The sequence below is a fragment of the Aquila chrysaetos genome, chromosome 15 (assembly GCF_900496995.4).
Source record: "Aquila chrysaetos chrysaetos chromosome 15, bAquChr1.4, whole genome shotgun sequence".
NCBI lineage: Eukaryota > Metazoa > Chordata > Aves > Accipitriformes > Accipitridae > Aquila > Aquila chrysaetos.
This window is the reverse complement of record NC_044018.1, coordinates 1,300,900-1,420,811: the sequence shown is the minus strand read 5'-3', so window position 1 is coordinate 1,420,811 and position 119,912 is coordinate 1,300,900. Positions and strand designations below refer to the sequence as shown.

The following is a 119,912-nucleotide window of genomic DNA, read 5'->3' as shown; positions in this document are numbered from 1 at the left end:
GCCCTTCACATAGGAAGCGAGTGCAAGATTTTATGGGAGAGGAGAGTGACATTTATCCCCAAAACACATGAAGCCGGTTGGTTTGACCCTCTCCCACTCACTCCTGCCATGCTTTCCCCATGTGTCCCCTCCCTGCAGCTTCACAAGCACCATGGCATGGGTGTCTGTTGGCATGGCCAGGGTTGCTGGTGTGCAAGACACGAGGATGAGGGGCACCAGCAACGATGTCCCTGGGGTCTCCCTTGCCGGGCAATGACAACCCATTCATGGGCAGATGTGCTTTGACTTTTAGAGCCATCACCTGGCACTGGGGTGGGCATGCCGCAGCTCATCCATCTTACTGAGCTCAGGTCACTCAAGGCAAGATGCTGGAGTCAGCTAGCAAACCTGGTGTCCCAGCCACGTCCGAGCAAACAGGTTGAGGAACGCAGGAGGAAGGTTTCAGCGAACACCCGGGTGTCACTGCTGGTCCCCGGGAGCATCAGGGATGAGACAACAGGGAGATGCTGGAAGAAGTGCATCATCTTGGGGAAAAATATAGGCATGGTGGCTCTTCCATGGTGGTTTCTCCTAGAAGCTCCCTGTTCACTGAGGTTTTACCTGGTCTCCAGCCCTTGGAACCAGGTGGGGTGTAAGCACTGAATTTTTTGTTTCTAGCTCTCAAACTTATGCAAGATCTTGAAAACACAACCTGAAGGCAACCTACAGAGGAAGGTTGGTTGTTTTTTTTGAAAAGATAGTTTAAAAGTGTGAAGAGGAAGCGGGTGAGGATTCAAATGAGTGAGCTGGCCACCTTCCCGGGAGGACGGTTTTATATGGCCTCAGATTTTGCAGCAGTTTCATTTCTGCTTTGCAAGAGGAGTTTCTGACAACTCTACAAATCTGAAGCTAAGAGGCTGTATAAACTCACATAAATTTCAACTCCTTTGTAATGGGCTTCTTTTGTGGTAATGCTTCTTCTTCCTGTGCAGCTGATATTTGAATGAGTGTAGTTTGTCTTAAATAACAGGCTCTCTGATTTTAGCCTGATTAATTAATTAACACTGCATTTATTGACAGTAACTTTGGGGAAGATTTCTTTCTGAGGAAAAAGCTTAAGTCTCTCAGCACCTCTGTTGCAAATTGTAGGACTTGGTTTTCTTAGAGAAGCTTTAGTCTGAATAAATCCAAGAATCTCTGAACTCTTGGAAAATTAAACTAACATTGATGTCTCAAAACTCATGCTTTCAACCAACAGTGTGCTGCATTGAGTGTCTAGTTTGGTGGTGTAAAAGGTGGGTGCTTTTTTACAGTTTCTCTGCAAATTCTTTCATGATCTTCTCTGCATAATCATTTTGCTGGAGTATCTGCAGGTTCTACATGAAGCATTTTAGATGAAAAAAAGCCAGTCAAAAATCACCAAAAAAAAAAAGATGCATGGTATAAAAGAGCAAATATAATCCTAATCCCAATTACATTTGCTTTTTTATACTTTTTTTTAATAGTCAAGGTTTAAAGTGATAATTATCTGTTATTTCTAGGACTACTGTGATTAGCAACACACATAAGCGTAGCAGCATTTAGGTTGGAAAAGACCTTTAAAATCATCAAGTCCAACTGTTCACCTAACACTGCCGTCCACCACTAAACCATGTCCCTGAGCACCACATCTACACGTCTTTTAAATAGCCCCAGGGCTGGTGACTCCACCACTTCCCTGGGCAGCCTGTTCCAGTGCTTGACAACCCTTTCAGTGAAGACATTTTTCCTAATATCCAATCTAAACCTCCCCTGGCGCAACTTGAGGCTGTTTCTTCTCATCCTATTGCTTGTTACTTGGGAAAAGACACCAACACCCACCACTGTCTTGCCTTATCTAGTTGCAAGGAAGTATCTGTTTAAAACTAAATTTTACATCTGCTGTTGAGTCGGTCTTGTCAGTCTCCGTGTCTCTAGCAAGTCTCTGTCTTCTCCCACTCTCGTGCATGAAATCATGCACCCACTGGTGGAGCTAACCCTATTCCTAAGGACACTTTAAGGTTAAGCCATGGTGTCCTGCAAAGAAGCCAGAAACATAAAACTTCACAGAAGTCCTGCTGTGACCCTAGCGGCAGTAGCGGTGATGTCCTTAAATCAAGGCAGTGAAGAACGTGACTATGCTATTCTCTCCCTTTCAGAAGGATCTTGCAATACTTTTTTTTCCTGGAGCCACTACCTTCTGATCTGCATACAGCCCAGTTTCCAGTAAACGATAACACCCCACCACCCACTTAGGGTCACCCCCAGTTTGGTGTTAGTCTATTAGGATGGTGGGATGAAGACTCAGAACACGAGATGAGTTCAAGGGGATCCCGCACCACGTCCTCTGTCACTATGAACATCGCTGGGAAAGGAATCCTGTAATCCTGCACCCTTCAAGGTACACCTGATGGAGGGGAGAGAGATAGTCACTTTTAGCATCTCCTCCCTGTCCAGGGATGCTGGGAGCACAGCCGCCTCCTCCAGCAGCCCCAGCCCCAGGACCTCCTGCCTGGCCACGGGAGCCCAGCCCAGTGCCCAGGGACTCAGTGTCTCTGTCCCAGCTGAAGGATGCTTCTGCAGCTGCTTTCCCGTTTGCGGAGTCAACTAGCAGGAACGCTCAGCCCGTGTCCCAGACACGCACACGCACAGGACACACTCTGTGTTCACAGGCACACGTGTATTTGTGGGTCCCTCAAGCGGTGGCATGGCCCCTCTGTCCCCCAGGCTATAAAAAGCTCAAGATACCTGGAGCTCAGCTTGCCTGGGCTTGTTGTGTAGCGCAGATCGTGGCCAGGTGTCAGTCCTGCCCGTGCCTTACTCCTCTGTGTTTCCCATCCCGCAGCAAAAGCACGGACACCAGGGTTATCACAGGATGCTGAAAGCCGTGTGCCTGAACAAGGGGGTGTACACGTCCTGGACCTTCTGCCGGCTAGACGTCAAGAACTCCCTGGCTCAGCCCAACTATGGAAAAATTGACATGAGTTTTGGAAACATATTCAGGTGAGAGACTCCCTTCCCTGCATGAAATCAAAGGGTGCAGAAAGGGACCTCGAGGTGCCTTGGCTCATCCCCTGCCCTACAGCAAGATGGTGGGTCCAGCCCATTTCTGATGGGTTTTTGTCCAAGCCCCGGTACTGAGGACCTCGCACCCTCCCTAGGCAACCTACTGCATCACTCCATGAACCCTTGTACTAGAAAATATCTCCTAACATCCAACCTGAATGACCCAGCTCTTTTATTCCTTGGGGTTATGGAAACAGGCTGTTGCTTTCTGCCTCCCAGTGTCCTCTTCTGCATTGGAAGACTCCTGTGTTTCCCCTCAGCATTCTCCTGTTGAACAAATCCCAGTTTTCAGTCCTTCCTTTCAGGACTTGACTTTTCATTGCCCATCTCCAGTCTGTCTCCAAGTTGTGTTTCCCTCAAGCACGGTGCAAAACCTGACGTTGCTGCTCCCAGGAGAGAGGCTTGCACAGTGGGATGCCCTCCTCCAGGGTATTTTCTCACTTCGTAGACACCCTGGGGCTGTCACCTATTTTTAGATCCATGCAATATCACTGACTTGCTGCCCTTTAAAGCCTGCTGCCGCTGGCCAGTTCTTCCCCAGGCAGCATTCGCACCTCTGGTGCATGGCTCTGCATGTACCTGCCCAGCCGGAGAGTGCCCAGTGCTGTTTGCTTTCCCACCACCTTATAGAAAATTGCATTTTCTTGTAGCCAAAGCCAAAGTGGTTGGTGTGAGTAGCCCAATCCAGCCAGTCCAGCTGGGTGTTTGCTCATGAATTACCCATATTTACATGAGTACGCACAGAGAGGATGAAGTCGCACAGAGAGCAGTTAGGAGGAGGATTTAATGAGAAGGTGGGACAGACTGTGATGCTCATGTGCAGGGCCTGGCCAGGCAAGTGTGTTGAGCAGCACCTTGCACTTGATCAGTCCCTTTTCTTCCCCTTTCTCCCCATTTTCTCTTGCTTGTTCTTCTCCATGCAACTCGATCCCTCCCAGGCCCCTCCCAAATAAATTACTTGCCCCAATTACATTTTCCCTAATGGTCCCAGTTTTGCTACATGCGTACCCAAAATTGGTATTTCTGATATCTTTACCTACAATTTCTTGGCCTTGTATGGCGATGCTGGTGTGGGTACCTGGTCACTGCTGCCTTGCAAGACTCTGCTCCACCAGTGGTCCCCCAGACTCCCTTGGGGTTCCTGGTGAAGTTTGACCATCCCCCTCCACCACACACAAAATTTTAGGGTGCTCTCTAACTTTGGCCAGCTTCTCACCATCTTAGGTGCCCATGTTTAGCAGTTTCTCCTGCCATGCCCAGCAGCTTCTCATGGTCTGTTCAGGCAGCAGAACCTCAGACCGTAGCTGTCTGCCCACACACCTTCACACCCTTAGCACCAAGCAGTCAGTCAACAATGATATAAAACCAGAGATAGTTCATGCTTCAGACAGCTTAAGATTTGCATAGCAGATGGGAAATGGAAAGATGGGGACAGAAAAGAAAGACTAGAAGAAGGTGAATCACCAGTGAACAGAGCTAAAATGAAGACAAGCTTTCATCTGGTCGCCTGCTTAAACTGAAGAGCATTGTGCCTCCTGTGGCTACTGACTGCCCAGTGCCCAGCAGACTTGGGGAGCGGGGAAATGCCACAGCACCCCAAAACCTGGACCCACTGCATGTTGTGAGTGACTTCAGGTACCATCAAGTGGGATGTGAACATCATCCCAACCACTGTGTCCTGGAGGAGACCTGCTCAGGTCATTGCTGCAGGACCAGGAGAGCTTCCTCCGGCCAAGGTGGACCAAGGTAGCATTTGTATCTTCAGGCTTTAGAAAGGGACAACTCATTGTGTCCAGCATTTGCTCGTTTTCAAAGAAAAGTGATAACTAAGGCCACATCTTCAGTCTGGACTATCTAAAGGAAGTTTCCTCTTTCTGGGACCGTGGAAACCGTGCTGCTCTGCTTGCTTTGTTCCACCCTGCATTCCTGTGGCTTCCCCTTGGCTTCCTTCTCCATCAGGGTGGGGAGAGGGTGGATGATACAATGCCTTTTTCTCTGTCCTCGATGAATTTATTACCCCAACAGCAGCCAGATGGGCACCTGCTCCACTCCGAGAGCCTGCCTTGACACGTTCAAAGATGTCATGCGGCAGAAACTGCAGAAAGCCGTGGTGAAGTACCTGGTGGCTGACATAAAATACAAGCTCAGGTTCCTTCGGCAGGAGGTGTGCCTGCCTTGCGAGAGGAGAGGGAGGACGGCGGTGAGGGGCTGTGCAAGCAAGAATGAGCATTAGAAGAGGGGCAGGGGGAAAGCACAGTCTTTGTAGGCCCTGTTGAGGTGATTAGCTCTGTTTCAAGGCCCTGTAAAGGTGACAAAAGGAGATGTGAGATGTTCCACCCAGTCTTTAGCAAGAACAATATTGAGGGGGGGTGTGGAGTCCCTGCACTTGTTCTTGTATCCAGACATAAAACTTCCTAGTTGGGCATTAGAGTAGACTAGACTAGAGTATTTTCAGCTGGAAGGGACATCTTCCATGTTAAGTCAGAGCACAATGGAGAGGTGATGCCCACCAGCGCCAACTGTTGCAGTCATCTGTTGAATGCCACACTTTAATTTAGATCGTCTTTATGAGATTATTATTATCAGGTTGTTAGCATAGATCATTTTTTATGACCAAAGCGATGGTGGCAAGCATTTGAAGTTATTCTTGCACACAGACTTCATCATCAGGGAGACTGAAAAAGTCATCCTCCAGAAGAAGGCAGAAATCTACCACTCCCTTACCATATCCATTGAAAAGGACCTGCTGCCATGCTATGAAGGTATGACCATTCACCTCATCTTTTCTTCATTTTATACTGACTGTTCTTTTGATTTTTACAGAATAACCCCAATATGGCCTCAGAAGAAGAGTCCAGGCTTACAATATGGCTGTTGAAAGGCAAGGAAGAAATCCACAGAGCAAAAGAATTACTTGGTCATCAACTCAGAGGGAGTTCTGAAGTCCAAAGTAGATCATGCTCAAATACAGAAAATTAGCTGCCTGTTTAATCTAATTCGCTAATTCTTGTAAACTACAGATTTTTTTCCAGTATTAATACCTTGTTATTTGTCTATCTTTGAAGTACATCCTTCATGTCTCCTTTAGCATCCTAAAGTCATAAGCTCACGAATTCATTACTGCCTTCCTTTCCCATCAGTAGGTGGCATACTCAGAAAACGAAAAACTTAAGAGACCCAGAATCCAGAAGTCACCCGTGTTTGCTTTAGGAAGACACCTTCATTACTTGATTAGTTAATTCTGAAAATGGACTGCTGGGCCAGTTAGCCAAGTCTAAGCAGTAAAGTGTCCTGGAGATGGGTCACCTCCAACACAGCAGTGTAAAGCACAGCATTTTCCTTTCCCAAACCACACCACTGGCCCTCCTCCCCATGGGCGTCTTGGGTCTGGATCTCAGTGTGACAGTCACCACTTTACCAACAGATGCTGGCAGGCAAAGTGGAGTACAAGCCTACAAAAGGATGCAAACCATCCTTAGCAAGGGATAAAGAGAGAGTTGGAAAGGGGAATGTCTGAAGAAGTGCAGGCAAGCATGAGAAGGCACTTCCAGGACTTGAAGGTAAGTTGTGCACCTTCTTATTCCGTGGGGACCTCTCTACAGCCATCGGCAATGTTTGGGGTTAGAGGACAACATCCCAAAAAAGGATCTGGTGAACACGTGTGCGGTAACATGAAGGCATCTCCTTGTGAGAAGTTGGCATCAGGAGGCTCTCATGTACATTGGGAGGCCACTGCTGGCATTGCTTTTGCGGCCAGAGTTACCTCCAGTGGTGCCCAGAAGTGCTGTTAATGCCATTAATCCATTACGGCTGCTCACCAGTGTTGATCCAACTTGGCTCAAAGCACTGATGTGGGTCTGAGCCCTGTACTCAAGGGTCTGCCCACAAACATCTAACTTGACTAGCAGCTGTCATCCCTAATTGGCAACTACATCACTCCTATCCTCAAATTAGTAATCATTTGGGCTTTAGAGTAGCTCAAAGCTGCCGCCTCTGCATCTGAGAGCTCCTCAGCCCCAGCAGGCAGCAACAGGGGGGTCTGGGGGGCCGGTGGGGTGAGGGGCTCCAAGCCCTGACCCCTGCTCATGTGCTTGGCCATGTGATGGCTGCAGGTGGAGATCATCAAGATAATGGAGAAGGACTTCTCTGACATGCTCAGCCTCGCCTTTTGCCCATGGGACCAACACGACAGCAAGCTGCCAGGTATGGTTCTGGTGCACCGGCTTGAGGGGGATGTTTTGTGCAGTGCACGCAGCCCCAGGTCCTGCAACCCCGTTTTGGAGGTATGGCAGGGAAGGACAACAGGACTTCCCAGCTGTGGAATTGCCCAAAAGCTGCCCACTGTCATGCAAGTCGCCTTTCTCTTGCTGCGCTCCAATTCCCAAACCTTAAACACCAAATAATCAAACCCCATAGGAGAAATGAACTCAGTGGGTATGGTGGATCATTTCAGGAGCAAGGAAAGGTGACAGATTTACCACGAGCCAGCTGTCTTTAATGGATTCCTCTTTTTTTTTTGCAGACTTGCAGAATGAGTTCTTCTTCATCCACACCACTCACGAGAACCTGCATTCAGCCAGAGATGCTTAGAGTGCTGCTGGGATCGTCTCAAATGATTCGGTTTTATTATTCACGTTGGTGGCTTGCTCTCTTTACTCTGTGGGTTCATAAGCAATCACCTCAGGTGCATTCCACCCCCCCCACCCCCAAAAGCATTTCTGAGGTATTTTGTATGCATTTTATGATACTGCATAGGTAAGAGTCCTGTGCAATCCCCAAGCACCCCTCCCGTACATGCCATGATGAGTCCCACACCCTTCAGCAGTGACCCTCCATCCCAAGGTTACTCTGCCCTTGACTCCTCGTGATGGGTGTCACCCTGGACCGTGGGGTTGATGCTCTCCCAGGAGGAGCGGGAGCAGGGTGTCTGTGTCTCTGACCAGGTTATTGGGGTGCCTCCAACCATCATACCTCTGTGCTCCTTCATGCTTGTGGACATGAGCCTTTCACCCTATAACCCACCATGCTTACATGCTGAACGTATCCCAGTTTTACCTGCCACGCTTATGTCTCTGTTGATACTTTGGATTTTGCTAGTAAAATAAAAACATTCAGAACAAGCCTACTTATACTTAGTGTGCTCCTGTGAAAGACACGCTTGGATAAAACCAGCCCCAAAGAGCTGCTTGGGAAGTGCTTCCCTCTGCAAAATGAGCAGATGAAATGGGTTTAACATTGCCAGAGGAAAGCAAGGCAGAACCTCTGCGGTGTTCAAAGGAGAAATGGCACCAGCAGACAACCAGCCTTGCAGCAGGGATTTAACAGCAAGGGCAACACTTTTTTGGTGAAGGAAAACCTCACAGGAGATGGAGAAATATCTGGAGGGAGCACTGAGAAAAAGCTAAGTAGGGAGGACAGGAGTGCAAAAGCAAACATGGGAAAAAGCTGTGCAATACCCTTGTGGGAAGTCCCTCACAGAAGGGAAGCCAAGGGGGCTTTTTCCACCCATTTTTAAGTTCTGGAGGGCAGCAGGTGAAGAACACGGGCACCACCCTGGGAGCTACTACTGCCTCGTGGAGCTGCAAAACTTGTTCAGGTGCAAAGGTGTTTCTGCTGCTGCGCTGGGGATGGTCTTTGCAGTGTCAGGGGGCACCAAGGAAGAGGGACAAGAAGAAGCTGGTCCAGGTGGGGAACCAGCCTGCCCTGGCTTTCTGCTCACTGAAAGCAGCTCCCAGGGCTGACCCTGCCTTTGCACCTCGGCGGAAAGCCAAGCAGCCAAATTGCTGGTGGGGAGGGGGGGTCCAAGCTTGAAGCATCCCGGGGGTGGGCTTGGAGGCAGTGGGGATGTTTGGCCATGGGTCTTCTGGACCCCAGCCGAGCACACTCATCTCCTGGCTGGTTCACATCTAGAAGCAAGCCTTCTCCTGGCTTTTCATCCCCAAATCTTGCATATGTTTACTGTCCCCTAGACTTCCATAGGGTATAAATCATGTCCCCTGCCCTGCTGCTGATCCAGCACCCCAGGACATCTGCGCTGGAGGCTTCCTCGGCTAACGAAGCTGTCCCATGCCATCAAAGGGGTGAGTGGTGAGCATCGGTCATGTTCCAGTGGTTGATCGATGACACAAGTGACATCAACTGGAAAATGTCTTACTTATCTTCTTTTTCTCCCTCAAGCAGTTCTTGAAATGTAGATGTCTTTGAGGTCTTATCACCGCTCCTCTGAGCACAGCCTGATCATGGAAAACCAGGGACAACCCGGGGATGATGAGGACTTTGGGACAGGTCAACTGAAATGGCAGAGGCTCAAGGTGAGAGGGCAACCTGTGCCATCATCTTCTCTGTTTCTGCAAGCACAGGAGAGAACTTTCCCCAGGCTTCTGCTGCCCTCCACCCTTCACACTAGCTCATGCCAAATTATTCTGCTTTCACTCACTTGCACATTTCTGGAGGATAGAGCTTTCCAATTTTAGCTAGATGCCAGGACCTGTGAAGTCACAGCATCTTTTAAACTGCATTTCCTAATAGAGGAGTCGGCTTTTTAGAGTTTCTCCGCTTTGCTTGGGGTCAAAGCATGTGATGACTGCAGGGGGAGTGGGGATGGGATGCCTGCGCAAAGGTTTCTTCACCCAAATATACCATTCATTTAAGGGAGCTACCCTTGTGGTAGCCTGTCCATCATGCTGACCCTGCTCTGCTCTTTCTGCTCTTTCATTAAATGTGCAACAAAAACCGCAGCCAGGAGCAATTTACCTGGGGCTGGTCCAAGGTTTGCTATAGTCTCCCCACTCAGGCAAAGGCTGTCCTCAGGGATTTTGGAGACCTCAATTCAGGTCTGTGTCAGGGGTGATTAGAGAAAGCTGGCTAGGAAAAGACTTTCAAAGTGGAGGGATTTCAACACCCATGCATTTTGGGTGTGGAGAGCTATGCTGGCCATCCCCAGCTCCTGGGATGCCCCTTGCAGCTCCAGTGAGAATGGACAGCAGAGTTTAGGCAGCTGCCTGCCCTGAAGTAGACATCTACCCCAGGTCAGGTAGGCCACCACCTAGATCTTACCCGCAGGGATTACGAGGGTAATGAGCTCAGACATCCAAACCCCGGTGATTTGATGTTCATTCCTATGCACCTTTAATTCAGGCTTTGGAGACTGATTTCTCCCAACATCGGTGATAAGAGAGTTTAGATTATTTACTGTGAGGCTTTGTAACTCTATTCACACCTGGTGAAGCTGTGATAATGAGGATGTCCTTTCAACATGAAAAGGTGCAGAAGGTGAAAATGCAGCTGAAATAGCCCGAAAGCGACCGAGAATGCTGCAAGAGGAACAAGAGGCTCTTAAAAACTGTGAGTATGAGAAGCCATGAGTGCATGTCAGCACTGGGGCAGGCCAGGGACATGCCTAAAACATGGCAAGTTTTGGAGAGGGATCATAGCCCTGCCAATAGCAGAGGGAAGAAAGGCAAAAAGGCTGCAGCAGTGCGCAGCCTTGGCCATTTCTATGGAGAATCCGGTCCTCAGATCCTGATGGAGCGATCTCAGTGATGTCGGAGGAGCCAGAGCATCCCATACTGGTCCCCCATGCCTGCAGCAACTCATTCTGATTGCTCCCTGAGAAAAGAGCCCCTTGGCCCTGGGTATCTTCCCCACCAAACTGCATGGAGTAGAAATAATGGGAACTTCGCAAATAATACAAATCTAGCTCCAAGGCTCAGCTGTGCTCAGAGGGTTTGGCGAAGGCTTGTTTCTAGAGAGAAAAATAAAACCAGGAATTGCCTACTTGGATTGCTCCAGAGGGGTGCATAAAGCAGATTTGGCGCTCTGACAGCTTCCTGCCGTAAGGAAAATTAGCTGTCCTTCTTGGCATCCCATGGAAATATCAGAGGAGGGGTTATAGCTTGCAGCAAAGTAGAGGGAAGTCCAGCAGGGTCTGCTGGGACAGAGGCCAGTAGTGAGTGGAGAGCTGTGTGCCATCTCCTGCAGAGCTTCTGGGGAGCTTCTCCCACTTTGGAATGGGCTAGCCGGGGGTTTGGAGCAGGGAAACGAAGGAAGGATACGGATGTTAGAGAGCAGAGGCCACGCTGCAGAAATAGCTCCTTTGGGAGGTGTTCGTTGATGGAATTACTGTATCTAGGAAGGAGAAAACTCTCCTAATATTTGCATGTGCTACAGTGGTCTGCATTCAGACTAGATGGAAGGAAGAAACTGTTTACGCTGAGGGTGGTGAGACACTGGTCCAGGTCGCCCAGAGAGGTGGTCGATGCCCCAGCCCTGGAACCATTCAAGGTCAGGTTGGACGGGGCTCATCCCTTGTTTTTATTGTCATCTTTCTGACCCACACAAACCATCCACCTCCCTTCACCATTCGTGCTAACAACGTCCCTCTGTCCAGACAGCTTGGGGGAATTGCCCTTTTCTTGTGCCTGTGATGGGCTGTCGGGGAACCCACCACAGAAACCATCCTTAATTCAAAGGTGTTTGAAAGGACTGTCTTGTTCTGTAACAGCCAAAATGAAAGGATTTAAGCACCTGGGTCTGAACTGAGCCAGTAAACCCCATGATGTTTTTACGGGTTGGGCTGGCCACGTTGTCAACTTTCTGCAAACTGCACCGCTGCTCTCGCTAAAGGGCACGATAAAAGGTTTAGCTTTGCCATATTTGCTAAAAGAGTCTATTTTCTTCTTCTTTTTTTTTTTTTTTTTCATTCCCCCAGGAACACTGGAAGGACAGAGATGAGGTTTTTTTGCCTTCTTTGTGTGGTCAAAATCCTTATTCCTTTTCTACCAGAGTATTTCCCAAGAGCAGAAATGAGAAGAGCCCCATTTCTCTTTTGAGGATGATCGATGTCTCCCATGGTTTATACAAAGGAGTAGCTGAGGGCCCTTGTTCATCATGGGCAGAGATGGAGGGGATGCTTCAGCATCGCCACGTACATGGCTTCTGGACCAGAAGCCCACGAGCCCTGCCTCGGTCCTGCCTGGTGCCGATCCGGCAGTGCTGGGGTAGCCAGCCTGGGTGCTCTGCTGGCTTCCAGCTGACTTGCTGGCAGCTTTGCCTTGGGTCAGGGGAGGTTTGGTAGTGTTGGGAATTTTCTCCTCCTAACATTCACTGTCTTTTGTAATCTAGAAAGTTCTGAGCATTTACAATGCCATTTTGGAGAGAAACCAAGTCTTGAAAACTAAAAACAGCAGAGCAATAATGGAAAAGATGCAGGTAGAGTTATTTATAGAGTTTGCTGGCTGGGAAGGTTTATTCATTTTTTTATTTCGGTAACAAGTGCATCAGTTACAGTGCTAACGTTTACACACATGTCTTTTCCCATTAAATATGCTAGGCTCTTTCTTCTTTCCATTTGCCATGAAAACAGAAATAGCAACATCTGAACTTCCAACCCAGTTAATATTTTGTGGCCAGTTTTACCAAACTATTTGGGTACTGGAGGTGTTAGTGCTATCCTGTGGGCGTCACATGGGTTATCATAGAATCATAGCCTCATTTAGGTCAGAAAAGACCCTTAAGGTCATCGAGTCCTACTGTTATCCCCTTCTGTGCCATTATGAACCCTTTCAGTCACTGATTTGCACCTGAATACCTTTAATTAAACACAGAGGTGATCTGCTCTGTCTCTTCCTTTCCTGCATGGTCTGCAGGACCACACAGCAGCACCCTCATTCGTGGTTGTACCGGTATAAATACACACAGATCTGAGGCAAATAGATGGGCACCTACAAAGGTTTCTCTGCATGAGAAAGCTGGACCATGACAGCAGAAATGGCCTTTGAAACATTACATACCCCGATAAAAAAGGGCTGTTGGACCGTGTGCCTTTTATAGGTTGGGAGATGTTTGCTTGGAATTTGTTAAGTGCTTCTCAGCTGCTTTACCTTGAGTGCCACAAACTATTCTCATTATAAAAGCATAATGACTTCATGTCTCGCAGAAGCTAAACAACATTGCTCTAAATGTATATAGCTCCACACACATATGATATAGGTATATACTAAAGATTAAGCTCTGGGATTATAGAGTCCAAATGATAAGCAAGGAATGAGAAAAAAACAACATATGGAGATACTTTTGTAAGCTCTTTGCATGTGTGTGTGGGGGAGCTATTTAGTTTATGCACTTACAGATCATCCTGGTTTGTTTTCCATAAACTTACACTGCTGCTTTTTGTTGCTCTGAGCGGCTCCCACAGCAGCAACTCCTGGTAGCTGTTTCCTAGCAGATTCTGCCTTAAAAATGGCATTTTTCATCTCCAGCTGCCTGCTGGTGACCTCCTGTTGCCCCCAAACACTTGCTGTGCTTTGGTCCATGTCCCAACTTGGTGGTGGAGCTCACAGCCTCATGCATCCAGGCCATGCATGGAGCAGAAGCTGGAGCAGATATCACTGCAACCTGCTTGTCTCAGAGTTTGTCTACAGTGTAAATATTCACATAGACTTCCCATCGCCGAACAAACAAACAAAAAGGCAAACAGGTGCCTAGAACAAAGCCGATGGCAGAGGCACAAAGGATGAGAACTGGAAACGTTGAAGGAGGTTTGAAGCAGAGCAGGTCCATAGTGAAGCCCAGCAAGGTCCCTGGCAGGAGCGTGGTGGGCTGGAGGTGCACAGCCCATAGCATCCATGCCCTCCGGTACCCGAGCTGTGATGTGCAGTGGCATGAGCATCCTTGCACTGCTTTAGGGACTGCTCCGTAAGTACTGCACGCTCGTGTGCTTTAGAAGAGACTGCCTGGCAGCTCAGAGGTGCTGCAGAAATAAGACCTGGTTTTCACCATCAGTGCCCAAGAGTACTGGGACTCTGTGGTCCTCACGGAATAAGAGACAGGTACCGTGGGGGCTGTGCGTGCCCCACAGCTCGGCTTCCCTGCTGTCGGTGCCCTCTCTGCTCTGGGCTTGCCTTTGCTTTCCATTAGTGGTGGGAAAGTAATAAAAGTGTGGGAATTTGTTCCAAACCAGCGTGCTGTTATAAGGATCATAGAATCACGGAATGGTTTGGGTGGGAAGGGACCTTAAAGGTCATCTAGTCCAACGCCCCGGCGATGGGCAGGGACATCTTCAACCAGATCAGGTTGCTCAGAGCCCTGTCCAACCTGACCTTGGATGGTTCCAGGGATGGGGCATCGACCACCTCTCTGGGCAACCTGGACCAGTGTCTCACCACCCTCAGCATAAACAATTTCTTCCTTATATCTAGTCTGAGTCTGCCCTCTTTTAGTTTAAAATCATTACCCCTTGTCCTATCACTACAGGCCCTACTAAAAAGTCTGTCGCCACTATCCTGCAGAGATCTTTATTTTATGCTCACACAGGCTGCTAGTAGCTGAAGGAGGCTGCAGGGAGGACGAAGCAGAGGCAGAGGGTTTCTAGCTGTCCTTCCCATATGTTGAGACAAGCAGGAATGACCTGGGTATCCAGGAACAAAAAGGTCATGATGGGATGTATAAAAGAGCAGAAGATGGGTTTTTTTGTTTTGTTTTTCTGGGCAGTTACATAAAAATTGCCACCAGGAATTTTGAAATTTTCTAAGCCATCACTCATTTTTTAGTAGAAGCAAAGCAACAAATGAGCTAATTCGCCTGCTAAAGCCAAATAAACACAAAGAAAAATCTCGTAAGCCATGCTTTTGGCTTGGCAGGACAAGATGACCCTACTCTCATCCTTGATAAAACAACTCTAAAGAACTTTTTGTATCCTGGTACATCTTGTCCGCATTCCCTTAGTGATACACACGTCTGGTGAAATGTTTACTGTCATCTAACCTTGCCTGGTCTCTTCTCAAATACCCTCACAAAACTAATCTTGGAAACTCAGCTGCAGGCAACCTGGTCTGGGAAGCACGCAGGTCTTTCTTCTTCCCCAAGAAACCTAAGACAGCATGACTTTGTCCAGTCACTGAGCAAACTAAAAATATCTCACCATTATACATTTACTTAGGCAAAGCTTCTAATTGACTTATGAGTCTCAGCAACTTTCTCATCTCTCCCCTAATTGCTTCTAATCTTCCTAGAGCCAACAGCCCTCAGCCTTTCTTTACCTGGAAAACCAGGACTGAGGTACTGCATTAGCAGTGCAATATATAAATTACAGTGGTGTTTGCAGCTCCACCCTTTTCTGCTCTGTGTTTTACATGGCTTCATACAGAATAAGAAAGAAAATTACTATCTTCCTATTTCCCGTTCCCCAAAGAAAAGAAGAAAGTGAATTCATCTTGTGTATTCTAATAAAATAAACTTGCCTTGATTGACAGAGAATAAACCAGCAACAATCAAATCGTCAGCCTGGGCTGGCCTGGGAATAGGATCCTAACATGGACCTAGAGGCAAGGTCAGCAGCATCCCCCATCCACACCGCTCCCTCACGTTGGAGCTCCCCTACCCTTGCTGTCCCCTCAAACCTCCTGTGCCTGGGAAAGCAGTGACCCCAGGAGAGATGGAGAGCAGGGGAAGCCCATTGTCTATCTCATTGTCATTTAGGAAGGACCTTTAATAACCAGTAGTTATTATTCAGCATTGGGTGCAGCAGAACTGTGTTTAATGCTGAGCCACAGTCAGCTCCTGCTTCATCCTTGGGGCAACACTAGGTGGTTTGTGAGATGCCCTGCTAGAAGGTAGTGGAAAGTAAATGGGAACCCCAGGTGACCAGAGCATGATGGATTTGGTCCTAAGCTTGAGAGCTAATAATAATACCCTGCGCTGCAAGGAATTCCTGGCAGTGTGGCAGGCTATGTCCAGCCCAGGATACAAACTCACTCTTAAAAGTCTGTGCAATACATGCCTTTGAGGCCATGCTATTAAAACACCAGTCAAGTCAGCTTGAAGACAGGTTCGTTGTTATTATGGGCACTTGGAACCGGAAAAATTACACAAGTCCACACAAATTTCTGCCCACTGGCCATGGGGACATCACCAGTGTGCCTCGACAGGGTGGAGAGGGAGCATCCTGAATCCCTGTGCACCATTTGGCCCGTTGGCCAGAGACCACTGCTCTAGTGAATATCTTTAGTGGTATAGATTCAACCCAATATCCCTCAATTTTACCATCTCAGTTCTGCGTTACCATCTGGTATGCTCCACCTGGTCCTGGGCTTGGAAATGTTTGTTTGGATTCTGCTGGCAAATGAGGCTTTCGAGAGATGCTAGTAAACACTTGACATCAATTCCTGCAGACAAACATCATCACGAAAACCCTTGAAAGAGAAATTCTTTTGAAAGAGCATCTATGAGTCCCTCCTGTTGTCCATCCAAAGCACCTTATCGCTGTGTTACGAACGTAGGACTGGTTCCCCATCTAATTCTGCGTCTGCCACTATGAGTTCACTGTCTGGCCCTGGGACATGTTTTCCCAGCTCTTGCGTGGAGTCCAGGTCCAGAAGCCTTTAGTTTTGCTGGCTGAAGGAGGACGTGTGAATTTGTGCCTTTGGGTGATGCGTTCAATGGGTCACAATCTTATTTCCAGAGAAAATGTCTGAGTTCCAAAACCAACTGCATAAATCCCTTGTCTTTTTGATACTGTTGTCCCATCCCTTGATCGTCAAACAACATAAACCCATCATGCTTCTCTTGTGGGTCAACTGGAGGCTTTTCATCCTAGGGATGGAGAGAGCAGCATGTGGGGCTGGGGAGCAGAGACCTTGTCAAAGGTTACTGGGGAAAGCTGGAGGAAAACTGGAAGGAGGTAACTTGAAGGTTTTGCTGCTGAATAAAGGAATTTTTTAGGTTGGTAAAAGTAGGTTGGGAAGAGGAGGACTGGGAGGTAGAAATCTGCCACTGGCTGGTTCCCGGGCAGCACGGCTTTAGCATCAACAACAGCACGTTGATGTTTCCCATGGTTGCAAGAGGGGCTGCTCAGATAAGCAGGAAGGAGACATGCGAGCAGATAAATACCCATCCAGTACATGACATTGAGGTGGAGGTAGGGAGGGAGATGTTTGAAAAAGCAAAGGAGAAGATGAAGAGCCAGTTCCAGGATCTAATGGTGGATGACGCTTCAGAACCTACTGTTGTCAATCCAGAAAGTGTGATAGGCAAATTGATGGCTGGACTGGTGGTCACTGCAGAGTGCTTTTAACGCTCGGTTAAATTGTATGGACTGTGTGGGACATAGCTACTAAGATGACAGAGTGATTGTGCAAGATGCAGGTTGTTCTGCAATGTTATAAATGTGATGGTCTTTGGAAATTTCAATGACAAAATGAGCTCTTGATCAGCTTCAGCTGATTTTTGTTTGGATTCAATTCACTGGTTGTCCCCCAAACCAGCTTTGCCGTCTTCTTACTTAGCAAGAAAAATTATAGATTTTTAGGTAGCAATTTCCTAGCTTGGCCCCTTCCTTTCCTAATATCTGACCTCATACGAGCTCTTCTACCTCATCTCTGGCCATTCACATCATTCTTGTGTGTTGAAACCTGATGGATTCAGGCTCTGATCACACACGCTGAGACTCATGACAGTTATTTGAGTGAAGCTCCTTTACGCAGGCCAAAGATCTGGCATGCTGGCTTCTTGACCGGAGATGATGGACACTGAGGTGGGATGTAGACTCACCTAAGGAACTCCTCATCTGCTTTGGGTATGGAAGATCAGTTTTGATGCTTCCCCAGCAGATTTTTTTGGGTATGCCCAGGTCAAAGCTGCCATCACTAGCGTTACAAACTTGGCAGTCCCAGCAGGTAATAGTGCAAACTGGGAGTTCCTGGAGCTTAATGGCTCTGTCACCTGACGTCTGACGCTGTTGCTCTCTGCGATAGCAGGACCATGTCACCAAGATGCTGGAAAAGGACTTTTCCAACATGCTCAGCCTCACCTTTCGTCCGTGGGACCAACTGGTTGGGGTGCTGCCAGGTATGGTCCAACTTCTCCTCTCTGGGATCAATGAGGTGGGTGGGAGAGGGCTTGGGGACAGACTTGGGGTGCTGTATGTCTTTTCCCACCTATTCCTAAACAAACAGCTGGGCTCCATGACTGCTGAGGATACTTGCATGTTCCCATCCATTTCTACTGAATACATTATCATTTTCTTTCCCTTCTACAGAAGAAGATGCCAATAACTAAGTCTGTTTCATTTTGCTCTTCTCCTTGCAGTTTTCCAGAAGGAATGCCAAGAAATCCAGGTTTTGCCAAAATCCCTGTGACAGCTGGACTGACCAAAAAGACCTGCAACAAGTCTTTGCTTTTTTTTTCATCAAATTTTTTTTTTTTTGGCTTTTATGCTTAATTGCTTTTAACCGATCAGTTCATGGCCTTTCTGTGTTGACCATCATGTAATGGGAATTTTAGAGATGTTATGGGTTAGATTCTGTAGCTTAAATGCAGGCTTCTAAGGATCCAAGAGGGTGTGGATCTCTTGCAGGTTCTGTGTCACATCTGCCAGCTCTTCGTGAAGGGGCTTTTCCCCATGCTGGCCTTATTTGGTGAGCACTGGAGGTGCCTCAGCTGCTTTGTTGAATGTCTTTTAGGAAATAGGACGATAGATGATGTGTATGAGTTTAATTGCATTTATACTAAAAGTTAGTTGTAGCTTGTGCATAGTTTTTATACACTTTTTGTAAAGGTAAATCCCTTTTTAGCTCATGTATTTCAGTTTTTCAGTAGAAGCCAGCAGAGCGAGACTCAATCTACGCCTGAATCAAACCCAGGACCGTCCAATGGCAAATTTATTGTGTGGCATATAAACAGAGAACGCTGTCAAGATGCAAAAGTGCAGCTCTGCTGGAAATTACCTGAAATCTAATAAAATATTAACCTTTTTGGATTACACATGACTGTTTGGGTTTGTTTTTTTTTTTTTGATGCAAAAGAAGTAACCAGACTGGTCGGTTGGGTGTTTTGTATTAAGAGGAAACCTTGGGAATACTCTACAATAATTGCCTTTATTTACTGCAGTTTCGGTTTCACCGGGGCAACGTTTGCAGATGTTTGGCCAGGTCTGAGCGGAGCACGCTTCGATGATGCTTTTGGCCTTTCTGAGAAGAAAGGCAGCTCTGCGGTCAGAGCCCTACCCCAAGCTGTTCGGACCTGGAGTGCGTTGTCTTTCCTTGTCCCAGATTTTCAGGGTGTCCTTGGTCGGTGTCCCAAGGAGAAGCCTTGGTGGCCGCTGCCATGGACTCGCATTGCACCGTGGTGGGAGGAGACCCGCAGCCCTGTGGTTGCACCCCTGGAGGTCTTTCCTCCAGATGGAAGAGGCAATGGGTGTCTCGGGATGGTACCACGGCTGGAGAAGCCCCTGGGCAAGGGGGTCTTGCCCTTCTCCCCCCCGGGGTCTTGGCATCCTCGTCCCAGGTCTAGGTCTCAGTCCCAGCCTGTTTACGGCTTCCAAAAAGGTGTGTTGTCACGTCCCGTCTGATGGCACCTGGGGGGCCGAGTGGCTCATCGCGTGACGCAGTGTGCTCAGCTCTCCTGGCCCCCCTCATCCCTACGGGTGGGGAACCAGACACGAGCCAGCAGTGACCCCACCGTCCCAGTCTGCCCCAGTCTGCCCAGTGCTCGCTCCGCCAGAAACGGAGCAGCGCACCCACGCGCACCCACACGGAGGGGACAGCAGTCACCCTCCTGATCACGCCACAGGGCCAAGCCAGTCCCCCCCCACCCCGTAAAGGTGTCGGAGGGTGCTTTGCTCAGCTCCAGGACCAGGGATGGATGGGGTAGGGACGCAGGGTCCCGGGGTCCGGGCTACGAGCCCAGGTGGCCTGCGTTAGCTGCAGGCTGCGGTGGGGAGCGGGCAGCACCCCAAAGGCACCGAGGGACATGCAGCAGCATCTTAAAGCCCCCTCCCCACCTTGTGTGCCCCCCCCCCCCCAGAGACTGACCACAGTGGGTGCCCCCCATGCACGGCCCACGCCGCGGCCGGGAGCAGCGGCGGTTTGGGGGTCAGCTCAGCTTAGTTCCCCCCGGTCCTCCGCGCCTCAGTTTCCCCGTTGGGTGCAGCGCGGGGGGGGACAAGCACCTTTCCCCTTCTCCGTGCGCTGCGATCGCTCCTGCCGGCCACGGGCTGAACTGGTCGGGAATCGGGCAGCGAAGGGAGGGCGGGGGGCGGCCCCGGAGGGTGGTGGGGGGAGCGTGGGGAGCCCGGCCCCCCTCCCGTTCCCCGCCTACAAAAAAAAACCCCCTCCCGGCCGAGCGGTCCTCGCTCACAGCCTCCCGGCTCCGCAGCCGTCCCCCCCCCGGCTCCGCGCATCACCCCCCCCCCACCCATGGGAGGCTGGCGGGGAGCGGCGGTCCCTGCGAGCCCGTGGGGAGCTGGCGGTGAGGTCGGGGGGTCCCCTTGCTGTCCTCACCCCCCTGGTCCGGCCACCATGGCGCAGCCCGGGGACTGAGCGAGCAGGCGGGGGCGGGGGGGGGGAAGGAAGGAGCCACGGCAAACTCGCTCACGCGTGGGTCCGCCCGGCAGGTCAGTGGCGTCGCGGCGGGGAGCGGGGACAAAGGGGACGTCGGGGGGGGGGGGGAGCGGGATGGGGTGCGGGGATGGACACCCCCCCCCACCCCATCTCCCCCCCTTCCACCCGCGTGGGGTGGGCGCGGAGGGGCTGCATGTGGGGGGCGAGGTCTGATTCCACGGTGCTGCGAGACACCCCCCCCCCCCCCCCCCGGGTTACACGGGTGATGTTTTCCCCGTGGGAGTGGGACCAGGGGCTGGGGATGCTGCTGCCGGCCAGGGAGGTCCCTGCCCAGCCTGCTCCCAGCGGGGCTGGTTTTAGCTGGGGGGGGGGGGGGGCAGGAGCTGGGGGTCCCCACGGAGCGGAGCACCCGTGTGCTGACAGCAAGGGGTGGCTGGAGCTGGGGGAGTAGCAGGGGTGCAGGGGATGAGTTTGGGAGTGCTCAGCAGGTCCCACTTAGGGGGTGATTTTAACTCCTTCCACGCCTGAGCCCTGCTGGGGGCTTCGGGCTGATTCCCGCCCCCCCCCCCCCCCCCCCAGCCGGGTGCTGCGATGAAATGTCGATGGCAGAGGGGACGCAACCTCCCCAGGGCCGACAGTATTCACTGTGGGCATGGACCTGTCCCTAGGACCAGCCCAAAAAAAACCCCCTGACCAGAGAGGCAGTGACAGCAGGATCAGGCCCGTGGGGGGGGCAGGCTTGGCTCACGGTGCTGGGGTACCTAGAGGTGGTGTGGGTGCAGGTTTACCCCAAACCCTAGGGGTGAAACAGGTCCTGGGGGGCTTGTATGCATACGCTGAGCCCCCATCTCCCCAGCCCTGGGGAGGGACAGACATCCAGCACATGCCCGGAGCGGACACCAAGGCTGGACATCCGCAGGGCACGTGGTCAAGCAGAGGTGGGCGGTAGGAACCCCTCCTTGGCCAACGAGCCAGGGGTCCTGTGTCGGTGGTGAGCATTTCACTGAGCTGCAAGGGCGCAGGCAGGACTAGCCGGTGGTGGGGCCGTGGTCCCGCTGAACTTGCCCACCAGCTTCTCCCCGCATTCGCTGAGACGGTCTGGCTCTCGTTGGGGGCACTGCCAAGCCCAGCCTGGGCCATGGGCAAGTCAAGAATCCCCATGCTGAGATGCGGTGGTCAGCTTTGGCAAGCGAGAGCAGAGGGCTCCCTTGGCAGCAGGTCTGTGTCCCCAGCACCAGCCCATACCATATTGCACTGGACCATGGTGCCCGAGCCGTGCAGGGTACAGGATTAGCCAGGATTGGGCCCCCGCCACATCAGGATATACCGTAGCCACCAAGCACCGTCCCATGTGCCTGTTCTGCTCCACCAGCAGCAGGATGGAGAACAAGGCCATGTACCTTCACACCTTCAATGAGAGGGAGAACGGCTCCATCTTCGAGGAGCCCTTCGAGGGAAGGAACCTCTCCAAACTGAACCTCTGCGAGGACGGTGAGTATGGGCTCCGCGTGCGGCTCGGTCTGGGGGGGGGGCTTTGAACCTGGTAGCAGAAACCTGGAGAGCTTCTGGGGGAGGGACATGGGAGCTTGGATTGCTCAGGAAGAAGCTCAGCAATTCGGCCCCACGCAGGCAAAGGTGTCTGACCCGAGTTAGGTGCTCAGCTCCAGTCGCGGGTCCCAGGGGACCAGAGCAGAGGAGCAATCCCTGCCCCGGGAAGGGAGGGTGCCCAGGGTGAGGGTGCCTCGGTGGAAGTAGCACCATGATGAATGTGTGTGTCCCAAACAGAGCAGGAAAATTCTTCTCTCCTGCTGGCACAGCCTCACTGGGAGAAACGCTTGCAGAATCCCATTGCAAGGGGGTTTCTGTGCCTCCTCTCCTGTCCCCCCCTTTCTGGTCTGACGGGGGATGACAGACCCAGGGCACCGTGAGCCTCTTGAGGTGTGCAGGATCTCATTCAGTTCTGCCGCTGACCAGGGTCGTGCTCCAAGGAAAGTCACTTTGCTTCCTAAAGGTTGGTTTTGGGGTTTTTTTGGTTTTTTGGGTTTTTTTTTTTTCTCCTCCAAGCCTCTGGCTTTCTTGCATGTAGTCTTGTCCAGAAATGCCCTGCAGCGGGACTGGTAGCACCAGGGCTGTGCAGCAGAACACAGCGGGACCTGCTTGTATCTCCTGCACATCTTAGCTGGCCTCTGTCTGCACTGTGGACTTGCTGAGCTCTTTTCCTTCACTCTTGCTGCATGAAATACTGTCCATGTTTCACCAGATCCAGGCTTGGTCCCCAAGCAAACAGCCCTGATGAATTTTTCCCAAGGCCTTTGCAGGCAGAGTTGGGTGCTCAAGCAGAGATGTGAGGTCCCCTTTGCTGACAGCTTTGCTTGGAGACCTGCGGGGCTGCTGGGGAAACTGGTCTTGTTCTGAGCAGGCTTCCCAGCACTGCTGTCCCCCACCGCAGGCATGGGATCGGGGTGAGGGGAGACTCGCTTTCCTGGTTTTAGGCACGTGGGACATCCCCAGGATGTGATGGAGAGCCCGGGGTGCTTCCAGAGCGCAGCCCGTGTGCGAGGCTGGGCTGCATCCCCGCACCGAGTGAGCGGGGAACACCCAGCTCTGGACAAAATTGCTTCTGGATGCTTGCAAGGTGCAAGTGGCTCCTGATGGTTACTGCAAGAGGAGATGTGGCATTGCTGTGTGGGTGTCTTCTCCTGCCCTCGGGATAGGGACAGCTTTGAATCCAGAGGGTGGATTTCCCATTCGGGTGAAGCCTGAGCCTTGATGCCATTCCCCAAACTCGGCGTCACCCTGCGAGGGTGCCCCTGCTCTCAGCGGCGTGGCTGCTCCTGCCTCTGCCCTCCTTCCTGCTGTTGGCTTGTAAAGTCTAACGCCCGCGGCACCTTCCTGCAGCAGAGAGAGGGGCAGATCCTGCCCAGGGGCTGTCCACATGCTCTGCCACTCTGCCGACACGGTCAGAGAGGGTGTTGGAGCCTGGAGGGAGCGATGCTGGAAGAGATGGGAGGGAGGAGTTGGTGTCCTCCACGGCTGAGGCCACCATTCCCAGCAGAGACCTTGCCCCGGTGTGCGGCAACGGCAGGGAGGGTTCAAGGTATCTCCCTGGCTTTGGTGTTTTTGGGGCAGGTTGCCCCGGATCTCTCAGGGCAAATCTGCTCATCCACAACTCACCCCGATGCAGAGCTGGCCCTCCAAGGAAGCCCGTTCCCGCGGGAGAGGTTGCTGGAGCGACGCTTGTGGGGCTGCGTCTGGTCTGCAGCTGCACGGGGCAGGGTCAAGGACAACCCTGAGAGCTTCATCATGAGGATGGGACCGCTTGAGTGGGCTCCTGGGCTCACGGAAAATGCTCAGCGTGGGGCTGAGGACCGGTGCGGCAGCCTTGCTGCTTGCCACGACCCCCAGGACAGCAGCCACAGACCCCCCCAGGGCTTGGGGGATGACAAGTCCTGGCTGCTTTCAGCCTCCCACCTTCTGCTCCCCCACTGACCGGGCGGGCCACAGCTCCAGCTCCCCGGGGCATGGGCAGGGGGAAGAAATATTTGCTTTTCCCCTTGGTTACTGGCCGGAGCCCGCCCGTGGGCTCCTCGGAGCGGGCTGTTGTGAAAACGCTGCTTACGCAGCTGCGGTCCCTCCTGCTCTTCCGAGAGCAGCAAAGAGGAGTGGGTGGTTCGGGGCCCGGGGCCAGCTCCTCCCGGAGTCTCCCAGGACCTGATATAAGTGTTAATGTCAGAAAAATATTGCAGCTTTCCTCATTCTGAAGCCCTCGGCTCCATCTGTTTGGCCTGTGACAGCAAATGGGAACCGCGTGCGGGTAATGAATTGCAGATGGAGGGGTCCCGCAGGAGAGGCACCGCCTTTCGCACCTGAGCTGGGGGGCCTCGAGCACCCCACGTCCCCGCGGGATCCCCTCTGGGTGTCAGTGAGCCTGACCTCAGCGCTTTATCATTTTGGAGCCCCAAAATGGGGCCGAGTTAAGCGAAACACCCAGTGTAACCCTTTGCTGGCTGGAGGCTTTTGCAAACCTCCCCGTCCTCCAGCAGGACGGACGCATGGACCGTCGGCTGGGCAAGGGCAAGGGTGCAGTGGGGAAGGGTCCCTGCCAGGCTAGGGACACCCCCAACCCCTCGTACCTCCTCTCCATCTCTGGCATCCCAAGGGCCAGCTTGGTCCCACAGGGAGCCGAGGGGTGGGATGGGATGAGGTCCCGAAGCCCAGCAGGGATGGTCCCGGCTGGAGGTGGGCATTGCTCATGGCCATGGATGAGGGTGGTCTCCTCCCCAGGAGGTTTGGCTTTGGGTCTGTGGTGCTTCACCCTTTCTGCTGGGTTGATGCAGGCTCTGGATCGGTGCTACGCTGTGCCTCAGGGCTTAGAGGGCAGAAAGCAATGGGGTGCAGCCACCCAAAAGTCAAGGGGGTGGGAGTTTGGGACTCTTCCTCCACCTTCTGGTGGTGCCTTCTTGGAGACATCTCAGATCTGGCAAGGGGCAAAACCAGGCAGCGCTTGTTGACCTGGCATGAAGTTGCTGGTTCTCAGCTGCTCTCAGAAACCTTGTGTTTCTACAGGGGTCCGACACAAAAATGCCGGCACCCAATGCCCTGCACCCCATCCCAGCAGCACGGGGTCACCCAGAGAGCCAAGGCGTCAGGCTGAAGCATCACTGCAGCCTTGGGGCTGGGGCAGAGGGGTGCGGGGTCTGTATCCAGGTCAGGCTCCGGCTCCCACCTAAGACCACAACCTGGCCCAGATTTCAACATGAGCTCAAGCTTTGAACATGTGCAAAGCCCAAAACCAGATGACTTTTCCCTGCCGCTGGGTTCATGGCACGGGAGCCTTTCCTCATCTTTCCTTGCATTTTCCTCCTGGCTATTTGATTCATAAAACCCCACTTTCTTCGCACACAGCTCTTGCCGCTCAGGGCTTGTGGCAGCGTCGAAGAGGAGCTGGATCGCAGCTAGTGCAGGGCTGGGCAAGCAGAGACTGGCAGGGATGTCAGGATCCAGGCATCTTAGAATCTGAGAATGGTTTGGTTGGAAGGGACCTCTAAAGATCATCTGGTTCCAACCCCCCAGCCATGGGCAGGGACATGCAATCTTTAGATTAGATATAAGGAAGAAGCTCTTCACTGTGAGGGTGGTGAGGCACTGGCACAGGTTGCCCAGCGAGGCGGTGGTTGCCCCATCCCTGGCAGTGTCCAAGGCCAGGTTGGATGGGACTTTGAGCAACCTGATCTAGTGGAAGGTGTCCCTGCCCATGGCAGGGCAGTTGGAACTAGATGATCTTTAAGGTCCCTTCCAACCCAAACCATTCTGTGATTCTGTCATCTTCAACCAGATCAGGTTGCTCAGAGCCCCGTCCAACCTGACCTTGGATGTTTCCAGGGATGGGGCATCGACCACCTCTCTGGGCAACCTGGGCCAGTGTCTCACCACCCTCAGTGTAAAAAAAATCTCTTCCTTATATCTAGTCTGAATCTCCCCTCTTTTAGTTTAAAACCGTTACCCCTTGTCCTACCTTCCTCCAGCCCCTTATTGTTGCCTGCCTCCTGCCTGGCAGGGAGAGTCCCAGGGCTGCAGGCAGGGCAGGCAGGGGATGGGGACGGCGGGTGGGAGCTGGAGGGGTGACGGCTCAGCAACGGTGGGTGATGCTGATGTTTTCCTAGCTGGGATCCCCACCAGGCCCTTTGCACCCCAGCTCTGCCCGTGCAGGAGGGGAGAAGTGTGCATGTGCTGAAACTGGGCTGCCTGCCTCCAACCCAGACCCATAGCACCAGCATGGGCAGGATCAGGCCTTGCCAATGGTGTCCCGGCTGCATGTGAGCCTTTACCTGGGAGCATGGGCTTGTGCCAGCGTCGATGGTCCTGACTCAGGGGAAGCCATGCGGATCAACAGTGGGGCATGCAGAGCTGTGCCTGCACCTGCAAGGCATTGCCAAAATTATATTTGCAATATTTTCTCCCGGTGGGAGATGGAGCCCAGACAGGCTGGGTGCATGATGCTCTCCCTGACACCCTGCCCTGTCCCCCAGGTCCCAGGCGGAGGATGAAGGCAGCAGGACGCTGCAGCCGGCTGGGCTCCTTGGCAGCACTGAAGTACGCCGTGGTGGGGACTCTACCTCCTCGTCTTCCTCATCCTCGTCGGAGTATTCATCCTCGCAGGTAAGGGCTGAGCCTGGGTCCTCCCTGTGGGGTGCAGCGGTACCCCAGGGTGACGCTCACCTGCGCAGAAGCTCGGTGCAATGTGAACTGGGTCTGGCCATGAGCATGGGACCACGATTCTGCTCCCTCTGAGGTGGCATTCAGGAGGGTTTCCTTGCCATTCAGGGGAGGAAAATACGGGATCCAGCAGAAGTGGGGCGAGGAGGCGATGCCTGCCTGAAAGCGATGGCTGCAAACCAAGGCAGGCATCGCCTCCGCGCTGCACTTTCAGCTCCTTGGGGACAATGACATGAGCCCATGCCGCTCCACACTGCACATCTGGAGCGGTTTTGATTTAAGCTTTGAGGCTGGAGTTGCTGCAGGGTCCAAACATCACGTGCTGGGGATGGTGAGGCTCCGGAGGTGCTCAGGAACCCCGTGTTCAGGGCTGGAATTGTTCCCATCACTAGGTCACGGCTGCTGCGTTTGCACCAATCCCCCCCATTTTGCTTGGGGTAAGAATAAGCCCTGGCTCCATCAGCGATGGAGATGCAGGCAGCTCACAGGCAGGGCGTTATTCTTGCACAGCACGTGCCGGCAAGGCTCCTGCCTCCCCTCTCCAGCTTTTTGGTGAGCGCAGGGATGGGAAAGCTGCTCACAGATGCCTGTAATTGCTCCCAGCCTCAGCTCATCCCTGCGTACACATCCCATGTGGTCCACGTCGCCGCCGGCTTGTTTTCCCCCTCGCCGTGCTGGAAGCAGTTTGGGAAGATGCCTGCTTTAACCCATGGTCCCAGTACCATCCCCCTTGCACCCGTACCACCCCCGTGTGGGGCTCTGCTGGGTGGGGGGGCTTGGATGGGTGCCGCAGCGGGCGTGGGTGGGAAATGCCACCACCAAGGACCGGTTCCTTGCTTCCCACCCACCTCCTTCCCAGCTTTAACCCCAGCATCCATGGGCGGGAGGGGGGGGGGATATGGCCCCCCCCCCCCCCTCCTTCCCAGCCCCAAATCTCCACTAGCTGCTGAGCAGGGCTGAGCACTGCCCCCGCACCATCCCTTCGGGATGATTTTCTGTGCCTTGCCTGTGCGTTGCCTGCTGCAGGCAGCTGGGGGGGTGACGGATTTCAAGTTTAACTCCAGCTGTGGTAATGCCAGCACCGTGAAGGCAGCCTGTGTCTTTTGCAAAGGGTGGATTTAGTTTTTTTTTTTTTTCCTGGGCTAGGGAAGGGACAGAGAAGGTTTCGCTGGAATTTTGAAGCCTCTCCCACTTATTTCTTGCATTACATTGTTTTAATGTTGTTTTTGGCCTGCGAAACCCTGAGCGAGGGATGCCATGAATTGTGCAAAAAGCTCAGGACAGGCGCTCTTGTCCTGGGCTGAGCTACAGCTGCTCACCCAAAAGCAGCTCCAGCAATAACAATAACATTATGGGATCGGCTGACGGCAGGGAGAGCTGGAGGCTCACGGTCACGGGCATCTTCAAAGCCCCATCTCCTGGAGTCCCGTGACTGGCAGGATTTCAGCTTTCAGTAAGACCCCAGTAAAACCACCTTACCCCCCGGGTTGTGGACCGCAATCTTGGAGAAGAAAAGCAAAATGAAGAGAAAAATCATCTCTTTCATTATTGCTTTCTGCATGTCTGGAACTTTAAGCCAAGCCTCTGGCTTTGGATGTAGCTGACTCACAAGGTCTGGAGCTGGCTGTGCCGACCGTGGGTGCCCGGAACGGTCTTATCACATCAAGGAAAACCACAGGCACAGGGTGGTCTTGCAACAGGGCGAGGAGACCACATCCAGCTGGGAGCCACGTGTAGCCCAGGGAGACAACCCTGACGGTCCTCAGCTTCAGGTGTCTGTGGCTGAAACCTCGACGTTGGAGCTGATGGTCCTTGGAGGACCAGGACTGGATATTCATGGGCACCCTTAACGGTGGAGGGCTTGGTTTTCCCATGGAAAATCCCACTTTGTGCTACTGGAGACTAGACACCAGCTTGCCAGAGCTGAGACCTTCTGCCCAGCACCCCTTGTCTCCCATCAGAGGGGAAGGTGCACAGAAAGATACAGCGTTTAGAGAAGTAGAGTTGCTCTCATCTGCTCCTTGAGCTGGGAAGAGCTGGCCACGATGCTGTAAGAGGAACATCACCATTTGATGTTCCATCCTGTCCATCCCTGTCCTCCCACAGCCGTGGTGAGGACCCTGCTCAGAGCAGGTCCCACCTGAAGCAGAAACCATCCCACCCAGGGCAAATGAGCATGGGGTGCCCAGCTCATCTCCAGACTGTTATAAATTGCATCAATCAATCATAATTAGTCAATTGGAGTTTTATTAATTATAGTAAGCAGGATATGAGCAAATACAGCGCTGGGCGACAGGGGAGTCTCTGCTCCGCCAACTGCCGCGCTTTACATTTGAAACACCCTCCTTTGATCAGTCCTTTCAGTTCCGTATTCGTGTCTTCAGTGGAGTACTCTGCGCATGTCCCAGTTGTTGTTAGGGGGTCTTTTTCTGCCTCCTGGTGGTCGTTGAGGCTGAAGGCTGAAGTCTTCCTCAGTTACCTGTAGATAACCTTTTCCATATATGGCCTTCAACTTGCTGTATGGCGGTTCTTAGAACTGTTTTGCAACAGTTTTTAGCAAGCAGTCTTTGCGGTTTGTCGCTTACCTCGGGGCATATCTATACATTTTGTTAAGCAAAGCAAGTTTTCGGGTGACAACTTATGCGAGCGCAATTTTGCAAGCACATTCTTGTGGTTTACATTGTTTCATTAAGCAACGCCTACCGTTTGATAAACAATTATAACTTTTAACAATCCCCCCTTCTCTTATTTATCATTTGTTTATCAAACAGTATTTTCATGCTCTGTATAGCTCTCGCTTTCTTCATCATAAGTAGTTACAACCGGAATATAGTTAGCATTTAATAATAGAAGCTTTGCTGTATCAAAACGGTCCTTAATTACTTTCAGCAGATATCTAATGGTACATGGTCCAAAGGTTAATCCTAATATTAACATTATTATAGGGCCTGCTAGGGTAGAAAGTAGGGTGGTTAACCAAGGGGAAACATTGAACCAATTTTCGTACCAGGACCTGTTGGCTTCCCTTTCCTTTTTTCCTTTGCTCTAGTCTATTTTTCAATTCCAGCATTGAATCTCTTACGATTCCTGTACGGTCTACATATGAACAGCACTCTTCTTTGAGGGCTATGCATAGCCCACCGTCTTTTAGAAACAATAAGTCCAGACCCCTGCGAGTTTGTAACACCACTTCGGATGGTGAATGAACGGATTCTGCTAGATCATCAATGCCTTTTTGTATTCTTTCTAGGTCTTTCATCAACTGCCATTTGTAAGTTTTGTATTTCTTTTCCTTTGACTAGAGAGGCTACTCCTGTCCCTACTCCACTTATGGCAAGGATAGTGGCAATAGTGATGGCAGTTATGGGTTGTCTCTTTTGTCTATTTCTGTCCCTCTCAAAATATTGTATTATTTCTTCAGAGGCATGGTACATAATTCTAGGTATAATTAATACCTGAATACAAAATGTTTTCTCATAGTCAAATAAAATTAAAGATAAACAAGGTGTAATTCCAATATCTGAGCAGACCCATTTTGCTCTTCCAGAAGGTATTGTCCCATTTTGACCCCTGGATCTTATGTTGTGAAACCGAATAATTGCTAATTGTTTGATTACATAAGAGTTGGTAGTTTATGGGTACTCTACCTATACATCGGCCTTGTCCAGTTACCATTTGTAAAGTTATACCCCGAGTGCGATTCTTTTCTCCCCAATCACATTCTTGGGGGTTTGTTCCATTTGACCACCGAATTTTATTTGTTTTTCCTACTGCTTCAAAGTAAGGTGGCCTTACGTTATAACACAACCAGCAGTCTTCAGTCAAATCTGGTCTAGTCGAGTTCAGTGCTAGATATGAAGTTTGCATCATACCCCACAAGGGGTCTTGGAGTTCAGATTCGTGCACCATGACTGCTATAGGTAAAGTTTGATTTACCTCTTGAGTATAATCGTGATTTCTGTTGGACAAAGTTGGTAGAACCGGATTTAAGACTGGATTAGGTCCAATGGGATGAGGATCATGTGGCAATGGTCTTTTGGATATTACAAAAATTCCTCCCCTATCAGGGCCGGGTTCCCAGTATCTAATTCCCCAGTATTTCCCTGCTAACCACTGGTCGTTTTCTGGATCTTTAATTACTATGCTAATGTTTTTGCAATATCCTTCACCGTTGCAATGTCCATATATATGTCCATCGTGTCCTATAGTAGGTCTCTTACACCCTTAACCTTCCCTGGAGTAGTGATTACCTGGACTGGTTCTTCTGTTTGTAGATTAGATATTGTCCATTTCATGGGCTCATGGGGATTTCCATTTACTGATAAAGGTGTTATTAATATCGTAAGTATGCCAAAACAAAGGGTATTTATTTTAAATTTTAACACCCCATTACCAGCCTTGGGACAGTTCATCCATCGTTGCTTGTGCATCCCATGATTTGGGCTTTTCTCTCCACTGTCTGTTTCTCCTCTGCCTCGCTCGTCGACTCGGTTGCCTCGAGCCACGAGGTGCTCCATCTTCTCGGCAGCAAGAGTATTCTTCAGGAGAGTATTTATTTCGCCCTGCGTGTTTGTTCACATAGGCGCTCCACTTTTTAGCTTTTACTAATGGGGCACAGCACGGTACTGTTTGAATTCCCCGTCGGCACTGGACAGCCACAATTTCAGTCACAAAGGGGACTGGTTCATTTGAGTGATAACAATAATATTGGGGGTGTATTCCTTTAGTAAAGATGTCCCACCATTGAGGGGATCCTTTTATAATTTCTTGTTTTAGTTCTAATTGTTTTAATTTCCAATCGGTTAACAGCCTTTCAAATTTGTAACACTGTTCACAGACACCGTTAGGAGGATATCCGTCATGACAGTGTGTCCACCATTTATCTCGGCATACTTTACACTTGAAACATACAAATGGGTAACAATTACACTGTTGGTCGTTACACCTTAGTCGTATATTATGTATATATGTATTACCTATTTCTGCATATTTTCTATATTCTATGTTGGGTTGTATGGATGTTCAACAAATTCCGCGAGCACACTTGGTACACTTCCACAAATAATATACTAGCAACGATATTCCTATTGCGAACAAAAAGAATATTATACACTTTATGCCAAAAGGTAATATTGAGATAGGTTCTGTCAGAGTCTTTATCATCACTTATCTTCGTAGAGTCAGCTTCGTATCACCCGGTGTGCTAACTATTTTCCAATTCGGTGGAGTTACTGGTCCCTTAATTCGACTGGCATGTGTCCACCCACGTTCAGCAGTTTGGACAGCTGTTTCTGTGGTAAGCAGAACAAGGTAAGGTCCCTCCCATTTAGGCTTCAAATTTTCTTCTCTCCAAGTTTTTACCATCACCCACTCTCCTGGCTCAATATTGTGTATTTTCAGATCTAATGGCGGTTGTTGGACCAAAAGACCCTTTTTCCATAACATATTTCTATGTTTGGACAATTGGGATATATATTCGTTTATTATACTGTCTCGAATTAACACATGATCCTGTGGTCCTTCTATTCTATAAGGCATTCCATACATCATTTCAAAAGCTGAGATCCCCAGGTCTGCTCTAGGTCTTGTTCGTAGTATTAATAAAGCCATGGGTAAACACTTTACCCATGATAGTTTAGTTTCAATAATTAATTTTGTTAATGTATTTTTCAATTCTCCATTCATTTGTTCTACTCTTCCTGAACTCTGGGGATGCCATGGAGTGTGATGCTCCCACTTGATCCCCAGGACACTTGTTAAATCTTGTACAATTTTTGACACAAAATGCGGTCCTCTGTCTGAATCTATTACTTCGATATTCCCATATTGGGGTATAATGTGTTCCAATAACGTTTTTGTGACCTGATTAGCAGTTGCTCTTGAGGTAGGGAATGCCTCTACATATTGTGTTAAATGATCTACCATTACCAACAAATATTTATAACGTCCAACCTTGGGTAATTCCGTGAAATCAATTTGAACTCTGGTAAATGGTTTATATGTGGGTGACCGTCCCCCCAGAGATTTTCCTTTTATTCGTGTTCTATTCACCCTCTGACAGGTTTTGCAAGTGGCTGTTATGGTTTTAGCAATATTATATGCTCCTATACATGAATACAATTGTTCAAAATAATCTACTAGCGTTTGTGTTCCCCAATGTGTTTTCATATGAACTTTTAATAGAATTGAATTCGCCACTGCCTTAGGTAAAACTTCTCTACCATCAGGTAAAATCCATTTATCATTTATCTCTCGTACTTTCATTTCTTTCAATTTTTCTGTTTCATATCGTGAAAAGCTATATAGTTTTACACTATTAATTTTGTTATCCAGAGTAATTGTTTTATTTCCTGCCACCCTTTTAGCTTCTTGATCTGCAATATTATTCCCTCTAATTTGATAAGATAGTCCTTTTTGGTGTCCCTTAACATGGACTATGGCAATTTGTTCTAGTTCTCTTAAGGCAGTTAAAACTTGTTTAATAAGTTCAGGGTGTATTAGGTCTTTTCCTTGTGAATTTACAAAACCCCTTTCTTCCCATATTTTTCCAAACGTATGCACTACTCCGTAGGCATATCGTGAATTGGTATAGATGGTGCCTATTTTCTGTGATAAGTATAGTAACGCTTTCCAAAGAGCATACAATTCACATGCCTGGGCTGACCAATTAGCACTTAAAGGTCCCGATTCTATTATCTTAAAAGTCTCATTTTCCATTTTTATTACCGCATATCCAGAAATCCTTTTTCCTTCTACTATTCTCAAAGAACCGCCGACAAACAGTTTTTCTCCCTGTTCTAATCCTTCCTCTTCCAAGTCTGGGCGTATTTTTGTTTGTTGTTCTATCGCTTGAAAGCAATCATGAACCAGTAATGAATTTTCCCCAGGGTATAAAAATTCCGCAGGGTTTACTGCTCCTGTAGATTTTATGGTCAGTTTGGGTGACTCTATAAGTATCCCTTCATATTTTAAGAGTCTACTATCTGTTAGCCACTTTTCAGCTTTCTGTTGTAGTATCCTTCGTATATTATGAGGTGCGTATAAGATGATTTCCCCGTTAAAAGTTATCCGATTTGTCTCTTCTAGTAATAAAGCAGCAGCAACGATGATTTGTAAGCATGTTGGCCAGCCTCTACTGACCGGGTCTAATATTTTTGAAAGATACCCTACGGGTTTCTTCTGACCGGCCCATTCTTGAGTTAATACTCCAAAGGCAGTTCCTTCATGTACATTCACAAACAAATGAAAGGGCCGTTTCAAATCTGGTAGACTTAGTACCGGGGCTTGGCTCAATTCAAGTTTCAATTTCTCAAATTGTTGTTCTTCTCTTGGTGTCCACTTAGGGACTTTATCTTGAACTAACTGGTTATATAAAAATTTGACTTTATAACTATAATTTTCTATCCACTGTCTACAATACCCAAATAGGCCTAATACCTGTCTAATTTGTCTTTTGGTCCTGGGCATATTTAACTCCAGGATTCCTTTAATTCGTTCTGGGTCTAATATCTTTTTTCCTTTGAACAAATAATGTCCTAGGTATTTGACCTTTTCCTCCACAAACTGCAGTTTGTCCTTAGAAACCTTTAGGCCCTTTTCTGCCAAAAAATTTAGCAATCTCACACTGTCTTCCGATACTTTGTCTCTAGATTCTCCAGCTATTAATAAATCATCAACATATTGAAGCAAAATATTCTCGGGTTGTACATAAAAGTCTTCTAATAATTTTTCTAAAGCTTGTCCAAATAAATTGGGGGATTCTGTAACCCCCTGAGGTAATACAGTCCACCTTAATTGCTGTTTTCTATTTGTATCAGGATCTTCCCACTCAAATGCAAAATAATCCCTACTCTGCTCTGCTAAGGGACAAGCCCAAAAGGCGTCCCTTAAGTCAATAACACTATACCATGATTTATGTGGTCCTAATCTATTGAGTAGGGTATATGGATTAGCTACTACTGGAAAACGCGTAATTGCTCTTTTATTGATTTCTCTCAAATCATGTATTAACCGGTATTTTCCATTGGGTTTCTTCACCGGTAAAATAGGAGTGTTAAAAGGGGACATGCAGGGTTCTAATATTCCTTGTGCTAGTAATCTGTTGATCTCTGGTTTTAATCCCCTTCTTCCTTCGAGTGATAGAGGATACTGTTTGATTCTGACTGGTACATTCGGGTTCTTAATTTGTATCTCAAAAGGAGTCATATCAAGTTTACTAATGGTGTTTGGTGAATACCATACACCAGGATTTATCATTTCTTCATCTTTAACAGTTAAAGGGTATACTGATACTTTTAGTTTTTCATCCTCTACCTTAATTTCCAATTTTAATTCTATAATTAAATCTCGTCCTAGTAAATTATATTCTGCTTCAGGGACGAGAAGGAGTTCACCTATTCCATATGTATTCTCTGTTTCAAATAATACGTTTTTGATTTTGTTTACCTCGAATGGCTCTCCCTTTGCTCCGATAACTTGGACCTTTTCAGGAGACAATTTACAACCCATAGATAGTTGTCTAATTGTTGATTTTTCAGCCCCAGTGTCTATTAAAAAGGTGAACTCCTGTTTTTGGGAACCTATTTTTAATTTTATCAAGGGCTCTGGATGACTCCGGTCCCCTAAAAGATAGAGCCCCTGACTATCCTATTCTGATTTTACAATTTCCTCATCTCTGATCCTTTGCCTGCAATTCTTCTTCATATGTCCTTTCTTTCCACAATAAAAGCAACATCCTTGTTCCTTTCTTACGGTTATCTCAGCGTCTCTTCCCTTTGACTTATAGGCTCGGGACGCCATCTTTTGTCCTTCTCTCACTGCTGCAACCATCATTTTTACCTGTCTTCTATGGCTTTCTTCCTCACGTCTCACATATACTTTCTGAGCTTCTCGCAATAGTTCATCTAATCCCCTGTCCTGCCAATTTTCCAGTTTTTCAATCTTCTTTCTTATATCTTCCCAGGATTTTGCCACAAACTGAGTTTTCAGAAGGGCTTGTCCTAAAGGTGTGTCAGGATCTAGTCCTGAGTATAATTGGAGTGCTTTTCTTAATCGTTCCAGCCACTCAGTTGGACTCTCATCCTTCTTCTGTCTCTCATTAAAGGCCTTATTGATGTTCTGGCCGCGAGGGACAGCTTCCCGGATACCTTGTATCACTATTGTTCTTAGGTCTTGCATATGGACTCTATGATTCGGATCTTGATTACTCCAATTAGGTCTCTGAAGTGGCCATTTAGTATCAGCTTGAGATCCTTGGGCATGTTGTGCATCCCACAGCTTCATTCCTGCACGCCTAATCATATCTCGTTCTTCAGTTGTAAATAGGCGGTTAAGTATTGACTGCATCTCGTCCCAGGTATAGATATTAGGACCTAGGAACTGGTCCAATCGTTCGGCCACTCCTATGGGGTCTTCTATCAGATTCCCCATCTCCTCTTTTTTAAAATCTGTAAGGTCAGCTGAATTTAAGGGAACCGATATAAACCCTATTTCAGGTTGGGCTCCCCCCATAGGCATTTCCCTTAAGGGGTATATTTGAGTAGTCCCTCTCTGACTACGAGTTCTGGGTCTCGAAGGGGGTGAATCAAAGTCTGATTCTGGTGAAAGAGAAGGTGCCTGGGGTATTGCTGGAACCGGCATGGGTGGTGGAGCGTATGGAGGTGGGACTAAGAGACTTTCTTCTAATTCCTCTTTTCTTTTCTCGCGTTTTTCCTTTGTCTCGTTAACTGGGTAGAGAGACGTTATGCCTTGGGAACGTTGTATCCATATTTTTGCATAGTCACTCTCTTCTGGGTTGAATGGTATTTTACTATTAACTCAGAGATTCAATTGTTGTCTGACCCAATCTTCCTCTGACCCATATACCGGCCAATATACGTTTTTAGAGATCTGCTTTCCTCCCCAGACTTTTGTACAATAATTAATCATTTTATGTTTCTCCTTTCCTGCCGTTCCGGGAAAGTATTTCCAATTACTTAGAATATAACCTAAGGGCGTATCCTTAGGTACCTTGGGTAATCCACCCATGGGAATCGAAGGCTTACTATTCTTCGAACCCATCTTCTGGAAGACCTTCTACCACACACACACTCGTTCCCCTTGTTCCTGGCCCAGTCCCTCACGGGAGTTGGGAAAACGCAGTACTTAAGGGTCCACACTCGCTTGATTCAGTATATCGAACCTCTCAATCAGCGTATTCCAGGAAAACCCGACCCCGACCGAACGGTATACCACGTTATACTCACGCGTCCTGCGTCTTTATCCGGACTTTTGTGCACAAAATTTGTGGGATCTTACCGGTTCCTTTTGCTCAATATCCTTTAATTTAGGTTCGTCGGAAAGGAGTTCAGTGAGGAAAAGCAGTCTCCTCCAGAGCCGCAGAAATCCCGCGGGGCGCCCCCCTGAAGGACTGTATCCCCACTCTTCCTTATCCGAGTCACAGCACCATAATTGTTATAAATTGCATCAATCAATCATAATTGTCAATTGGAGTTTTATTAATTATAGTAAGCAGGATATGAGCAAATACAGCGCTGGGCGACAGGGGAGTGAGTCCCTGCTCCGCCAACTGCCGCACTTTACATTTGAAACACCCTCTTTTGATCAGTCTTTCAGTTCCGTATTCGTGTCTTCAGTGGAGTACTCTGCGCATGTCCCAGTTGTTGTTAGGGGGTCTTTTTCTGCCTCCTGGTGGTCGTTGAGGCTGAAGGCTGAAGTCTTCCTCAGTTACCTGTAGATAACCTTTTCCATATATGGCCTTCAACTTGCTGTATGGCGGTTCTTAGAACTGTTTTGCAACAGTTTTTAGCAAGCAGTTTTGCGGTTTGTCGCTTACCTCGGGGCATATCTATACATTTTGTTAAGCAAAGCAAGTTTTCGGGTGACAACTTATGCGAGCGCAATTTTGCAAGCACATTCTTGTGGTTTACATTGTTTCATTAAGCAACGCCTACCGTTTGATAAACAATTATAACTTTTAACAAGACCTTATGCTTTTTGGAGAGGGATGGGCTGTGATACCCCGGCTGCTCCCCAAAAAGCAACTCTCACCATGCTGTCTTGGGGAAGGGTGACGGGGGAACTGTGCCCCTGGTCCATGCCCTTCACTGCCAGCATCCCTTCACCCCAGGGCCAGCAGCACAGAGCAGGGATGTTCCACCTGCCTTGCTCCGCTGCTTCCCATCCTGCCCACGGGAAAGGAGGGAAATTCCCAAAAGCCTCCTTGGAAAGCATGTATGTGTGCAAACACGCACAGAAACATGCATGTGTGTGCAAATACACACTTGCACACCCCACGGTGTTTCCCAGCAGGGCTGGGGCATTGCACGGGAAACCACCCCCTGGAGATAAGTCCCCGAATCCATGCTGGTGTTCCCAAGAGGTGAACCTGGTCGTTTTGGCAAGGCAGCTCCCCCAGGCATCATTTTGAAGCCGGCTTGGGCACGTGTCCTGTGACTCGCAAGACACGCCGTGAAAAGGGATCGAAAATGAGTAAACTGCCAAAAATACCCTGAACCACCTCGGAGCTGCGGAAACAGGATGTTTTCAGCAACAGAGCCGGGGTGGTTTCAACGCAGCCTGCTTTTAATATCCTCTTTTGCAAGCCTGGCAGCAGTTTTCTGGCTCCTGGGGATGCACACTCCCTTTCTCCCTGTCCCTGACCTCTCCTCATCCACTAAAAAGGCACCTAGCCCAAGGTTAGAACTCCAGTCTTGGCTTTTTTGCAAGGTCTGCGTTAAATCCCAGCCGCCTGCATGCACAGACCTGCACTTTGGTGTTTGAACCCAAATCGCCACCTGGCCCCATGCCCAGGCACCCCAGGCACCCAGCCCTGAGCTGCTCCAGCAGCAGCGGGAGGTCAGGCAGGGCTCGTTAGGACACGGCTAATGAGCCAAGCGATTTCATGTGAACCGTGCATACAGATGGGCATCTGACTTGCACCCCAACTCCGTGCTCATATTGAGAGTGGCCACATTTCCATGCTTGGCACCCCTGGATGCCTGGCAGAAGCATCCAAGGAAATAAGCACCCTCCGTTTCAAGAGCTGTAGCCCCAAAACTCATGCTCCGAGGATGCCAGCGGAGATGAGAGCAACAGCCCCAGCCCCATGGTGTGAGCACTCCCCGGTCAGCTCCAGCACAAACTCCTCCTGCTCCCCATGAGCTGGCTCCAAAGCGGGTCTGTGCCTGCAGCCGGCATCTCCCTGGGGACACGAAGCAAACCTGAGCCACCAAAAAGCTGCTGGCAGCAGGGCCCTGTGGCCCTCTGCCTGGGCTAATAAGCCCTGAAACTCATGCTGGAGCTGAGTGCTGGCTGCTGCCCACCGTCCCCCTCTCCCCATCCTTCTCCAAATCCTTCTCCTGCAGCTGTTTTCCCAGCCCAGGGCTTGGTTTCCACCCTTTCCGAAACGCTGGAGGAGATGCTCTCGTGCAGGGCTGAGGCCGTAGGATGTTGGGCTCATATTTGGGCTGGAGGTTTGGGATGCCCAGACTCGCTGCCGTTGTGCATCCAGTTGCGTGTTGAACCTCGTGCTCAGCATCTGGCTGACTGCCCCATAGAAATAAAACCCAGGGGAGCCAGTGGCAATGCCCCGGGGCTCACAGCTGGGTCCAAATCGTCAGCAGCGCTTCCAGCTTGGAGACCAAACTGAGGTGTCCTGCAAGACTTTGCGTGCAGCCTCTTGGTTTTCGGCAGCCGGGTAACGCTGCAAAACTTGGATTGCCAAGGATGGTGAAAACATCTGTATTCAACGTGCATGCTTCTGCTTTGCAGCATCACCTTGGCTATACGTGAGCCTAAAAGCGGGAAGACGGATTTTGGGTGCGTGCAAGGGTGCAGGTGTCTGTACGTGCTCGTGGTGCACGGGTGCACCCGGGAGCGGGTCCGGGCGGCAGTGAGGGTGTGCAGTGCAGCGGCGTGCATGCACGGCTGTGCGTGTGCGTGCTTGTCCCCTCTGCAAGGCTCCTCCGGGACGAGTCACATGAAAATTATTAGCAGGAGCGTGAGGGCACAGGTCACATTCTTCATTAGCCCCAGTGAAGCGGTGGTTTCCGTCGAGGCCGGATTACCTCTGGCAGAGCCGATGGCGTGCAGGCACGAAACGCTCCCCTGGAGCAAGCTGGTCCCCGTCGTGCAAAAATGTGTGTGAGCGTGACTGTGTGTGTGTGTGCACGCACGCAGCTCAGGGTGCATCTGCACGGGCTGCAATGCAGGTGTGCAGAGAGGGCAGGTGCGTGCATGCACATTTGCATTGTGCTGTGTGCATATAGGTATGCATTTATATAAATATATGTATATTTAGTAACCTCAAGGCATTTCTCGCCTTGTACTTTTCCAGCCTTCCTGCAGCAAGCTGTTCCATGGCTTACCCACATGAAACCGCCTCCTTCTGTCTCTCTAGGGCTCTACTGTGCCACCTTCGTTCGATGCCCGTTAGCTTTTTAGCGCTTTTCACGCCCACGTGCATGCCCGCGAGCACATGTGCAAGCCATGACCTTGCACAGGGCTGGTGCTGCTCGGTTCAGCAGCGGCAGAAGGACCTGGAAAGGATTTTGGGGTAGGACCGTGGAATTCTTGCAGGATTTTTCTCCTTGAAACCCCAGTGGAGACAGCAGCCGGGACGACAGCATGTCCCCAGAGCACAAGAGCAGGAGGGAGAAGCTGCTCGTGGAGCCTTTTGAGGACCGTTAGCTCACCCCCAGTGCTGCCAGGCGGTATTTTGGGGCTCCATGGCAGGGAACATGTCAGTGCTGGGTGCATGTGTGCGTACGTGTGTGTGTGTTTCTGTGCGCTGTGTGCATGCATGCATGCGTGCGTGCTGCATGCATTTCTGTGCACTCTGTGTGCGTGCGTGTGTGTGTGCATTCGTGTGTGTATACATGCATGTGCATTTGCATGTCTGACTGGGTGCATTCATGGGTGTGCGCACTGGGTGCATGCTTGTATGTGTGCACGTGTGTGCCGTGTGCCTGCACATGTGCTGTGTGCATGCGTGTTTGTGCGCGCTGTGCGCATGCGTGTGTGTGTGTACATGTCTGTGCTGTGCACAGGCACGCATGTACTCGTGTGCTTAAGTATCTGTGCTGTGCCCATGCCTGCACGCGTGTGTGAGCATGTGTGTGCGCACATGAGCTGTGTGCATGCCTCTGTGTGTGCGCTCCAGGCTCCTAGCAGCCCTAACACTCCCGAGCACTCGATTTCATGCAAAGAACAGAAACCGAGGAGGGTGTTACGGGCCCACAACGCCCACGTTCTGCTCCTCTGGCTCAGCCCTGCGCCTGCAGCCCTGGCCCACAGCTTCGCCTGCTGAGCAGTGCGATGTCTGTGCCTCTGCCTTGTGGCAGGATTAGTCCATCCTACCAACCCGGCAAGTGGAAAGTGGGAGGCAGAAGATTTGGGAGGCAGGAGAGCCACTGGCACGCATGCACGTGCATGCACGGAGCAGCCCAAGGCTGGAGGTGTTGCTGCTTGGAAGCTTCCCGGTGTGGTTTTGGCTGCGGGATGCTCTGGAGCAGCCTCAGTTGCTGCTCTCGGGTTGGCGGCTGCGGTGCCAGGGCTGGGCAGAGGAGAGCCGCGGGGATCCCAGATGGTTATTGGAAGTGATTTATGGGAATTTGGAGAATTCCGTGGGCTTTGCAGCTAACCGCAGGTGCAAAGGAGAGGAGCCTGCCCATGCTTCCCAGCCCTCGGCCACCGCAGGACCTGGGATTTGGGTTATTTCTCCTTGTGCTGGCTACACAGGGTTGCTTTCCCCCTTGGTTTCATTGCAAGGAAGCCGTGGGTTGTCTCTGCACCCATCATGGGCACCCTGAGTCGAGAAAAACTTGACGCAACAGCTTTGGTCACCCACGCAGAAGGCAGCGGCACCCACCCATTTACCAGCCCCGTGGCGATTTTTCCCAAGGTCTTTCCTTGCCAGTTGTCCCCTCTCGGGGTGGCTTTGGGGATGTCGCTTGGTTGCCTTCCCCGTTGTGAACCCCCACGGGCAAAGACGGTGCCCACTGGGCGCCTGGCACAGCAGGGACGGGCGATAACCGGTGACATTGAGACGTCCCCCCTGCAGTGATGTGGGTGACAAGCAGGGATGCGCAGAGGGGACCAAAAAGCGTCCCCATGCCCCAGGAGGAGAATGCCGAGATGGCACGCTGCAGGCTGGGGAACTGGGACAGTCCAGCAGCGGGATTAGTTAGCGGGGGCTAATTAATGGAGGAAAGATGCCTTCAGTGTCTGGAAGATGCTCAGCTCCTCCGTTATGGCACCCACCAGCCCGTGGCAGAGCTGGGGGGCGGCTGCTCGCCCCACGGTGCTCCCACAGCCCCTCTCTGGGCACGGCGGGTCCCCCCGGTCCCCACGCCGGGCACCCAGTGCCACCGCTGCGGGTGGCCCCAAACCTGGGGTGGGGGGGGCTGGAGCTCTTCGCGTATGCACGTCTGCTTTCACCCTCTCCTTATTCCTGCGATTTTAATTCAAACCAAATGGCTTCCCTCCGTTTCTCCTCCATGGAAATGAGGGGGTGAGCTGCCAGGCCGGTCCTGCGCCAGCCCGCGGCGTCACGCCAGCCGAAGCCCCACCACAGCTTAAAGAACAATGGGGATTATTTATTTAAAAAAAAAAAAAAATCTCATTATTTGTGTGGATTTGGCTTTGAGTCCCCCACCCCGGGCTGCATTGGAGACCCAGCATCAACACAAGGCAGAGGGAGAAGATTATATTCCCCTGCCTGGATCAGCGTTTTTGGGGGGCACCAAGGTGTGCGGCGGGGTGATAGGGTCCAGAATCGGGCTTTACTGGATGCTACTGGGCTTGTTGGGCAGGGGGTTGTTGGAGTGGTGCTAGGAGCTGCTGAGAGCAAGAGGTTCCCCCCAAATTTCCAGGTTCCCTTTCCGAACCCCGTCTCGGTGCTCTGGGAGCTGGTACGAGGCCAGGAGGAGTTTGGGGTGGGTGCCTGGGTGGCCAGGAGCTCTCTGCCACCGGGGTTGCAGAGGCAGGGGGTGAAGGATGCTCCTGAGCCGGGGTGGGTGAGGAAACCCAGGGAGGAACCTTGGGAAGAGCTGTGGCAGCCCGGGGATGCGGGATGTGGTGCTTGGAGGCTGACAGCAAACCGCACCCAGCGCCGTGGAGACCTGCCGAGCCAGCCTTGTGGTCTTCATTATAGAGCAAGGGGCTGAGCTGAGGTCCAAGATCAGCGGCCAGAAGGGAAACCTGATTGTTAAAATTAAAATTAAAACCTCAGCGGGGGAAGAAGCAGGTTTTAAGGTCTGTTTTTAGGAGAGGGAAGCGGATGCTGTTAGCAGTCAGTCCTCTGACCAAAGGCAAACGCAAGCCGGGTGAAGCCACGAGGCAGAGCTTTGTAGCATCGTGACCCATCTGGCAAAGCCCAGAGCCACCCTGAAGCCCAGAGCTGCTGGGAGCCTTTGCTGTCCCTCCCGAGCGAGGTGCCTCCTTCTCCAGTCCTTCAGCAACCAACCTCCTTCTCCAACCATGGAGAAAACCATGAGGCCAAAGAGGGGCTGGTGAGATGAACCTTTTGGGGCTATGAGGTTGGGCTTCTACCTCCAAGCACCAAGGAACAGGGGGATGTCCAAGCACTCCTTGGGAGGAGACGGGGTTGCACCTCTCAGGAGGGTCCCCACCTCCATGGGGTGGTTTCTGATGTCCCACTCGTCTCCATCCCTTGCAGTCTCCAGACCGCAGACATCCCCCGAGGACCTGAAGGTGCTGATGGGGAATGTCAACCGCCTCAACGAGAGCTTTCGGGACATGCAGCTGAAGCTGCTGCACCTACCCATGAAGGGGGATGTGCTGGATCACATCTGGAGGCTCCAGGACCTCCTGCAGAACCACTCAGACTCCTTGTTCCTCATGACGGGGTCACTGCAGAAGCTGGAAGGGCTTCTCTGGAGCCTGCAGACCCAGGCCAGCCAAACCGACAAAGCAGTGTCCAACCTCTGGGACAGCTTGACCCAGCAGAGCGACGCAGCTCAGCAGGAGATGTACAAGCTCTCCGTGGAAGGCAACAGCAGCCGGCTGCTGCTGCAGCACCATGACCATCTCCTGAGCCACCTGGGCAGCAGGGTGGAGAGCCTGAGTGACCAGGTGACGACCGTGAGCGGGGCCGTGGACACCATGAACAGGACCTTCTCCTACGACGTCAACATCCACCATACCCGCATCCAGGACCTGCAGGTGCTGATCAGCAACGCCACCGAAGATGCCCGGCAGATGCGTCTCATCCATATAGCCATGGAGGAGCAGCTGAAGCACGAGCTGGCCATCCTCAACAACGTGACGGAGGACCTGCGGCTGAAGGACTGGGAGCACTCCGTCGCACTGAAGAACATCTCCGTCATACGGGGTAAGCAGAGCATCTCTTGTAAGCAGCTCCCTCGTCGGTGCATGAAGCTGTCGTGAGGATGGGGGGGTATTCTCGGTGCTTTGGGTGGTGCTGTGGCATGGGAATGTCCTGTGGGGATGTCTCAGGTACTCCTTGGTGTATCAAATCCACCAGGCACCACTGTTTAGGTGTCTGTGGTGTTCAGGTGTCTCCATTACCTTGGACTCTCGGACTCTCCAAATGCTCCTCCATCCATGTTAGGGAGAAAGCTCCCAAGGTTCCCTCAGAGATGCCAGGAAAAAACTGCCAGGTCCCTCCTGATCATGAAAGTGAACCAGATGGAGCGCAGCAGAGATGGGGGGTTTCTTGCCCTGCTTCGTACTGCAGCGATCAAACAGAAGGCTGACCACCAGTACCCTCAGTCATCATCAATCACATAATTCACTTCACCGTACATCCCCTTTACTCTGTTTTCCCCCTCCCATCTTCTCCTCCTTTACCACCCTCAGCCCCTCCCAAATCATAGAATTATTGAATCACAGAACGGTTAGGGTGGGAAGGGACCTTTCAAGGTCATCTAGTCCAACCCCCCCTGCAATAAGCAGGGACATCTTCAACCAGATCAGGTTGCTCAGAGCCCCGTCCAACCTGACCTTGAATGGTTCCAGGGATGGGGCATCGACCACCTCTCTGGGCAACCTGGGCTAGTGTCTCACCACCCTCAGCGTGGTGAAATAAACAACCCATCCCTGCTAACTCTTGACCATTGACCCTAGTTTTCCTAATACCCTTTTTTTTTTTTAGTTATATGGTTACCTTGGTAATCCTCCCCTCAGTCTGTTAAGCATCTACTCCCTTTGTCTTAATTATCTCCAAGATCCAGCCATTTGTCACACCATTATCTCATGAGCGCAGGAGCTGGACAAATTCATGCAGGACACATCCATGGCTGTTAAATGCCATGACCTGATCACAGTCCAGGGAATGAACTGGCCATGGGAGGCGGGGGAAAACCATGAAGAAACACAGAAGAGCCCAATGCAAGCTCCTGGGGGCAGAGCAAAAGGTTGAGGGGCAGTTGCTGTCTCACTTCTAGGCTGTTGATTTGCACTTGCGGAGATGCAACAGGCTGTTGCTCATTTCTGGTGCTTCCAGCTGAAATACCAGATGGGGAAGGAAGGGGCTGACGCCAAGGCACTTGCTCCCTCTGGCCGTCTGCTGAGCCAAGAGGGGACAGATGTGGTTTGAACCGCAGCAGCTACATCTCCCCATCCAGGCCAACCATCACCCGTGGGTACCAGCAACTCACTGGGGTAATTTCCCTGGTCCCTGGGGGACGTTGGCTCCCAACGCCTGGTTCGGGGCTGCTGGGACCACGTCGCAGCCATTGCTGCGAAACTTTGAGGTTTTCCTAGGTGCCTACCCACCCCTGGTGCCCTCTCTTCCCCACACTGCTGTGGGGAGGATGTCACCCTCTCTTGGATGAAGCCACCGAGGAAGGGGGCCATCACGGAGCCCGATACCCATGCGCCATGTTAATCCAATTAACATAAGCAGAAAGCAAAACAAATCCCCTCCCAACAGGCCAGCACCTGATTTATCAGCCGCTGCCCTGACACATTCCTGGCAGCCCCGACTTCCCTCTCTCCCCATCCCTCCTCCTTCCCTGCTTTCTGTCGGCAGCGATGGGTCGTGGATAATTTTAGGAGCCTTGTGCCCAGCTAGCTTTACCCCGGCTCCAGATGTCCTTGGATGAATCCACCGTGCTCCCAGCTGGATTTGCACCAGCAGAGCCAGTCCTGGGTGATGCAGGGCTGCCTGCTTGGGGGTGCATTTTCCTTCCCCCAAGACCTTAGCTACCCTGGGCTCTGGATTTTGAGGCTGTTTGCTGGCGATGGCAGCTTCGGGAGGTCCCCAGGCTCGTCTCCAGCAGCCGACCATGCCAAGCAGCTCACGTGCCTCGGAGAGGGCTTGGCCTTGCAGCACAGAGGGGCTCTGGGTCTTAAATAACGGTGTCACCAGGAGGGAGGATGCCTGAGATCCACCGCCCGCCTGGATCCACTCGCACAACTCACTGGGTGGGATGTGCTGGCTCGCAGCAGGTCTGGCGGGATGATTGCAACGGTCCCATCTGGCCGTCAGATCTGTGCACGTCATGAAAGTCCTCATCCCGATGGTTTTGGAAGGTTTTTCTCCTCTGCTGATGCAGCGAGCAGCCCAGCCCTGTGCAGGCAGGCGGGTGAAGCAGGGGTGCATCTGGGCTGGGGTTTTCTTTCCCAAGTGTAAACCCCAAACACTCTGGGGTGGGGACCAGCTTGGCACGGTATCTGCAGTGCTGCTCAGCCTCTCCCAACTGTCCCTCCCAGTGCTCCTCCGTCCTCCACCCCAGCTGCTCCCTGTGTCCCATCCCACCAGCTGTCCCTGGGGATGGGACCATCTCTGCTCACGGAGCTGCCTGGATGTAGCCAAGAGGCGATGTTCTGGTGGCTGATGGACCACAGGGCTCACTTCTGTGGGAATAGCTCTGAGGGATGAATGCCAAAACCTAGGAGCCAGCAAACAGGATCAACCCGACGATCTGCCCATCTCCAAGCCCTGTTTCTAAGCCCAGGCATTAGAGAAAGGGAGTAAGGGACAACATGTCTCTTCCCTGGCTGTGTTCTCCCAGTCTCCAGCTCTTACAGGGCATGTCTGTTGCCCATGGCCATCCTCCAAAAAACTTAGTTCCCTTCTTAGCCTGTCCATGCCCTTGACCTCACTGATGTCCCATGGGATGGTCTTCTGAGATGGTAGAAGAGAAGAGAAGAGAAGAGAAGAGAAGAGGAGAGGAGATGAGATGAGATGAGATGAGATGAGATGAGATGAGATGAGATGAGATGAGATGAGATGAGATGAGATGGTGGCAGAGGACTAGGCGGCTGCACTGTAGCAGCTGATTTTAAGGAGGAAGGGCAGCTCCAACCCAAATCCCACTGAGAGGTGCCCTGAGCGGGCAGCTCCCATGTCCCTTCCAGGGTTAACAGAACTGAGGTGGGGCCCTAGTATGGATTATTTCCCAGTATGCCCATAAAACCAGAGCAGATGGAAGTTGTCGGAGCTGCCCCCGCACAAGGGACCTCAGCCGAGCTGTGCCGGAGCCAGCGTGGGAGAAGCAAGAGATTTCATGTCAGCAGTAGTTTTGCTCTGGTGCCATTGGTGTGGGACCCCTTCCCTTCGGAGACGATGCCTGGGTCAAAGTCAGGGTGACGAAATGGGAGACCTTGCCTCGGTGGCTCCCACTGCAAATGTGTCCAGGGTTGCTTTTAGTTTTGCTCGCGGTGGGAAAGCATCTGTTTTGTTTAAGCAAGTGGTTTTCAGCAGCCCAACCTTTGCTATGCTGGGGTGCAGCAGAGAAGGGAAGAACTTGACCTGAACCCAGGAGCATGGCTGGGTCATACAGAGTTTTCGCTGCTGCTCGTCCTGGGACACCTGGGACCTTCGGGCAGGAGATATGCTGGTAGAAAAACCTCTTTGCCTTGACACTCCCACTGCTACCCATCAAACTCACCATCACCTCTATAAAACCATGGATCTCTGGCAAGCTCTGCTTTCTGTAACACCTTGTAGGCTGAAATTAATGGTATTGACTTATTTTAATACATTCTCCATTAGTTCTCTGTTTCAGAAGAGTTTGGGTGATATGGGGCAGCCTAAACATACACACATTATTGCACTTTAACAAACTGGCATGACTTGACCTCCCCCTTGCTCTTTTGGGGCACTGAAAATCAATGGCTGTACTTAATACCGTCCATTTATGCAATCAGGTGCTTCCTATTGCTTATTTATTTGCCCATCTATTCATTTTTTCAAACTCCAGCAGGCAAGAAAGCAGATTTAAGAATATGTAGTTTTACACTGAGGGTGGTGAGACACTGGCCCAGGTTGCCCAGAGAGGTGGTCGCTGCCCCAGCCCTGGAACCATTCAAGGCCAGGTTGGACGGGGCTCTGAGCAACCTGATCTGGTTGAAGATGTCCCTGCCCATTGCAGGGGCGTTGGACTAGATGTGCCTTCTAACCCAAACCATTCTGTGATTCAATGATTTAATGGCTGATGTGTAACGCCCTTCTTTAATGCTATGGGAATGAAAACTATTTCACCAGCTGTCCCAGCACCTTCACTCAGTGCACACCTCACCTGGCTCCTGCCCCGTGTTCGCCCGTGGAGCAGCTCTTGAATGTTGCTGGACCTTCTCCATCATGGACAATCCTGCCTCTCCCCGGGCAGACAGCATCCCTGCTGCTCATGGTTCCTCTTGTTCCCACCCAAAGATGCCTCCTCATTGTACTCAGCTCTCCTGTGTGTCCATTGTTCTTTGCATCCTTTTGTTTTGCCAACTGAGGACAGGGTCTAGGGTCCATCCCCATGTCCTCTTAGTGCCCGGAGATGTGCATCACCTAGGGAAGAGGAAACCCAGGGCAAGCTAATGCAATATTTCCCTGTAGTCCTCTCCCAGCACCTGACCATCTCCAGCTTGGGATGTTTCCTGAGCTTGCTGCAGTTCATCTGCTCAGGAACCCCCTAATTTCTGCATAACATTTGCAGATCCTAATTACTTATTCATTAGGACGGCTAAACATCCCCCCTCTTCCCCTCCTGATCCTTTTGCATTACCACGTTGCCTGTAGCCCTGGCTGGTTGTTTGCTTTCTGCACAACTGTGAGATTATGACTTTTGGGGTTTCTAGGAAAACAGTGTTTAACAGTTTCCAATTATCGCCCTGGCTTGGTAGGACAAAGACCAAATGACCCCTCCAGGCCTCTCTCTGCCCTATTTTCTATCATCCCATGAGTCTTTTTTTTTTTTCTGTTCAAATTCTTTCTTCCAATTGATTTAGCTCATAATTGTTTTCAGCTTTGCAGACTTGGCCCTTTGCAGGCTGAGGAATATAACTCTATTACTGGGTTGGACTTTCTGCTCGCTCACAAGAGTTTACACTGCAAAGCAATTACCAATGGCTAGTTCCTGATGAGATCAGTGATGCAAATCCCCTCCTAAAGCTTCATCTCAGTATTTCCAAAATGCATTTTTTTTTGTTTGTTTTTTTTCCCCCTAATGTTATTTTATTGGAGATGTCACAACTTTTGGTCAAAAGGAAATTCCAGGAGACTGGAATTTCCCATAGAGTCACGCTCAAGGTGGAACCGCTGGAGCAGCAAGGTGAAGTTTTCTGGCACGTGAGACAAGTCAATGTAGTCGTGTTTGGCCTTTAAAATCCATAGATCATGGAGGAAGGCTGCTGGCAAGCTCCCTCGCTGTCACTTTGCTCCTGTCTGCAGGGGTCTGTGTTTGTTAGAGGTCCCTGGACACCTGGTAAATGCTAACGGCTGGTGAAGGGTGGGTGGGTGGGTGTGTGCACACATGCATCTGCTGCACGGCTGCAAAGCTGGGGCACGATGACTGCACTCCAATACCTTTGTGTGTTTCAGGGCCACCAGGACCCAAAGGAGACCAAGGCAATGAAGGGATGGAGGGTGAACCTGGTCTTCCTGGCCTGCCTGGGCTGCGAGGTAAGGAACAACACCTCCGGGGTGCCCATAACCCTGCAAGCCTTCACCCAAAGTCCATACAGTCAACGGGACACCTCCTGGTGACTTCCCAACCTGTCCCTTGGGACCTCGCTGGCTATGCACAAGCCTTGAGGAACAACAGGATTAACCTGCTGCCCCATCTCCAGACAGCCAGCCTTTAGGGGCAAAAAGTCTGTCTCATCTCCCAGCTGGCCCCAGGACAGCGAGAGCCGCAAGGGTCCATCACCTGCAGGTTGATGCCCCCAGGCTCCTTCAACACAGCCACCCAGCCCAGGTGTGTTGCAGGGGCTGGCCATCACCCCGTGCTCACTAAAACCAAGCCCTTACAAGGTACGCTCACTAAACCCAAGCCCTTAGACGGTACGAGGGCTGGCCCCGCTGCCTGCACCCCCCTGGCAGCACACAGGGACCTGGCGTGGGGTCCCTCCAGCCTGGCAGGGGGGACTCAGCCACCAGCTGCAGCTCTGAGGCTTTTCATGGGATGCTTTTTTTTCAATGTGAAGAATGCCAATATTTTTTCCCCCTTCTTAATTCCAACCATTGGTTTTGAGAGAAATTCAATTAAAAAAACAACAGAAGACACCCCCCACCCTGAGGAACAGGACTCAGCTTGAGCCTGTTTCTAATTTTAAGCCAAACCTAGAAATACTGGCTTTGCATCCGAGAGCCAGGGATGGCACAGAGGTGATGGAGGATCCCCTTTGGTAAGGATTTTCTGTCCCCAAGAGCCTCTTTCCTATTGAGGCAACAGGACCCGTCCTGCCAGGGGCATGGACCTCCTTCTCCATCCCAGAGGATGTCCAGCCCTGGCTTCACCTTGACTGCTGAAGACATGACCCACGTAGGACTATCGGTGTCAGAGTCAGGTTCAGCGCCCCGGCCCCGTGCATCTGAGCTGCTGGTATTAGGCTGGGCTTAAAACCTCATATTTTGGTACCCCATTTCCCCCCTGCTCCCCGGCGGGCGGCAGGACCAGCCAAATTAGGCAGAGCCAGCCTGGAAACCCGATCGCTCTCTGAAAGCCCTTCTCAGCGCTGGCTGCCCATGCTCCTTTCACCGACGGCTATATTTTTTTGCGTTGACAGATTCATGGCTGTTTTTCTTGGGTGTAACAAGCATCAGAAATATATCGTCTGGCTGCTTTCCTCTTCTCTTTCTTTTTTTTTTTTTTGTTTAAACAGAAAAACAAAACAATCTCTGGAGGGTTCACCTTCAGGAAGAGTTGCTGAAAGGGCCACTATTTTTGGGTCTTCCTCTGTCTCGCTTTCTCTGGTGCTTTTCCAGATGCGGTCACAGCACCAGCCCTTTGGATATGGGAAGCTCAGGTTCAGGTGCAGCCAGGCATTGTAAAGCATCCCTGGTAAATCCCCTTTTGCACAGCAGATCTACCATCCTGCCTCTGCCCCAGCTCTTCTACCCAAATACGAAACCACGTTGTGACATGCTGCAGCATCCCCCCGGGAGGGAGGCGAGGTGTTGGCCAGATGCGGCAGGGAAAGAGTTAAGCCCCAGACCATGTCCAATGGAGCTGGTGCCCAAATTCCTCCTGGCACCTTTTTTTCCTCTTAAACCAGAGGAAACTACTGACTAAATTTGGAAGAGCCCAGCCCAGGAGGGGCAGAAGGCGCAGCGCCCAGGGAATCTGGGGGTCCCTCTACACGGGCAGGGGAGACCAGCAGCATCGTGCCAGGCAGGGGGCTGAGCTCGGGTGCTGGAGGATTTTCATCCCCAAGGAGCTTTGGATCTAACCCAAACTCAGGCTCGGGCTGAGTCCCTGCTGGGTGGATTTGGTGGGACCAACGCCAGGTCCCACCAGAGCCCATCACCAGCACAGGGGTCCCTCCCTCCACCTCCCCTTGCTGGCCCACGGGGATGGAGGTCACCTCCAGGGCTTGGCTGTGTCCCCTACAAAAGGAGCCCGACTAAAGCCCCCACTTCCCACCTCCTGGAGCTCAGGGGTGCTCAGGTAAGGGTTTTTAATCCAAACCCTTCTCCAATAAATAGCAAACCCACCTGGTCAGCGTGCATGGATGCGAGGGACCTGCAGCTCAGACTGGGCACATCATGACTCCTTGGGGTCTCTGCTCCACCCTGGCTCCTCACTCTTCCTCCTTGGTCACCAGCTTTGGAGCCCAGTTACCTTCATCTGAGCCTGAAGATGCTCAGAGCTGCATTAGCACCAGCCTGTCTCTGGGTTAAATCCATCCCGTATCCAGGGGCAGGTGCAGAAAGAGAGGATGGGCTGGACTCTCAGGTGTCTCCTGATGGTCCCCGACTCCTGGCAAAGAACCAGAGACCGACTGGCACGTCTGCTGGCAAGCAGGACACGTGTGTGTGTGTGTGTGTGTGTGTGTACATCTGGTTTGTGTAGGTCTCTGTGGCAACAGGGTCATTTTGCATCTTTGTCCTCGCTGCAGGGCTACCTGGGGAGAGAGGACCACCAGGACCACGTGGCTTGAAAGGGGACCAAGGAGACCTTGGCCCTCCAGGTCCAGTGGGGATGCGGGGGTTCAAAGGTAAGGACCAGCCTCTGTACATGCTCCCAGCTGGGTCGTGGGGTCTGGCTGGGCTTTTTGGGCAGCAAACTGGCCCTGGAGACCATTGGGATGAGGGGCAGAGTCATGGGTGTGAGAGTGGTGGGTCCTCTGTCTTGGGACCCTCCTGGAGCTCCTTGGGGGAGAGGAAATCTTGCTGAGCTGGGAGCGTGCACATGAAAAACATCTGCACTGAGACCTTTCCACCAAGGCACAGCGGTGGAGAGAGTTGGGCTTGGAGGGAGAGGAGCAAAACGGTTGGGTTTGTGATGCTCCTGCCACGCAGTGGGGCTCGGCGCAGGCAGGCAGGCAGGCAGGCAGCGCTGCCTGCACCGAGCCCTCACCAGAGCCCCGTGAGGACCTGCTGGGCTGCCCTCCCACGCTTGGCTCTGGCAGGGTTTTAGGAATAGCCTTGTGTTTGTTTTCTGGTGACCTTTTCTGGCTCGCTGTGGTTTTGCAGCACCTCACCACACCCCGGCTAAGAGCAGGGAGAAGCTGTGGGTGTAGGAAGTGGCCACGCACCTATTTAGCAGGACAGATCTGTCCCAGGAGACCTTTTAAAAGAAGTTCTGTGCTGCAACCTAAAACAGGATGGATAATCTCAAACCATGATCTTTGCTGCCTCAGAATTCCTTGTGGGCAGGGGGAGGCAGGAGGAGCGCAGCCCAAGGAAGAGACATAACCCAGGGCAGAGCTGCCCTGGTCGCCGGTGGCCAAAGTGGTGTATTCCCCTCATCTCATGTTTGTGGGTGATGTTGACCTGTGACATGGCCACACTGGCCACCAGTACCTGGGGCCATGGCCACAGACCAACGTCCAGGTCTGGAAAATGCCCGGAACCTCCAGGCTGCGGGTGTTGCTGTCATTTCTTCCAGAGGTCCCATGCATTATCTGTCTTGCAAGCTCTTGCTTTCATGCAACAAGCTCCTTGGGTTAATTGCACGTGTGAAAGCTGAAGGAACATGGTTTAGTGGGCATGGTTGGTGGTTGGACTCGATGATCGTGAAGGTCTTTTCCAACCTAAATGATTCTATGATTCTATGAAAACGTCCTCTTTAAGTGTCCTCTCTGCTCTATCTGCAAAGTTGGCATCGAGCTGGCGAGCTGGCCAGAGTTCGCGTCCAATTTTCCTGTATGTCCTCCAAAGTGCTGGTCATTGCTAGGGGCAGGGGTTGGGGTGAGAACCCCACATTGTGTCTGGTGACCCATCCTTCACATGCGGTAGCCACAGCGGTGGACATCTCCTTTATCTTGCATGCCACCAGAAAGCTCCTTGTAGTCTAGGGGCAGGAGCACATCTGCCATCCCTTCTCCTCTTTGTGGTGTCTTTAGGAGAAGGACTTTTCCTAGGGACACGCCATCTGCCTCCCAGTGCCAGTGCCTCCTGGTGCAGCCCCAGGGAGCTTTAGATCCAGGTAGAAAGGAGATGCGGGAGATGAGATGCTGCCAGTGGCCTCCTGTAGCAAGGGAGCAGCATGAAGCTCCCAGAGCTCCAGCCCAAGGCGAGAAGGTTTCCTGCAGGATTAGCACCTGTCTGGTCCTCTTTCCCTCGAGCCCTTGCTGCTGTGATCACCTGCCCTACCGACACGATGGCTCTGTTCATCCCACCGCTTTCCCAGTCACCCCAGTTCGGGCACAAGCTGACCTCCTGAGGACCGTTAGCTGCTGGAGATGGCTCTCCAAGCCACGTGGCTGGTTAGACAATATTTATGCAGTGCTGTGTAGTCTCGAAGAGCACTGCTGGGTGTTATTTCCATCACCCCATCCCATCTAACTGGACGCCCAGGGTTTCTGGTATGATGTGGCTGGGACAAGTCTCCATCCTCCCACCAAGGCAGAGGCTGCCAGTGGGGCACAGAGCCCTACGTGGTGCAAGAATAAAGAAATCAGCATTTCATGCTTGTTTTCCAGTGCTCTCTCTTGGGTTTTTTGGAGGTAACTCTGGCCTGCAGGATTGCAATAACCTGTTGTGGGGGTGCAGGACTTCATCTGAGCTGCGGGGTGAAAACGCCTGGTCTGATGCTGCAGAGGGTCAGACGAATCCCTGGATATGTCCCTGGCACAAGCCTTGCAAAGGCGTGAGCGCTGCAGGGACGGGTGCTAACGCAAGGGAGACATCGGCGCCGAGATGTTCCTGGCAGCACATCAAACGCCGAGGTCCGCCAACCAAAACCACAACGCGCTTCGGGACCGCCGTTTCCTTTCCTTCCCCGGAGCAGAGGAAAGTGGGCTTTTCTCACTGGCCGGTGCCAAGCACTCATTAGACAAGCAAATTATCCCGAGGAGCCTGGGCCAGTTGAATTGGGCTTCAGCAGAGGACCAAGCCCTGATGCCAGATTTGTTCTGCAAAGCTCATCCCCGGGGGACGGGTCCCTTCTGGAGGAAGGAGGTTGATGGGCTCCTGCAACACATTTCCACCCTGCTGTGCTGGGTCAGTGCTGAGATGTGTTAACAGACCCCGTGGTGGGCACCACAGCTGCAGCAAGGAGCTCTCTGGAGACACAACACAGAGGATGAAGCCTTTCTCCAGTGCCTACCAGCCCAGGAGGTGGTGAAGACCACCCCCAGCACAGCCCCTGCCTTCAGGGGAGAGCCGTGGCCACGCCACAGTAGTAGAGCATCAACCCCCACAAGCTTGGTGACCCTTCCCCAAAGCCAGTCTGCGTCTCAAGCCCCCTTGCCTTGGGAGATGAAGCACTTCTGCTCTTGGTTTTGGGAGGCGATGGGTCAGACGGCATGCCAAAGGGTCGGCGGATCTTTGCCATGCGGTACATTGCTTCTGGCTATCATCCTTTCACTGGCGTAGAGTAATCCCTGTATCTGAGGAGACCTCTTGGCTTGAAGAAGGTTAAGCTGTCTCCAAGGCTCCACCAGCTGTGTCCTTGATGCACCCCCTTCATTGTGCATTTCTTGGAGGCGTCCTTGGTTTGGGGTGAGGATGACTCCACGGCAGCAAAGCCATCAGGTGTTCCCCCCAGGGGCATGAACCACCCCCAGGTCCCACCAGAGCCCATCACCAGCACAGGGGTCCCTGCCTCCACCTCCCCTTGCTGGCCCATGTGGATGGAGGTCACCTCCAGGGCTTGGCTGTGTCCCCTACGAAGGGAGCCCCAAACTACAGCCCCTGTTTCCCACCTCCCAGAGGTCAGGGGTGCTCAGATAAGGGGGTTCCATCCAACCCCTTCTCCAATAAATAACAAACCACGCTGGCAGCAAGCACTGAATTTCTACAGTTTATAGGATTCTCTGAAATTTATAGGAAACAGACACCGAGCCAGGCAATGGTCCAAGCCCAAGCTTTAAGTAAAGGCCTGTTTTCCTGCAGCACTAGTCTTACACATCTATAATGACTTTCTTCTGAGCACAGGAGAGCTATCAGTTCCCTGGGAAATGCAGCCTGTCGTGGGGCGGGGGGCATCTGGGGTGGGTGAGCCTCCTCACAAAAATCCTGAGTCAAACCGTCTCGCAGAGATGGTCTGACCTGGTCAAGGGCTGGTTTCTCCTCTCCACAGCAGAGTCACGAGTATTTTCCCTTGTTGGTATTTTCCTATCCTTGATGCATTTTCCCTCAAAATTACCCCAGTGGAGTATTATTTTCCTCAGTTCCAAATGGGGAAAATTATTCTGGAAAGTCAGTGTACATCAGTCTTCTTCACTCTTCCGTGGAGAACATCGTGCAGGGAACACGTTCAGGAGGAAACAGCAGTAACTGAGCCAAGGTAGGGATCGCTAATTTATAGATAAATTTGGGGCAATAAGAGAAGACCCCTTCCTAAACACCACGTGCAGGCAAGGAGGAGGTTTTTGGCATGCTGCTGAAGGCAGAACATGTTTCTGCCTGTGAAGATGGGGCTTTGGCAGCTTCTCCCGGGGCTTGCTCTGAGACTGTGGTGGTCCACCTCACCCTGCAGACCCAGGAGCTCTGTCCACCCTCCTCCAGTGATGTCCTCTCCCATGAGCTTTGCAGGTTTTGTGCCCTGCCTCTCTCAGCAGCGCTGATTTTTGGAGCAGAGGTGATGCCCAGGAGCAGGATGTCGGTGGGGACTGAGCTCCTGCCATGGGAAGAGCTGGGGGTCACTCATCGTGGCGCCTGTGCCAAAATTGTGTGCACAGTCCAGAAAAGAACACTGAGCTGCACTGATTCACCCACAGCGGGAAACGGCCGAGCGAGACCTTGGCGCTTGTTGGGTGAAGGCACTGGGCAGGACCTCCTGGGAGGACCAGCAGTGATGCCAGCAAGGGGGTCTCCTGGACTCGTGGGCTCTGCCCCAGCCCCGAGGCTGTCTCCTTTCCAGCTCACAAGGGCTTTGTCCCCAGCTAGGGATACTCTCCAGCCCTGACACCTCGGGGAGCTGGGCTTCACCCCAGGGTGAAGTCAGCAAGCTGTGCCACTGAAGGGGCTGTCCTCTCTGCTCACCAGAGAGCTTCTGTGGAGAAAAGAGAGGTGGGAAGAAGGGAAAAAGAGAAAAGAAGGAGAAAAGCCTTCCAGGAGAGCAAGGAAATGAAGGGGCTTGGAGGACTGCACAGGAAAAGCCAAGGTGGATGGGGAAGGATAAGCAGAGGGGATGGGATGTGTTTTAAAGCACCCGTGCAAGCCTGTTGACATCATCTGTAAAGCGCTTCTTTCTTTTAAAGGGCCTTTCCTCTGCCAGGTGTATATGAAGCTAAAAAAAAACCCAACAAAAAACCAACCCAGTTTCAGCCTAATGCAGTAGCACAGGTCAGGGTTGGGGAGGAGAAGCACACCTAGAATGGCGTGCTTTTGGTCAGACCCACTAACCCATCCCAAAGCAGCATTGACTTCGATGATGGGCTTTTCCCCAGCTGCGTTTGGGACGGGTCCAGCCACAGAGCCCATTGCACCAGTTCCTCCTGCCCCATCTGTAACCTGTTCTCGCTCCTCAAGAGCCCCCAGACCCATTGTTAACAGCTCAGCATCTTTAAGCTGAACCCATCTGCTGCTTTTTTGGAGACCCGGGTGCACTGTGCTGGCTAATGACACCCGCATTGGGGCTTCCAGGCGAGCAGCATCTGGCCCTGAAGATGTGCTGCTGGGCATCTCGCTCTGCCTGTGCCAGGAGACCCTGGTCTCCCCTGTGGCATTCCCAGCTGCTGGAGAGGTCTCACCACCGGCTCCACTGCTTTCTGCCAGCCATGCCTCTTCATAGAATCACAGACACAGAATGGTTTGGGTGGGAAGGGACCTTTAAAAGCCATCCAGTCCAACCCCCCTGCCATGAGCAGGGACATCTTCAACCAGATCAGGTTGCTCAGAGCCTTGTCCAACCTGACCTTGGATGGTTCCAGGGATGGGGCAGCGACCACCTCTCTGGGCAACCTGTTCCTCTTGCAGCAGTGCAGTACAGTTTCAATTTGTGCTGAATTTTTTTGCCTTGTTTTTTTCCTTAAGGGTTTCTAACCATTTCTGGTGGTTGAGGTCTCCCGCCATCAGAGTATTTCCTTACCCTGCAGCATCTCTGAAGTCCCCGACTTGTCCCAGTTGCTGTCGCCTCCCTGAGAGCAGCAACGATACAGCAGTTATTTAGTCTAGGAGTTTCAGCTCACAGTGTTTCTGCCCAGCACGGCTGACATATTCCTGTCCCTCAAGCTCCACCTTTCCACCTTCACCTCTCTCCATCATCCCTATAGGATGCCCTATACGATGCAGCCCAGACCCTGCAGGGAAAGCACTTCTGCTCTGGAAGAGCCGGATTTTTGGGGACAAACACATAAGAACCATAACTGTTGCTTTCCAGCCCCCTTTTCTCGGGGCTGGGGAAGGATGGTGGTGGAGAGCACGGGCCACTCCAGCGTCCCAGTACTATCACGTGCTGGCAAGCAGCATCTCTGGCCTCTCTCCTGCTGCTCGGGGGGCTGTTGTCATCTGGTTCCCATCAGCGGGGCAGGCTGCAGGCAGCTTTCCTCCATCTGACACAGCTGCGGCTGCCCAGGGGAGCAATCTCGCCTTCCCAGAGCCTCCAAGTTAAAGGGCAAGAATTTCCTGCACGCGGGTTTTTTTTTTTTTTATTATTATTTTATTTTATAAGAAATTTCTGAGTGTGTGTGTCTGTGTTGTTTGTTGTTCTTACACGGAGACAAAAGAGGAGGATATGTCGAAGCAAGGCCGTGCCGCAGGGCTGGGGCTCACCCGGAGCATTGCTGGCCGGAGCAGCCTGGAGCCTTCTCCAGCCCCTTCCCTCTGCAGCCTTGGGTCAAAGCCAGGACCAGCAAAGCCAAGCCCACGGTCCCACTCAGGACAGTGTTTTCTGTGGTGCACACCAAGGGAAAACACGGCTGCTGCCTGCCAGGAGCAAAGCCGGAGTTTGGGCAGGGGTTAAGGGAGGTGGTGGGATGCAGGCAGAGGCAGCCCATGCCCGCCAGCTGCGGAGAAAGCCAAGCCATGACACAGATAATTATTCAGCCCATTATTTTTATATGGAAATAGGCGTGGTTTTGAAGGCAGCCTGTTTACCCAGCTGGTCTGAACCCTCCAGCATCGTTGCTTCTCAATGGATATGGGGTTTGGGTTCAGCAAATCTGCTCTTGAGGAGGTACCAGCTGGGTGCAGGAAGCGTCGATGCTCCGTCGAGGCTGTGGGAAACCACGTCCCTGTCCCTGACCCCGGCAAAATGCAGCATTTTGAGTCCCAAATAGGGGTTTTCAGACCCAAATTCAGGGTTTGCTTTCCTTTATTCCTGCTCTACTACTGCCCTGCAGGAAGGGCTTGGCTGTTCGGGGTGGGGGGGGTAGCAGAGGGGGTGGGATGGTTGGAGGGACCACCAACCCTCCGTCCTCCATCTGCTACAGGACATGCACCCCAGGAGGATTTTTGGGGGGTTCCCCATGCTCCCATCCTTACCCTGCACCCAGATTGGGGGGGTATTGCACAGCTCCAACCCCACCACCGAGGGGAGACCCAGGGCTGGGCCCCCCCCCCAGATGCAGAGGGAAAGAGCCACTTTGGGCATGAAATACAAACACACATAGCCCGGGGAGCGGCTGGCCCCACGTGGGATAAATCCTGCACGAAGCTGTGTTTTCCCAGGGCCAGGTTGGTTTTGCCTTTAAAAAGGAGGATCCCGGGAGAAGGTGGTGGAGTGAGAAAGTGGGTCCCATTGCCTTTCAGCACATCTGCGGGGTCAGGAGAGGGGCCAACAAATCATTTGCTGCTTCGTGCCTCAGTTTCCCCAAACTGATAAAGCCCTCCAAGAGCTACAGACACACAGCATTACCTAAGAGCAGGATATCCAGTAAAAATCTGATTTTAGCTAGATTTATGCCCCGTGCTTTTTCTTTTCCCAGGTGACCGAGGCCCGAAGGGAGAGAAGGGGGACCGAGGCGGCAGCACAGGTAAGCGCTCGCTCGCAGTTGTCTCCCCGGTGCTCCGGGCATGGTTTTGGTGGTGTTTGGAGGGGGTAGGAGCCTATGGGGGAAATAAATGCCTGCTGCAAAGTGGGCATGAAAGCAGTGGTCACTGCTGCGATGAGGCTGCTAAGCCCCGTGCTTGGGTTTCCCTGCCTGGGCAAGGAGGAGCCGGCAGGGATGTGGGAGAGATGTCAGCAGTGTGCAAGGACCGAGGATGTTCGAGGAAAGTGGTCGTGATGTTAAGGCAGAGCCAAGCAGGGGAAGCATCTTGCTCTGCAGCCCCAGGAACCCTTGGCATGCCAAGACCCCGGCCAGGCTCTTGGGGTTGGACTAAGGATGCCCGAAGCTGGCTGGGAGTTTTTGCTCCCCACTTTTTCCCAGGGAACAAACAGGATCAAGCTCAGGGCTGAGCTCGCCCACCCCTGCCGGCGTTTTGCTGGCAAACAGCATCATCACCAACCTGGGGCCAGCCCGGAGCTGGCAGTGAGAGGAATGAGGGGCTGGAAGGATACATCTCTTCCACCCATCGCCCCATGGCAGGAGTGGCCCAAGGAAGCATTTTTCCAGGGCTTAAAGATGGAAATGCCCATTTGGATGGAGGCACCTGGGCTACACTGTGCTGCTGACCACGGCCGTGCCCAGCTTTAGGGTTTCCTCTGGGGCCAAGACTAACACGTGCCCACCGATCCCCAGCATTGGCCTCCTGGGCTGGCAAGCCAAGAAATGCCAGGGAATGAGCCTGGGGCTGGATCCTGCCCACCCTCTGCTGCGCTATGGCTATGCCATGCAAGGAGCTTGTCCCTGAGATCCCTGGAGATGCCGATGGTTTCCTCCAAGCTTTGGATATCCCTCCTGCCTGCCCAGGGACATTCCTCCTTGGGGACATCCCTCCTGCCTCAGGTGCCCATGGAGGGGCTCCAGGTCCCTGCCACCAGCCACCACGACACCCCAACGGTGCCAAGCAAGAGCAGGGACGTGGCAGGGTTAGATGGGGAGCAGCAGCAGAGGCAGCTGGGGAGGAGGGGGCACCACGGTGGGATGTACCAGCACCCCAGCAAGGACCGAGGACCCCAGCCCCCTCCAGCCACTGCTTGGTGGGCAAGCACAGCTGGTTCCCATCCGCAAAGTACAAATGATGGGGTATATCACTATTTAATTTCCCGGGATAGACGTAACCCACATCTGCCCCCTGGAAACTTGACGTTTGCATCCATGTTCCCAAACCAAAGGGACCGGAGCGGAGCAGGGGCAGCGGGAGAGGGTGGTGGGGAGCCCAGGGAACTAGGGGCAGATGGTCTCTATTACGAAGGGGGAGATGATATCTCAGCCCATCTGCAAAGAATCAGGCCCTTGTTTTCTCGGCCACCAGGAGTTATTTCCCCTCTTCAGCTTTTCCTTTCTTGTTTTGCTGTTTTTGGGGGATGGGCGGCGGGGAGGTCGAGGGGTTTGGAAGTAATTGCTGCAGCAAAACAAATGCACACGCACAGGATGATGCTTTCAGGGTTTATTGGAAAGGGAAGGGGCCAGGGAGCTGCTCCGAGACCGACAGGGCTGGGCCGCTTTGCAGGCATAGGGTTGCTGCAGGCAGAGAGCACGGCTGGGATGCTCCTCTGGAGCTGCAGACCAGGAGGGCCCGTTCCTGGACAATTTTCTGGAGCACAACCCGCTTCGGTCCCGGTGCATCTCCCCACGGCTCCGCCAGCTCGCCGGGGCCAGGACCCGAGCACAGCCCCGACTCCAGCTGCAGCTTTTGCAGAGTCCCCAGGGCTCGTGGGCACGGAAACAGCCCCGGGCTGGGCTGGGCTGTGGGGCCGTTATGGGCAGCTGGCACTGGTTTGGGAGGAGACTTCTGGGTTTTATTATCTTTTATTAGCCCTCTAAGCAATGCTTGTTAGAGGCTAAGTGGAAGGGTTGTGGCCAGGACTCATGTGGCTGAGCTCTGTGGCTTTATTAGCAGCCCTCACCCTGCTGATTAATGGGAACGTCCTGGTCGTGCCTGGATCTGTGCCCTGATTGCACATCTCTTCCCCTCCTCGGGGAAGCAGTCTTCGTCTTCCAGCACTCACAGGCTCTGATGAGCATCCAGCGAAGGGCTGGGGTGAGGACAGACTCATAGGAGGGAGGAATGAGGACTTTGGGATGAGCAACTGGTTTGGGTTGGAGCTATGGAGCTGGTCCTGGACAGGATGAGCAATGAGCTGATGTTGGATATAGGGAGCTGGTCCTGGATCGTCAGTCACCTGCCTGTTCTCCAGGCACCAGGGAACGTGGGCAGCTTTGGAGGCAGAGCTGGATGGTTTCACGGAGGGGATTATGCCTGGTGGGGGCCTCCATGCCCCATTTAGCTGTTGCTTTCCCGTAGCCATCCCAGCCCTGAGGTGGCAGCACCCAGGGAAGGATCCCCGGCCTCAGGATGCTCCAGGGTGCAAAAGGGACAATGGTCCCAAGGCCACGGTGTTCCCTGGTGCTGGGAGAGCAAGCAGGCAAGGGGACACCCCGGGTGCCGCGGTGCCGGTGGTTGGGGTCACCAAATATGTGGAGCCGGGAAGGTGACACTGCGTGGCTCGCCACCTCAACCTGAGTGGAGGAGGAGAAGTGCTGGACCCTGGGTTTCCCTGGCCACATCCCACCCTCCGCTTGCTCGCCTGGAGCGGGGAGGCTGGGCTGGCTCCCTAGCAGAGGACACCAGTGCTGGACCCGGCACAAGCTTGGCTTGGTAGGAACAGCTCTCCGGGCAGCGTCCGCAGCTCCAGCGCACGTGTTCGACTCGGAAGAGTCGCTTCATCCAGCCCTCAGATGACACCATCCCTGGGGTGAGCCAAGGCAGCTGCCGCAGCGAAGATGCTCAATGGCTGGGAGGAGACATCCCACCCCAGAGGGCAGGGACTGGTCGAAGATGACGGCCGGCAGCATCCCAAACGAGCCCCTCTGCTGAGATGGGATGCCACCCCTCCGGGTCCACGGCAGGGCTGTGAATAAATCAGTGGGATGGTTCGGGGACAGCAGGAGACGTTTCCTGGCTCCTCGGTGAACCTGATGCTCTGCCCAGATCCAGGAAAACATGCTCGGGGTTTCCAGACCCCTTCTTGAGCCTGACCCTGTGCGGGTCCTGGAAGTGGGATATCGGCTGGTGCCGAGGCCAAGCAAAGACTGTGCTTTCTGGAGGTCACTGGAAGAGGTGGCCCTGTTCCCACTGGGAGCGAGCCAGGGAAAACCCAGAGCCTGAAACACGAAAAAAACAAACTTTTGTGCAGGTCCCGGCCAGCCAGCAGTGCCAAAACCCGTTGCATCTCTGTGCAGCAGGTCCCAAATGCTGCTCTGGTCTCTAAACGTCCCATTAACCCTTCACCTCCCAGCCCCAAGAGCTTGGGTCAGGTTGGGACACTGCTTCGCCAACCTTGTGGTCACCAGCTTGGTTAGCCAAGGTGCCTGAAGATACCTCAGCCAAGCACGGCTGCCCATGACATCCCACCACCGCGGAGTTAAAGCAGATGTTCGACCAATGTCAGATTTTACCCAGCGCTCGGCAGCTCCCTCTGCACCAGTCACCTCTTCGTGAGGTGGAGACCTTTTGGGTTCATCGCTTGAGAAGCTGCCGTGGTCCACGTACCGGCAAAAATCACAGAAAAGAAGTTTTTGTTCCCTTTTACATTGCTGGGACTTTGGTGGCGGCTGTGGTTCTGGTGGTTTTGGTGGCATGGAAGCGGGGTTCAGCCCCCCAACCTCCTCTCCACCAGGGACCAGCATGGGATGTAGAGGATGAGCTGGATGGAGTGTTGATGGTCATCCAGGAGATCTTGGTCTGCCTCGAAATGCTTCACACAGCAATCCAAAGCCCATTTATCTTCGCATTTGAGAAGTAATATCCTTAAACATTTCTAATGGGAACGTGTGTTTTGATAGGGAAAAAAACCCCAAACCCAAATGCTGGCTTTGAGAAAAATGTCTTTAAATAAAAATCTCCGAGCAGCTGCAATACAACCTTGTTTGGGGGAGCCCAGCTCCACCCTCGGCTGCCGTCCCAGCCCGCGGTGAGTCACGGAGCGAGCCCAGCTGCCTGACAGCGATTTTCTCCGTTTGACCCCTTTCTCATCCCAAATAACGGGATCTGTGGCATGTTCCTTTTTCTGGGTTTCCTTGGCTGGGGGTGGAGGGAGAACCGTTGTGGTTTGGTTTTGGTACTGAGCTCCTTGGTCATTCCCCTGTCAGATAAACCGCCAGCAGGGCTTGCTTCTCCCTGGCTGAAGGATGAAGGGCAACCATGCTTGTCTCCCCTAGCAGGAGGGTGGTGATGGAGGGAGGAAGGTTGAGCAGCCGCAGAAAGGCAACTGGGAGCAGAGGGAGCAATGCCACAGTGGGGAAGAGGACAAGCCATGTCCCCCCACCCCAGTTTGGCATTTCGGACCGGCGTGAGCCTCCCCTCACTGTCCCCTCAAGCATGAAGTCTGGGTCCACCTGGGCAGCCTAGACTTGGTCCAGGCTCCTGTCTTGAGGCTGGAAGAGCCTCCCAATCACCTGAGATTCCCTTTCTAGTCCCTTTTGGAAACTATTTGTGCCCCGGTTTTGCTGGCATCTTCCTTCTCCCGCGTGGTTGTTCAGATCTCTCTTCTCATTGCAAGCCTGAGCCGTCTCCATTTGGTCTCACCTTGATGGCTTCAGGACCGATCCTTGCTCAGTGCCTGCCCTCTGTGCACCACTTTCAGTCTGCAAACAGGTTTCCCATCTTGGCATGGCCATTGCAAGGCTCAGCCTCCTCCAACAAAACCCTGGGTCTGATGGGACCCCTCCAGCACCATACCCAACGCTGGTGGGATCTCTCCAGGTCTCCTGGAGGTGCATCACCCAGTGCTTTCTGCAGCCACAGGCACCCCGGGGAGGGCGCAGGAGATGGTCCAAGGCAGGCAAGGGGCAGCACTTGGAGGTGCCACCACGTCCCCTCTGACCTCCCTCTCTCTTCCCGGCAGCAGCCGCCGAGGAGGGGATGATTCGGCTGGTGAATGGCTCCGGTTCCCACGAGGGACGGGTGGAGGTCTTCTACGACCGGCGCTGGGGCACGGTGTGCGACGACGGCTGGGACAAGAAGGATGGAGACGTGGTGTGCCGGATGCTGGGCTTCCGAGGCGCCGAGGAGGTGTACCGCATGGCCCGGTTCGGCCAAGGTAAGATCCCTCCACCTCTACCCCCACCTCGCCCAGCATCCATATCTAAGGCTAGCCCATAAATAAACCAGAGACCCCCCAGAAATGAGCCTGGAGGCATCCAGCATGTCCCCCACGAGCAAGACATGGGCTGTGATGGCCCGAGAAGCTTCGGTCTGGCCCAACACCAGTTTATTTAGCACAGCCAGCCCCGGGTGTCTGCAAATATTTTGGCGTTGGCTTGCAGGACCGCGTGCAAGCACATCACTGGCGCCGGCCCAGGCGGTTCCTTCCTCTGCTCCGGCTCCCTCGGCGCGCACGCCCTGCCGCACGCTGACTCAGCACCAGAGAACCATCCCCAGGCTTGTTGTTTTTGAACGAACGCTTTGGGTTTTTCAGCCGGACGTGACTTTTGAGATCTATTTTCTCTTTAGAATAACAAAAGGGAAAAAAAAAAAAAGAAAAGCTTTTAAAAACATAGGGGAAATGTCAGGAACACTTTGGCGGGTGGAGGGGTGGCCTTTGGCCCCAAACCTTTGGGTTGGGGTGTTTCTGCCCAGGCCAGCTCCCCTTCCACGTAGGCTTTTTAACTCCTTGAGTTGCCTTCTCTCCAACTGCTCGGGGCTGCCAAGGAGACGATGGATCCCACAGGCAGGTAGCCACCATGGCCATCATCTAGCCGTGACCATGCCAGTTGACCACACCTGCTCTGTGAGTGCAGCTGGACCCCTCCAAGGTTTGGTGTCCTTCACACCAGCCTTGGGAGACCTCAGAGCTTGTTTCACCACCACTGCCCTGGCTACCCACACCCAGGTTTCTTCCCCCTGTCTCCCACCCTCGCCTCCCACCACCCGCCTAAGCTGCTACTTGGGATTCTGGCACGTGCATCATCCAGAGCCTGTGTTGGGGCATGGGCTTGACTTGAGCTGTCCCAACTGGGAAGAGCTGCTGCTCCTCCTCCTGTGGCCCCCTCGGCACGGCAATGAAAGCACCCAAATCCCCCCAGCCAGCAACTTGTGGATGCTCAGCAGATGCAGAGGTGCAGCCCTAAGGGTCCTGCCATACCATGGTGCCACCTCCGGACATCCTCGATGGGGCAGGAGGACCCCATCCATTCCCCATGGAGTGTGGTACAGCCAGTGCCTTGCCACGGCCATGACCCGCTGCGTGCTGGTGGCTGGTGTCTCTCCTGGGGGTGTTTCCTCCAGGACAGGGATTGTGCATCTCCAGGAGCTGACCCAGGTGAGAGGCTGGGATGCAAAGTGTAAAATTACAGGAGTCAGTATTTGTTCTTGCACGTGAGGTGTCCCAGCCAAATTGGGGCACCCAAATGTGGTTTTAAATGGGGTTCTTCTCCCCTTCAAGCATTCAGGTACAACCCAATTGGACTAATCCCTAACATCCATATTACTAATTACTAATCATAGGAAAACTTTGGAAAGCAACTCTATTTTTGCAGCATTTTTGCTGCTTGTCTATTGATCCAGACATCCCTAGAGCCAGTCTTGCTCGAGTTCCTGATCTATGATGCCAGATGATGCTGGGAGGGTCTCAAAGCCGTATCAGGGGGGCTATCAGATGCTGCCGTTATCTTGGTTGTCCAGGGGCATCCTTCATCTCTGTGGACGGCTTGAAGCTTCCAAGAAGCAAAATCCTTACTTCTAGCACTTTGTTTTACTTAAGCATGAAAAATGCAAAAATCTCCAGTAAAACTCCACTACCTCTTTACATTACAGTGTATAATGTGAATTAATATATAATTTAACCAAATTAATACACGTTACTATAAAGAAGGATCGATATAATAGTTCGGGGAGGGAATTTTCATAACGGATGAAGCCTTTTGCTCAAGAATGGCTTGAATTCTGCATTATCCTGGTGATGCAGCGATGCACCTGCCCTTGGTCGGAAGGGATCCACCGAGGTGCCGATGCCGGTGCCGGTGCCGGTGCCGGTGCCGGTGCCGGTGCCCACGCCGATGCCGGTGCCCACCGATGCCGCTCACCGGGTCCCTGTTTTTGCAGGCACGGGGAGGATCTGGATGGACGACGTCTCCTGCAAGGGGACAGAGGAGAGCCTTCTGCGCTGCAGCTTCTCCAGCTGGGGCAAGACCAACTGCGGCCACGCCGAGGACGCCGGCGTCAAGTGCCTGACGCCGTGATGGGGGGGATGACACCCCCGGTCTGGCTGGGGGGGTCCCGGGGGGCTCGGCCCGCCCTGCGAATCTCACTTGTGCTTCCCAAAATGGTTTTATTATTAGAGAAATAAATGCCTTTTTATTATTCTCTACTGTGGTGGCACAGCCATGCTTGGAAGGGGGGGGGACTGTTCAAAGAGGGGTGGGGATTCGTGGCGGTCCGGGGGGATGCATGGGGGGGTTGTAAATACAGAGCCTGGGTCTGGCTCAGCCCTGGTTCAAGAAGCCCCTGAGTGCTGGGTGGGGGTACAGAGCACCCTGGGGTGCCTGAGCATCCCCCCCCCAGCCCACCCACAGAGTCACCCCCCCCCAAGGGCTTGGGACCCCCCCGAAACATCCCTTCAAGGGCTTGGGGACCCCACAGAGACCCCCCAAGGGCTTGGGGACCCCATGGAGACCCGCCAAGGGCTGAACCCCAGGGTCACACCCCCCCCCCCCCATGGCCTGGGGGGCCAACAGAGACTCCCCCCCCCCCCAAAAGGGGTTGGCAATGCCATGGAGACCCCACCAAGGGCCTGGGGACCCCACAGAGACCCTCCCCCACGGGTTGAGGACCCCACAGAGACCCCCTCAAGGGCTCGGGGACCCCCAACAGCCCCCCCCCAAAGCACTCGGGACACCTTTGTGGCCTCCCCCCCCCCCCGCCCCGGCTTGGGAGACCCACCCCAAGCCCCTCCCAGCCCCCCGCAGGCCCCGCCCCCGCCGAGATTTGACCCCGCCCACCCACCCCTCCGCGTTCCGCCGTGCTTTGTCCGCTCGCGGCCGCCGTACCGGGGAGGGGGGAGGAAGGGGCGGGGTTCCCGCGCGAAGGATTCAAACGGCGGCGGCAGGTAACGGACCGGCCCCCCCCCGACCCCTGAGGAGGGACCCAGGAGGCCTCTGCACCCCCCCTCACCCCCGGAGATGGGACCCCAGCAGTCCCCTTCTGTCTCCCCCCAACCTGGGACACCTCCCCCCTTCACCCCCAGCAGTCCTCTCCTGTCTCCCCCCAACTTGGGACCCCCCCCTTCACCCCCAGCAGTCCTCTCCTGTCTCCCCCCCAACCTGGGACACCCCCTCACCCCCAGCAGTCCTCTCCTGTCTTCCCCCAACCTGGGACACCCCCCCCTTCACCCCCAGCAGTCCCCTCCTGTCTCCCCCCAACTTGGGACCCCCCCCCTTCACCCCCAGCAGTCCCCTCCTGTCTCCCCCCAACTTGGGACCCCCCCCTTCACCCCCAGCAGTCCTCTCCTGTCTTCCCCCAACCTGGGACACCCCCCCCTTCACCCCCAGCAGTCCTCTCCTGTCTCCCCCCAACCTGGGACCCCCCCCTCACCCCCAGCAGTCTTCTCCTGTCTCCCCCCAACTTGGGACCCCCCCCTTCACCCCCAGCAGTCCTCTCCTGTCTCCCCCCAACCTGGGACCCCCCCTCACCCCCAGCAGTCCTCTCCTGTCTTCCCCCAACCTGGGACACCCCCCCCCCTTCATCCCCAGCAGTCCTCTCCTGTCTGCCCCCCCCCCAAACTTGAGCTCCCCCTCCCCCTTCACCCCAGAGGTGGGACTCTCAGTCCCACCCCCACCGTGGTGCTGGCTGTGCTGAGGTTGGGGGTAGGGGGGGCCTGTCCTGATGGGGGCAGCCTGAGGACGCTCCCCCCCCCCCCCCCACCAGCTCCTTCCCTTTGTGCCACATGCCTTGCCAGTTCCCTTAGGGCACTGGTCCCAGACTCTTGCCCAACTTCAGAGCCCCCTCCCACCCCCAGACCCGTTACGGGGTTCATTCCCCCTCTGCGAGCCGCCCCGGGGGGGGGGTCAGCCCCGCCGGGGACACAGCGGTGACAAGCTGCGGGGTGACACGGGGGAAGGAGGGAGCCCACGGAGCTGGGCGTGCTGGAAAGGACATCCCCGCTTCAGCTGTCAAACCCGCTTGCTGAGCAGAGCCGGGAGAAGCCAAATTAGCAGTTGGGAACTCCCAAAGGGTGTAATTTATGTAATTTTATGTCCTTTGATGTGCTGTCGTGGTACCTATAATGCCGCTGCGTGGATTAGGGCTTGAGCCCCGCACAGTTCGTCCTCCTGAGTGGTTTCCTCCAGCGTTTTTTTGGGGTGGAGGTGTCATAATGTCTCTCCTCTCTGCTGTAGGGATCAGGACAGTTTGCAGCGATGGAAGCCTTCAAGTCTCAAAACAGCCTGGCCCACAGGGAGAAATCTGGTGAGTCGCTTTTGGGCGTGAGCCCTAAATCTTGCCAGAGGGGCTGGCGGGGAAACAGAACGCTTTGGGGGCTCTGTGCTTTGCCACGGGGGTGGGGGGCAATGGGTGTTAAACCGGCCTGTTGGGGTGGGTGTCGTGGTTTAACCCCGGTGGGCAGCTCAGCACCACTCAGCTGCTCGCTGGCTCCTCTCCCCGCCCCGGCAGGATGGGGGAGAGAATCGGAAGGGTAAAAGAAAACTCGGGAGTTGAGATAAAACCAGTTTAATCGGTAAAGCAAAAGCTGCGTGCACAAGCAAAGCAAACTCAGGAGTTCATTCACTGCTGCCCATTGGCAGGCGGGTGTGTTTGGCCATCCCCATCCTGCGTCACAGTGACTTGGGAAGACAATCGCCATCGTTCCAAACGTCTCCCCTTTCCTCCTCCTTCTCCCCAGCTTTATTGCTGAGCATGATGTCATATGGTCTGGGATGTCCCTGTTGTCATTTGGGGTCAGCTGTCCCATCCGAGTCCCCTCCCAAGTCCTTGCACACCCCCAGCCAACTTGCTGGCAGAGCAGCGTGAGAAGCAGAAAAGGCCTTGATGCTGTGCAGGCACTGCTCAGCAATAACTAAACCATCCCTGTGTTATCGATGCCATTTTCATCACAAATGCAAAACCCAGCCCCATACAAGATGCTGTGGAGAAAATTAATTCTATCCCAGCCAAACCCAGTATGGTTGCTGAGGCCAGAGAGTAGATAAGAACCAAAAAGCTGCGTCTAAGATCAGGCTTGAGTATAAAACACTGCACAGCGCTTTACAGAGAGCTGTCCTGGGTGAGAAACCTAACGAGGGTGGTAGCGACAGTTCGGTGGTACTGGAGTTCGAATTTGGTAAGATACTGGGGGAAAGGGGGTTTGGAAAGGAGCTTTTCTAGAAATCCAAACTCCTTCCGCACATAGCACAGCGCATACGGTAGAATCATAAGTGTGATTTGTAATTAGAGCATCAGCGCTCCTAGTGAGAAGCCGCTGCTTGCTGTTTGATCTGCAGTATGGAGTCATTTGCGAGGCTGGGCTTCTCTTTTCTTTTTAGATGGGGGGGCAGTTTCTGTCACCATCCCAGCCTCTCCCTTCATGCAGAAGCTTGGATACGGCACTGGGGTCAACGTCTACTTGATGAAAAGGTACGTGTGAGAGCGCAGGCATGAGGTGCTGCTCGGGAACAGGGCTTGGCATCTTTTTTCCTCTAGAATAATATAGGGGATGGAAAGTGCTGCCATCACCGACCTTCTGATGCTGCCTGCACCCCTTCAAATGGGCACGGAGTCGAGGAAGGGGTGTGGGATTTCCAGCTGTCTTGTGTGTGCTGGAGGTATTGGTGCTGGGAAGGAGCCCATCGTTCTGGGATGAGCCCATCGTACTGGGATAATCCCATCAGCCTTTCTCTGGCCTGGAATTCAGGCGTTTGGGGTCTGTTCCTGGCTCTGCTGTAGCCTGCTGGGCAAGCTGCTTTCCTCCCCGAGCCTCAGCTCCTCCACCTGAAAATGAAAATCTGTACAAATCTCCTTTTCTAAAATGCTTGAAAATTCAATGGAGGAGCACTGTATATGGGCAAAGCATTACTATGCACCTCTGCGGTGTGCGTGCTAGCAAACTTTAGTTTATTTTAGCATTGTTCTTTATTCCACAAAATAAAGGCAGGCGATCTCCAGAATAGCTCCTCAGTGACCTGTGTGAGCTTTAAGCATGGTGCTGCTTATGAACGGAGCGGTTCTGAGATGTGTGGGTTTTCCCATGCAGATCTCCCAGAGGTTTGTCTCACTCCCCTTGGGCTGTGAAGAAAATTAATTCCAAATGCAACAGGAGCCAGCAGAGCATCTATCAGCAGAGACTGAACGAAGAAGCCAAGATCTTGAAAAACCTCCAGCACCCCAACATCGTGGGTAAGTTTCCAGCACAGCCTGTGTTGCTTCAATTGCAAACCAAGCTGTCGGAGCTGACTCTGGAGCCAGCTGATGGGACACGAGGCTGCTGCAGGGTTTCTCTGCCCTCCCCGGCTCTGGGCTCCTCTCGCACCGAGGGCTGTGGCTTACAGACCTCCCCAGCTGGCTCTGGAAGTCTGGAGCCCCGGGGTGTGGTGGCTGGGAGGATGCACAGGGGAAGGATCACTGTGTGCTTGCCCCGTCCTTATGCTTCGAAGATGGGTTGCTGGGCTGCCTGTGCCTTTGGTTGGGCCCACTGTGGACCTTATTAAATCAACTTAGTCTTGCCCTGTGTGATGGGGACTTGGAAGTGCTCCTGGGCTGCCGGGGCAGCACGGTTGGTGGCAGAAGACGGCCCTTGGTGCTTCGTTGCCTGTTGAGATCGGCGTTGGTCACTGAGAGGTGGTTATCTGGGTAAGTTACCCCACAGAAACAGTTACGGTGGGACTCACAAGCCGCTGGTGTGCTGGGGCGGCCCCGGGAGCTGAGAGGTGCCTTGCTGCTGGCTTTGTGCTGCAGGGCAGCTCTGGCATGAGGAGAGCTGCGAGTTGGTTCTGGAGAAACCACTGTCCGCCCCAGGGCTGTGCCGGCACCACAGCTTTAGCTTATGGCCTCAGGGAAGGGAGAGACCACCGTAAAGTTGCAGAGGACAGGCTATCTGTTAGTGATATTTGGGATGGCTTCTGTGTGTGGAATAAGGCTCTGGGTCTCACCCTGATGACACACCTTTGTGAGTGAAAATTGAGGCTCTGTGAGGCTCTTGGCTCTCGGCTCTCAATGGTAGGACTGTTTTGAGAAGCTGCTTTAGTCTGTGTTTAATTTCTGATCTTATCTTGTCTAAAATCTCTCCTGCCAGTCAGAACAGCAGCTTTGTCTGACTTTATCCTCTTATTTGTGCTTTAAACTATCTCATTGTGGTCCCTTGTGTTAGAAATCCTGCATGCAAGGAATTTTGTTTGTATCCCTAAAATGGCATGTCTTGCTTCTGGCAGGAATTTAAGAGCAAAGATAGTCTTGACCTTTCACACTGCAAGCATTTCACTGCTTTTTTGTAAAAGGTGCTGTAAATCACATGTGGGATAAGACTTTTGTTATGCCATTATGCAAGACTTTGCCATTTATAACTCCACCTGAAGAATATTGTTTGCAGACAGGAGTAAGACATGGAGGAGGAAAGATTACCTGACAGTCTGTATGGGCGTCAGTCTTAACCTTGTGAAATGGCCCCTGTGAGATGAGGGCTTGGCTTTCCCAAACATCCCCGCCCCTGCCTTTTGTCTTGCTTCTGTGGCCCCTTATCTTTGCAACTGGGAATGTCTGTCCTGCAGATCTGTTGCCGCTCTCCTCCCTCCTTTCTCCTGGTTCTCTGTCCCACAAAGATTGGGGTAAACCTCCCTGCCCCTGGCACGGGGTGCAAAGCTAACCTGGGAAGCAACAAGCGGGGTGTCTGTGTGCCCTCCTGGAGGAGGGAGCCCCTTTACCTCGACAAGGTTTGTGGCTTGTGCCCGCACAGGTCTCCGCGGACATTCCTGTGGCTTCACCTCGCCATGTAAAGCCGCAAGCCAGGTCCCCCCAGCACGTGAATTTGTTTGGGGTTGGTCGGAGCTGCTGGGAAAGCACCTGGGTAGCAGCCCCAAATGCTCTGGCTCCATCGGGCCGGCAAGCACGCGGAAACTGCTTCGGCTCTCTAACAAATCAATCTTTGTTGGAAGGTTACCGCGCGTTTACTGAGGCCAACGATGGAAGCATGTGTCTGGCCATGGAGTATGGAGGAGAAAAATCTCTCAATGACTTAATTGAAGAAAGAAGTGCGGAACGGTTGGGCCCTTTCCCTGCTGCCACGATTTTCAAAGTTGCCTTGAGCATGGCGAGGGGGCTGAGGGTATGTTTAATATTAACCATAGCTGTTCTGTGTGGAATTGTATACACTGGTGACACTGGAAAAATAAACTAATTCGGTGTGTGAGGGCCATGCCAGCAGATGGAGAGCAGATGCTGTGATGCTTCGTATAAGGCCTTGGTGGGTGTTTTTTTTACCGGGGTGCTGTACGGACTCAGGTGAAAAACCAAGCCCTGAAGCTTGAGATTGAAGTAACATAAAAGGGGATGCAATGGAGTTTTTGTCACGAATGTCCTGCTGCCCTCCCCTGGGACTACCTGCTGTCCCTGCTCGCTAGCCGGCTGGCTGCTGGCTCCTGCATCCTTATTGCTGCACCAGGCAGCTGCAGGAAGCTGGTCTTGGCAGTGAAAATGGTTAGCTGATGCCCGTGGCTGCCAGCTGGTGCCGCTTGTGTACCTCCTCTCACCGAGCTGCAGCAGCCACTGCCGCACTGAGGTTGCTTTTAGGGAGAAAAGGGGGGAATGGAGACTCAGCGGTGCTCTGTCTAAACACGGCATGGCTTCTGAGCCTCCCCTTGGGCTATGCCAGTGGTCAGGGTAAAGCACAGGCTGACCCGGCCATGGCAGCAAGTCCTGTGCTATTGCTGCCAGGGAGATGCAGCTCTGAGCTCCCGGGATAACGCAGATGTGTGCTTGGCCATCAGCTAATACCCACGCTTCACACCCACTCTCAAGTACTTGTTGCTAGAGGCCCTTCTTGCAGTCTTTCACTAAAAGGCAACCATAAGCCTCCAAAACTAGGCTGGGTGGAACAACCTGCCCTGTTTTGTACATGTCACAGGTACCCATCCTCGAGGTTTTAAGGCTAAATTTGTTAAACATTAAGAAGTTGGTGCTTTGCTGTCCAAATCCGATGGCTCTTCCTGCCTCTCCATGGCTGTATCTGTGAGTAGGTGTTAACGAACTCCTCTCTACCTCTTAGTATCTTCACAATGATAAGAAGCTGCTCCACGGAGATATCAAGTCTTCAAACGTGGTCGTTAAAGGTGACTTTGAAGCCATCAAGATCTGTGATGTGGGAGTGTCCCTGCCCCTGGATGAGAACATGACTGGTAGGTCGGGCTGCTGGGAAGGGGACCTGAATGCATGGTGGCTGCCAGAGTTTGGCTGCGGGAGCAGAGTGAACACACTTACCCCTCTGTGTCCTCAGAGGGAAGGACTGGCTTGTGGTTTGCAGCATGTGCGGGTGAAGGGGATCTTCGGAAGGTCCAGCATTAATTCTCCAGACTTGTGACATCTGTTTCGTGCCCTTCCATGCTCACGCATTCACTCCCACGGGCAGGAATGCCATTGTACACGGGATGCTGGATCAGGCCCTGCTGGACCCCGTTGAGGAGATGCTCTTGCCAGAGAGTTAAGTAAATGAATCTTTCTCGTAGGGCTAGAAGGAAGCACGAGCCAACTGTGAGCATTATAAAGACTTCATGTAAATGAGAAGCAGATGTCTAATGGCGTCGTGGCTTGGCTGTGAACAGCAGGAATGTGTTTGGGTTAATTACAAGAATGCTTTTCTCCACTGCTTTACACAGCGCTTGGGCCTGCGACAGCCTCGTAATTTATAAAGCTGCTCTATTACATTTTTATTAGTAGCTGTTCCATTTTATAAGGAGCGAGAGAGCTGGAGGCAGCGCCCCAGCGTAATCTCCTGGAGAGGAGTGTGGTTAAAGTATCAGTTTCTGGGCTGGTTTAACAGGAAGAAGTCCTCTCCACCCAGCCCTGATTTTGGCTTTGCCTCCTCATGGTCTTGAGGAGACAACCGGCACCCACCGACAGCGAGGGTGCTGGGTCCCTGTCTGTGTGGTAGCCAAGGATTAAAGCACAACAACCCGTGAAGTGTCGAGGGATTTTGGCATTCGCTTCTTGTTACAGGCCGGGCTTTGAAGATCAGCCCTCCAAGAGAAAAGTTTCTTGAACAGCTGAGATTTGCTGACAGCTCGGGAATTTGCTAGGGAGAGCAGTGTGGAAATGTGGCACCCTCCTCTTGGGAGGGGGGCCTGTAATTGAGAGAGGGATATAAGGGATCAAGTCAGAGCTGGTTTTTCCTTCATCGGGCTGAGAGCTGATCATTTCAACTCTCCCAAGGCTAATTAAGATCAAGGAGGCATTAAATTGAACAAAGTGGTGAGAACTTGGTTTGGGCTGGAGTAAAGAAAACAGGAGGACTGCATGGCTGGCAGGAGGCACTGTGTGGTGGAGGCTGACAGAGACTCGTGAGGACCAGGGTCGGGTTGGCTTTGTCCCCTGGTGTTGTCTAGGCAAGGTGCCCTGTGACTGCTGTCACATCTGTCCTGCTTCCCCAGCAGGGGCCAAGCTAGGGAAGGGAGAAACCTGGGTAAAACACAGGTAATTTCTCACTTCTTCATTGTGGGGTGTCTTACAGCAGGATTAAGCTGCAGAGCACAGCTCTGGCCTTCTGTTCTTCTCTCCATGCTCTGCATGGCCTCGAACGCTCCACTGTGAAATCTCCTCACAGAGGTTTCTCCGCAGTCCCCAACGCGCATTGCCAGGCCTGTGGAGGAGAAGCACGAGCCCTAGTGGGTCTGGCACTGCTGCAGAGCAAGCCGCAGGTTACAGGGGCTTTGAGACTGCACAGATATGAACGAAAAATAGGTTCAGGCCCCTAAAAGATCCTGCTGTGTGGCGAGCTGTGACTGTGTCTTAGTGTCTGCAAGTCCCAGCAGACACCCAAGCTGTGGTGTTTCCTTCCAGTGAGTGACCCAGAGGTGTACTACATCGGCACTGAGCCCTGGAAGCCCAAGGAAGCCCTGCAGGATGACGGCGTGATCACCGACAAGGCCGACATCTTCCCTTTTGGGCTGACTCTCTGGGAAATGATGACCCTCTCCGTGCCCCACCTCAACCTGGACAACAACCCTGATGATGAAGGTTTGTTTCTATACCTTGCTGGTGAGCAACTTCTGTTCCTAGAAATGCTTTCCTCTCTTAGTAGGATTGGTATCTGCAGCATGTGTTAGTACCCCCAAAATGCTGGGTCTCCCAGAGATGCCATCCAAAGGGCTTGCAAGCATGTGTCTGTGCCTGCTGCGTCTCCCAGCCCTGCCTCTCTTCACGGGGAGTTCAGTGGGGAGTTTGCTGCAGCACCAAGGTGCTCAGCACTACCCCAAGGCTGCTCTGCAGCGGGTGGTTGCCGGCTTCCTTCAGTGTTTGTGCAGGGGCCTGGGCTGCTTTCAACTTCGTTTGGCTTAACTCCACCATAAGAAGTTGATAAATGATGGTAACTAATCGTTGCAAACCAGTGTTCTTTAAGTGCTGCAGCTGTTTGTCTAACAGCTGGATAGAGCTCTTTGAAATTCGGCTGCTCATCAGATGCCCGTCAGCGCAGTTCGGTAGGCTTGAAAGATGTCCCCAGGAGCCCTGCAGTGTGCTCGGCTGTCCTCCGGCTCCATCCCACGTCCTCTGCTGTCACGGCAGCATAGAAGCAATCTGTCAGGCTGTAGGTGTGTGGTGGATGCTGTTGAGATACCACCAAAATGATGCGGCCAGAAAAGCTTAAAATGACATTGTGCTTGAAATGGTGCACAAAAATATTTGAGGCAGCTGAGCCTTTTTGGAAAAGGGAAGCTAAAGGAAGTGTGCTGTGCCCAGGTTAAGGGTGCTCAGGGCTGTACCCAGGCTGCCAAACACCTGCTCATCTCTGACAAAGCACAGGGGAAGCAGGGATTTGTCACAGAATCACAGAATCATTTAGGTTGGAAAGGACCCTTAAGATCAAGTCCAACTGTTAACCTAGCACTGCCAAGTCCACCACTAAACCATGTCCCTAAGCACCATGTCTACACATCTTTTAAATATCCCCAGGGCTGGTGACTCCACCACTTCCCTGGGCAGCCTGTTCCAGTACTTGACAACCCTTTCAGTGAAGAAATTTTTCCTAATATCCAATCTAAACCTCCCCTGGCACAACTTGAGGCTGTTTCCTTTTGTTATCTGGGAGAAGAGACCGACCCCCACCTGGCTACAGCCTCCTTTCAGGTAGTTGTAGAGAGTGATAAGGTCTCCCCTCAGCCTCCTTTTCTCCAGGTTAACAACCCCAGTTCCTCAGCCGCTCCTCATAAGCTCTAGACCCTTCACCAGCTTTGTTGCCCTTCTCTGGACATGCTCCAGCACCTCGTCTTTCTTGCAGTGAGGGGCCCAAAACTGAACACAGTATTCAAGGTGCAGCCTCACAAGTGCTGAGTATGGGGGAACAATCACTTCCCTGCTCCTGCTGGCCACACTATTTCTGATACAAGCCAGATGCTCTTGGCCTTCTTGGCCACCCTGTCGTTCAGAGTTACACCGAGCAGCCAAGGCAGGGAGTGGATCGGATGGGCAGGGGCTGCTAACAGCTGCCTGCAGGCAGATCTGTGCCCTGGAGTGATACAAAGCTAAGAATCCTATGGGCTGTGCTGGGAAAACTCTTGCTCCAGCCTTTGCGCTGGCACGGACCTGCAGGCTGGCTTGTGTTTTCTGACTCGGTCTCTAGGCAGCCAGGGGATTTTTCCTCACTCCTGCTCTCAGTGTCTCCTGGCTGCAGAGCTTTTTCCCAGCCAGCTCTGCAGGGGTGACTCAGAGTTATTCTCCTGGGAGAAAGGGGGTAGATAGAGCTTCAAAATAAGTGATTTAAGTCGAAGTAATGATGTATCCTAGGTGGTAATTAAGGATAACAAAGGAATAGCGAAGCTGAGATGAAGGTCACAGCCCACCACACCCCTGCAAGGCAGGACTTGGGGGTACTGGTGGGTGAAAGCTGGACGTGACCTGGCAATGTGCGCTCGCAGCCCAGAAAGCCAACCGTGCCCTGGGCTGCATCCCAAGCAGCGTGGCCAGCAGGTCGAGGGAGGGGATTCTGCCCCTCTGCTCCCATCGGGTGAGAGCCCACCTGGAGTCCTGCATCCAGCTCTGGGGTCCTCAGCACAGGAGAGACATGGACCTGTTGGAGTGGGTCCAGAGGAGGGCCACAAAGATGATCTGAGGGTTGGAACACCTCTGCTATGAGGAAAGGGGCTCTGAGCAACCTGGTCTAGTTGAAGATGTTCCTGCTCATGGCAGGGAGACAACTAGACGAACTTGAAATGTCCCTTCCCACCCAAACCATCCTGTGATGCATGAGGGGCAAGCCAGGGAGCAAAGCCCCATGACCCAAGGGTGCAGCGTGGTTTCCAGCACCCTTCCCAACACCTTTGCCACTTTCTTGTGCAGATGAATCTTTTGATGAAGACTGCTTTGATGAGGAAGCATATTATGCAGCTCTGGGAACCCGCCCAGCCCTCAACATGGAGGAACTGGACTCATCCTACCAGCACATGATCGACCTCTTTTCTGTCTGCACCAGTGAGGACCCCAAGAAGCGTCCCTCAGCTGCGTGCATTGTGGAAGCACTGGAGGCAAGTCTGCCCCAAGAGTAAAAGCATCCAAGCTCCCATACCCATGCTGTGGGATCGAACTTAGAAGAGCAAGGCTGCTCCTGCAGCATTTAGCCTTCTAGTATGTGAAACCTGCTCTGTGTACTTAAAAACCAGAGCCTAAACTCATTAAACTCTAACCCCTGGTTTAAGGACATGCCTGAGGTGACTGGGGCTTGCTCTGCTTCTAGAGCAATCCCCTTGCATCTGCACTTGTTCCTAAATAAACTACATGCTCTGTGCAACAGTTTTGCTTTTAGTTGTCATGTTACAGCTGTTTAAAAACCTTTCCCTCTCTCTTTGTGTTGAATTAACAACAGTTTTGTGACTGAGATGAAAAAAAAAAAAGTATTTTTAACTTCTTAGTCTCAATGTGAAAGTGGTGGGTTTTTCCTCCTAAGGAGCATGTGTGTCTGCTAGGTATGTGCAAGCTTTGGTGAGGGCTCTCCTGTAAAGTACTTGTGTTCCTGAGGTGGTCAGGGCACAGTCCCAGCTAACAGAAGAACATTACTGAGGGAAAGCAGCTGCAAGCTCAAGGAAGAGGTTTCCTGACACAACAGCTTGTTACACAGAATCATACCATGGTAGAAAAGGGTCTAGGGTCAAGAAAGAAAAAACAGTCTCTTGGGGATTTGTTAAAGGAAAGCCTGCTGTTAGGGGAAATGCCTGCCTTCAGCTGGTTAGAGACAAAGAGGTTACAACACATATACTTGTCCTGCTCCCCCACGCAGCCCTCAGCTTCTGTTTCAGCCACTGCTGCCTTCTCTGAACTCCTCAATTAGGAGAGCGTTGGAAGCATTCCCACATCTCTTCTGTGCACAGAAACAAGCTCAAGCAGCATTTCACACATTTTATTGAGAAGGCAGCTCCCGTGACAGCTTCCCCTGCAGCACAACACCGTGAGGGTTCCAGGTCTTACACACTGGGAGAAGTCCTGCCACAAGTCAGTTGTTTTAAGACATCTCCTACTCCTCTGTGCATAAATTTAGTAACTGCTTGTACTAAGGCTTCTACCCCAGACAAGCCCTTTACAGCGTGAAAACTGCAGAGAGCTCAGAATTACATACCTACACAGGTAGAAATTAGCCATATTTATATTAATTAAACCTTTAAAAGAAATTAAGTTACTCACAATAAAATTTAGTTTCAGAAGAAACCCCTACCCAAAATCCAAGCAAGGTTTCACAGCATACACTAAAATACAACACAACTCTGTACACAAAGTGACACACTCTCCCCCAGCTTGCTCACGAGGGGAGGAACAAGCACTCAGCAGGAAAACAGCGTTTAGGCAGGTAACAACGCTTAAGTGTTATTTTAAACACACAAATTATCTTAGATGATTTCAACAAACCTCAACTTCCAATAACCAAGTCGAATCAGTTGTTATAAATAAAATTGTAAACAAGGAAGTTAGGGGTTTGGCAGTACTTTGTTGCAAACAACTTGCCATCTGGTGTTGGGTCAGAGAAGGCAATTTCGTTAGTGCTCAGGTAGCAGCCGTACATGAACGTGCTCCTGAAAGAGAAAGCAGAGGTATTGGTGCGCTGCAACCAGCCAGCTGCTTTATCAGACTCCTAAAACACACCGCAGGGGTGTTTTCCTCTTTCTGCAGGGAGCTGTTATTTCTTCTGTCACTTTGCTTTCAAACCAGATAAGATCCTTGCAAGATGCCAGTTTGCCCTCTCAGATTCTGGCGTAATCAGGAACCAGGAGGCATTTTAAAATTAGCAAGAAGGATAATGTAAGACCGCATACAGGTAGAAAACCCACACGCACAGTTTTACATGGAAACGCAGAGGTTTCAGTTAAATATCTTGCAACAGTTCCTGAGTGAAGTCCACCACAGCAGTGCCAGGACTCTCGTGGGCACCCACAGGTCACCCAGGTCCAGCTGGCTCACACAGCCTGTAGGTTTGGAAGGTGTCATTGAGGTAGCACATCAAACCCTAACCATGGGAGGAAGGGGAGACCAAACACCGGCTGATGAATTTACAGAATACCGAGCTCCAGATACAATAATGAATGAATATAAATATATAAAATTATACACATATGTACTTATATACTTTATGTCTGTATTTTATATACACATAGTGAGCTATGTGTATATATACACATAGTGAGATACACAAAGAAGATATGTGCTACTACAGGCTCATGGACTGCCAAGCTCCCCCTCAAGGCAGTCCATATTAATAGATGAAGGGAAATTTTTAACTCTTCCTCCCAGTTTTGCCTGTGCTTGAAAAGCTCGGAATTTCCTGCCTGGAAAAACTCAAGTGTTTGGGCCCATCAACTTGACCAGTAAAAAAAATAAAAAAATAAAAATTTTCCCAACAAGCACAGTTTGTCTTTGAAAATCCAGTCCATGTAGCTCTGTGTTCCGGTTATACCCAGTAGTTAACAGCATGGCCCACACTTGTGTCAGATTTGAAATAAAAATATTACTTTAATATTAGATATACATATAATATCTGTCCATTTGATATCCTTCCACTATGAAGTGGGGATTCCAGACTTGCTTAACAATACAAGTTTATCCATTTCCCTAAGTTCCTTCTAAACACTTTTTGCTGCAATCATCATTTCCTCCCCAAGGATAAATCCCAGCTGGGATCCCGGCTCCCCGCTGCCCTCCCACCACCTCTCCCTACCTGACCGTGTCCACCATGTGACGGGCGATGCCCTTCCTGCGCTTCGGGCCGAACACCCAGATCCTGCTGATACCGCAGACGGCGGGCTCCGGCTCCGTGGAGCAGCGCCAAGCCCGGTGGTGCTGCAAGGCGTCCTGGCCAGAGGACGGCACAGCTCCTGGCTCAGACAGCACCCGGAAAGCCTGCAGGGACAAGCAGAGGCATCAAACTGCTCCTTCCCAACAGGATGCAGAGCCACAGACCTTCCTGTGCTCCCAGCCTTGCCTTCTGCTCTCTTACAAGTCAGACCACCACCCAGCAAGGTAAACCAGAACCCAAACCAGGGTCAGATGCAAGCTCGCTGCAGTATCAGCCGTGCAAACTTGGCTAACTCCTGCCAGCAACGTCTCAACCTGACAAAAGCACAAGCTTTTCCTTAATTTCTTTTTTTTTTTTCCTGTGGCTTTTTTGGTTGGTGGTTTTTTTGGTTTTGTTTTTTTTTTTTTTATTTCCTTAGTTTTATTTTCCCCCCTCCTGCCCTAAGCCAGGATTTCCAATACACAGGCTTAGGCAAACAGCCCCAGTGATTAGCCTGCAATTTCAGCCCCTCCCCATACATTAATAACATGTACCTGCTTGATTGATTCAGCCACTAAGCACCCAACAATCATCTTCTCATTGGACACAAACAAGTATACTTTAGTCTTGGCTGGGCAGCTCAAAGAAACTTGCTTAAATCCCAATTCATTATCTACAATTTCTCGCACATCTTCTGCCTAAGAAAACAAAACCGGAGAGAGGTGTGTTAAGGAACCAATGCGCACATTCTTTGACTCTGGCATGAAACCTGTCAGAAAGGGGACTCGTTCCCCCAAATAAGCCTGTGCTTACACAAGATCAGGCTCTAACTCTGTAGAGAATGTTAAAGAACAGGCTCTCACTTGTGTCTTCATCCCTCTACACCTCTTGCTCAGCGCACCTGCCTCTCAACCCAGTCCTTGGGCCTGAAAGGATCAGGTTATGCTGGTGTTCTAAGAACAAGAGCTTCAGCACAGGGAACAGGGTTAGGATGTGTCAGGGTGGGTGTCCACAGCAACCTAGATTGCTGCCACAACCCCGTTCAGCTCTCCTGTTCACCCTGTGCACTGTCAAGCAATGTATGATCACACACTGAGGTAGTTCCAGGAGCTGAGCCAGCAGAAAGCTAATCTACAACATAAACCCCAAAGTAAACAAACATGTACCTTCTTGACGGCATATTTTGGGTCATTTGGAAGAATCAATACAATTTTCCCATCCCAGAACTCTGCCACAACCCGTTCTTTCTTCCAACCCTGCCACAGAGGGAGGAAAAAAAAAACAACCAAAAAACAAACAACAAGTTAGTGGTCTAGCGAAAGAGAGGAAGTGATTCAGTGCAGACTCTGGCAGATGAAGCTGTAATCTGAACCACTCCAGCTTTCAGGAATAAAGTCAAGTCACATTCATCAAACTGATGAAGGTAGACAGTTGCTGGAACTGCTTAACTTACACTTTAACCTCCCCTCTGGATGACAAAATGTTTGCCTGCAGCTGTCTTGACTTTGTACCTGGCTATCACACACCAATTCCCCCTCTGTTCTTCAGCTGAGCTGCGAGCACAGCCATCACCTTACCACATATCTGAGTCCCTCGAGGAATCTCTCGTGGTGCTGGATGTGCTGGGCTTCATCCTCTGGGCTACCAGCCGTGTAGATCATGCTGCACGACTTGCAAACTATGGCACCAAAATGCTTCTGACCGGCATCCTAGTAAGAAACAGAGCCAGCTAAGCACTCTGAAGCTGTTCAAAACCATGTTCAGTTTAAAGAATGAGGTTGAGAATTAGTTCTAGTAACAATCATCAAAGATTCAAGTACTTGTTTTCATTTGCATCTGTGGAGAGGAGGACTAGCTTTTGCTTATTTGCAGAACATTCAGAACTGTATAGCATTAAATTATCCAGGGAATACAATCAATGCATTATTTGGAACAAGTCTTGAAATAGTTCAGCAACATCCTCACTGAGAAAACAATGTAAAAGTGCACCACAAAAAACCAAAGGAAAACTCTGTACTGTGTTTTCATCAGTTATCTAAAAATAACTTCGTTTTTATCTCTGTCAGTACACAGGGAGGGGAAGAGAAGGAACTGAATGCCAGTTGTGCAAGCAAACAGCAGATTGCTCTTTAAGTAGTGAGGTGAAGTGAAGCATGGTTTGTTAAGGACTCATCTTACTTCTCTGCACTGGCCGATACTGCAGCAGCTGCTTTCCCTTCCCCACATCCCAGTTCGGGCTTCCTCCCCATGTCACAGCACCCACAGTCTGTCCCTCGTGGGCCCAGCAGTTTGACACGCAGCCGAGGCGTGCCGGGCAGGCTTGGAGCTTGTGGCTGGCCAGCCAGCCATGTTCGGGGTAGTGATGACTGCTGAATACATGCTGCTGCTTTCCTCTCAGCGCAGGCATTCATCTGGGTTTCTCCCTTCCTTGGGGACCAGTTTTCAAAACACTCAAAACTTTGTAACTGTGAGGTCTCAAATTTGACAGAAATCATCCAAATGACTCAAAAGGTGCTAGAAAAGGCAGATCAGCAGACAAGAATGATCACATAAGCCCTGTTCCCTCAGGAAACAGGCTTAAAAATGTCTGCATGTCACCAAGTGAGAACAAATGGTTTACTAAAAAAATTACTCATTGCTGAGGGCGTATTTTCTGGAAACCCATACGCGTGATAGCTAGATGACACGCGAGCCTCAATAACACCGTTTGGCCTCCTGCTGCTCCAAAATCAGTACTCCACACTGAAGGGCAGCAGCAGGAAGGCAGACGTGGAGCTACCGAAGAGGCACCCACTTGTTAACAGAGCGAGCTCCGTTCAGTCTCAGCTCTCGCTCGCACATTCCTGCTCCTATGCTGCCCTGGCTGACGTTTGCCGCTGTGGTTGCAGTGCTGTGCTGAGTCTGTTCGCGCAGCGGGCCAGGAAGCCGTGGGAAAGGAAAATTATCCAGCCAAATTCACTCCTATAGCATCTATACAGGCTTGGCTGAGTTCCTCTTTGGCTTTTTTTGTTTTGTTTTGTTTTAAATATTATGTTACATAAACCTCTTTTGAATTCCAAAATGTAATAAAGTGTTAGTCCCAGGGAAACCATAACAATGTATTTCCCAGCTACTACCCTGTCCTAAAGTGCTAAATATGTTAATCACTGCCGTGTTACTGTCGTCACAGTGTGGTCGGTTTGAGGTTTACAGTTGAGGAAAACTACTTATCTGTTAGACAAGACATATTTCTTGTTTCCTCACTACCAAGTCACCCTGAGGACCCAGCACACCCCGAGGGGAACCTTACAATGATCATCTGATCTCTGGAGCGCTTGCAGAGCTCTTTTGCCTTCTTGCTTTTCTGCGAGGTGTGAGATGTTTTTGCAGGTGGGCTGGACCCAAACAGAGAAGTCAGTTCATCCAGTGTAGCCTGCATCCTGAAAATAATTTCAGAGATGAAAATTAGTCACCGCAGACAAAGGTTAACATTACATGTTGGGTACCAGGGCAGGGTAGCAACTCTTATTACAGAACACCCCAAACTAAGCCAGGTACAGCATAGCTTCTTGACAGCTGTGGTGCCAGCTACCCTGGGAGAGGGAGGGAAGGACAGGGGCTCTAGGAAGTGCCACAATTGTATCAGAAGTTAAATAACTCTTGATTAAGCACCTCTCTCACTTCCACAGCCATCCCTTTCCAGGATATTGGAAATTCAGCAGCTCCTTGAACAGTTGAAGAGATACACAACAAACTGAGCAGCAGAGGGCCAGGTCTGTGAAGTATGGAAACTGTGGGTGAGGAAATAGGTGCTGCTGGGGCAGCAATCATCAAAGGGCTCAGGAAGATGAACACAGGGAGATGTGGCTATGAATACCTGGAAATGTGAGCATGTGCCTCGCTGCACGACCACACTGCAACCCACAGTACTTCAGCTTGGTCTGAGCAGCTCAGGAATCTGTGCCAGACTCCTGGACAGTGTGATACGAGGCAAGGATAAGGGTCCTACCCTGCCAGACTCAGCAGGGGAAGTAGCATCGTCTGAAGTCATCTTACAAAGCTTCGAGTGTTCCCAATTTTGTGAGGAAAGCTGACGATAGAGTGCATACCACATCAACACCACTCTCCCCTCAAGGGGAAAAAAAGGAAGAAAGTGAAAAAGTGAACTCCAATAACCTACGAAGCATTTCATCTAGGTTTCGATCACGGTGTACAAGAACATGTGACAAGGCTTTGGCCAAGAATCACCATAGTTTGGTCTCAAGCCCACACTCTGTCTACCCCTGGGGTCCCCAGACAGCTTCCCTACTCAGCTCCTGCTTCACCACCACAAGTCCCAGCTCCTCACACCAACACCACCTTTAGACCAGGGGATCGGCAGCATTTCAGGAAAAACCCTTGGTGCTCGGGCTAAGCTCTCCTCTGCCATCTAGCAGGGACATGCTCCCAAAGGGAAGCGGACCGAAGCAAGGCCAAGAGGAATTTTTCATATTCAGATCCAGACATGGAGGCTTTATATGAATTCTTAGGTTTACAATGTGGGCTTCAGCTACAGAGAAGCACATTGTTAGGGGTGTTAATAATCGCACAGGTTTTCTAACCTACCTTTAGACTTCTGCATGTAAGGTGGCATTTCTTAAGCAATCTTCAAATGGGAAATTTTAACTATTGTGCAGTGAACCTTAATATGGAACTAATTTAGAGATACACCAAACAATTTTATAGATTTGGATACTAAGAAGAATTTCCAAAGCAGAGATTTCATGTAGGAAAAGCTTGTGCTCATCAGCTTCCCAGGAGACAACTGCAAATCCAAGACTGATTTTCAGTTAATCACAAACACCAGGATTTCCACATATTCCACGGTTCCACTTGCACCACGGAAGGTATTTGAAAAGCCACATGAGGAAGCAAAGCAAATATTGCAATCAGATCTCTCTTTCAACACTTCTGTGGCAGAAAACTACAGTAGCGCAACAAGTTTTGGAAAGCTTATTTTGGCTCTTTTAGGAGCAACTTCAAGTTGTTTTTTTTTATGTTCACAATAAACTCATCTCAGGATGCTTTTATTGTTAACAAAATGTATCAAGAAGTTGATTCAATATGGGAGAGGCATTAGTAGCTCTGGTTCTTGTGTGAGAAAAAAAGTCTTTTTCCACTAGAGGTCTACGAGTACAACAGCAAATTAATGAAGAAATAAGCTAGTCAGAAGCACAGACACCAGGTAGTACAATCACACCTTATGAGTAAAAAGTCCCAGTGCCTGCAAGTAATTTAGCAATATCATGCTTTTTACAGAATCAAAAAGCAAACTTCACATGCTTGTGCTTCATTTCCATCACAGTAAATAGCAAACTTGTGGTTTAACCCCAGCCAGCAACTAGGCACCACACAGCCGCTCGCTCATTCTGCAGTGGGATGGGAAGGAGAATCAAAAAAGAAAAGTAACTTGTGGGTTGAGAGAAGAAAGATTTAATAAATAAAGTAAAATAAGATATAATACTAACAACAACAATAATAAAAAATAGTAATAATTAAAAGTAATATAACAAAAAGAGAGAAATTAGACCCAAGTAAAGACAAGTGATGCACAGTGCAATTGCTGACCACACGCTGACCAACACCCAAGCAGTGATCCACCCCTCCTGGCCAAGTCCCCACAGTTTATATACTGAACATGACGTCCTATGGTATGGAATGTCCCTTTGGCTAGTTCGGGTCAGCTGTCCTGGCTGTGCTCCCTCTCAGCTTCTTGTACACCTGCTTGCTGGCAGAGCATGGGAAACTGAAAAATCTTTAACTTAGGATATGCGCTACTTAGCAACAACTAAAACATCAGTGTGTTATCAACATTATGCTCACACTAATTCCAAAACACGCTGTACCAGCTACTAGGAAGAAAATTAACTCTGTCCCAGCCAAAACAAGGACGCAAACATCGCCCAGCAAACTTACGAAATACCCATTCAGGTGAACATGGGAAAGTGGAAGAGAAGCAAGTGCTTCCGTTAATCCTTTTCACCCATCTTTATTACAACTTCTGCCTTTTCTTTGGCACCTAGATCAAAACTTCTGAGTGTGCTGCTACCTAGTGCTGCTGTACTAAAATTTCTCAGGTTAAAAAAAAAAAAAAAGTGCAATACAAAACACACCTGACCAGTGCAGTTAATGATCTTTGCACTTCAGGTGACTTCTGTATAGCAGACAAATACTTCCCCGAGTGCTAACAGTGAAGATGTTGGTCAGTGTTAGCCACAGCACTGTAATATTTACAAAAGCATATCACAGGAAAAGTTACTATTGAAAAGCAATGAACCTTATGGCAGAGAAAGTTCAGTTTGACACTGAAGTTAAAGAACGTGGGTATTCCACAATAACAAGCCTTCTGAAATCTTTAGCTCTGTACAACTCCAGTAAGCCAGTGCCTTCCCCAAGAGTGAGTCATTTCAACAGTTTAAAAATTAATACTGTAGGCTTAACTGGTAAAGGAGGTTGACTGTGACAGAAACAGAGAAGCTGCCAGTTCCTACAAGAGCCACAGACTGGCCTGAGCAGAGTTACTGACCTGCCCCGTCAGCCTTTCCAGCGTTACTCAATGAGTAAATCAATAAGTTAACTGGCCCAGTTAAACATAGAGTCAAATTTTCACATGCTGTAGGTGATGTACACAAACTTAGCTCAAAAGGTTGCTTGCAACACAGAATTTCTTCAAATGTGGCAAGAATGCACATGCCAGAGCCATCACTTCCATACCAATTGGTGATGTAGGCGTAGTAAACTCATGAACAAGCATGTTTGCTGTCTACAGTGCAGACTTAAACATATATACAGAAACCCATACCGTTTATTAGACTCTAGTGAGGGACAGCAATGCCTCTCTGCTCATTGTATGGCCAGCAGGCAATGTTATACCTTGCCACTACACTTGCCAAACTGTCCAAGTAAAGACAATTTGTTTTGACAACTCTGGTACCTACTCAAATTTGTAGTTAGTGCTGTCGAGGGTCTCTGGCTGATGGGAGGTGCAGGTCCCTAATGAACGGCCAGTACATAAAGACTGAAAGTTACTGCTCGTTGTGGACACTCCAGATAGGGAGTTACAGAACACTACAGAAGTAGTATAAATAAAAACCCCTCTACAGGGCCCAAACACCACCAAGGCTATGGCATTCTTGGTGATGAATATGTCCTGAAACAGTCCCCCTTGTTCTAATGATTTTATCATTAGCAACAGCTAAGAGAAAACGATTATTTCCTTTTTCGTTAAAAAAAAAAAAAAAATCAGCTAAATAATATGTACAACCTCACAAGTAAAATGTATTACAGACAGTAAGCAAATGTGTATTTCCTTATTCACAGGCTAGTATCCCCCTAAACCAAACACAACTTTCATCTTTCATCTTCCCTTTAAAAGGAAAAAAAAAAGCCAACCCAGTAAAAACCCCAGGCTCCCAAACCTTACAAGGATTGGGAGAAAGCTAAGCTATTGTTTTTAGAATTACTATAATTAAAAAAAAATATTATTCTGCAGATATGACACTTCTGATCATTCTTGGAGAGACTTAGCAAAGATAAGCCTACCTTTTCTTGCTGGCAGGGGGTACACTGAATATGGGGTAGACAACAGCATTTGAAGCAGATGCTGGAAAAGACGAATGAAGTTATTGTGGTTTAGAATCCTTTTTAGTTGCAGAACATGTCAATACATGGAAACAGAAATTCAAACACCAATGAGACTTCAAAATGATACACAACAGTGAAATTGAACTCTACAGACAAGAGCTTATAAGAGTACAGGGAAGCTGTTGATACTGCAGTATATAAAGGTTGTGTCCATGAATGGTATCCAGCCATAATTACCTTCAATCCACTGAAGTAACATTGATCAGGCTATCTGGTACTTTCCCCTCTCACATTGGAATTACAACGCAGAAATTTCTGCTGCACTAGTCTAGTGTTTCCTTGGCTATTAATTAAGAGTGTTAATCAAGCAGAGGTTTCTCCATTTTCCATTATTGTGGCTGAGGCAGCCTGAACCTATAGCTTCTTCATCCTAGAGAAGCTGGGAAATGATGGGCTCAGCGCTAGGTTACAGCACACAAGCTGGAAGTTTTAGGATAATTTAGCAAAGACTTTGATAAGTAAAACAAGGCAAATTATTAGTTAGGAATACATTTTCCCTCAAGTATAAAAAGTTTAGGTACTAGACTGCTTTCTGCTCTCATACTTCGACTGCATTCACAGATATTTGACAGAGAATTCATAGGAATTACAGAAACATAGTAAAGTACATAAGCAGAAGAGTGGCCCTAACAGCCGCCAAAAAATACACCATGAAGATGAACCAGTTGTTTCTAGGAAACAGGACACAATAAAAAAAGTCTCTTGTTAATATCAGTAGTGGAAAAGATCATGAGGAGTCATGAAGACGACACTAACAAACAATAATAAGCCTACAGCTTCCTAGAAATGTAGGATCTTAGAGGGCCAAGGCACTTCTTGGGAAAGGCGCCAGCCGGCAAATAATGTCAGGCAATCTTTGGGAATGTGATGGCAACAGCTTTATAAACAGGTAGAAAACACAGTAACAGGAGGCTTTTATACAGAGCTGGAGGTAGCATAAAGAAAAGTGGCTGGCAGCAGAGAGCACGCCACTCCTCAGAACAAGAAGAGGAGGCATGGAGAAATGGTGACCTTCAAGAAAACAGACTTCACTACGTTCCAAAAGTGGATGAATAAGTTCCCATGCAAAGCAAGTCTAAAGGGGTGGGGGGAAGGAAGCTCAGGAGTGCTGGCAATTTCTCCAAGAAACAGATTAAGACCAGATGTGTCAGAGAGAAGTGGAGTAAGAGACAAACACGGCTAAATCATGACTTTACCTCTCAATGGAAACTCAAGGAATCACAAAGAGAGTAGAAACCAGGGGAAAGCAGGGCAGCAACACGAAGGACTGAAAGGAGAAATGCCAAATTGAAAACTGAGTGCTACCTGGGAAGGCCACAATACCAGGAAAGAATCTTGTAACAGCAAGAGGAAAATCCAGAAGTTTCTGCTACCAAAAGAGGAGGAAACACTAAAACCAGATGACAAATGACAACAAATAATCTAGCGCTTTATTTCAGTCATCAGTAAAAGAATTAGTTGTGATGAGATCATTAGCGCAATTAAGACACAAAGGAGATCTGAACTTCCACAGCTGGGGAAAGATGTTGAGAGAACACTCAGATAAATTAGAACTTTTCAGGCTAGCAAGGACTGAATTAACCCAGGGCTGCTGAGGCTAGAATAGCGAATGCTGCCTATTTTTAAAACGGAAAAAATGGAGAAACCAGGAAATTAGGATAAAATAACATGACCTCAACTCCTGCAAACATACTGGCACATGTTAGTGCATACTTGGAAGATGAGACAGCAGGTAAAGGCCAACACATTAGTCTGCCTTAATAAAATAATATTTAAGCAACATATTTTCTTTTTATTATCACTTGTTATCCCCAAGAGGAAAAATAATAAATGTCTTAAAATTAATATATAACTTCTGAAAATTCCCTTGCATTAGTAGGGAAATACGGTCTCTGTAAACCAACCATAAGAAAAGGGGCAAAGTTGACTAGGGAAAAAAAAAAAAATCATATTCAAGTACTTATTGTTAATAATTCACTGCTGAAACAAAAAGTATAGAGTGGAGTTTCCTCGGTGACCATCAGGAGTAAACAATAATATATGTTTATAACTTTGTAGATAATACCTAGCACATAGGGGCATTTAAGAGTTTAATTTAAAAAGCATTCATGTATGGAAAATGGACAGAAACAAACAGACTAAAATAAGGATGAGAGGAACCACTATACTTAACAAGCTGGGGCACAATAAGGGATAGGGAACAAGCTGGGGCAAAATAAGGGATAGGGATCAACCCTCTGGGCAGCAGCTGCATGTAAAGCACTTGGGTTACCATCTGCCTCAAACCAAAGGCATCTCACAAAGTTTCCTGTGGAAATGTATGCATTCACTACATGTGAAATATATGAATCACTCCCTTCCTGCTAATTAGTGCTGGTAAGGCTCAGACAGAGATCTGTTTGGGAGTGCTGTACCAGGAAAGACATGACTCAGTCTGGAGAAAATAAACTAAAAAGTCAGATGCCTACAAATAAAGATTTAAAAAGGAAAGCTGAAAGAATCAGGGTAACAGTCCAGGGAGAAAAGAATGGGGAAAAAACATAATAATAGGTTTCAAATACAGTAATTTCCCAAATCTTACTGGGAATGGGCTATGTAGTAAAGCAAAGAGGAAAGATAGGTTAGACATCAGGATAAAACACAGTTTACATTCAGCTTAACACTAAAACAGATTCATCAGGGAAACAGCAGAATCTCCATGATCACTGTCCAGCTTATTTAAACATGAAATTATAGGACAACATGGGAATTCAGCAGAGCTGATCCTGCTGGGGAAAAGCCGGTAACCTAAGAGATTTTCAAAGTCTCTTCTGTGTCATTTTCCTACAGCAACAAAGGTCATAGACCAAGACATGTATAATCCAACTTACCTCGCTTATGTGCCTTACGCGGAGATTGACTTGAAGGAATAATGCAGTCATCTGACTCACAGGTTGTAGAAGAACTGATTTCATCAACATCCTATAAATTAAGACAATTTTCTTAGGGCAAAACAAAAACTCTCCAGCTGATGAAGTTGTCGGACAGCAGCTACAGAATCACATACACTTCAAGGGACCTTCACAATGAGCATTAATTGACATTATGAAGTGTTACCAATGGCTGTATTTTCCAATAACAAAACACAGTCTTAGAAGACTACCCATCTCACCATTATTAAAGTTACATCTGACTGCTGAATTTGAAAGTGTTGCTGGAAACATTGCATCCCAGCACTGAGGAAAAGTTCATGTCCTGCAGGTTGCTCACAGCCTTGAGGCGTACCATCGACATTTCTCATCTACCTGCCTTTGACTACTGTAAGACCAAATTCAGCTTATGACAATGATCGTGGATTTTGATTCTCAACATCTTAACACCTATGTATACCCCTGCTTTTGTTTTAGTGCAGGATGTGTTGGGTTTTTTTTTTTTCTTGTGTTTTTAAGTAAATCTTAACTGTAGAGGTTTGTATCATTTCTTTACCTCAGCATTTCTGGGACTCTGCTTCATTCTCTGTCTACAACTATGCATCTTCACAGCTTTTGGAAGCCTCTTGCAAATGTTCTATAAAAATAAAAGTTTGCCAAACTGATTTTTGCCTTGAACTCTGCTCTTTTTATACATGACAGCATATCATTTCCCATCAGGAAAGCTAGACAGTCACCAGGCAAAGCAACTGGCTGTAGCAGAATCTGAGACTAGATCAAGGCCAAACTTGGTCTGTATTTAGTTTGCGGTAACGAAATCACTACGTTCCCTTTTCAAACACTCTATGCTTCTGGTTAACCTCTGAGAAATAGTTTGCCAACACAAAAAACTGCCATCACAGCAGAATCAAATGCTTTCACGTTTGGTTTTTTTTTTTTTACTGCATGTGCAAGGTTAGATTGCACAAGCTAACATTTGTGGTTTATTAATGCTGCATTGTAAAAACATATTGACAATCAAGTCAGGAATGTGAGAGAGATACTAAAACAGTGCAGGTGAACAAAGGAGGCAATAAACTGTCTTTTATTGAACTGACACAGGAATATAGAACACATTAGCCCTATAAAAACAGCTTCCCATCTTGTTCACTACTTCCTTTCAATGCCAGTATAAAATACTAGAGTAGTATTGCACTGCCTTTTCCTACTTTCCTAAGTTTTAGATGCCAGAATGCAACAGCAAAATATCACATCAAGTGTAATGAAACAGTTTGCGAACCTGTTCTGAATTTGTATTTTACTGCTGCACGCGTTCCATTGCCACCCTTACCTTTCACACCTAAGCACCGCATTAGAAAGTGAAATCTACATACCGAACTAAATAATTCTCTACCAAATCCTAAAATTAAAAGTGAGGTCTGGCAAGCATTAACTGGTTGACAATAAGTGAGACTCATTGCAAAGTTTAACCATTCAGGCACTGCTAAACGTATTTGCACAAGAATCAAATGTATGTTTAAAAAAAAAACCCTACCCAAACAACACTTTTCTATCACCAGGAGTATTCACTGCTAAGGTTGCTTATATCTCTTCAGTGATATACAAAAATGTTACAGTTCTTCAAACACAGAACAACTCAGAAAAGTCATTGTTGGTTTGTTATAAAGCATGCGAAACCAGGGCTTAGCCTTGCTTCCTTGGAGAAGGGAGCTGCAGAACTAGCACACATAGTTCCTGCTGAGAAAAAAAATCGCTAAAAAGAGAAGCCCAGACCACACCAAGGCCTGCTAGTGCCGCTTGAATTACAGCACAGGCTGTCCCAGCAAGCAACATCTTGTGACCCAGGAGAAATCTCTAAATAAAGACACTCAAGAAACAATTTTGCTTTCTCTGTCCAATTACTTCACTGCCTGAGAAGCACACGGGTGGGGAAAACCAAAATTGGTTTCAAGGAGCACAGCAGCAGAACTCGAGAAGCGCCTCCTTCCGCCAAGCTTTGAGCAGGTAAGGTTTTGCAAACAGTTACCTGGGGAGAACACCCAGGATGTGGGCTCTTGACCTCCCACAAAACTCAGCAAGGTCAGCCTCGGCATTTGTTACATTTGTTAAAACATTTAGAAATTTCTTTTTCAGCTGCCCTTTATCACAAAAAAAAGAATACATGTTGTCTTTTGGAAAAACATCATGCAGAAAGCTTTCCTTTCAGCTGTCATAAATGGAATATTTCACCGCAACAGAGAGCTAGCGACAGATAGGGATGCTGACAAGAACTTCCTGAAAGTTTACCACAGTTTTATGCCTTCATAAGGCGGGAATAAATCTGTGAAAGTTTTCCTAGGCAAAATCCACTAATATATCTAAATAAACCCCCTATGTCCAAATAACTGGAGCATGTGTTACTTCCAGCTTGCTCAGAAAGCTCTGTGTGCGTCACCTGAAGGCCTCTGTGGGTCCTGATGACCCATCTACTTACCACGTTCTCTGCATCACTGTCTCCTGCAGCTGCAGACTTCGAAGCCCAAAACCGACCAGAGGTGCTTCTGCTTTTTTGCGGAGATGTTTTTCCTTCACATGCCAAATCTCTGTCTTGATTTGCACAGCTTGTAAAGTCCTCCCTGTTTTCATTTCCTTTCTTCTGAGGCACAGAAATACTTCTCAATATACCATCCGCCTCAAGAATTTTGTTTCTATCAGCTGAATTAGACTTTGTAGTTGTCGGTGGTCTGGGCTGATCGTTTTCTTGCAGAGATTTGGGGAGACCCTGGAGAGACTTAGTGTCTACAACTGGTTTTTTAGAGTGCGATTTCTTCCTGGCAGAAAAGAACGCTGCTCCCAACTGGAGTTTCAGGGCTGGTTTAACTGTCATGCTTAGGACTCTGAAGGGTGAATCCATCTTCTTTTTAATTAGGCAATTCACATTCTCTTTCTCCACACTGGGTTTTACCACTGGTACATCTCCTTTTGCCTTCTTAAGTGTTTTGGGGACAGTTTTGCCATGCTTGGAGCTTGTTGAGTGCTTGGTTGGCTTTAAGCTTGTTTTCCTGCTCAAGTTCATGTTCATCTTCTCAGTCCTGCTGGCAGCTGGGAGATTTTCCTCCCTATTCCTCTCACCCAAGGAGTGGTTCTCATTCAGTTGTTTCCTCTCAAGAGGAGTAAGGTATCGCTTCTCCTTGCTATAAAAAGACACCACAGGCATAAGGGGCTTGTACGAGGAAGCTGGCTTTGGGGATAATTTCCTTGAGGACTCCCTCTGTGCAGCCGTGGGAGCACTGGCTGCCTGAAGGGGTGAAACATCCAGCCTCCTCGACAGTGCCGGCTTCACCGGGACAGCCTCATTTTCTTTCATCTCATCACTGGAGCTAGATAACCATTTTATTTGAGAAGCAAACCAATCATTTCTTGATTTCTTGAGTGGAGACAGACCTTCAGCAAAGCCTATCATCATTTTTTTCACAGGTGTCTCAAAGGCCAAGGAAGAACTGTAAAAATAATTACAGAGCAAAACATCACATGTACTATTGAAAGCTTTTCAATTATTATTTCACTTAAGTAACACTTAATTTTCACTCAGCTTAGTTGCCTGTACTGGTATATGCTCTGTAACAAATACAAATATCAAATAACAAAATATAATACACAAATATCAAAAGGCCTAAGACTGTCTCACCATTCTCCACATTTTTTTTTTTAAATAGCAAATCTATTTTCCTGCCTGAACTTGTTAAAGCACCTGGGAACAACAGTCATTCTACTTTCTGGAACGCTGCCGACAGAATCAGTGCTATTCATGATTAAGGAGAAAAAAAAAAGTTTGATTTGTTTCAGACCAACTCTGTCAACTCAGATTTGTGCCTCTGAAAAAGCTCGTGCATCCCCCACCCCTGTACGTAAGACTGATAAAGCTGGGGGGGGAACTCACAATATTTTACAGCAGTTTCTGAAAGGCATGCACTGAAATCTCACTCTGACAGCTACGTCAGAGTCTCAAACCTCATCAGTAAATCACTAATAGCTTCTGAACATACTGCCTAAAAGGAGATAATACATTTACATGAAGGACACGTTCAGCCATTCCTGGTTGTAACGTATTTGGTGCGCAACATAGCGGGGCGTTTCCTCAGTGAGTATTTACACCCTATCTCAGGGATTTGTCTTTCCAATTCAGAAATCAAACTTCACTCTTGGTCTCCCCAGCCCCCCCCCCCAAATATTGGCAGGGGGGGGGAAGGATATATAGACAACAAACGTGAGAAAAATCTGTTCAGCTGGTAGAGTTACTAAAGAATAAGAAACAAGCTATACTTTTGGATTTAAAACTCATCTTTTTGTTCATGGCCACTAGCTCCTCCTCCACTAGATTTAGGGGGAAAAAATATCCATAATTTTTTTAGGTATACATAACAACAGAACTATTTTTCTGTTAACACTAGAAGGCTATTCAGATAATTTGTGCAGACCTCAGCATTTCTGTACTGTATATCAAAGTCTTTCCAAATGGGAAAGACTGAGGCTTTACCACAAAGAAAAGCAAACATCAGGGGTTTTATTTCTTAAGTTTCTAAACAATCAGTTTATAGGTTTCTACTGGTTATGTCTGGCTAGGTGTGTGTGTAAGTGTCATGTACAGGGATATGCACTTGACAGAGGTGACTGCCAAAACACAGTACCTTACTTTAATAACAAAAAAAATGCCCTAATGCAAAATAATGCAACCTACTAACATGGGCCTGCAAAGTATCAGCTCAGTGTAACGGCTTTTTCTCATTTCTAATTCTGTGCTATGCTATAGATTGAAGATCATTTTTAGATTCAGTTTCCCTACATATTAGATGAAACCTGTCAAGATGCTCAGTACAATATAAAAATGTTGTAAGTCACTGAATAACAAACATGGGCTGATGCTAACTGTGTCTCAGAAGCATCTTAATATTTTTTCCATTTTACACTAAAAGCTCTCAAGGATTTTAAACACCTATTTTATTCTATGTGCAGCAATTAATCTGGTTTTATTAGAAAAACAAAAATCTATGAAAAGTTAACATACCCATCGGTATCAGTAGAACTACGGCTCCTTTTCTGTGGGGTAACAGCTGCCATGTCTTCACCAGAGCACCTACAAGAACACAATTTTAATAGGTGGAAATAGACTTCCAGTAAAAAACAAAACAAAACAAATCAGTAAAGAAGGAAGAGGAGGAGGGGGACTGCGAAGAAAACACCGAATGGCAGCAGTTCAGGCATGACAGAGACTAGAACAACACAAGGCTCTGTTTCAGTTGAGCATAAGCCATAAAACAAGCGCACACAGAAGAGATCTTCCAGATCAAGTCAGATTCTGTCATCATGAACAAATGCATCCTAAAGTCCTTTTTCTAAAATGGAGTCAGATAATTCAGAAATTAGTTCTACTTTCTGTCTCTCGCAAAGCTCATTCCAGACCTCCCTGACACATTCCTAGAAACCTTCTTGCTCCTGCCTATATTTGCAGTCAGTTTATTCTTGTGAGGATTTCACGCTGGCATTTACCTCCCAGCCGAGACAGCTCTTTACCCAACAGACTTCTAGAGTTTCTCTCCTAGCTCCCATCTTGCCAAATACCATAAACCACGCTTTTTTAGCCTTCATTAACACAGTAGCCATTTAAAGCAGTTTAACACTCGATGCTGTTTATTCTCAGTTTGAGATCATTATCGTAAAATAGTAACTTTTCTGTTACATGGCTTTTCACAACTGAAACCCGAGAATAAATACTCTGTATCCAAGAAGACTAGTAATAAGAGCTCATGAACTGCTAGAAATAATAATTTATTCAATAATCTACCAGTAGGGGGAAGTTCCTCCCAACCTGCCTGCGTTAAGGCATTGCTGTTTTGGGAAAGTGGTGACTGATGACAGCTCAGACATGACAAGCTGTTGTCAAGCCCAGGAACACCAAGAACACACGTGGAGGCAGAGGATCGAGCCAGGAGCTGCATAGCTGCAGCAGGAGTTGTACAACCTCAGCACAGAGCAGTGCTGGCAGAGGGGAACTTCAAGAGAGGGCCCGCAATGCCTTAGGGCACAGGGCAACAACAACAAGCCGGCAGGTACCTGGGAAATAAGATATCAGGTACAGATGAAAGGGAGAAGATAAGAAAAGGACACACTGTTGGCAGGAGAGTCAAGGGGTGGGGGTGGGGAGGGCAATCCTTATAACTTGCACTATTAACCTGATGGTCCCATAGGCCACTCCCTGCAGAGCCCCTCCGCTGCCGGACCCAGCCACCCACACCCCTTCCCAAAATGCTCATAGTCCAGCTCCCAGCCAGCCCCTCACCCCAGAAGCCCCACACCTCAGTGTAGGATCAGACCTTCATCCCAGCACCCTGCAGGCACTCTACACCCTACTGGGGCACCAGCCCCTTACCACAGCACCCCACACATCTCCCACCCCCCGGGACCTAACCAAAGTCCCCCAAACCCCCCAGAAGCCCCCTCCCCGCACCTCAGCCGGGGACCGGGCCCCACGCTGCCTCCCCCTCCGTCACCCCCACCCCACCTACACTGGGATGTAGAGCCTGGTGCACCTCAGCACAGCACCAAACCCCCAGCCCGGGGCCCCACACCCCTCACATACACACACATACATACACATACATACACACACACACACACCCCCCCCCCCCCAACACAACGTCAGGCCGGGGGCCCGGCAATTCCCCCCTCAGCCCACACAGGCGCCTCAGAACCGCACCAGGCCCTGTCACCCGCGCCCCTCGTTCCCCCTCACACAAGCCCTACGCCTCAACACGGCGCCAAACCCTCACCCCTCCGTCCTCCACACGCACCTGAACCTGAACCTGAACCTGAGCCCGGCCCGGCCCGGCCCCGCTTCCCCCGGCCCCGGCCCCGGCCCCGGGCCCCGGCCGCGCTCCCTCACCTCAGCGCCGCCTCCGCCGCCAACGCTCCCGCGCCTTCGAATCCGCGCGCCTTCTCCCGCCCGCCCGCCCTTCCCCTTACCATTGGCCGAGCGCCTCGTCACTCACGCTGTATTTCATCGCCACTGGCCTAGCTGCGGCGCGCCGCTCTGCGCCCGCCCTACCCGTTTTACAGCCAATCAGACGGCAGAACTCGCCACGCTCCCCCTCCCAGGGGGACTCCAACTCCCAGCGTGCCTCGCGAGGGCAGAGCCGCCTCTGCGCTGCGGGGGGTGGGGAGGGTAGGAGCGCGGGGGCTCATGGGAGTTGTAGTCCATGCGCGGTGAGGCGGGCAGGGCGCAACGCTCAAGGCGGGGATTTGGGCATAACGGGATGGAGTGAATCGAGAGACGTTTGCAAAGGTTAAGGGGGCGGTTAGGGGGGCGCCCAGCAGTGTCTTTGCTCTTAAATGGCCTGTGAGAGGTGACAGGGCGGCGGCAGCTCCATGGAGGCCCCCCCCGCTGAGGTCCTCCCGTGGCCCCCAGGCACACTCCCAGGGACATTTACGCGTATCCAGGAAAAATAAAATAAAATAAACTGCGCCCACAGACCCCTCAGCTGGCCCCGCCGCACTGAGCCCTGCGCATGCGCACACGGCGGGAAGCTGCGCGCCGCGGTTTGCGCATGCGCAACACGGCGCGCCAGTACTGCTGGGGTATAACGCGCTTGCGCCGAAGTGCCCGTGCCGTCGCCTCCCGGGAGTTTTGCGCGTGCGCAATGCTCTTTCCGGCTTCACCGCCCGGAGAGTTAGCGCATGCGTAGAAGGCGGGAGCCAGCGCTCGCACCGCACTGCGCATGCGAGATCCTCCGGTGCGCAGGCGCCGTGCTCGTTTCCGCCCCCGCCGTCGCTCAGGCGCTGCTGGAGCGGGAGAGCGGCAGCCGTGCGGAGCCCCGGGCCGGGCGGGCTGAGGAGCTGCCGCTATGGTGTTTTACTTCACCTCCAACGGTGAGTGGGTGAGGGGAGAGCGGCTAGAGGCCTTAGTGCCTGCGGGGGGGGGCTGGTCTGTGACCGGCCGGGTCCCGCCGCTGTGAGGGGAGCACTGGGCCGCGCCCCCGGCCGGTTCCTCAGAGAGCGGGGCCGTCCGGTAACGGCACGTCCTCCTGCCCCTACCCCTCTGAGCAGCCCCGTTAGTCCTGCCGGTGCCTTTTTGCGTGCGCCCGGAGTTGGGTGTAAAGGATACGGTTTGGGCCGAAATCGGCTACAACTTAAACTCGTTTTAGGAGCTACGAGGTTCCCTGAGCTGAGGAGCCTCTTAGTAGTGGTTGCTAACAGCCTTGAATGAATAGCAATACCGGTGAGTGACTTCTGAAAAGCTTTCTCAAGTGTGCTGCCATCGGGAGTTTGCGGAAAGGCTCAATGCATAAATTGTCTCATTATTTTTCCTTTAATATAGACAGATCCCTTTTGCTTGCCATATGAAAAGGTTGGCCACTTCTGAAGCATCAGAAATCTGTGGTTTGATGCAGTATGGGCTGATGATAGGGAGGGTAGTACAGGAATATTCCTTTTTGGTGTGCCCCCAGGCATTTCACCAGTGTATAAACTGCTTGTGAAAGTTTCAGTGTGGTTTTTACCCCTTATCCACTGTATCCACAGGCTAAATTTTATAGCATAGCTTTTCTCCATTCTAGAGAGAAAGTTCCATAGTGAGAAGGATTTGAGTGTCTGGCTGCTTGATTTTCCTTGGACAAGGCAAGACTTAACAGTCTTGTGAATGTTTCTTAAATAAATTTGTTCTTGGCATTGGTTGAAACCCTTTTCTTCCTCTGTTGTGGCAAGTCGGGCCCTTTACACCCTCAGTGAACAGATGCACTGGCTGTGTTGATCACTTAACCCAGCACTTGGATGGAAACATTTTCTGCTTATGTGGAGGCTGCTAGGGAGAAGTTCAGAGACTTTCCTGGACTTCCCTTTTAGTGGGGAGCAAAGAGCCTGGTACAGTGCCTGGCAGACGTGTAGGGTACCTCGGGGGGTACTAGGAGCAGACAAGCTGCAGTTAACACTGCTAATGATGGGAACAGTCTCCTTTGGTTTTTAAATGCTAGTTCTGCAGAGGGTTTCTGATGCATTATAATCAGTTTTGCTGCCAGAGAGAGGTCTACAATAAGGCTATTGCCGTTTGCCTAACATCCATTGCACTGTTACTAATGTGTGTTAAATCATATGGGTTTTAAGTAATCTCCTCTTTGGTTATGTTAGTGTTCCCCCGCTGTTTTGGCAGGATGAGCTTCATTTTCACAGAACCATCACTAATGCAATTTTATTTTTGAGCATTTAATTTTACGCTTATGGGTAGTGCCTGTAGTCACAATGATCTCACATTCTCTGGACTCTCCTATGTGCCCAGGGTGGATTTTTTCCCAACCTTTAACTCCCACAGGCATATAATCCTTTCATATTTTTGAATTTCCGTTTCTTATTACCTCATTACTAAACTGAAAAGTGTCGTCTGGGCTTTGTGCTAGTGATGTTGGATTTCTAATAAAAATGCCCTCAGAAAGGACTGGGTCAGTAAGCAGTTTGGGATCCAAGTCATTTCACTGCCAGAGTGGGGTAGCACGTAAGTGAAGTGTGTCTGCTATTTTAGTGACTTTGAAAATATGAGGTTAGACACCATATTTTCAAAAGATGCTTTTTGGAGGCAGATTTGGTCACCTGCCTTTTGTTTGTTTGCTCTTAGTTCTTAATTTGTGAGTTGCTTTAGAGAATTCTGTTTGTTCTGCAACAACATATGAAAAACGCAAATCTGTGTTGCTGCAACAGGTTGTTTCAGCCACTGGCTGTTACGGTGTGAAGCCGTCTGCGGAAAACCCGCTCTCAGTAATTCTTCATGCTGAAGTGCACAGGTGCTGTAGGTCCTTGTGAAGAACAGCTAAATTTCAGTGCAGCGCTGAGGCTTGTAACTATAGCTGGAGCATTTGCTCACGCGCAAGATAATTGTTAAAAATTGTAGAAGCTGGAAACGTGACAATCTGGTAGATAGAGTTGCTGTGAAATTGAGATTTCCCTGCTGCCACATACAAGAACAGAGCATTTTTTTTAAGCAGGCTGCTCAGTGATTTCTGCAACAGGACTTCCCTGACTGTAGCACCCTCTTAACTGCTCTGTGTCCATCTCCCAGCTGTGCTGGCCTTCAGTCAAGACGCCGAAGGGACACTTGCTTGGTTTCCCAGAATTGACAGTGTCTTTACTGCCTGATGGAAGGAGCCCTAAAGAAGAGAAGGACACTGTTTTATGTGTCTCAGTAGGGCACAGATGAGCCAAATGAGTTTATGGAACTTCTGTCTTTCCATTGTGTTCTGAATTTTAATCCTCCCAGGCTACCTGGAGGAGGTTCACATTGGGCTTCTGGTACTTTGGGATGAGCTGTTTCACTCAAGGCCCTACAGAATGTTCATCCGAGACTGTAAATACAATGTCAGCCTTTCTGGCTCCAGACATGTGCTTAATTGAACAGATTGTACAATTACACAGATACACTCTGAACCACCTGGATGTTGAGGGGGTTTTGCCCAGAAAGCTGTTCCTTGCTGGATAATCTTCCATGGAAAGCAGTGGAAATGCCACATTCCAAAGTCTGTTGAAGCATTTGCGACAAAATCTGGAGGAAACGCAAAACCATCTTCCTTCGGCCCCCAGGAGAGAAGTGGGATGGATGGATGGATGGATGGATGGATGAAGCAGTTTTCATTCTAATTTCTGTGACCAAGACTGGTGTGTTTGTCATTCCTTGCACAGTTTGTCCAAACCCCTTTTGATTTGTTTTCCTCTTTCTATCCCTCAGTTGTTCCTTCCGTTTACACCATTTACATGGGAAAAGATAAGTATGAAAGTAAGTACATTAATGCCTAATGGCTTAGATTTAGATTTGTGGGGATTTAAGGTCATTTTGAAAGGATGTCTTTGTATGTGTTAATTCGATATATTGTTTGAAAACTTGTTCATCCTTGCAAGTGATTCTGACTTACCCCTCTGAAATCCACTGTGTTACTTTTATTTAGGATAAATAAATTTTGTAAATCCACTAGGCAGAGTAACTGCCTTCAAATACAAGTGAAAACTAAATTCACTGGGAAAAAAAAAAATCTGTCTAGCGAAAAATACTGTTTTTCAGGTTGCGTTTGATAACTTTACAAACCAACCTTCCATTTCCCTGCTCAATCTGTATTTTTGCCCTCTCCAGTGAGCATTCGTACTCTGTAGGTTTCCTGTGCCCATCCTTTCCCTCACGGTAAAGGTTACGGTTCTGCTGCCCCTCCTGTTTCCACATCAGTAGTTGATGTGAAGCCCGGTGTCTTTACTCCAAGGGAAAAGTGTTAGTGTGGCTATTTTGAAGACTTGCCCTGAAAGTCTCCCCCCATTAGATCAATATTTGAAGAAACATATTTTCACTTAAAAATTTCAAAATTACGTGATGGAGGTGTTCCTGGCGTACCTGTTTCTGCCATACGTGGAGCAGACAGGTGCAGTGTTAAAACCCTCTTCTCTTTCGGTTCAGTCGCCATGCAGTGGCTGACCAACAGCGGAGGATTCCTGCTCGACAGGTAGTTGGATTTGTTGTTGATGAGGTCCTGGGCTTTGCTCATTGATGCTTTTATTCCTACAGATGAAGATCTAATAAAGTATGGCTGGCCTGAAGATATCTGGTAGGTGCTGAAACAAATTGCCTTTCGTTATGCACCTGAGTCAAATGATTGTAACAACCCTCTTGCTTCCACAGGCACTGTAGAGTCTCTTTTTTTCCAAGGCCACTTAGCAGTTTAAATACAATCCCAGGGTGGAGGTGGATTGAAGCAGACCTGGGTGCAGCTGTTGGGACCCCACTGATTCTGAGTTCATTCCCCTGCACCTCCCCCTCGACTGCCCCCCCGCTTTGTTCATCATAGGAGCTGGCCCCTTTGTGAAGCTTTTGGGGGTTTTTCTGTGCATGGAGCTGCTGGAGTAGCAATAACCTGAATAACTCCATACATGGATATTTATGTTTCAGAATATAGGTGCTAGCTTGCTGTTACTCTTTCTGTGTTTGGGAAATGAGCAGAGTTAAAGGAGAAGGGCAGCTTGGTATTTGTAAGAGAGCACACCTCCTGAGTCAAGCAAGAGTAGCAGATCCTGGATGTCCCCACACACAGACAAGTGAAACCAGCAAAACCAAAAGGCTAACAGAGGACAGGCAGAGTGGAGGCATCAACACGTGAAATCACGGAGCAGACAGGGCCTGGGGATGGAGCCAGAAGTTTTTTAAGCAACAGTAAATGCTGTGCCTAGAGAAAACTGTCTGTTGTCTCCCAGTGCCTTTTCCTCTGTGTCACCCCTGTGTGCGCTGTGGGCATGTACTGGCCTGTCCTGTAAAACAGCCATCGCCATCTCAGGAGTTGCAGTTGGTGAGCAGGAGCAGAGGAGTTTGATACTTTGATTCCTGCCGGGTGAAAGCGGTGTCTGCTTTAAGCAGACCTGCTAGAGCTTAGGCCAGACAGGCAAAACGAAGCGCTCTGTCATGTGTGGGTTGGTTTTGGCTCACAGGGTCTCATCGGAAGAGAAAACAAGGGCAGGGGAGTTCCCAAACCTGTTAGCAGCAATTCACAGCATCTTTGCTGGCTGGATTAGTCCATAAAGTTTCCAAACTGATAAGGTTTGAGAGATGTTTAGGAAGGAGTTAGCTTGCTTCCAGGCACTGTTGCGCAGACCAGCTGTATCACAGTTGCCGCCCTCTCCTTTGCTAACAGTTTCTAACAAGAAGCACCATGTGGATTGTGCTCCTTCTCACTCTTCAAGGCGGCCTCTGCCAGGATGAGCTGAGATGTCTTGGTAGGACTGAAGCTTGAATAGGTAGTATCTAACATGCTCTGTAGAGGATGTTTTGTCAGCAGTCAGCTAACTGGCAAGGGAATATTTTTTCTTTTCTAGCAGAAGAGATTGTACTTCAGCTGAATAACACACTGTTGTAGCAGTATCACATTCATTTTCTGTCTCATGTTTGTCCTATCACTACATAATTTAAGGTATGTCTACACTGTTATTTAGGAATGACCTTGAGATTCATCCTCAAATTGCCTGAACCATGAAAGTCATCTTTCCCCACCTCTTTTGTATCTTGTAGCTCACACTGACATCCATGTTGGTTTTTTTGTATCCTGGTGCCATCTCAACAAAATATCCTAGGTCCTCTTGCGGAGGCCTCCTGGGAATTGTTCTAATGGTGTCTGGCACTTTTTAGACTTCTCTTTAAGAGGGGTCCAGTGGAGTTGGAGTAGGAGGCTCAGGAGGTACAAGTGAGAGTTCATGTGTTGGTGCTGGAGTGTTTTCTGTCTTGCAGCAGGAAGGAAAAAGTCCAGTTATATTAAAAAGGAAGTGGTGGAAAGAAAGGTTGGGAGGTGACATGAGATCAGTTCCCCCCCTCTGTCCTTGGAAGTCTGCAGGGTTGGAGTGAGTGTTGATCAGGACAGAGGCTTAAAAAATAGGTGATTATGGTAAAAACACAGTCAAGTTAGAAGAGGTCTAGAGAAGGCCAGCTGGAGCCATTGAGGAGATGAACAGCAGTGCTGTAAGGATGGACTTGAGTGGAGACCTCTCTTCAGTCTGGTAGGGAGGCAGGGTGATTGAGGCTTATGAAATCTTGGAGACAGTGAGTGAAGTGAATGCAGAACTGGTGTTCACCTGCCATTGGGACTTGTACCCACTGAAACCACTAGGTACGGTAAACTTCCCAGGCAGCATCGACTGTTCCCGCTGTTGGAGGCAGAGCACCGGGCTGCTCCATTAGTACTGACCAGTGAGAAATTTGGGGGATTTTTTACTCTATGATGTTGAGACTAGTCATGTAAGTGGTGAACTCTGCAGCAGGCACTGCTTCACGAGTTTGCTGTTCCTCTTAAGAATAAATAGACAGACCAAAACACCACATACGCAGGCTCATCCTGTGAGTGTTGCCTGCATGTAGTATAACATTTAAAAGAAAAAAAGGGAGGGGGAATGGGTTTTTATTTTTTCAGTCTCCCATTGAGAGGACTGATGTTTCTTGAAGGATAGGCTCTGACTCCCTTGCCTGCTTTTAAACATGAACATTTCTATACTTTAGTCATCCATGGAGTGGCTATTTTGTCACTTGTTAGGAAGTAAATCTTTCAGAACAGATCACCATCTCTTATGCTCTGTTAAATGTGCTTTTTTTATTCTGTAGGTTTCATGTGGATAAGCTCTCTTCCGCGCATGTGTACCTTCGGTTACACAAGGTAATCCTGTGACACGTATATTTAAAAACATTAATATTCACTCGCATAAGAACTGCACGCGCCCATTCTGCAGTGATTCCTGCGCAAGAGACCATCTTTGCTTACGTGAACTGCTACAGTCTGCAGGGCTTCCTCAGGGTGCAGGTAACCACCAGTGTGGGGAGACTGAATTTACAGCCTCCATTAACCAAATAACATGGGGAGGAGCGGGAAGTTTAACGTGGCCCAACAGAACAATTGATTTCTGGCTTGACACCAAGCGTATGTCTAGGAACCATCACCCACTAAATGAGGATACCTTTGAGAAAAACAGGTTGCAAGTCGCTCGTAGTGCTTCAAGCCTCTCCTCACAAATGCCACAGAAGACTCCAGTCTTGTAAAATGTGGAGCGTAGAGGTCTTGGCTGTGTTTGTAGATGATCATGCCCTGCTTCCTGGCTTTTGTGTACTCATCAGTCCCTACAGCCCCCTGCCGCAAGCCGCTCACATTGCCTTGCTCTGTCACAGGGGCAGACGGTGGATGACATTCCTAAAGAAGTTTTGATAGACTGTGCCCATCTAGTGAAGGCGAATAGCATTCAAGGTAATACCGATTCCCGGGAAATCGGTGTGAGGTGTTTGCGGCGAGTGTTTCTGGTCCACACGAGCGTGTGGTTTTTTGGATCAAACACTTGTGACATTTCTGCTGTGGTGCTCTCTGTTAAGCCTGTGCCAGCGGGTCTTACGGGAAGCAGATGTCGCTTGCAGCTGCTGGGGCTGCCTGTTATACTTTTGTAAGGAGGAATTTTATATCTCAGAAATTCCTGTTTGTGCCTCCATATTACTGTCTGAGCCAAGGAGGCCTTGCAGTCTCTTCTCTAACACCACCTTGGGGCCCCCTTCCATAGTAATCACTCTTCTGGCAAAGACGGTCTCCATCTGGAGTTCGTTAACACTGCTGCAGCGCTCATGTTACTGCAGAAAATGATGTCGTGGTGTTCTTCCGTTTCACTGTAACACTGGAAGGGCTTCTCTGTTTTCGTCTTTCTTGCCTAGCTAGTAATGTTTGTGACAAGAATAACTGCCAGTGTTTCCATGTTCACGGAAGGCTTTAAGACCTCTTTCAGCAGGGAGAGAACTGAAATGTTTCCCTTCTCCCTTGCTTCCTAGGTTGCAAGATGAACAACGTCAACGTGGTATACACGCCGTGGACTAACCTGAAGAAGACTGCAGACATGGATGTGGGGCAGATTGGCTTTCACAGGCAGAAGGATGTAAGTGTTTGCTGCAAGCCAGTGACGGTGACCTGGTGGCAGACTGTAACGTTTCCGTGTTAGGAGCTGGGTAGATTGTCTTCAGCGTTTGCCCTAAAGCCAGGGAATCATCCACTCTTGAAGCCTAAGAGAGATCCCAGGAGCGTGTTTGGACTTGCCTGAACGTCACCTGAAAATCCGTGGTTGAGTGTCGGCCTGTAGCAGAGTGTAGCCTGTGCAGTGTGTGTTTCCAAACTGCAGCACGGTGTAGCTGACGAGTCTTTGCTGATGTCGAATGGTATCATGTGTTAGTCTGTGCTATCCGTTTGAATTTAACTCCACTGAAATCATCTCTTACCACAGCTGAAGAGCCTGCATATGAGCAGTCACTTTAGATCAGCTCACAGACAGTACTGTAACCACACGTCTGGAAGGGCTCAGGACTTGAACTTGCTGGGCAAAGGAGGGCTGTGTGGGGTCCTGGGGGTGTCTGACGCTGTGCTCGCTCTACTGTCTCTGCTCCGAGAGCTGTCTCACCCTGGTGCTGCCTCTGAATTTGTTAAACCTGTTAAAAGGCCAAGCTGCTTAGCTTTGGTGTAGGGTCAAGCCAGTGTACTAAGCTATTCCCGAGCCTGACCTAGTGTCCACAGATAATGTTATGCTTAAATTGTAGTTATGTAGCTTGGCTGCTGGGAGAGAAGGCTCTCCAGGGGTGCAGTTGTTTGACTAGAACAGGTCTGTACCAGGGCAAGAAATGCTAAAACCCCCGCAGTCAACAAGCAGCGCGTGAGCTTCTCTTTCTGAAATGGGTCTGCAGAGACTTCATGCCACCTCTTCAGGAATTGGCAGAGACTGGTTCTTGTCTGTTGGCTTCTTTGTTGAGGTATGTGCCAAGAAACAAAATTATTAATGGTTATGTACTTAGCAATGCTCATGCTTATTAGCTATGTGCTTCTGAGTGTTGGGAGTAGGCCTCTTTTTGCTGTTACACAACCTGCTGAATAGGCCTTGGTGGCAGTGATTTTCCTTAGCATCTGTTTTTGTGGGATTCAGCCATGTGTAAAGTGGAAATAGGGTGTTTTCTTTCCGTTGAGAACGTGCCAGAATAAAAGTATTTTTTTATAAGGATCACAGTTTTTTGCACTCCAAAGGTGAAAATGCTGACAGTGGAGAAGAAGGTGAACGAGATCCTGAACCGGCTAGAGAAGACAAAAGTGGAGCGCTTCCCAGACCTGGCGGCTGAGAAGGAAGCCAGGGACAGAGAGGAGAGAAATGAGAAAAAAGCCCAGATCCAAGAGATGAAGCGGAAGGAAAAGGAAGAGATGAAGAAGAAGAAAGAGCTGGAAGAACTTAGGTAAGTAATAAATTGTGGTGCCAACTTCTAAGTATTGCAGTTTTCATTGGTGCTGGGAGGGAGTCATGGGTCAGCAGTTTCTGTTTAATAGTTGGCTTGGCGTTACTCAGTGTTCAGCTGACCTGCTCTGGCATAGACGTCTGCATGGCCCAGTGATTTCCTTTGTCTTTAGAATAAATGCGTTTTCCCCATTTCTCCTAAAATAAACCTGGATGTTAAACCATTGTTAAAAGAAAGGACTGAGTCTTTTGAAACCTGTCCCTAACTTGGGTGAAATTGGGCAAGCAGCTTGGTTCTCTCTGTCATTGGGATGGGAGCAATTGCTTCCAGCTTTGCATGAGCCTTGGAAAGCACTGAGCCTTTGCTAGAGTTCTTCAGCTTCCTCTTGCATCACTGATGTTAACTAAAACATGTGTGAATCCTCAGTCGCACGCTCCTTTAAACACAGAATGAGGGATGGTGTTTTGAAATGTCATATTGACCTTTCTGTCCATACCACAGCATGTGTGAGCTTGTTCCTTAGTACTGACGGCCCTGTACAGCACTGGACGTATCCGCTGGCTTGCCCCAAAAGCTTGCTTTTAAGCTTTAGTAAGTTTTGTTTATCTATAAATGACAGTGAAACCAGAATTTGAAAAACTCTGGGATTTTGTGAGTGATTCAACACATGTAGAGGTCAGAAAGGAGAGCTTAGAGAAGCAAACTAAACTGGGGAGAAGTCACCAGCAGGCACGTCTGTGCTACAGAGTAAGGGGCCTGCCTGCTTATTTAACCTCGCCCCAGAGCTGCCTCTTGGCCGTCCCCCAAAGTAAAGGATTTTCTACCTCCTGGGATGATGTAGCTGGTAGTTCCAGAACAAAAATGTGGAGGAGTCTGCATAGTGCCTGGGCTTTGTCTGGTTGTTTTAATTAGCCAAAGAGTATGAGATAAACAAATACAGGTCCAGCCTGCCTGAGTTCAGAAAGGAAGAAAATTTGTTTTTCTGTTACTTGGTCCTGTTTTATCAAAACGCCTCTCTCTTGGTGGGTTTTGAAAATGTATTGTGCAAGATAATGTAATTTCTCTTCCAGGAGCTACTCATCCTTAATGAAGGCTGAGAACATGTCCTCCAATCAGGTAAGACTGCCCACAGAAACCTTTCAGACAGCTGAAATTCAATGCGGGATCGTGATGGTACAGCTCCCGCATTGCAGTCTGGTTTTGGTGACTCCTGCATGACAGAGCACATCTCTGTCACCCCTTCTCGGTGAAGGACACTGCCACTTTCCTCCACTTTCTGAGAGGGCCCTATTGCTTGTATGTCAGCCAGGAGGAGTCTGTGCTGCTGGAAGTGCGTGCAAAGTCCTCCCAGTCCCTTTCCCACCCAAGTGAAAGAACAGATGGAGTCTGAAGTGGGGCACCAGGCTTGACTCTCCTTGTGAGCTGTTCAGGCATAACCTGGCTCGTGAGCAGAGGAGGTCTCCCTAATGGCAACCATGACCTGCATATGCCACCTTGTTACTTCAAGGGAGGGGGAAAATGCACATTTTTAACAAGAAGTAAACTGGAGGTGTAAGGACAACAGTTTGGGGAGGGATGAATATAGGTGCTGAGGGGCAGAAGGGGAAGCTTGAAGAGCAAGCAGGTGTCGGCCTGGGACTGAAGCAGTATGACATGGCTGCAGTGTGACGGTGGAAAAGGAGCCAGAATGGAGAAGAACGCAGGCCAGCAGGAGGGAAATGAGGAGGTGGATCACAGGAGGGCTGGGGGCTGAAGTTCAGAAGGGGCCCTGGTGTGCACTGGATGCACCTGTGCTTTGCCTGAGGTCTGGCACATCTGCAGCTTCCTCCTTGGTGGGACCTTGGGTGAATGGATCTTGGAGCTCCTCTGAGTGACCCTCAGTTTAAAATCCACCTTTTGTATCCCAGTTCCTGACTAACTGATTAGAGGAGTGTGTGGTTTTCAAGAATCCTTGATTTTCCTCCTGGTTGGCATGCAGATCCCCTTTGAAACTTGAACTGGGTTGAAGTATAAGCGTCTCCTGACATGAACAAGCAGGCTGTGCCCGACTAGTGACACTTGCCAGGGAGAGGCGTGGTGGAAATGCTGTGCAGGGGGTCTCCTCCTCTCTGCACCTGACACCCACGTGGTGCCAGACTTCTTTCCTTCTCCTGAGTCGGAAAGAAGCTCAGGTTGTGATATGGAGATGGTCCACAAAGCTGCTGGTGAGAGCCTGGTCTCTGGTTCCTCCCAGATTGCAGCAGATGGGCTGCAGTTTCAGGGAAGTGATACATCGCAGGGACAGCAAATAGCAACTGCTGTTTCACAATGCAGAGCCTCACACAGGGCTATTCCTGCTCCAGAGCTGTTGTTGGGCATCGGTTTGGTCTGATTTCGTGGTGTTTGTACCGAAATGGCAGGAAACCAGAATAAATGGCAATTCTGAAATCCTGCTGAATGCACCATTTCACCATTTTCCGTTTTAATGTGCACAATGATCCTGATTTGTCTTTCTTCCCACAGGATGGCAACGATTCAGATGACTTTATGTAAATAAAGTCTCTCTCCTTTCTCAATCATGAGGTGGTTTGGGATGTCTTAATATGTCACCATCGCTAAGAATGCCAAAAAAAAACCCCAAAAAGTGAACTCTGACTCCATTTCTTCAGAACCTGGTTGGTTCTCCCGGCAGCCTAACCAGCTCTGTGCCATGGACAACTTCTAAAGGGAGAAGATCTATATGTCTGCACATACATCTCTTTTTTCAGGGACGTGGGTGGAAGGAAGCAGAATTGATGTTTCAGTTCTACAAAGACAATGATATTTATTCTAGGGAAGGGGTTGGTGTAGCTTTTAATCCGACGAGATTTAACGAAAGGAAAACAAATTTGTGCTGTCTCACCGCTGTCCTGGCAGCGGAGTGACTCGGAAGCAGTTGCTATTAACTCGGTTTGTACACGAACGTGGCGCTGCCAACTGCGTAACTCTTCTCTTCATGCTGGCGATGGTCAGCAAAGCTGGGGGATCCCTCTACAGTTGGAGGGTGTAAATTTGGACAAGCTCACAGCTGCTTTGCAGGCCTCCCCAGCCCTTGCTGGCAGTAAATCTGGTGGCTCCTCATTTAATACAGAGCTACAGATGATGAAGACTGAGCTTGGCTGTTGTTGCAGCCTACATGCGCATGACCACTGGCTGTGATATGTGCCTTTAGCACAGAATGAGAATAGCCCCACGGTGTATTTTCTTTTAAATTACGCTTGATTCCTGGGCTGTTCCTTGGAAACCTTCTCTGGAGAGAGAAGTTTGTGAAGAAGAGTTGAGTTTTGCGCAGCGTCTGCGCCTGTCCAGGCCAGAGCTCTTGCCTGAGCCCTCTGTAAGGTTTTGTGGATAAGTCTGTACAAAATGGTCGCGATAATCCTTGCAGCACCTGTATATATGTCACGATTAAATTCATACCATGCTGATAAAATGTGCTGCTAGGTGGGAGTTACCTGGTGTGCTCATGCCTCTGAGAAGGAGCAGAGCTGTGAGGGTCTGTGCGGTGTCTCCTCGGGCAGCAGAAAGCCACACAGAGCACAGCCGTGCTGAGGGGGGACAGCAAAAGTCTACGAAAGTCTGGTTTTGGGGTGCATCTCTGGATGCTGCAAACTCGCCTGCAGCCTCGGCTGGGCAGGAGGTGCGGGAAAAGCCCCTCTGCCTCTGGCCTTGCTCCTCCCTGGTGCGAAGCGAGGATGTCTCCTGGTGCAGGAGTGGATTTTGTGGGGGGAATAGGCAACAGGGAAGCGCTCCTTAACCAACTGAAGAGACCTTAAGTCTCATCAGAGAATTACTGAATTATTGCAGGAGAAAAAAACCTACCCTGCTACACGGGCAAGTCCCAATAATGCATTTAAACTTATTTGATGTGCATCTTCCCTCTGGGTCCTGAGGGTGTGGTGTTGGGACTGGGGAGGGCGAGGGGGTCCAGCCCCTTGTCAGCCCCCAGTTCCTTGCTGGGAGGAAGAGGATGGTGGGCTGCTCGTGTCCTGTCTCGGCTCAGGCCGACCTGAGCCTGGGGTGGCTCCAGCTGATGCCACCCCACACTCTCCCCAGTGTCCCACCTCTTCAGGGACCTGGCGTGCGAGCTGGCTCAGGGTCTGGGGTGGTGGGTAGACCACCCCAGGGCTGATGGGGAAACTGAGGCACGGTGCAGCGGCTGGTTTTCTTCCCCCCTGCCCCCCCCTGAGGCAGGGTAGAAGCCAGGAGTCCGGAGGCCCCCACGGGGCAGAATGGGGGGGGGCGAGGAGCTGGGGGGACCCCGTCTCCGGGACCTCCCTGCTCTCCGCCATCAATGGGCCCTTTCATGGGACGTGGGTGTTGGCCGGGGACCGGCGACCTGAGCCGCCGGCGGCCGCGGCCGCAGCCCTGCAGCTGCGAACTGTTGTGCTTGGCCGCGGCGGCCGTCGATGGGGCGACGTCCCCGGCGCGTCGCCGCAGCACCCTGTGCCTGGATGCCCAGGGTGGAAAGCGCCGGATCTGCGCCGTCCTTCCACGACGCCGTTTAGGACAAGCCCGTCGTCGGGAAGGGCAGGGATGGCGAGAGATTCCCCGCTCCCCTCCGTGCCCGCCCCACCGACTGGCAGCCGCCAAGAATAACCCCCTCGAAGGCGAGCGGTCCCGGCTGCCGTCAGCACTTCCCACCCGGCCCTTCCCCGCCTTCGCTCCTCGTTTATTTATTAATCCTTTTGCTCCCAGCTCTGAAATCCTATCACCCACCCTCACCACCGCCCGGAAAGCGCAGCTCTGGCCTGTTCTGGGGGGGGGAAAACCCTGCCTTTGCACATTTTTTTGCAGGCCCAGCGGAGGAGGCGGCCGCCCATCCACAAACACTGGCACAGCTGCTGCCCAATATTATGCTAAGGCTGCTCCCTGGCCAGATGTTCTCCAACTTTTCCGCAGACGCAGGAGTTTGGGAAGGGGTGAGGAGGTCGGGGTGGGGGTTATAGCATGGCCAGGTCCTACCTAGTTGGGGGAAACTGAGGCACGGAGCGGCGGTGGGCATGGCCAAGGCTCCGGCGCCCGGCTGCGTGCCGGCGGCGGGGGGGGGGGCAGATGCAGCCAGTTCGTTAAGATCTCGCGTATGTGCTGGGTGCTGCAGCAGAGGTGGCCCCCCCGAGCAGCCCCCCCCCCAGTCCAGCCGTGTGCCCGTGGTGTGCTTCCCCTTTGCAGGGTGCCCCCGTCCCATCCTTGCCCCCCCCCCCCCAGCAGACCCTCACTGGGGGGGTTCAGGGCTTTGTCCTGGCCCCCCCCAGAGCCCCAGCAGGATGAACCCAGCCCTGCCCAGCCATTGCTTGGGGGCCCATCAGCTTGTGCCCCATTTGTGTAACAAGTTGTCAGGTCTCTGCTCCCCCCACTGCTCCCTGCTCAGAGCCCCCCCCCCCCACACCGTGCTGCCTTTCCAGCTATAGCAGCTACAAACCAGAGCCGGGGCCGTGTTGGCCCGTGTTAATAACCAGCCCCGGGCTGTTTCTGCGATGAAAACAGGAAAACGCTTTGCCAACAGCAATAAACCGCCTGGCCGGCCGGATCCTGTGCCCCGGGCAGGGCAGGGCACGGGGGTCCCTGAGCTGGGGCACCCGGCAGATGGAGGGGACGGGGACGGTGGGGCTGGCCTGGCTGTTGTCCCCAGCACCATGATGCTCTTGGCACTGCGGCCCCGGCTTGGGTACCTGGGGCCTCCAGTCACCCCCCCCCCCCCGCTCCGGTGGTGTCCCCCCACAGCCAGGTCTCAGGGACCCTGGGTTTGGCTCACGGAGAAGGTGACACCGTTCCCTTCAACCCTGGTGGCCTGTCTCACTGGGCAGCCCGGTTTGGGAAACTGAGGCACAGAGCAGAGTGGCAATTCATCTTCCCCGTGGTGGTGGGGGTCCTGGCTGCGACCCCCGCACCCTCCCAGGCAGGGTCAGCCCAGGGCAGGGCATCCCCAGGGCAGTGGAGGGGGGGAGGAGGTGGGTGGTCCAGTTTGGGGGAGAGCCCAGAGCCCCGTTTCTCACTGCCAAGGGCATGGGGGGGCCCATAGGGGGGGCCTGAAGGGGGGGGAAGCCGGGAAGTGGCTCTGCCGGGGGGTACGGCAGGGGAGTGGGGTCCCCGTCAGAGACCGTGTCTGACATGGCACACATGCACGCTTGCACACGTGTGCGCACATCTATGGACATCCTCTGCATGCGTGCCTGTACGTGTGTGCACATGCCCACAGGTGTACACGCACCCTCACTCATGCACACATGTGCCCATGCACACGCTCATGCACACACGTGCACGTGCACACTCACTCATGCACATTCTCACTCATCCAAACACATGTGCGTGCACGCAGTCATGCACACGTGCACAGGCTCACTCACGCCCACACGTGCTCACTCACACACATGCACACAGTCCTGCACACACCTGCACATGTGTACTCACTCATGCACACGTATGTGCATGCACGCAGTCATGCACACATGTGCACATGTTCACTCATGCACACACGTATATGCGTGCACACTCATGCCCATGCACGCTCACTCCTGCACACATATGCCCATGCATGCTCACTCAAGCACACACGGGTGCAACACGCTTCCCCCCCACCACTTGCACCCCACCACCAGCAGCGGTTTGGCTGTGGGTGCCCCCCCCCCAGCACACCCCCGTCCCCCCACCCCAGTGTCCCCAGTGCAGGAGTCACCTGTCCCCATACAGCTTTATTGTGCCGGGAATACACTGGGGACACACAGCACGGGGTTGGGGGGGGACAGACGGACAGGGGGAAAGGGCACAAACCAGCTGTACCCCGTCCCACGGGGACCCCCCCCACCCCAGAGCCCGGAGCCGGCAGCATCCCTGAGAGCCGGGGACCAGCCCCGGACCCCCGCACCGGGGGGGACCGGGACCCCTTTGCGCCCCCCCCCCCCCATCTTGCGAGGCTCTGCCTCAAACCCCTGTGGGGATGCTCTGGGGGTCCAGGGGGGGGGTGGCGGTGGGGACCCCCCATCCTGGTGCCCTGGGTGGCAGCAGGCTGGGTTACTGTCCTGGGGGGCCGGGGGGGCCCGGCAGCCCCGGGGGTCCTCGCAAACCGGGGTCACCCTTAGGCCCCGTCGGGCCAGCCTGGCCGACAGCCCCGGGGGTCCCGGGGAGTCCCGGTTTGCCCTGCGGTCCGGGGGGTCCCACTGGCCCCGGCACCCCAGCCGGCCCGGGGGGGGCCGGGGTCTCCCTTGGGTCCCCCCTGTCCCCGGGAGCCGGATTGCCCAAAGCTGCCCTTGGTGCCCTTGAGGCCGGGGAAGCCTTTCAAGCCCAGGGGACCCCTTTCACCCTGGGGGCCGGGGGGTCCCGGGGGGCCGGGGGGTCCCTGGGGTCCCGGCGAACCCAGGCTGCCCACGTCGCCCTTCTCTCCTTCGCTTCCCGGGGGGCCCTTGACGCCCACGTCGCCCTTGAGGCCGCGGGGGCCCGGGAGGCCCGGCACACCTGGGGGGGGAGAGGAGGGGGTGAATAGGAAGTATGGGGGGGTAGCACCCCAAAGCGGGGAGAGAGGGAGATGCCCCAGCCCTGGCTAATACCGGGATCAGCCAAGCCTGGCTCATCCCACCCTGCAGCCCTCACTGTGGGCTCCAAGGACAATTGGCATCCCGGGGCAGGGGGGGGGGGCACGGTGCCACCTTGGGGTTCCCCCTAAAACCAGATCCAGGAAAAGGCCCGGCTGATTAATTAGGGCAGCCCTGTAACGATGCAGACGCGGTTGCCATATGGTACCCGGGCTGGGTGGTCTGTGGCGGAGCGGGAAGCTGCCGGGGTGCCCGTGGGCTCCATGGAGCCGGTGGTGGAGCCGGGACAGCCCCGCTGCTCCCCTGGGTGGATGGAGATGTCCCCAGGCCACCCAAACCACTGGGAGAAGCTTTGGGCACCCTCGTCCAGGGGCAGCCATACCCTCTCCACCGGGACCAGCAAGAGTGGTCACTGGCACCGGTGTGCGTGCCAGCTGTGCTAGAAGGACACGGGTCACCTCCCCGCTGTCCCCGTCCCCCCCCAGGCAGGGAGAGCTCTGCAAGCCGAATCCACGCGGCTCCATCCCCAGGACACCCCTGCATCCGTGGGCAAGTGTCTGGGTGTCTTTGTGCACATCTCAGTGCTACCTTGGCCTCAGCAATGGTGGTTTGGGTCCTCCACCGCCTGCCTTGGGTGCAGGATGCTCCCAAAGAGCCCAGATCCCACCATGCTCAGCCACAGAAGAAACAGCCCCCCAAAATTGCCTGCCCAACACTCCTGGCCCCAACCCATGCCCGGGCAGGGCTTAGACTGTAACCTACCAGGATGCACCTCACCTCGTAAGATGGTGATGTTTTTCAGCATCTCCCCATGCCGGACGTCCACCACCTTCATCTCCTCCATGACCATGGACAAGTTGCGGATGTCAAAGTCCAGGCGGGCGCTGAGCAGGCTGTAACGCTCCCGCAACAGGTCCGTGGTGCCCTGGACCAGGCTGAGGGATTTGTTCAGGTAGTAGAGCTCCTCAGCATGGGTGTGGAAGCCCAAGGTACAGGAGAGCCGCACATCATCCAGGTAGCGCAGCATGCTGTGGACGTGGCTGTCGGTGGCGTTGATGTTGGCGAAGATGGTGCTGATCTCAATCTCGTGGGACGTCATGCGACCTTCCAGGGTCTCGAAGCGCTCGGCGGTGCGGTTCTGCGTGTACCTGTTGTGGTAGCGCAAGTCATTCATGTTCTCCTCGTGGTCGTCCAGGAAGGAGGAGATGTTGTCCAGCTGCAGCTGCAGCCCCATCACCTGCAGCACCAGGTCGTGCATGCTCTCCGAATTCTGGCCGACCTGCCGAGCTGCTGCGCCAATGCTGCCTTGGATGCTCTTCACCAGCTCGCTGGTCTTGGAGGAGGTGGCCCGCAGCCCGCCGAAGAGGCGGGTGTAGTTCTGCCACTCGGTGACGATCTTCTGCAGCGTCAGCGTCTCCTCGTCCGTCTTCCTCTGGATGACCTGGATCCAGTCGGAGGTTTGTCCCAGGGTGAAGTTCATCTGCTGCATGGCTGCTCGGACATCGTAGCGCTCCTGGGCCAAGCCCTTGAGAGAGTTGTCCAGCTGGGAGGTGACCACCTGCCAGCCCCCAACCTGGGCCAGGAACTGCCCCAAGCTTTCGTTGACCTGCCGGATGGAGAAGGAGCAGTTGTCCACCTCACTGGTGATCTTGTTGCTGGTGGATGACAGCTGGTTGTGGGTCTGGGAGGTCCGGTCGAGCAGGATTTCTTGAACCAACAGCATCTTCTGGATCTCCTCCAGCTCTCCCTGCAGCTTGGTGATCTCCTGGCTCAGCTGTCCTGTCTCGTGGCAGAGGGAGCAGTTCCCCGAGGTCTTCTCGTCTGAATGAAGGGCAGAGGGGTCTGTTACCCCAACCCATCCCTCGCTGGGCCTGGAGACCCTCCCGCTGAGGACCAGAGAGGAGGAAGGATCCTCACCATGGTCTGTCCTTGCAGACCCTGGAGATGTGCACCACGGAGCCACAGCTGGGACAAGGCTGATGCCACCAGCCTGCACCAGCTCCCCCCCTCATCCTGCTCCAGCCGCCTCTGTGCAGCAAGTTCTCCAAAAAGCCGAACACCGCCAACCCTACCCTCAGGGTCGTGCGGTCATCCCTCCCCAAAATCCTGGGAGATAAGTGGGGGTTTGGTTCTGAGGGAGCCCCAGAACCTGAAAAGTGGAGATGCTTCAGCCCCTGGCTGGCAGCACTGAGCAGCTGAGGTCTGCTCAGCTGGAGGGACATGTGGAGCTGAAGCCTGGGGAAGACGTCCAGGTCCAGGTGCGAGCCACTCACCCAACCCCTGGAGGTCCTCCTGGATGGATATGATCTTCTTCTCGTAATAAGTCTGGGCTGAGCTGATGTCGTTGGAGATGGAGTCGACTTTCTTGAACACTGTGGAGGAAAGGTGGGGAGGTCAGGGGAGGTGGGCAGGCGCCGGGATGTGATCGTCCTCCACACCTTTCCTCCGGGATCATTCCCTGGCGAGGAGGGTGGCCAGGGCTCGAAGAGTCAGGCTGGGTGGCTGGTGGGTGCTGGCTCCGTAGGTTGGGTGTCCCAAGGGGCTTTCAGGTTCGGGGCTTGGCTAAGGTCTACAAAGCATCTCTGGGGGTCCAGCCCCGGGGAGCCCACCGTCCCTCCACTGAGCCTTGGAGGCTGTTTCTTGCCTGTGGAGGTGATGGGGTGGCAACCGCTGGGCTCCGGGGTGGTTCCTGAGGTCCCCATGGGGGTAAAGCCATCCCCTAGTGAGGTGGCATCAAGCACAGCATCCCACGTGCAGGTCAGAGGGAGCTGGATGCTCCTCTCCGGGGCTGGGTGCTGAAGGTGCTTTGGGGGAGCCCCGGTATCCCCGAGGGGCTGCCCCGAGGATGGCAGGAGGGAAGGCAGGAGGGAAGGCAGGAGCCGGACCTCCCAACCCTGCCCGTGCTCACCCAAGGCAGCCAGCACAGTCACGGCCACGATGAGGAGGATGGAGAAGACGTAGAGGACTTTGACAGCCGTCTGGAGGGAGAGGTTCTTCTGGCACCGGCTGCAGCTGGTCCGTGCCCTGCCTGAGTGCAGAGAGGGGAAGGATCAGGCCCTGCCGCACCCCCCTGCCCACCCCGGGGGACATCCTTACCGCTCGGTCGGTAGCTGAAGGTCGGCATCTCCTCTTCCTCTCCTCCCGCTGGCTCGTCTTCTGAAAGCCAACACGGGAGGGACCTGAGCTGCCTGCGCTGCCAGGGCCCTGCCTGCTGCCTGCACTCTCCTGCTCCCAGCCCCGAGGATGCCGGTGGTCCCCGGGGACGAACGCCGAGCCCCGCCGTAACCCGGCGTCCCCGGGGAAAAGCTGAGAAGCCACATGGGACCCATCACTGCCACCCTCAGCTGGGCAAAGCCCGGTGGCACCAGCCCGTTGGGACACGTCCCCGCTCCACCTCCTGCTTCTGCGGGACTTGGCTGCGACCTTTGCGCTCCGAGACCGTAAACTTGGGGAAATTTGGTTGAATTTGGCCAAAAAAAAGTGGATGATGGAGAAGCTGACGGCTCCCGGATCCCAGCCCTGAGGGGCTTTGCGGCTTCCCAGCCCCTTCTCGCAAAAACCATGGCAGCGAAGAAAAACCCACATGCCACCTCAGCCGGCACCCAGCCTGGACCCCCATCGCGGTGGGGGGGCGAGTTGGGGTGCTCCCACAGGGTGGGAAACGCCACGGGCTGGATCTCACCGATGGCTCCGGCACGGGGCATGCGCTCAGCACCGGTACCCGACCCCGAAGGAGCCTGGGGCAGGGGACGGTGCCTCTTTCCGTGGCTCCCCAAAGCTGTACCATGCCCGAGAGCCCCCCGCAGCCCCCCACCAGCCCAGCCACCCCCTGCCCGGGGCCTCCCCCACCTCCTCGCCGGCAGAAGGAGGGTTTCCAGCCGGGGGTGCCGCAGGGGGGCTGCAGGCACGGCCGGAGTGACCGTGGCACCAACATCCCCTGCTTTATAAAGCCCGGCCTCCCCCATGCAAAAGCAGGCGGGGGGGCAGGAGAGGGGCTGCGAGTGGTGGGGGGAGTTCGCTCGGTTGGGGACAGCAGCGATTCCCTCTGTCCTCCCTGGCGTGGCCCTTTGCTTTTTGGCTGCCTCAAATTTTGCTTTTCTGCCCCA

General features: G+C 51.3%; 5 protein-coding genes across 9 annotated transcripts; 3 read left to right on the top strand and 2 right to left on the bottom strand.

Moving 5' to 3' along the window:
* The first annotated feature begins 20,166 nt into the window (after window positions 1–20,166).
* On the top strand, window positions 20,167–66,842 carry SCARA5 (scavenger receptor class A member 5). Its single transcript, XM_030037771.2, is given in 10 exon segments — window positions 20,167–20,452; window positions 21,772–21,890; window positions 26,429–26,505; window positions 26,507–26,558; window positions 43,294–43,968; window positions 49,417–49,497; window positions 51,936–52,034; window positions 59,355–59,402; window positions 64,382–64,576; window positions 66,580–66,842. Coding segments are annotated over 9 exon segments (1,476 nt in total). The 5' UTR covers window positions 20,167–20,452; window positions 21,772–21,778; the 3' UTR covers window positions 66,717–66,842.
* Window positions 66,843–67,495: 653 nt separating this feature from the next.
* Window positions 67,496–78,495, top strand: PBK (PDZ binding kinase). Its single transcript, XM_030037822.1, has 8 exons — window positions 67,496–67,582; window positions 68,871–68,940; window positions 70,014–70,104; window positions 70,721–70,863; window positions 72,615–72,784; window positions 73,724–73,853; window positions 75,511–75,687; window positions 78,004–78,495. The coding sequence occupies exons 2-8, from the start codon at window positions 68,892–68,894 to the stop codon at window positions 78,207–78,209; spliced, it is 966 nt and encodes a 321-aa protein (XP_029893682.1). The 5' UTR covers window positions 67,496–67,582; window positions 68,871–68,891; the 3' UTR covers window positions 78,210–78,495.
* A 546-nt stretch (window positions 78,496–79,041) lies between these two features.
* ESCO2 (establishment of sister chromatid cohesion N-acetyltransferase 2) lies at window positions 79,042–97,356 on the bottom strand. Of its 2 annotated transcripts, none has more exons than XM_030037821.1 (11): window positions 97,337–97,356; window positions 96,536–96,604; window positions 93,965–94,970; window positions 91,453–91,543; window positions 88,481–88,541; window positions 84,210–84,339; window positions 82,498–82,629; window positions 82,087–82,176; window positions 81,475–81,618; window positions 80,864–81,045; window positions 79,042–79,724 (listed from the first exon to the last, which is right to left on the bottom strand). In XM_030037821.1, the coding sequence occupies exons 2-11, from the start codon at window positions 96,586–96,588 to the stop codon at window positions 79,586–79,588; spliced, it is 2,028 nt and encodes a 675-aa protein (XP_029893681.1). In that variant the 5' UTR covers window positions 96,589–96,604; window positions 97,337–97,356; the 3' UTR covers window positions 79,042–79,585. The 2 variants fall into 2 exon arrangements, with proteins under 2 accessions (XP_029893681.1, XP_029893680.1); XM_030037820.2 differs by lacking the exon at window positions 97,337–97,356 and adding an exon at window positions 97,018–97,088.
* A 1,906-nt stretch (window positions 97,357–99,262) lies between these two features.
* On the top strand, window positions 99,263–110,820 carry CCDC25 (coiled-coil domain containing 25). Of its 4 annotated transcripts, none has more exons than XM_030037680.2 (9): window positions 99,264–99,393; window positions 102,233–102,280; window positions 103,055–103,094; window positions 105,626–105,677; window positions 106,184–106,259; window positions 106,826–106,929; window positions 108,060–108,262; window positions 109,333–109,378; window positions 110,765–110,820. In XM_030037680.2, exons 1-9 carry the CDS (start codon window positions 99,369–99,371, stop codon window positions 110,792–110,794), a joined length of 624 nt encoding a protein of 207 aa, XP_029893540.1. In that variant the 5' UTR covers window positions 99,264–99,368; the 3' UTR covers window positions 110,795–110,820. The 4 variants fall into 4 exon arrangements, with proteins under 4 accessions (XP_029893543.1, XP_029893540.1, XP_029893542.1 ...); XM_030037681.2 differs by lacking the exon at window positions 102,233–102,280 and adding an exon at window positions 101,923–102,162 and having other exon boundaries at window positions 99,284–99,393; XM_030037682.2 differs by lacking the exon at window positions 102,233–102,280 and having other exon boundaries at window positions 99,271–99,393.
* Window positions 110,821–114,956: 4,136 nt separating this feature from the next.
* Window positions 114,957–119,610, bottom strand: SCARA3 (scavenger receptor class A member 3). The gene is given in 7 exon segments (XM_030036820.2): window positions 114,957–115,465; window positions 115,467–115,729; window positions 116,584–117,627; window positions 118,080–118,178; window positions 118,715–118,834; window positions 118,903–118,962; window positions 119,489–119,610. Coding segments are annotated over 7 exon segments (1,785 nt in total). The 5' UTR covers window positions 119,511–119,610; the 3' UTR covers window positions 114,957–115,288.
* Between the last annotated feature and the right edge of the window lie 302 nt (window positions 119,611–119,912).

Excerpts from the sequence above, each read along its gene's own strand:
- CCDC25 (XM_030037680.2), top strand. The coding sequence starts at position 99,369 with ATGGTGTTTTACTTCACCTCCAACG. Across the intron at positions 102,281-103,054 it reads GGGAAAAGATAAGTATGAAA|ATGAAGATCTAATAAAGTAT; the intron begins GTAAGTACATTA and ends TTATTCCTACAG. Across the intron at positions 109,379-110,764 it reads AGAACATGTCCTCCAATCAG|GATGGCAACGATTCAGATGA; the intron begins GTAAGACTGCCC and ends TTCTTCCCACAG.
- PBK (XM_030037822.1), top strand. The coding sequence starts at position 68,892 with ATGGAAGCCTTCAAGTCTCAAAACAGCCTGGCCCACAGGGAGAAATCT. Across the intron at positions 68,941-70,013 it reads GGCCCACAGGGAGAAATCTG|ATGGGGGGGCAGTTTCTGTC; the intron begins GTGAGTCGCTTT and ends TTTTCTTTTTAG. Across the intron at positions 72,785-73,723 it reads GCATGGCGAGGGGGCTGAGG|TATCTTCACAATGATAAGAA; the intron begins GTATGTTTAATA and ends TCTACCTCTTAG.
- ESCO2 (XM_030037821.1), bottom strand. The coding sequence starts at position 96,588 with ATGGCAGCTGTTACCCCACAGAAAAGGAGCCGTAGTTCTACTGATACC. Across the intron at positions 88,542-91,452 it reads GCGTAAGGCACATAAGCGAG|CATCTGCTTCAAATGCTGTT; the intron begins GTAAGTTGGATT and ends CGTCTTTTCCAG. Across the intron at positions 82,630-84,209 it reads CCAGAGATCAGATGATCATT|GATGCCGGTCAGAAGCATTT; the intron begins GTAAGGTTCCCC and ends GTTTCTTACTAG.